The sequence below is a fragment of the Pinus tabuliformis genome, chromosome 6 (assembly GCF_031772625.1).
Source record: "Pinus tabuliformis cultivar Carrire ecotype Pingquan chromosome 6, CPIR1, whole genome shotgun sequence".
NCBI classification, from domain to species: Eukaryota; Viridiplantae; Streptophyta; class Pinopsida; order Pinales; family Pinaceae; genus Pinus; species Pinus tabuliformis.
In genome coordinates, this window is record NC_142292.1 from 1,396,282,410 (window position 1) to 1,396,426,588 (window position 144,179).

The 144,179-nt window shown below is 39.5% G+C and overlaps 1 pseudogene; it reads left to right on the forward strand.

Annotated features, from left to right (window-relative positions):
* Nucleotides 1-9,362: 9,362 nt before the first annotated feature.
* LOC149263864 (nuclear transcription factor Y subunit C-3-like) lies at nt 9,363-106,108 on the forward strand (annotated as a pseudogene).
* Nucleotides 106,109-144,179: the final 38,071 nt, after the last annotated feature.

Below are 144,179 nucleotides of genomic sequence, written 5' to 3' on the forward strand. Positions count from 1 at the left end.
ATTGTACATGTATGTTCCTGAACAAAAAAGATAGACGATTCTAGCAGAAGCTCATGGTGGCACAACTGGTAGACACTATGAAGGAAAATCTATTGTGTAGAGGATTTTGAGAGCAGGATTGTGGTGGAATACACTACACAAAGATGCAAAGAATATTGCAAAGCATGTGATATGTGTCAAAGAGTAGGAAAACCTTCAAGAAGAGATGAGATTTCATTGGTACCAGAAGTTATATTGCATGCCTTTGAAAGTGGTCTATTGATTTTGTTGGACCCATCAACCTACCTGGAAAAAAGACTGGAGTGAGGTACATAATTACATCAACTGATTACTTGACAAGATGGGTTGAAGCACAACTAGTAAGGGACTACAATAGGAGACCATTGCAAAGTTTATTTTTGAGTATATATTGTCTATATTTGGATGTCTAAAATTTTTGATGAGTGACGAAAGTTCCCACTTCCTAAATAAGACTATTGAAGCATTGACCAAGGAATTCCAAGTTTATCATCAAAAGAGTACCACTTATCACCGTTAGGATAGTGGAATAGTAGAAGCATTTAATAAGGTAGCATTGAAAAATGTATGAAATGTGACGAGGAATGACTGGGACCTTATAATTCTAGTAGTTTTACGGGCTTATAGGACCACATGTAAAAAGTTGATAGGTCAGAAATCGTTAAGGTTAGTTTATGGGCAACAAGTTGTGATGCCCACAGAGGACGTCATGCCTAGCTTAAGGATAGAAAATTTTATAGATATGGCAGACCCATATATAATGAAGGAATGAATGGTACAGTTTATTGCTTTGGATGAAGACAGATTCATCTCAGGATTTCATCAACAGGTACAAAAGTCAAGAGAAAAAGTTTGGATTGATAGAGATATTAAGTAGAATAAGTTCCAAGTAAGGTACCTTTCTCTCCTTTATGACAGTGATATTGTAAAATTTCCAAGAAAATTCAAGATGCATTGGTTGGGCCGCTACATTATCAAGTATACTACTGATGGAGGCACAATTTGTTGGGCACCAAATTGGGCTATATTTCTGTAGCATTTATATCACCCTTTTTGACCTCTTTGCACTTATTTACCTATGTTTACTATGCTAAATATGCAAGGTAATTACCCCCTTTTTCTCTCTATTGGAATATTTTATTAATGAATTAAAGTCATGGGGTTTTCCTATTCACAGCACTAAACGTATGTTTTACCAAAACTTCTGGAGAATAGGAACCAATGCTTCAGCATCCCACAGCAGATCTACAATTCACAGTAACGACCAGCCATAAGGAGGTCGTGCAGCTGGAGTTGCATATCCCTGAACCATTCTTGGGCCTTTCACTGACCTTGTCTATCTGGTGTTGGTGCCATTTCAAACTAATGTACATTTCTGGGTATACGGTTACCAAGTTTTTGGGAATGATGTTGTTCTCCCTTGCTGTGTATAAGAGATAGGTTATTCCTGTAATTGGGGGAATCCCCATCGATATTGTAATAGCCCTTTACAGATTAATAAAATATCATCTCTTTTGCTGCTCCATTCTTTGCTATGAGTAACATAGTCTTGATCAAAGAGCTGGGCCACTCTTCTGATTAGGTGTTGCGTCTTTCTGTGTGTGTTATTTGTTATTTTATTCTTGCTATTATAATTCGTTAATTATTGTAATTGATCTTCTAGAGTTCTATATCTAGTTTAGTTTTATAGCAATGTTTTGAATCTTAATCGTGAACCCTTGGTTAGAACGAATTGTACTCTTGCCCCTACATATACCTTGCGTGTTGCCTTGAAAGGTTACACACTCGAATTGATAAATTAATGTAGGAGAAGGGTGAATAGATCCTTCATACCTAGATAACAACATTTTTGTGCCATTGCTGGGGAGGCTAACAAGGTGCGAGACACAATCCAGACCAACCAGAGGGTCAATCTCTCGTCCTGGGGAGAGAACAAGTTTTCTTACTCTCCTTTAGGTCCTAAGCATAGGTGTTCTTTTTCTTTGTTTTTTTGCTTTTCTATTTGGTTGGGCGACTCTCTTGTCCTAGGGAGGGAGGAGTCTATTGACGCCCTACTCCAGGCCCTGAGTTAGATTTATTTCTTTCAAACCCTTGTGTGTTTTAATTTTTGGAAACCCTAGCTTTTACCTTGGGGAGGGAGGAGTCTTTTGACGCCCTGCTTCAGATCTAGAAGTATTATGTCTTCTCGGAGGTGTGTATTTGTTCCTGGTTCTTGTCCTGGGGAGGGAGGAGTCCTTTGACGCCCCGCTCCAGGCCCTCAACCCTAGATTACTTTCTTTTAGCTGTCTCTCTTTTTGTAAGTTCCTTCGTCTTGGGGAAGGAATGGTCCTTTGACACCTTACTTCAAGACTAAAGAATTGTAGTTTGATACCAAGACCTTTACTCATATCAACATTTGTATGAATAGAGAACCAAATAAGAGGGGTAGAGGAAGAGCCCCAAAGAGGGGAGGACCGGGCTTGGGAAGAAAGACTTATATCCAGCAAATTATAGCAAAACTGGAATCGAAAGCATCCTCTCACACAACCATGAGACCAGGTGCATGGAGAGTAAAGTCCAAGGGACAATCAGTAGATCAACTAGTGCTATCTACAACATCCTTTGGTGATTCGATGTAGCAAGTCTGTCCAACAGTTGAGGAAACATCCAGCAGTATACCTGACCAGGGAAACCTTACGCTGGTAATAGAAGGGGAAGAGGTCACAAGTAGAAGATCAACAAGGTTAGACCACTCCAACACAGGAAATGAGGTCATATCTGAGGGATCAAGTCATCAAGATGCAGGAGAATGAAACAAAGGGGTACTTGCATCACCAAGGGACCAGGGAAGTGCTGTTAAAGCAACCCAAATCTGAGTGGTAAGGAATCATCAGCCATCTTCCATAGAGCCTGTTGAAATACCAAACAGTTATTGGAGGATATTTATGGCTCCCATAACCTCCACCATTGCGTTTCTAAGCGGGGATCTGGGTCTGGTGCACCCACAAAGCCTATTCCATTAGCAGCCCTACCAAGCTTTCATGGGCTTGTTTTAGACCCCAACATGTTTTTATTCAAATTCGACATAGTGTGCCGAGGGTATGACTACATTACGGACGCCTAGAAGTTAAAATTTTCCCTACTACATTAAAAGGGACAAATTTCCTAGAAAAATACCGGGAATAATTAAAATCCTGGAACATAAAGGAGGAACTTCTTAAGTTCACACAAAAGTAAGATGAGAGCTTGGAAGATTGTGTGGAACGATTTAAGTACATATTAGAGAGGTCAGTTCACCCCGACCTGGATAAGGAGATTTTAAAAATTGTCCTCCTTCAGGCTTTTCGTGAGGACTCTTTGGAACTGTTGAAGGTCACAGGGAAGGGAGACATCTCCAAGGAAAGCTTCGAAGTTATTTGTGAACTATGAATTCAGTGCTCAAGAGGGCTCGCAAGAAACAGACAATGCATTCGCTCAACAAATGTGTCTGGTGGGGATGTTACGAAGGCTAAAATCGAAAACTTGCTAGACAATTTGAGAATGGATATCTTGAGTACTCTATGAGCATAGATGGATATGCTACAAGTACAATAGAATCAGCTGGAATTGGAAAGGACCATGGATATATTCTTCTCGAAGTGTAGAAAGAAGCATCCAGAGATGGAATGTCCATTAAACTCCATAGATGAATGTACAATCTATGAGTTAAATCATGCAACAAGCTCATGTCCCTCCTTACTAGCCCTGAAAGCAATGTTTCAAGGGACAGGGGAAGACACGGAGCAACTGTACCTCATGGGGTCTAGAAAGCCATGGTAGCTTTGACCACCAATGGGAAATCAAGATATGTACTTCGATCCATCTCAATATTTCAATAATTTTGATATGAATCCTCAATCCATGCCTTATCCTCCCATGTGGCTGCAATACCAGTTTCCACCTTGGTAGCAGTGGAACCGTCAAGCTAGTTCAAGCTCCCCATGGGCTCCAACTAGGTGAGGATCCTCTCCTGGACAGTTTCCTCAGCCGATGCCATAGTAGCAACTCCAACTGCCCTCTAATGTGCCTCCTGGTAATCAACCTACCTATCCTTAGCTTCCAATACAACCTAACCCGAATGCTAATAACAAGGGAGTTCATCAAACCAACACTCTTAACCTACCTTCGTATAACATTTCTATTGTAGAGTTGTATGAAATGAATTTGCGATCAGGGTGGATAGTCAATGTTCAACCTCCAGTTATCATTGAACAACTTGATAGTGAAGGTAAGGGATCAGAATTAAATAATGAAGAACCAAAACAAATTGATAGAAACCAGCCGCCTCCTGCAAAACAATATCAATCTGAACCACCTTATCCAGAGGGACTAACTTTGAGTAAACCAAGCCCTCAAGCTGAATTCAATTTATTAAGTGAATTACAAAACTTATTTGTCAAAATTCCCCTGTTACAAGGTATGAAGGATCTACCGAGATATGTAAAGACTCTTAGGGAATATTGTTCAAAGAAACCTACAAAGAAATCCAAAGACCCCTTTGCTATTCATGTTATGGGAAAATTGTTAGATTTCATGGTGGGAAAGTCAATGCCTGTAAAGTATGGAGATCCAGGGAACCCAATTTTGACAGTACAAATTAATGGGGTAGAGGTTCTGAATGTGCTGGTAGACCTGGGTGCTACCATCAACGTTATCACCACTGAAACCATGCATACATTAGGTCTTTGTAACTTGAAACATACACCTATAGTGTTGGAATTGACAGACTGATCTACAGTAAAACCTGTAGGGAGGTTAGAAGTTGTAACAATTTCAGTGGATTCATGGCACTATCCCATAGATTTCCTTATTTTACATACGCAATCTTTGGTGGGCGGCCATCCTTTCATTTTGGGCAGACCATGGCTGGCTACTGTGGATGCTTACATTAGGTGTCGTTTAGGGCACATGGTTATTTCAAATGGGCACAACACTAAGAATCTAGTCTTATACCCACCTGCAGAGCAAAACCCATTGATAAAACCAACAAGTAGCAAGAAAATTTTATGTAGGAAAGAGTCTGAAACGAAAAATGAGGAATTGAGACCAATCCTCACTATTGGGTAGGCCCTTCAGTTAAAAATGGAATAAGAGGATGATGTAATCATCTCTTTCATGGATGATCCTTGCTCCATTTCATAGCAAAATCAACAAATCCTAGAATCTATCTTAAGCTGCGAGACACAAGAAACTATTGAAAGAACAAAAGGATCAGAGGATCTACTTGTTGATGCACCCCATGGAAGCGTCCCAGTGGAATTAGAACCAGGAAAAACCCTAAATATTAATCCAAACTTGTCACAATCCAAGAAGAAGAAACTTGTAGATGTCCTTCGGAAACATAAAGAAGCCTTCACTTGGGATTACTTAGCCATGAAGGGGATTCCTATTGATTTTTGTACCCATCATATATATATTAAGGAAGATTGTCGTCCTGTAAGACAACCTCAAAGAACAATGAACCATACATTGAAAATGGTTGTGAAATAAGAACTTTAGAAATTACTAGATGTAGGTTTTATTTACCGCATTTCAGTTAGCCAATGGGTTTCAACATTAGTAATGGTCCCCAAGAAGAACGATAAATGGTTGATATGCGTGGATCATAGAGAATTAAATAAGGCAATGCAGAAAGATCATTTTCCTTTACCATTTATTGACCAAGTTTCGAACACATTGGCCGGCAAAAAGTTCTTCTCCTTCTTAGATGGATTTAGTGGGCATAACCAAATCCAGATAACTCCTGAACATCAGAACAAAACCACTTCCACATGCCCCTAGGGAACATTCGCATATCAGGTCCTTCCTTTTGGCCTGTGTAACGCACCTGCAATGTTCTAGAGGGATATTTTGGGGATCTTCTCTGATTTGATGGATGACAGTGTTGAAATTTACATGGATGACTTTACTCCATATGGGGATTCATTTGTAGAAGGGCTAAAAAATTTAGAGAAAGTTCTCGAAAGGTGTATATAGGTGTGTCTCTCCTTAAGTACAGTAAAATGCCATATGATGATGGAGGAAGGAATTGTTCTGGGACATTTTCTCTCAGCTAAAGGAATCCGGATGGACCCGGCCAAGTTAAAGGTAATTTTGCACTTCCCAACACCCAAAACGCCCACGCAGGTACACAACTTTATTGGTTGTGCTGGTTGTTACAGGCATTTTATAGAAAATTTTGTGAGCATAGCACATCCACTTTTTCAATTGCTAACAAAAGATTCAGATTTTGTGTGGACAGGTGACTATGATACAACCTTTACGAAAATCAAGGAATTGGTCTGTAGCGCTCTAATCCTTAGAGGGCTAGACTGGGCATTACCTTTCCATATTCACATGGATGCTTCCCAAACAATGACTGGTGTAGTATTAGGACAGCAAGAGGACAGGGTACTATATGCAGTGTGCTATGTTAGTAAGAATTTGGCTCCTACCGAATTAAATTACACAGTGACCGAAAAAGAGTTCCTTGCTGTCATCTATGCCATCAACAAATTCCGGCACTACATTACTGGGTATCCTACCTTTGTACATACTGATCATGCAACTAGCAGGTACTTTTTGAATAAATCTATTACTCTTGGTCGCATTACAAGATGGCTTTTTCTACTACAGGAATTTGACATTACTATAGTAGATAAACCAGGGAAGGACAATCTGGTTGCAGATTTCTTGTCTAGGATAGAAAATGATGGTAACAATGCACTGATTGAAGATAATTTTCCAGATGAACATCTTTTTTCTATTTCTACTAACACTCCATGGTATGCAAATATTGCTAATCATCTTTCTGCAGGGAAGGTGCCTCGTAATCTATCATATAAGGAGCTAAGGAAGATTATTCATCAGAGTACCTGATATTCATGGACGGCAGGATATCTCTTTCATAGAGGGGCTGACCAGCAGATTTGGCATTCGTAGTCCACAACTGTTGTTACTGCCAGTGCCATTACTCCGTAACTGTTGTTACTCTGCCAGTGTCACTACTCCATAACTATTGTTACTCCGCTGGTGCTGCTACTCCGTAACTATTGTTACTCTGCTAATGCTATTACTTCGCTGGTGTTGTTACTCCGTAACTATTGTTACTCCACTGGTGCTATTACTGTGTAACTGCCGTTACATCGCCATTGCCATTACTCCCTGTTGTTGTTACTCCCTACTGCTGTTACTCCATGTTGTTGTTACTCCATCATACATTTTTCTATTACTCCACTACAAGGTAGGTCCCTAGGTACGTCTCTAATGAATTTTAAGGATTTAATTAAAGTATTCCAAAAAGACATTAATACGTGCCATGGATGACCGTAATTAAGTTGGTGGGAACCGTCATAGTAAACGATGGTGTACCATGAAAATGCATTCATGGCACATGATTCATACCAAGCTAAATCTAATGATTACGATACTTCGTAATCACAACCTCGACGCCTTGGAATGCATATACATACGTGAAGAGTCATAACCAGTGACCTCACCAGCATGCTGCATTAAACCACTAAAATATCCAATAGTACCGCCATAACCTGCCATCATTCTCAAACATACCAGTACTGTTTTCATCCATTTCTCCAAAGTGACCATGACATTATTACAGTTGCCAATGGTTTGGATCCCTGTCATTTTCCCCTACCAACTAATTGCATTCACCGTGCTAATCGCGCCTCTACAGCAATGGGTGGATGGTTTGTGCGGCATGAACTAGAAGATACAACGAGAGTTTGGAATAGTCAGGAGGTATGGTAGGTCTTTGAGAATGTAGGTTGGAACATCTACTTTGACACATTGAGAGGGTTGGATGAAGAAATTGTAGCAGAATTTGCACTCAACCTGGGAGAAGAAAGCTCTCGGGTCTGCCGGGATAGAAGTCCCTACTACCGAGGAAGCCATTGCAGAAGTTAGCAGGCTCCCTCAAAATGGACAACGATGGTTTTCAAGAAGGACTTCCTCCAAGAGTTTCCCGAAGCCTTTATTCAAGCAGGAGAAATCATCGCACAGAAGGGTCGAGGATACGACTGGCACTTGCTGCCACATCCATGGGGAGGGGTTGTAGAGTTTATCATAAAATATGTAACCTGTGAGGGGATATACTCCACTATATTCAAATATCATCTCCAAATATTAGCTCACCTCTGATTCCCCCAAGCAGAGGCCTTTTCACTAAATTTTCCTTATTCCTTACTAAGAACTCTTCAACTGATGGCGCATTTAGCTCAAAGGTCGCAACAAGTGTTGGCGGTCATTACCCAGCATTGGCTGATCCAACTGTTGGTGATGAATGCCATAAGACAAATCTCGATTCCGTGGGAACTATTTTAGGATTCCACAGAGGAAGAGATAGCAGCTGATGTGGCCACCAGGGAAGATGAGCTAGAAGCCATGGAGGAAGAAAATGTAGGAGAATATGATTATGTTGACCAGGAGGAGACAAAAGAGATGGAGATGGAAGTTAAAGAATTCGAAGAAGAGGCTACTCCCCAAGAGCAAGCCGAATTTGTGAAACCAATGGAGGATGCAGCTATCAACATAGAAAGGCCCACTAGTACCATGACCAAGGTTGATCCACAAGAACCAACCTCAACTATGGAGCTAGCAGAGTAAATTTTGCATGACAACCGCAGAGGCAATACCACAGCAAGAAACGACAGGAGAATCAGTCAATATTGCGACCGAAGGGACCCCACAAGGACTCCATGGCGCCGATGGAGGAAGAAAACCCAAGCGAAGAAGAGATCATGACCACCCCGACCATAGAACCAATGGAAGAAGAGGAACTAGGACAAGAAGGGCTCAGAACTAGAAAAACCATGGAACCTGTGGAGGAAGCTCTAGGAGAACTAGGGCACGAGGCTGGCACTTCTCCACAAGAACCAGTGTCAAACTTGGGACCGAACACTGAAAATCCCTGCCAGTTTTCCTTTTTATCCTCCATCCCAAGAGGAGCAAGGGTATCTCGTCCCCCTCTGCATACAAAAGAAGATATCGTTGTTCCTCTTGCCTTGAATTTATCATGAAGACAACAATCGGATAGGGTAGATGCTACTTAGGTGACAGGCACTTTGGAGCCTGAAAGGAGAGAAGAAGCAGAGGTCCCTGAGGCTGGGGAATCGGGAGGGGTTCCAACAGACACATTAACAAGAGGGAATATCACAAGGGCACCATCGGTCATGGTGAGCACCCAACAAGGGGAGGTAATCGTTGGTTAAGAGGAGGGACCAAGTGAAGTGGTCCTGATGAATGAGCTAGTGTTAAAACTAGGCAAGAAGGCTGTGAAGCAAGAAGTAATTGAGGAATAATGGACAATGGAGGAAAACTCGATAGTCGGCATGGTAGAAGCTGTCCCGGGGGATTTACCTCCAGCTGCTGAAACTAAGGAAGTTTTGGTTAAGCAGGAATGGGTAGAGCTGTGTGAACAACAAAGACTCCTTGTCAAGCAAAAATACCAGCTGTAATTTAAAGAGACAATACGGCTTAAGATGAAGGTCATGAAACTAAGGAAGCAAGTACACAAAATGCAGAAGCAGATGAAGAAATACAGGTGACAATCCAAGAAGTCCAAGGCAATAGGAGTAGAAGTAGAGACTTAGGTGGACAAGATAGCCACAACCTCTGCTACCACTCAAGCAGACCCGTTCGAGTGATTGTTTGAAGACTGTGAGTATGCCTTAACGGCCAAAGTGCAGACTTGGAAATATACTGCAGCTCAGTATCAAAATGAGGTCAAAAGAACTCAGGAATGAGCCTCCACAAACATTTTTTAATATGTGGAGCACATAGATGTCATGAAATTGAGGCATGCTAAGCAGCAGCTCAAGATGGAGCAGCTAGAAAAGCAAGTGGCAGAGCTGAAGACTGACAAAGAGTAGATGTTTAACCTGGTGCAAGAGGTGATGGGATGTTGTCCCCTTGCTTCTTGTTATTCTCTATTATTGCATGAACATTTTATTTTATTTTGCATCGAGAGAATTAAGAATGAAATTATTCATGAAATAGAGGACGATGTACAATTCCTCTACATAATGAGGAGCCATGACGTTCCAACTCAGCATTTGATGTGTGAGTTTTACCTACATGGGTATCTACTATGCATGGACAGAGAATTTAACCTAGTCCCATATGTGTTGGAAATTCATTTAAGCGCCCTCACCTCTTATACTTTTAATCATATCAGCTGGCAGAAGGCCTTTAACACATTTGAGTCCAATCATGTCACAAAGCCATTTATAGTAAGAGGAGAACATGAAGTCAATCACCATGTTCACTAAACAAAACACTTTTTTGGGAATTAAGAGGAACATAGAAAGAATGTTGAGGACACAGAATAGGTGCCTTGATCTTTGTGTTAGGTAATTGGTCACATTTCAAGGTGAGGCCCTTGATTGCTGTCAGAAAAGGTGGAAGATGTCACCTACAACTATTCGGAACAGGGAACCTTTTGGGGCACCAAATTTTGCATGAGCGCTCCCCAGGGTTCCGAGGTATGTGGCATGTGTCCAAACATGCGGGGTCCGGTGGATGGCGACCTAGTTTCAGTTCCCCACTATCTAGTTTCCAGTAGAATATTACACCCCCATCATATAATGTTCCGGGACATTGGTGGAAGGAAGTCCTACTCTTAGATGGTTTTAAAGTTCCACGGATAGAGATGGCCGAAGAGTACGATCTCACCCAACTCCAGGAGGTGAACAATCTACAAAACCCAGACCTGTGGAAGCGACAAACTGCATGAGGGCATGCATAAGGCTAGTTGGGGGGAGATGTTGGGCACCAAATCGGGCTATCTTTCTATTGCATTTCCATCACCCTTTTTGACCTCTTTGCACTTATTTACCTATGTTTACTATGCTAAATCTGCAAGGTAATTACCCCCTTTTTCTCTCTATTGGAATATTTTATTAATGAAGTAAAGTCACGTGGGTTTGCCTATTTGCAACACTAAAATGTATGTTTGACCGCAACTTTTGGAAAACAGGAACCAAAGCTTCAGCATCTCGAAGCAGATCCACAATTCACAGTAATGACCTGCCATAAGGACGCCGTGCAGTTGGAGTCGCAGATCCCTAAACCATTCTTGGGCCTTTCATTGATATTTTCTATCTGGTGTTGGTGCCATTGCAAACTAATGTACATTTCTGGGTATATGGTTACTAGGTTTTGGGGAAAGATGTTCTTCTCCCTTGTTGTGTATAAAAGACAGGTTATTCTTGTAAATGGGGGACTCCCCATCGATATTGTAATAGCCCTTTATAGATTAATAAAATATCATCTCTTTTGTTGCTCCATTCTTTGCTGTGAGTAACGCAGCCCTGATCAAAGAGCTGGGGCTGCTCTTATGATCAGGTGTTGTGTCTTTCTGTGTGTGTTATTTGTTATTTTATGCTTGCTCTTACAGTTCGTTAATTCTTGTAATTGGTTTTCTAGAGTTATGTATCTAGTTTAGTTTTACAACATTTTTTTTTAATCTTAATCATGAACCCTTGGTCATAACGAATTGTACTCTTTCCCCTGCATATACCTTGCACGTTGCCTTGAAAGGATATGCACTTGGATTGATAAATTAATGTAGGAGAAGGGTGAATAGATCGTTCATACCTGGATACCAACACAGTTCAAATAGCAAAGTTAAATGGAGAATTTATCCAAGGAAGAGTAAATGGTACCAGGTTGAAGATTTATAGGGACAACCTTGTCCCTACAACCTTGTTGTAAAGAAGAAATGGGAAATTCTTATTGCCACCTATGGTTGAAAGTGGGCACTGGACTATAAACTACACTGTAGAGAGCTTCGACATAGGAATTTACTTCGACACAGTGTGGATTATGTCAAAGTACATAGGAGTTGTGACCCAAGATGGGATGTTTTTTACAATATGGATGTGTCAAATTTTACCACAAAAATATGGCTGTTAAAACAGAAATTTAACATTAAAATACATGAAATTTGCAATTATGAGGACATGTTAGCAAGATCTAAGGATAGATATGTAGCTAATGAATAGAATCAGAGAACAATATGAACAAAATATAAGTTAATGATGGGATTGGAAACTCAAAATTGCTATAAAAATATGCCTCCTTCTCAGGTTAAACACTTTTTTGAATTGAGAATTTGAGTCTTGAGAGTGCGAAGAAATTGTAGAAGCTTTAGCTGTCATATGTGGTTTGAGTGTTCTTGGGAGAACTTGTGCGTAATTTTCATGAGAAAGGCTTATCTAGAATTATGGAGGCTGCGTGGTATTGCTCATTGTGGTATACCACTAAAGCATCACTCGCACATGAGAATAGAATAATTTTTGTGTTATATCACATGGGCTTTCAAATGCTAGTGAAACATCACCCTCAAATCTCACTGAGCTTATCCGAGAAGTATAGCTCTGTGGTGAATTTCAAGGCAGATTTTCATAAAGTGTACATACAGGCACATAGGGATACAACGAAGAAATGGCATGCCTATTATAGACATATTTGGGCACAACAACCCCAAACTCATATGTCCATAAACTAAGGGCTCCTTAAGTCCATAAAAGTGTTGTTTCATACCCTAAAGGATCATCGTCAACTGATTACATCATTTCCCAAAAGTTCCACCTGAAAAACTATTCAGAACTCGCCAAAACTGGACCATACAGACTACACCATGGGCAAGGTGCGATGCATATTGACTGCCTAATTGGCCAGGTGCAATGGATACTGAAGTGGCCTTCTGTGGGGTGTGATGAGCGAGAATAGAAAAATGGAAGAAACATTTTTCAAGGTGGATGATCATGGAATCTTCCAAAAACTTCTCCTGTGACACTTGCATCTTTGAATTCACCCAGGGATGAGTAAGAGATCATTGAAATCTCCAAGTGGAACCAAGAAATATCAGTGGAATGACACTAATCAAAAACCCAGAGCTGACTCACACCCTTGCAAGACATCTATAAATGGATCCCTCATCTGAGAGATGTAAAGGCTGGAATTTTGTATTTTGTAAGGAAGTGTTGTTGGTTAGCTGGTGAGAAGAGACATTGCATTGTTAAGTGATTTGCTTGTTCATGAGGTGAAGAGGGCTTCTACAACTGGGAGGATGATGCTGGATCAGACAGTTGGGTTGTAATCCTCTCTTACATTACTATTAATAAAGTTCTTTGAGTTTTACTCCGTATAATTTTGTATTTGTGAATCTTATTGTTTGTGAATGCAATTGTATGGTCAACGTGTTTCTAATTCTGCATTGTTTATGATGTTTTAGATAGAGATGGTTTGTTGTTACTTTGACTCTATAGGTACTCATTGAAGTGGGACAAGTAGGAGAGGAGTGGTAAATTCTATCAAGGTAAGGAGAAATCAAGATAGGATCAAAGTGGAAGATCCAGGTTGGTCCTCTTTTCTTCTCTTCCATCTATCACACTTAAAGGAACCCTTGAAAATATTTCATTGTTTGTTTCTAAGATAGCTACCTGTCTTAGTGGGACTAGCAGTTCAAATTGACAATAGTTTTCCCTAAAACAAAATGGCGACTCCTCCGGGGAACGAATAGTTTGTTTTGTTTGTTTATTGTTTGCTTTATAAACTACAGACACAGGCTGAAGTTAGCCAGATAGCCTTCGAAACGCCTTCGCTATGAAATTGAGAAGTAGATAGACGCTGCTTTAATCAATCTCCAGGTTGGTTTATGAACTGAACATTTGAATTACAAAGCATCCTAAGTGCCTTTGTGGTAGCTCAGAACCTCATCAAATCTTACCCTTATGCGTTTTTTTTACTGTCCATCATTACTCAACCTAAATCACTGAACTTAGCTACAAATTTTGAGCAAAAACCAAGCTCAGTTTTGCTCCTTGGTCCATCACACTGTCTGTAATTGTGAAACTTAGATGCATCACACCTCCCACGTGTTGTAGGTGAGATGCATCCCTGTTTCCCTGTGTTGCAGGTGCGGTGATTGAGTCATATTGTTTTCTTCTCTGAAATTTGGTTTTTCCTCCTTGTTTTCAGCTTTATTCAGTAATTTCGTTGTTCATCATCAGTACCTTCTTGCTGTAACCATCTTCCTTCATATTATTTCAGCCTCCATCAGTTAGGAATTGTAAATGCTTTTGTGTATTTGTCAATCATTTACAGTTTTCCTTTGTCGAAATTAGCCTAATCGAACTGTTGTTTTTGATGCAAGTGTCGTAATTGTCATTCTGAATCAAAAGAAGAGTGTCATAAAGTCTTCCTATTCTAGATAGTTGATTGTACTTTTGTCATTGTACTTGATTTGAAATTATTAGTATTTGAAGTGTCGAAAATAGTTTTCAATTCAGAATCGGAAGTGTCATCTTAGTCTTCCTTTCATTTTGAAAAAAAAATTGTTAGTACTGTCAGTTTGAAAGAAAATAGTTCAGATCTGTACTTAGCTTTCGTTTTGGCATTCACACATTAAGGAAGCGGAAAAAAATACATGCATGTGCATCTACATTTTGACTACTTGCGAAATTTGATTTAGGAAGGTGCATTTAATGTGTGCTCTATGCTCTTTGCTGAAAGAAAAATCATGATCTTCTTTCCTTTGTAGCTAGGATTTTCATTGCTAAAAGAACATAAACGACTGTTTATCATTTTAGATTTCATATTTAGGAATTTCACATCTACATCACGCGGTGAACCCTGAAATACAAACTTCTAAGCAATATCAACTCTAAAATAAACCTCAATGAACATAAAAATGCTTTGGAACCCAAAGCAACACATCTAGAAGTCTAGGCTAGAGACGTGTTCCAGTGTCGTAAAACTTGGTAACTATCATTTTCATTGAAGGTTGGGTGATTCCTCATCTTGGATACGACAAGTGCCAATACAGACTTGTGCTCCACGTACCATCGAGTATATATTGGGAGACCATAAGAGGCTGATACCCTTTATCCTCAGGAAGTCGTGTCTTCCGCCCTATCGATCGTAATGCACTAAACAAAACATTCAGGAAGATTGACTGTCGTACATAAGTCCTTGGTAATTTCTCTATTATTTATCACCAAGGTGTGTTTTGCAATTTTACGATCAGCTTGGTAAACCCTCTGTCTAGACTTTTAGAGCAGTCACTTTCGTTCTTTTTTTACTCCTCAAAATAAAAGGTCCATCTGAGCACTTGTCACTTCAAGCTCATTAAAAATTGAAGGCAACTAGAGTCACCTTTAGCTTTTTCCTGACTCTTAAAAATTGAAAAAGAAAGTTTCGTCAAAGTGTCTTAAAATTCATTTAAATCAGAATAACATTTTCCCCCTTTTAATTTTTGAGTTGATCAAGTAATCTGCAATCGCGGAAGAAAGTCAATCAAAACCCTGTCGTTCACGGAGACTAGCGAGTCAACTGTCTTTGACCCCAGCAATGAAACCATCCTAGGTAAAGAATTCTCGTTTAACTGAGTCAAATTCACCTCATTTATTTGAAACTTGTGTTTCAACATCATCAAAGACTACAATTACTCAAATTATCTCTGGTACATCTGCCTTTACAGAAGAAGTTTCACAGTTACAAGAGGACATTAGAACTAACCCTAGTGTAATGGTAGACACCTCTATTCCTGAAGCAGCTCCACCTAGGACTGATCTAGATACTGAAGTTCACTTGCTTGAACATCTGGAAGTTGAATTCTAGAATTCAAAAGGTGTCACCCCTCCAGTATTTGTTACTGCAGAAGATACACTTTCTTCGGCTCCAGAAATATTTTACGGACCTTATGGTCTACCTCTTCCACCTGGATTGATTGCTATAGAAGAGATTGTATAGGATATTCCACCCAGTACTCTAGTGCATTTTGGAACTGGGATCCACTTACATCCTTCTACTACAGAAGTTAGTTCTTTTTCATCTTAAGTTCTTGTCGAATTCCTAGGAAATATTTTGGATAGACTAAACATGTTTGAACAACCATCAACATCTATGACTGTGTCAACTAACATAGCTATCGTGGAGCTTCCTGCTACCATTCCTACAATGATTGCTGGTATACCATCTATCCTAGCTAGTTATCAACAATAAGGTAGAGTCCAATCAGGGACTGTTTCGAAGACATGGTCTGTTCCTATTTCTTCATTCGGAATATCGTATGGTATTTCTTATGTTGAAACTCAACAAGTTGATCCAATGTGTCTTCAAAGGCCAATCTACCCTTTAAGTACTGGATTACCACCATATGGGGGGTAGTATGCCTTTTCATTGTTCCTTCCTGGGGAATAACCATATGAGAGTTTAAAAAAAAAATTAGGCCAAACTGGAATTAAATCCAGCGGTTGGAGACCAATACTGCCTCAACAACCAAGGTTGTATATTCAATGCAACTAATCCATCCTGTGTCGAATATTCCCACTACACCTGCTATTATGACTGTATCGCAAGTACAAGCGCTACCTGTTGTATGTCAACCTCAAGCCTCTCAGGTTGCAATACAACAGCCTCTCATCTCAGTGATTCAATCACAACTTCAGGTTAGTGCCTCCTTATTTGGAGCGACTCAGGCCCAAACAGGTACTATCACTCCACAACTTGGTTAATCATCCAGTATTGAACAACAGCAAATGGTCCAACAACCATGGGTGGTATATCAAAAACCGTAATTCTAGCAGCCATACCAAGGACCGGAGCAACAAGGCTTTGTAAGTAATGGGAAATCCCATTTCCAAAGTGGTTATCAACAACCATACTATAATGGTTATGCCAATCAACCTTATCAAAGTTACTATAATCAAATACATTATGATGGTATGCAATGTCCTACTACTCAAGCGATTCCATCTTATCCTGGGTATGCTTCACCTAACCTGAATCAACAGTTGACCTTTCTAGCAACTCTAGAATTACCAGATCTAAACCAGTTGACAAATGATCCAATTGCTTACGTTCCTTGGTGGCCTGATGTTCCTCATAAACTTCCCTATGATATTCCTAAATTTAATGGAAATCCAGGTGAAGATCCATCGAATCATGTAATGACATTCCATTTGTGGTGTTCATCCAACACCCTAAATGATGATTCGATTAGGCTTCACCTTTTTTAGCGAACATTAACTAGTCCGGTAGCTAAATTGTATATAGAATTGCCTAGAGCTTCATTTGATGACTTCAGCACCCTTGCCACTACCTTTTTAACCCATTTTCAGTTACCCATAAGGTACGAAACAGGGACAAAACTCCTTACCAACTTTAAACAGACGAAAACCACTCACATATCTGATCATATTCATCAGCGGCAACGTCATCGAAGAATGGTAAAGACATACGTTCCTAATCAGCTTTTAGCTGAATGGTTTATAAAGTCATTGTTACCCTCTATCACAAAGGATGTGGCTAAGGGAGGAGTTGTCAGTAAAGAGCAAGTCATTGCTCATGCGCAATATTTAGACTTGATCTATACTCAGTCTGGCATGCTCTACGACAAGATTCCTGAAGATCCTATACTGGAATTTTCTATTCCTCCCCCTCCTAAATCAAACAAAGACTCTCATGATAGCAATGGAGTAATAGGTACGAAAAGCACGAAAATCGCAAAGGCTACATCTAAGAAAGCCCGTACGGTTTCTAGTCAAAAAGCAGATTAAGTACCTCTCATCTCGGAGGTCAATGCCGTGTCAACCGACAAAGGAAAAAATCCTAAGCAACCAGGGGGCAAGAAGAAAGGGACAAACAAAAAGAAGAAACAGGAGGATTCAACTCTTGAGAAACCTTCTGGAAACCCTACTGGAAAGAAGAAACCTAATCAGCCATGTTTCATATGTGATGAGGAAAATTACACAAAATATTGTCCACATCAAGCTAAAGTCAAGAAGTTTTTCAAAAGGACTTCAAATACCTCAGCGGTATTGACTGATCCATTTCCAAATCCAGAAACTAACCTGGTTGCTAGTGATCGTGCTTCCCCATCCCAAGTGCTTATGCTATCCATCTCAAAACAACAAAATTATGCTTTGATATCTACAAGGAATAAAGATTATGGAAATCCACAATCGTCAAATGTCAAGGCTATAGATCAACCCAACAGTTCGACAAAAACTTCACAAAAGGTTGTTCCACCAATCATTCCTGAATTAACAATAAAACCACCTAAGGGAGTAGTACATAAATCGACATTTAATCCTTGTGCTTGAGCTGCACAGAATTATAATATAGTGGAAGATATGGTCCAATTGCCATCTGCTATGTCGACACTTGAATTACTACAGAATTGCCCCTCCCAAAAGTAGGCTTTGTTATTAGCGATAGGTGGGATTGATCCAGCAGATTCCAATCTAGTGGCCTTTAATCATAAAGGATATGAACCTCACTTACCAGCCCAGCTTGCCTTCCTTATGCAGATAAAATCTCTCAACAAAATTGTTCATTGAACAATCATTGATGAGTGGGCATCTACCTGTATTATGTCAATGAGTTGCTGGAAAAATTTAGGCTCACCACCCTTGTCACGATCATCAATGACATTAAATGCATTCGATGGAAGAACATACATGCTGTATGGGATATTAAGTAACTTTCCAGTTGAACTGGGGGGAAAGACAGTAGAAATTGAAGTCGAGGTCATTTATGGAAACCTTGACTACAACATCTTGCTAGGAAGCCCCTGGATTTATGCTATGGCCACCATTGTGTCAACATATTTTAGAAAGATTGCATTTCCCTTCCGAGGTGGAATTACAATCTTTGACCAACTAACCTTTTTCCCCAACAGTTCATAAGCTACTGGAAGCATTCTGTTGATCTATGGAAGTTCTCAAACTCTTCAACATGTCGGAGTAGGTCTCCTAAAAGTCTCATCCTTAATGGCTACTTTTGCCCTCCCGCCTCCAAGTAATCTGGTAGAAGTGGCCACAGTGGAAACCTGTCATATGGTATCTTCTACATCATCAAAGATTAAGAAGAACTCTGACCATTTTGATAGTGTGGATCATCGTGAGGTATTTCCCCCAAGCCCTGCCATACTTGCATCATCTGACTATCAATTCAGTTATGTTGTACATTATGTACTAGGGGCATTGGAACCAAATATTTCCTTCATTACCCTTTATGAGTTGTGATCAAAGGTTGCCATAGGATAGTTCGTTGACTGGTGTCAACCTCGTTAAAAAATGAAACCAAGGATCAGAGCAAAATTCCTTGTCTTGTGTCAAGCTCATTAAAAAATGGAACAAGGCTGAGCAAAGTTTCGAGTCGAGTCTTTCACTTGATATCGTAAAGGAACCTTCATTCCATCCACCTAATTACTGCGAGTAGTCTGGTGAATGTAACAAAGCTTAGGGGGAATGCACCCTTGTCTATTTTGCGGACAAACCCAACTGTAGAGATAAGTTTCCCTGTAAGTTACGTGATCGGTTCGAGTGGCATTTCACCTTTTCCTATTTGGCAGACAAAGTGCAGGGAGTGTTTTGTCTAAGTATTGACAGAAAATCATCCTGCTTAACCACAGTAAGTTTCCATATGGTTATTGAAGACTTTTTTTTTTATGCTGGGGGCATGCAAACCTTTTTATACAAGAAAAAAACAACCAATTTCATTTTTTAGATTTTTAGCGTTTTTAGCTTTTTAGCTTTATAGTTTGGTTGTTCCTAGCTTATATAAAAAGGAAAAAGAGTAATGTTCTCATAAATATCAAGCTCATTAAAAAGTCAACCTGCATTGAGCACATGTTGGCACAAGGTTCAAGCTCATTAAAAAATAAACCCGCCTTTGGTAAATAATGTTTGCGATCTCTTTGCTATCTGCCCTTTTGAACTTTGGTTATGTTCCTTCTGTCACCTCCATTTCATTTGGCCGACCATATGCTTCCACTTGATTGTCTTGATTGTTTACCCTTTTGAGGAACATCTGCGACAAGTGATTCTAATTGCAACCCTATTCACACTACCATGTTTTGGAAGTTCCAAACTTACCTGGAACCAGCGGCTACCTAGAAATACCATTCGTTTCTCGAAAACGAGTCTCTTTTAAACTCTTTTTAGACTCGTTAAATATAAAAAGATTGTTGGGCTATTGGCCTTCCCAGCTCATTAAAGTAAGGGGAACGCCATCCCTCTCATATATTTTAATATTTTTAGACTTGAGGGATTATTAAACAAAAGGATCGAGCAGTTGTATTGGTCGGCTCATTGAAACTATCGAAAAGTCATCCATTTCATATTATTTTACACTTTTTGGGAATTAAGGGATTATGCCATGCAAAAGGACTGTTGGAGTCTCCTTTTCATCCATTTTCAAACTCTCTAAACATGAAAAGGATCGAGTTATCTTTGTCGTTAAACTCGTTAAATCAATAGCGTCAAACTTGTCCACCAAGACAAGAACAAGTCTTACTGACGTTAGGCTCGCTAAACACAAAGCGACAAGTTTTCCCGAAGGGAAAATTATAGACCAAGAATATGTTATCCTCCTCAAGCTTGTCAAAAATAAAGACGTATTGGTCAGCAATGACTGGGGAAAAATGGGAAGAAAACTTGAAGAACTCTATTGGTAGCAAGTCGCTCTTGAACATGACACTTTCACTCCATCACCGTGATTGAGTTGGGTTGGGTTTTTCCGTTTACTGTCACCATTGGTCCACTGTGCCATCCATGGGGTTAACACTACCAGTCCATATCAGTGTCGCAAATATCTTCAAGAGAAGTCATTCAGAGAATTCACCATCTAGCAAATGCCTCATCCACTGCATTACATCCACTCTTCATTTTCATGGCCGCAATTCCTGAACCTCATATCATCAGATCGTTTTCACCTCCACAAAAATCATTTGCTCCTTTTCACATCATAGATGTGGGATACATCGAGGCCCTCCTATGATAGGTCACTTATTGTTGAAATTAGCTCATTATCCAAGAATTTGACTTAGAAACAACCCTTTTAGTACTTTGAAGCTTGCATGCCTCAATGGCAAGTTTCTCACTTACGGCGACAGGTTTACATCAATGACCTTCGACTGAAAGACTTTGCATGGTGTTTGACATCGGCTCATATATTCACACCATGTGAATTGTACTATAGTACCTTGAGGGTCATCATCATTATTTGTGACTCCTCTCGTGTCTATTAACAACTTACATCATTGGCTGGTAATTAGACGATGTATTTCCATGTTCGACTTCAGAAAATCTTTTCACATGGATTGACTTGTACATCAGGTGAAGATTGGATGAGTTTCGAAGACCTCAGATCTAGTTTCATCCATCTAGGCTGTGATATATTCAGGAAAATAAAGACATCAATTGTACACAAAAGCTGCATAGATAGTCATCTAAGCCAGGGAAGATGACTCTTCATGTGAAGAATCACCAGTCTGCAACAGTAGACGATTGTTTGTCCTATGTACATGAAAATGAATTTATAAAGCCGAGCATGGGAATGCCCACCTCAGCTAGATCATGAAAATAATATGATGATGATGTATTGTATTGTATCTTATGCAGGTCACCTTCCAGTACGAATTCCTCGGATCCTCATGAATAATGCATTTCACCCGACATTAGAAGATTTACGACCTCATGCTTTAGGGGGAAGATGTTATAGACATATTTGGGCACTGCAACCCCAAACTCATATGTCCATAAACTAAGGGCTCCTTAAGTCCCTAAAAGTGTTGTTTCGATTACATAATTTCCCAGAAGTTCCACCTGAAAAACTACTTAGAACTGGCCAAAACTGGACCATAAAGACTACTCCCTAAGCAAGGTGTGATGCATACTAACTACCTAACTATCCAAGTATGATGCATACTGAAATGGCCTTCTGTGGGGTGCAATGAGTGAGAATAGAAAAATTGCAGAGACAGTTTGCAAGGTGGATGATCATGGAATCTTCCAGAAACTTCTCCTGTGACACCTGCCTCTCTGAATTTGCCCAGGGATGTGTAAGAGATCATTGAAATCTCCAAGTGGAACCAAGAACTATCAATGGAATGACACTAATCAAAAACCCAGAGCTGACTCACACCCTTGCAAGACATCTATAAATGGATCCTTCATCTGAGAGATCTAGAGGCTTGAATTTTGTATTTTGTAAGGAAGTGTTGTTGGTTTGCTGGTGAGAAGAGACATTGCATTTTTGGGTGATTTGCTTGTTCATGAGGTGAATAGGGCTTCTATAACTAGGAGGATGATGCTGGATCAGACAGTTGGGTTGTAATCCTCTCTTAAATTACTATTAATAAAGTTCTTTGAGTTTTCTTCCATATAATCTTGTATTTGTGAATCTTATTGCTTATGAATGCAATTGTATGGTCAATGTGTTTATGATTCCGCATTGTTTATGATGTTTTAGATAGAGATGATTTGATGGTTTGCTATTACTTTGACTCTACTGGTACTCTTTGCGGTGGGACAAGTATGAGAGGGGTGGCAAATTCTGTCAAGGAAAGGAGAAATCAAGCTAGGATCAAAGCGGAAGGTCCAAGTTGGTCCTCTTTTCTTCTCTTCCATCTATCACACTTAAAGGAACTCTTGAAAAGCTTTCATTGTTTGTTTCTAAGATAGCTACCCATCTTAGTGGGACTAGTAGTTTGAATTGAAAATAGTTTTCCCTGAAACAACACCCAGCCATACTTAGTCATAGAAGATGATCTCCTTGCACTAGTACAATAGTAGCCCATCTAATGGATGACTACTCTAGAGGTAGAGGCAGATGGAGAAGATAATGTGATAGAGGATGACACTTTGTATCAGAGCAAAGTGAGTGGAATAAAGAAGGACAAGGATTGAGATGAGCATGAATCAGAGGAAGAGGAGAAAATGATGAGGGTCACTAGGATACTCTTTAAGGAGATGATAAAACAAACGAGTCTAAGAAGATGGAAACAAAAGAAATTTCCTCAAAAAGGAGGAAAGCACAGGGTGAAGATTCCATGAGGATCAAGAAAAATCAGAAGGCAGATAAAACAAAGGATATCACACCAATGGTCCTTACTAATGTGGACTTGGAGCATATTGGAGATAGGATTCAGGAGGCGATAGATGAATCTTGGAACAAAGTAGAAGATTGCTACGATGCACTTCTGACTTGTTGGGTTGTGTTAGGTTGGGAAAACATACCTATGGTTTTCGGTCCATGGTTTTGGACGTGATGGTTTTCGGTCCATGGTATTGGATGCTTTGGCATGTATAAATATGTATTGTAACATTAAAAGGAATATAATGAAAAATCAAGCTGGTAGTCCCGGTTTTGGGATCCAGGGGAAAATCTTTGTGTATATGTGTTTTATGTGTTATGCTCTCGCATTTTTTATTTTTCTGTGATTTAGAATTCGTATGCAGGTAATTTATGTACGGGGTTAAAACCTACATTTGGTATCAGAGTTGTTTTGGCTTCAAGGGGACGCCTTTGTTGCTGAGGGGTTTCACTCGGGCCTGTGGTAGACGCTGTTCAGTGGGAGATCTGTGAGATCGATTCTGGTGGTGAAAGAAGATGGCGAGCAGCGGAAAGATAGAGATCGAGAAGTTCAATGGTCATAGTTTTGAGTTGTGGAAACTCAAGATGGAGGATCTGTTGGTGGATAAAGATCAGTGGATCACGGTAGATCCAGGTACTAAACCAACGAGAGTGATGGATGAAGAATGGAAGAAGTTGGATCGGAAGGCAAATAGCACAATACGATTGTGTGTCTCAGATTCAGTATTGCTGAATGTATAAGGGGAAGCTACGGCGAAGGCTTTGTGCGACAAGTTAGGCACTTTGTACCAATATAAGTCTCTGGTGAATAAACTGTTCTTGCGGAAAAAGCTATATAACCTGAGGATGAAAGATGGAGACTTGGTGACAGAGCATCTGAACGCATTTAATACTGTGGTAAGTCAGTTAGCGTCTGTTGATATTAAAATTTCAAATGAAGATAAGTGCATCAGTTTGTTGTGTTCTCTACCAGATTCGTGGGATATTTTCGTTATTGCGATAGGTAGCAATGCAACTGCTATGCAGTTTGATGAAATAGTCTCAACCTTGCTGATGGAGGAGATGAGACGGAAAAATATGGAGAGCCAGAATGGTGATGCCTTGTCTGTACGAGGATGGTCCCAGAATAGAAACAAAAATAAGTCATCGAGTGGGAGATCTAAATCTAGAGGGAGATCTAAATCTCCAGGAAAACCTGTAAAGGTGGTGTGTTGGAAATGCGGAAAGGAAGGGCACTTCAAAAGGGACTATAAATCTAAAGCTCCTGATAAAGGAAAGGGATTTGATGATGCTCCTTCTACAGAGGCGAAAACCACCTCAAATGAAAGTGGGGATGTCTACTTGGCTTCTTCAAGTACACATGTAGATCATGAGGCATGGTTGATTGACTCAGGTGCATCCTTTCACTTCACTCCCCATAGAGAGTGGTTCTGCGAGCATGAGAAATACGAAAGTGGTGATGTCTTCTTAGGAGATGATAGGAAGGCTAGAATCATTGGTCGCGGAAAAGTAAAGTTGAAGTTGCAAGGTGGAAGGGTTAGAACACTTCCAGGTGTTCTGCATATTCCTGCATTGGCCAGAAATTTGATTTCTGTAAGCAAGATGGATGATGCAGGTGTAAAAACAGTGTTCGAGAAGGATACTTGCAATATGGTTCGGGGAGCACTCGTATTGATGCGGGGAGTTCGGACTGGAACTCTGTACAAGCTACAAGGTAGCACAGTTGTTGATGGGTGCAACAGTTTTGTGGTTCCTGAAAATGGAGCTGAAAATCTAGTGGTCTCTGGAGAGAAGACCATGTTGTGGCATCAAAGGCTTGGGCATAATGGAGAGAAGGGCCTTAGAATACTTCATGGTAAAGGTATGGTAGAAGGTATGAGTAATAGCTCTATGGATTTTGATTTCTGTGAAAATTGTGTATATGGGAAGCAGAATCGGGTGAGTTTCCCCTCTGGTGCTAAGAGGGCGAAACAGATATTAGAGCTTGTGCATAGTGATGTGTTTGGACTTGTGAAGGTTCCATCACTGGGTAATGCTGTGTACTATGTATCATTTATAGATGACTTCTCAATGAATATATGGATATATTTCCTTAAGAAGAAATCTGAAGTCTTTGACAGGTTTAAATAATTTAAGGCTCTGGTGGAAAATCAAACAGATAAGAAGATAAAGGTGCTGAGGACAGATAATGGTGGAGATTTTTGCAGCAAGGAATTTGAATAATTCTGTAAGAAGTGTGGTATAGCACGGCAAAAGACTACTCCATATACACCTCAGCAAAATGGAGTCGTAGAAAGAATGAACAAGACGTTGATGGAAAGGGTAAGAAGCATTCTCAGTGGTGCCGGGTTAGGACAGAAATTCTGGGCGGAGGCGGTGGACACTGCATGTTACTTGGTCAACAGGTCACCTTCATCAGCGTTGGAGGATAAGACTCCACAAGAAGTATGGAATGGTAAGAAACCCTCTCTTTCACATCTGAGGGTATTTGGATGTGATGCATATGTACATGTTCCAAAGGAGAAACGAACCAAGTTGGATAGTAAATCTGAAAAGTGCATCTTTATTGGGTATAAGGATAGTTTAAGGGGTTATAAGCTTTGGAACCCAGTCACACGGAAGGTTGTGTATAGCCAAGATGTGGTGTTCAGAGAGGTAAAAGATGTTATTAAACATGAAGTCCAACCAAAGGAACCTGAGAAGATAGAGTTTGAACTAAAGGAGGAAGAATCAGACTCTGCAATAGAGGAGGAATCAGAAGATGAAGATCCACAAACTCCGGCTGTGAGAAGATCAGTTCGAGAAAGAAGGCAGCTAGAAAGGTATAGTCCTTCTGCTTTCTGTTAAAAATTTTCTTTTTTTGTTACTGATGATGATCCCAGAACTGTGAAGGAAGCAGTAGATTCAGAGGATGGAAAACTCTAGAAAGAGGCCATGGTTGATGAAATGGCATCTTTGCACAAAAATGAGGCTTGGGATCTGGTGGAGTTGCCGGCTGGAAGGAAACCCATTGGCAGCAAATGGGTGTTCAAAAAGAAGACAATGCAGAAGGGAAGGTGGAGAAATACAAAGCTCGGTTGGTAGCAAAAGGTTATTCCCAGGTGCCGGGAATTGATTTTGGTGATATTTTTTCTCCTGTTGCTAAGGTAACTTCTATTAGGTTACTTTTATCTGTTGCTACTGCTTTTGATTTTGAGGTAGAACAGATGGATGTGAAGACATCATTTCTTCATGGGGATTTGGAACAGGAAATCTACATGAAGCAACTTGAAGGCTTTACGGTGAAGGGTAAGAAAGAACTGGTATGGAAGTTAAAGAAGTCTCTGTATGGGTTAAAACAGTCACCAAGGATGTGGTATCAGAAATTTGATACATTTATACGGGGTCTTGGCTTCACCAGAAGCAAAGTAGATCATTGTGTGTATTTTAAATTAATTGGTGACCGTGTTATTTATCTGGTCTTGTATGTGGATGATATGTTGCTGGTTGGAAATGACAAAGAAATTATCCAGGATTTGAAGACCCAATTGTCCTCTGAATTCGACATGAAAGATCTTGGTGCTGCAAACTATATTTTGGGCATGGAAATTAAAAGAGATCGGGCAAAGAGGAAGCTCTGGTTAAACCAGAGGAAGTATGTTGAGACAATATTGCAGAGGTTTAATATGCAGGATAGAAAACCGATGAAGGTTCCTATTCCTGTAGGTGTGAGGTTATCTGCTGAATAGTGTCTTGGGACACAAGAAGAGGAAGAGGATATGTCCCGTGTTCCATCTGTGAGTGCAGTCGGTAGCCTAATGTATGCAATGGTCTGTACTAGACCATACATTGCACATGCAGTGGGAGTATTGAGTAGGTTTATGTCAAAAATAGGGAAGGAGCACTAGACAATAGTGAAGCGGGTTTTCAGGTATTTGCGCGGCACTAGTGATTATGGTTTGTGCTACCAAGGAAGACCAGGATTGGACAAAGTGTTCGATATTCGTGGCTTTGTTGATGCAGACTGGGCTGGAGATTTGGATCAGAGAAGATCTACTAGTGGGTATGTGTTTAACCTATTTGGAGGTGCAGTCAGTTGGATGAGTAAGAAACAATCTGTAGTGGCACTATCAACTACAGAGGCAGAATACATGGCAGCCACTCATGCAAGCAAGGAGTCAGTTTGGTTGCAGAGATTGTGTTCAAGTATGGGGTTAGTACAGGGAGCTATAAGAATAGATTGTGACAGCCAAAGTGAAATTTTCTTGGCAAATAACCCTTCTTATCATTCAAAGACAAAGCACATTGATGTTCAGTATCACTTTGTGAGGGATATGATAGAAGACAAAAAGGTGTTGCTGGTAAAGGTGGACACTTCGAAGAATACTACAGATGCATTGACAAAATCTGTGAGCTCTGAGAATTTCTCTTGGTGTAGAGAAACAATGGGCATTTCAGGGCTGGAAAAATGACGAAGCTCTCCTGTGGAAAGAAAACAACAAGTGGGAGATTGTTGGGTTGTGTTATATTCTTTCCACGACTAACCCACGTAGTGAATTGGGGGGTTAGAGGGGGGCGGAGCCCCCCCTTCGTTGGGCCGATTGCGCAGTGGGGGGGTCACAGGGGGGATGGCATCCCCCCCTGTCCGGGGGGTTTGAGGGGTGTAGGTAGCCCCCCTCTACGGGGTCCGGGGCAGCACCCTGGGAATTTTTTTTTGGACCCTATATTAGGTTGGGTGAACCTACCTATGGTTTTTGGTCCATGGTTTTGGACTCGATGGTTTTTGGTCCATGGTATTGGATGCTTCGGCATGTATAAATATGTATTGTAACATTGAAAGGAATATAATGAAAAATCAAGTTGGTAGTCCCAGTTTTGGGATCCAGGGAAAAATCTCTGTGTATATGTGTTTTATGTGTTATGCTCTCGCATTGTTTATTTTTCCGTGATTTAGAATTCGTATGCAGGTAATTTCTATACGGGGTTAAAACCTACATGATTGGTGTTGAAGAGCAGATCAAAAATTGAAGATAATAGCACAGAAAGTCAGACAACCAATGAAGATAAAGGAAATGGTTGGAATAGAAAGGAAGATAGAGCCTGTACTTGTAGCAACGTTAGTACAATATGTACAAGAGCCTTACAAATTGACTCTGTTGAACTACAATAGTAGGCTAAGGTAAGGAACCATGTCAATACGAACATTTCCACAGTGTTCGTGCAAATATTACACAAGCTACACTTGGAAATTATAGAAGAACTGAGGCTGCACGAACAACACATCTCAGAACTAAATATTCAAGTAGAAAAAGAGAGAGTTATGCATTGGAAGAAGCTCGAGCAGGTGATCCAAGAAAGTGATCAAGTAATAAAGTAAGACCAGAAGATCAAGGAGGTAGTGGAAGCAACATCCAGAGAAATTTCAGACCTTGATGTTCGAGAGGAAGAGCCAGTAGAAGACAAGGTTGCGAAGCTCATCCTTACAGTGAAGGGGTACAAGGAGAAAATTACCATAGTGAAATTGGAATAGGAAATGTAGATCAATGAGATGTAAATGAAGCTACATCCAACCACACCACAAGCTGTAAGAGATCAAAGGGATATCAACCTAAAGGTTGCAATGTCCGACATCTCTGCAGCAGTAGCAAAATGTGGAAAACTCTTGGATGAGACAAATTTGGACTCACTACAGGAAGATCCAAATGAATAGAAACTACAGGAGGAAATTCAATAGAATCACTAGCAGTTGGAAGATATTTGGGCATCTACGAATACCTTACCAATCTCGTAGAAGCCAACGAAGATCAATGAGTCAAAGGCCCTCCAGAAAAGAATTGAGAATCTCAAGAAAGAAGAACATATTTTGACAGAGAGGACTCAACCTTGGCAGATGGCGGGCCCCAGTATTGCAGCAATAATGCTCCAACTCCTCGGACTCCCTTCTTTGATTTTATCAATTTGGTAGTTCGTAACAAACTTGGAAGCGACGGTGCTATATGCACAAGTACTAGCTCTTGCCACGAATGTCACTTGATCAACTGGCACAAGTCCGCTAGGAGCTTAAGCCAACTTCTATGAGATGTTAGAGGAGGCTTTTAACTGTGATGGACGAAAGCTAACTCAATAGAGGCTAATCTACTTGCAGAAAGGAGCGGAAAGCTGAAAAGAAATGCAAACCTTAGCAAACCCTAGTTTTACCGACTAACCCTACTGGTTTAAGAAAAATGATGAAAGCTACAAAAATGAATGCAACTAACTCCTAGAAAGGTAAAATGCATGTGACTAAGCTACTTCTGAAGTGAAATCTGAAAAGAAACATCTTTTTGTATTTTTGAGTAAGTTGGCAGAATTATTGTGCATGTGATTTAACTGCTTTTGACCATGCAAAGGTGGATTGGCAAAAGGAAATGCTTGCAGGAGGTTGGGAAGGTTAGAAGAGGGCCCAAGGGGTCCCTAGCACCCTTCTAGAGAGTTTCACGGTGATCCGATCTCAAGAAACCGCGTTAATGAGCTTCTACAGGAAGTCTACAGGATGTTCTGAAATTTCTACGGGATGTTCCGAAAAGAGGACTTTGGAGGGTTTATGGGGAAAAATGGTGGGAAAGTGGAAATGGAGGTTGGATAAGGATGTTAAGGGGTCTAGGACCTGGTGAATGAGGCTAAGGAGTGATTGGATTTGTTCAAGGATGGAGGGAGATGTTAACACCCAGGTTGTTCCCTATGACTCCCAAGGGAATACGACCGGGGTAACCACTAACCAATCTTTGGATTACAGCTTCTAGCCAGGCTGTAATCAGAGAGGGTTCTCTCTTTAATATTTATATCTGTTTTGTGCTGGTTTTAGGCTAGCTATAAGTTCAGGTTTGTTTAAGGTTTTGGTTGGATGATAATTTCAGTCAAGGTGCTTATGCATTCTCCAAAGTGTTCTAGTCCATTGGGCTATGGAGTCAGTGGTCCTTTAGTTATTTTGAGGTGCTGAGTGATTTGCTGTAGTGATGCTGCAGAGCCAGTTTAGTGTCTGAGAATAAACGTTTTAAAATAGTGATTGGGTGGGGTGTATCCAGTTTAGGCAAGGCAATTAAGAATCTTACGGTAAACTGCTAAAGAAGGACAGCGAGAATATTAATCTAGAAGCACTGAAGAATTTCTAGCTAACATTCACATATAGCATTAACGGACACATGAGCAGTTAAGAATTCATGTACATCGTTAATTTTGAAGACAAACATTTACAGCAGTAAAAATTGAGCACAAGGTGTAATGAAACAAATCCTGTACTAGTCTTTTTCTTCACTGCTAGCTTAATACAATATGAGTATGGTTTGATAAACATAAGGAAATGATAAACTCAATAAACAGAGATTTGAGGAAAACTTGTTATTTCATCAGACAACACAGGAATTCCGCATCAGCACATGTAGCATCATCTAGACATCAAAGATTTCAGGAAATCACTGAGCTCATCCAGCCCTTTGTATTAGATAATTCTGAAAGTGTACAATACATTTGTCTCATAGAGAAAATTACCAACCCCTTATGAGTTTCTCAGGGGAGTATATATACAAAATTTACATCAAAAATATTAGCGAATGAGTTAATATCTCATTTATGATATGCTAATCTCTGGAATGCAGTAGCTGAAGGAGTCAATGCTGCAGTAATTCCTTAATTCCTCAGCTGTCAAAATAGTCAGAAGATATTTGGACTTTATGGCTGTTAGAGTCGGCTGGAGATGTGCTGTCTGAAACTTGGATAGCTGTCGTTGTCTGTGTGATGAGTCACTTTTAGCTGCTTTAACTGCTGACACTTGTCATGTTATTTGTCTTGTAGTGACCTGGAGCTGGCAGTGGCCGAATGACTGAAGCTACCGTGGCAAAATCTAAAGCATGAATTGCCACCAATCCTCCTTAGGCATTTGATGTCTGCGCATCTTTATCAATGTTTCCTCAGCCTCTGTATGTCTATAAATATTGGGAGGGGTTTCAAACAGGTGATTCACTTCATTCTCAATGAAGAATAGGCCTTCAAGTTTGTCATATAAGCTCTGTCCTGTGGGAGGCCCTGTTTGTTCAGATGAACTGCCAGATGCAATAATCTGATTTTCAATAGTGGTTGCCATTCTGTTGGCCATTTGATCTGGAGAGACCAGTTTTCCTCCACCACTTAGTAAGCTGGGCAGGCCTTTTGCTTGCAGCACTCCCATTTTAACTTTGTATTCCTCCACATCTGCTTGCATCTCATAGTACTTCCTTTCCACTGTTTGTATATAGTTCCTGAGAGTTAGTACCTTCTTGGCAGAGAGGACAGCTTCTGTTCTGTTGGGAATGCCTATAGCTGCCAATTCCTCCCTTTCTTGCCTGTTCAGGAAGCCTATCATTCTGTTTGCCTGCTCTGCTCTGTTCCCTAGCATTGTCTTGGCCTTCTGAATTTCTGCTTGAGCTTGGCCCATTAAATCCATCTGCTCATGCATTATTTTTATTGACCTCCATTGCTGTTTGATGGATTGGCCAATTTTGGCCCATAGGATTCTCTTTATGTCGGCCATAGCAGTCTCCAGATTCAACTCTTTCTCTAAGGCCTTTATCTTTTCCTTTTGGGCCTTTATTTCTCTGCCCTGTTCTGCTACAGTCACTTTGGACTTGTCATACTTGGCATCCAGTTCTGCCAACTTCTCCTTGGCCTTCTTTATTTCATCTGCCTGGATCTCCATTGCTTTGACGGCCTTGGTCAATTCCTCTACACTTGGGCTGGCATCTGGAGCTGCTATTGTTCCTGTTGCTTCTGTTGTGGGGGCCACTGCTGCCCCTGAGGTTGCTGTTGTTTTTGAACTAGTTGGAGGAGCTTGGGAAGTGGATTCTGCCTGTTTATCTTGTAGTGCTCCTTCCAGCTCTTTCTCCAATTCCCTTATCCTCTGGTCTTGCTGCATTAGGAGGTCTAGTTGGTCCTCAGCCTGTTTTTGCTTTTGAAGTTCTGATGTTTGAGGGTGCTCTGTGGGCTGCAGCTTCAACCTCTTCTTCAATGCATTCAGGTCATCATCCTTCTTCTTCATGAGAGCCTTCACACCCGTTGGATCACTAGGATCATGTCCTAGATCAATGATGATCTCCTCAAGAGACTTTATTCTATTGTCTTTGGCCTGAGAGGACATTCTCTCAAAATCCAACTGGGTGTTGGTGTTTTTTAGGGACTCTTTCAGCTCATGGGCCATGGTGGCCTTCTCCACCAAGGTTGCATAGACCATCTCCCCAGCTTGCTTATGGAGTTCATTCTGGTCCATGGGATGTATATCTCTGGCTAGGACCTCTACACTTGTCTTCACAAAATCTGCAGCTGTCTTAGGCTGCGGCCCTTTGGGCTTGAAGTGGCTGAAGATTATATTTTCTTGTTGAATGTCATATACCGACATTAGCCTTTCTTGCTGGGCTGGTGTTGCATCTATGAATTGCTTGTAGACCTCAGCCCTTAGTAGCTCATTCTGAGCCTTTATTTGCTTGAAAGAAGCCTTAGTGCTCTTGGGCTTCTTGCTTTGTTGGGAAGAAGAGGACACCTCCAAACCGAGCTGTAAAGTTTGCTCCTGCTAAAAGGAGCTTGTACCTGTATGCTGACTGCCCTCCCTGTCTTTTCTTGCGCTGTCCAAGACATCTTCAGTAATGTCTTCTACCTCTGGGGAGTCTGCTCTTTGCCTTTTGGCTTCTGGCTGGTGGGAGGATCCACTAAGAGGAGTGGACTCTTCTCTATCTCTTTTTGTACCCCTTTCCTCATGTGCTGGGGTCTGCAAAATTGGGGCAGTTACTGGCTCAGTTTGTGGGGGTGGAATTTGCAGTGTTGGAGCTGCTGGCAGCCCAGTTTGTGGTAGGACAGTTTGCCCTTGCTGCTGTTCTGGCTGCTGCTCTGTTTCCTGCCCTGTTTGCTGCTCTGTTACAGGGGCAGACTTTTCCTTCACTGCTTCCTCCTCTGCACCCATTATGCCTTTGCCTTTGTCTGTCACCGGTGCTGATGTAGATGGTGCCTGTGGTGCAGTCCTTGTGGCCGAGGTTCCTTCTCCCACTGAATAAGGCGGTCTGAAAGGTACCTGCTGCACATAGTCTAGGTCAATAGTTTTTTCAAGCTCCCTCCTATTCTTTAGCATTATCTCTTCCTCAGTTAGATTTTCAACTAAAGTATCCATCTTCCATTCTTGCAGGTTGGCATATTTTTCAATGTGTGGGTACTGGCAATGCTTAATGCCTATAAGCCTATACTTGTTTCTCCTAGCAGTGATGAAACCTTCAGGGTCATAATGGACCCACCGAAAACTATAGGACAGCTTGTATTTATCCTTAAGGATTAGGTCTGCATCTTCCCACCCTTCTTTCTTGTTCATGATGAAGGGGCCCAACTGGTGTTTGAACTTGAGGTGGGCCTTCTTTTTGGCGCCGTGGAAATGGGTGAGGTCGGACTGAATCAACTGCCTGTAATACTCCAAGGCAAATAACCTCATAGGTACATATTTTGGGAGCCTGTATGGACAGAGCTCACAACCATAGATCCTAATGACAGTATGGTTCTCATATAGGTACCAGTCACCTATTTTATATTTTTTGGAAAGCTGCAGAGCTTTCTTTATCTCATTTGATATTCTGGGAGGAGGGGACCTCATCAACAGGCAAGAGACTGGGTATATAAATTGGTCAACAAATTCACAGTAGGTATATGGTGAATTTGTGACTTTGTGATAGACAGACGTCCAGAAGATGACAGATCTTCTTTCCCCTCTGTGATCCAGCTTTCTGATGTAGCATGGGAAGGCTTCAGAATGATAGTACATGAACAGGTGGTAAATATAGGCCGAGTACTTGAAGACCCCTTGTCTGTCCACTCTGCTCAACTGATCATGAATCTTGTTAGCTATGAACTTAGCAAAGTTATATTTGCGGGCAGGGGGTTGGCGTGGGCTGTAAGCAGATAGCAATACCAGCATTGTTTTATCCACATGCTCACTGTTTTTGTATCCCAACACATAGGCAATCATGTCCAGTAAAATCCTACCTACATCATTGAAATGGACATGCAGGTAGGGAGGTGGCCCTGTAGGCTGGCACTCAGGTTTCATGAAATTCCTGGTAACCTTTTGAATCTCCTCACTGGTCATCTTGGCACCAGTGTCCAGCAAATAGTTCATGGAAAATGGGATTAGCAACTCTGTCTGATCAAAATGTAACATTTTGTTGATGGACTCAGCATTAATGTAGAAAAGGATCCTCCCAGATGGAGTGCTAATAGCTCTGTGCTGCACATCATAGTTTTCAGCACATAGGTGAATGATTTCAGGGAAGACATTTACAGCTGGGAGACAATAGTATGGCAGGTTTGACTCCCATATCCCATGTGTACCATGACCATCCTTATAGTCCTCTCTTAATTGGCAGAAGGTCTGCAAGAAGTCCCTGTCACCCTCAAAGTCTTCAATAAGATAGTCCTTGTCAGCAAATGCCAAGGCCTCCAGCTCTTTATTTGGTGGATTTAATGGAGCCACACTGGGGGATGAGGATGCAGAAGCAACCATTATATGATTTGATTTTGAGTAAAAGGGAGTTAAATGGCTTGCAAAGTTTTAGGAGTTCAAAATGCCAGGTCAATTGTAGTCAACGTCTGAACTGTGTCTTATAATGAAAAACACACAGTCTTGTTTCTGCAGTTTTTTAACAAGTTCAGAGGGATTGTGAACTGCTCAGGGCAATTTGCAGAGGGTATGAGGAATTATTTAGGTGAAAGGCTGCAGCTGGTGTGTACACCCGGCAAAAGGGAACAATGTCGGGCGTTTAAAAGGTAATTTCACAGTTTTTACCCGCAAATTGACTGTTTCTATGTCGAATTACAGAGCTGGGGCAATGCAGATTGCCTTGGCTTACTTTAGGTAACAGGTGTAGAGCTTATATGAATTTCAACAGGTATTCTAGTGGCAATTTACAGAGAATTGGTAAGCATGGGCCAAACAGAGGGATTACGGTGAATACCTGGACAGAACGCTTAGACAGCTTGCGGGTCGAACTCTGAAGGTTGAAGTGATGAATCTGAGCGGTTGCAATTTGAATTTGGAGGTCTGGAGTCACTTTGGCAGCTGCAACGGCTATCTCCTTTTTCACGTGAAAATGACATTGAAAATGCCTCAAAACATGACTTTAACGATAAATTTCGTAAAAATAGGGTAATTGGCGCCTTTTCGCCGATGACGTCAGCATGACGTCATGGCGGGCCCGGGTACGGAGGTGACGTGGCTGCTGAGGTGTAGGCCAGGGTGGCGGGTGGATAGGGTGACAGGGTTACGTGGAGGGCCACACGGCGCAGGGGCGGGGAAGGGCGCTACGTCAGGATGACGCAAGCATGACGCAAGGGGGAGGCGGTAACGGGATGGTGGTAAGCGGGTTCCCCGCACCACCTTTGGGCAAAGGCGATATCGGGGAGGGGGGCTGCGAACAACCCCACCGCCTGCCACGCGTCCCTTGTACGGGGTGGAAAACCGCTTTCCCCGGACGCTAAAGGTCGGTAGGTCGGGAAGCGAAAATGACCGCCCACCGTTAGATCTGGGCGGCAGAGATCGGACGGCCGGCGGGTCCTCCGACGGATCGTGCAGGTTGGGGGGTCCCGTTGGTTTATTTAAATATTCAATTAAATACTTTTGGCGGAAAACTTTAGGATTGAGGGTTTTCGTGAGTTTTTTGGGGTTTTTGGGTTAATTTGTGAAAAAAGGGTTTATGGAGGGCTTTAGCAGAGGTGAGGTTAGGGCTTATGGACAGGTTATTACTCCTAACCAGGGGTTAGAGTAATCCCTTGACAGGGTTGAGCATAGTCCCAGGTGGACTAAAGTCTCCCTTAGACAAACCTATTTAGCTATAATGCTAAAAGGAGGATATTTATAGAATTCTTGGGGGTTTATACACCATAGTGTTATTATAGTAGGGAAAGGGGACCATAGGGGACTTAGATAATAAAGTTAGGGGCTAATATGGATAGAAGAGGTGAATGAGGAGTGAAATGACCAGGTTTATTTGAAAACCACTCAGCTGTAGGAGTAGATCAAAATGAAAAGATTTTTAGACAAGAAATGTGGCTTTTAAGGGACTAAGAACCCCCATAAAACCATGAATTCTTCCATGAATCTCCACTGATGATGGGATGTTAGTTATGAATGGGAAGGGGGGAAGAAGGGAGGTTAGACATGCTTCTTTGCTTTGCTGCCACCTGATAGAGAAGAAGGATTTCTCAATCCATTGACTTTGCTTTGTGAAATAGGCTAGCTCATCTTCAATTTGCAAGGAATGACACTTCTACAACCCCATCTGCCTACCCATCTACTTGCCTAGCATTTTTTGTTTCTTCTTGGAGGGTGCACTTGGACTTTCAGACCCTTATTTGCCTTTTCTTTTCTCTGGCTTTTTCTTTTTGTTTTTCTATCTACTTCTACCCTTATTTCTTCCAAGGTCCCAGATTAAGCAGTTGGGAGCCTTTCTTCTCTACCTAAGCTACTTGTCTGCCAAGATTAAACAGTTTGGACAGACTTTTTTCTCTATTCTACAACTGGAAATTCAAAACATGGCATGATCCAGATTAGGCTGTTGGACCATCCATCAAAATTTAGACAACATCAAGCTATATACACAGATTGTTTTCTTTTGGAAATATGTGATCTTTGCATGACCAAAGCAGAACATATTTGGAACTCTTCATTATCAATCATGAAATATGAAACCTATTGGTATAGGTAGCTAACAGTGGCTCCACATGGGGATGGTTTTTCATTTGAAATACCAAGAACAGCAGTTCAGAATGCCTTGGCCCTTAACTGCTTTTACCAAACTTGAAGTATGCTGCTTTGAAATGCCCAAAATTGTGCACTTTCCTTCTTGGTAGATCTCTGAATCTATTTATCTTTTGCTGCTAGTTAATAAAACTTGAGAAACTGCATTTTTACATTTTCACAGAAAGTAATATATACACTTGAGTATGTACAATGGAAAACTCATGCTGCACTTATGGGTGGTAGTCAAAATAGTGCTTCAGCATCCTGCCATTCACAGGACCTTCATCCAGATCAGTTTCATTAAGACTCTTAAGGAAATAAGTGTTGTTTCCTTGTACTGCTTGGACAGCAAATGGTCCTCTCCAAAGGGAGTCAAATTTTCCATGTTTTCCCTTATCTTCCCTTCTTGAATCCCATCTGAGGACTTTGTCTCCAACATTAAAGTCTTCTGCCTTAGTTCTTCTGTCAAAGGCCTTCTTTAGCTTTTCTTGTAACACTTGAACTCTGCTGTAAACTTGATCTCTAGTTTGCTGTAAACATATTATTTGATTGATCCTTCTTTGCATATCATTTGGTTCTGCTTGACTTTCTTGAAGAAGTTTCATAACAGGCACCCCTAGTGATGAAGGGAATTTGGCTTCTAGTCCATAAACCAACTCATATGGGCTGGTCCCAATTGATCTCTTGGTTGTTAGTCTATCTGCCCATAGAGCATTCACAAGCTTCTTATGCCAATTCTTTTTGTTCTCTTCTAGCACTTTCTTTATAATGTTTACTAGGCTTTTATTTTATGACTCAGCAAGGCCATTACCTTGGGGATAGTATGCAGTAGAATGGCCTAAGGTAATGTGAAATTTGTGGCAGAAATTCACCATTTTCTTGGATCTGAAAGCAGCAGCATTGTCTGTTACTATTTTGTCAGGGCAGCCAAATCTAGCCAATATGTTGTTCTCCAAGAACTGAATGATAGTGGAATCATTTGCTTGTCTGCATGGAACAGCTTCAATCCACTTGGTGAAGTAGTCTGTGGCTGTTAAGATCCATCTATGTTGGCCTGAAGATGAGGGATGAATTTCCCCAATGAAATCCAAGCCCCATTGTTGAAAAGGTCTCCCTGTTGCAATAGGCCTCAAGGGAAGTGGCAGCAACTGTCTCTTTCCCTCAAACACTTGACATTTATGACATGAGGTGGTGAATTTCTTGACATCAGAAAACATGGTGGGCCAGTAGTAACCAGACCTCAGTATTTTATCCACAGTGGACTTCCAGTACAAGTGTCCACCACAGTCACCTGCATGAAATTCCTTTATGATATTGTCAGTTTCATTCTCAATTAGGCAGTTTAGCAATATTCCTTCATGGTTTTTCCACAATAAATTTCCATCCATAACACAGAATTTAGAAGCTTTCATTTTTAAGAACCTACATTTAGTTCTAGACAATCCTGGGGGAGCACACAGGTTTTGCAATACATAACATATATCAGAGTACCAAGGGGATTGTTCAAAGGCTACATTGATCTTTGGAGTCGCCAGCTCCGATTCACTGTCCAGCTGGTTGATGTCTAAGGCTTGGAAATTTGCTTCTGTCATTAGTTTGGCCAAGCCTTGCCCTTTTATTAGTTTTGTAGGTTTTATTTCAATATCAAATTCCAAAATGTTGGCAATCCACTTTCCTCTTCTGCCCTCTAAATTTTCTTGGGTGAGAATGTCTTTGACAATAGGACTTGGTACATAAGCTATAACATGTGAATAAAGGATGTAAATCCTAAAGTCCTTAATGGCCTTAACCAAAGCATAAGCTTGCTTTTCCATGATTTGATATTTTAAAGGTGCATCTCTAAGAGCTCTGCTAAAGAAAGCAATTGGCTTCTCATTTCCTTGGTCATCTTTTTGTAACAAAACAGCAGCAATAGTATGCTGGGAGGCAAAAGAGAAAATGATAAATTCTCTGTCAAATTGAGGATTGGTCAAGACTGGGGTTTGGGTAAGAGCCAGCTTTATACCTTCAAAGGCTTGATTTGCTTCAACTGTCCATTTTACTTTTGAATCTTTCTTTAGCATGTTATTTAGTAATCTGATTAGCTCTGCTAAGTTTGGGATAAACCTTCTCAAGAAATTGATTTTTCCCAAAAATCCTTGCAGTTCTTTGATATTTCTTGGGTGGGGCATTTGTAGAATAGCTTGTATCCTGTCTGGATCAATTCTTATGCCATCCTTTGAAATGATATGTCCTAACAGTTTACCTTCTTCCAAACCAAATAGAGACTTCTTGGGGTTCAAGGAAATTCCATATTTCCTACATGTTAAGAAAATCTGCCTCAAATGTTTTATATGTTCTTGGTCTGATTTTGAGAAAGGTGTAAGGTCATCTAAGTAAATGACAAGGAAGTCATGAATCTCTTTGGCAAAAGCAATATCCGTTGCTCTTTGAAAATTTTCCCCTGCATTTTTCAATCCAAAAGGCATTTTTACATATTTGAAGGTTCCCCATGGGGTTGTAAATGCAGTTTTGTCTTGATCATCAGGGTGTACTAAGATTTGATTGAAACCCGAGAATCCATCAAGTAATGAGATCCTTGAGGCCCCTACCACTCTTTGGAGAATGTGATCCATCTTGGGTAAGGGATAGTTGTCTTTGAGGGATACTTGGTTCAGATTTCTTAGATCCACACACAGCCTTATTTCACCAGTTTTCTTTCTTGTAGGGACTAAGTTTGAGATCCACTCAGAGAATCTGATAGGTGCTATGATGCCTGCCTTGAACATTTTCTGTACCTCCTGTTCCATTGCTGGGAGAAGCATAGGATTGATTCTCCTCAATTTTTTTTTAAAGGGCTTTTGATCAGGCTTGAGAGGGATAGTATGCTGGATAATAGAGGTATCATAGGACTTTAGATCCTCATAACTCCATGCAAAGACATCCTGGAACTCTTTAAAGAGGTCAATGTATTTAGGCCTTTGATCAGGAGGTAGAGATGCAGACAATTTTATTATTTTGGGTTTGTCAATGGTACCAATGTTGCATTCTTCAATGGCTGCATTTAAGGGCTGCATCTTTGGTTTTCTGGGAATATCATTTGAATCAAAGATGTCCTCTAGTGGAGTTAGGCCTGTTGGCAGAAAATTGTCTTTCAGCTCTATGATTTCAGTTTCAGCATTGGCCACTTCTTCACAACTGATTGGTTGAATTTGCTGAATGTTTTCTTTGTTGAAAATAGTTGGATTTAGCATTTGTTTTGCTGTCCTAGGTGATATTAGATGAGTAATCTTTTGAAACTGTATTTGTGATTGACTTGCTATTTCAAGTATTTGTGATTGACTTGCTCTGTCAGTGTCAATATTTAATCCTGCAAATTCTTGTTGCAGCGTTAAAAAATTGTTTATTTGCATATCATCCTCAAATACTTGCCAATCTTTGACATTGTTTGGAATGGAGGGCCTGTGTTTTATCTCAGCTGTGAAACAATTGTTAGGCTCCAATGGTAATTTGCAAGTACTAGCAAATGTGGCCAGACTATGAGCATGCAGATTGTGGGTTCTAGGAATTTTAGTGATTTGGAATTCGAAGAAAAAGTTTAGTACTTCAGCTACAGCAGACCTATAAGACCTTAGTCTTTTGTCATTGGTGACAAAATTTCCCTTCACTTGTTGGATAACTAAATCTGAATCTCCCATGATTGAAACCCTGGCAGCTTGTAAGAACTTTACTAACTTGAGGCCTAGGAAAAGAGCTTCATATTCTGCCATGTTATTAGTACATCTGAAGTTTAATCTATAGGCTCTGCCTTCTGCATGAGTGTTTTCTTTATTGTGTACCCAAACTCCAGCTCCTGCCCCTAATTTGTTGACTGAGCCATCAAATTCAAGGAACCATAGAATATCTTGTTGTGAAGGAGATTTAACAATCTGTTCATGGGCTGGCAAAGTAAGTTGAAGTTCTGGTTTTTCATCTGGCTTGTCTTCTAGAACAGTCTCATCATTTGATTGAATATGTCTTACAACTAGAGCAGCAGCAGTGTCTAGTGATTGATTGACTGTTGTTTCATGGGTGGTAATTCTTTCATTAGGGTCTTCCTCTTGTATGAGTATCTCAGTTTCAACATCATTTTTTGAGAGGGTTGTGCTGTCATTGAAGAGAATGTATGAGTCTATGTCTGAATGGACAGCATATATAGGAAAGTTTTGAGGCTTTTCTTCACTGCTGACCATGTATTTCATGAGTGTTTCTCTGTATAGTCTTTTTGGTTGCCCAAAAACAGAGATGGTGGCATATGACATGTCTAATTGTAGGGAACCTTGTAGTTTAGCTCCCCATGATCTTGATAACAGCATCCCATACTTAGGTGGGATATCAGCAACTACCACATCCATTAGGATTGTTTTGTTTGGGTACTGAACCAGAGACACACATAAGTCTTTTATGAGACCTAAACACTTGACTTGGCTGGAGTCAAAGGAAAATAGGTCCTTGTAAGGTCTTGTTATATCTAGATTCAATCTCTCCATGACTGCCTTTGGCATGAGATTGTGAGAGGCACCTGAGTCAAACATTGCATTATGTAATATTTTATCATGAATATGTAAGCTGACATAAAAAGGTAATACCCCTATGACTACTGTTTTTCCATCCACTTCTGGGCCAAACAGTAATTCTGGGGTGTCATCCAGCACATTGACATCATCTTTGTTGCCAGTGAGTTGAAGGGACTTCTTGATCTGTAGTTTATAGGTTTCATGCTTGGCTAGTTCTGAGAGAGGAATTGCTATCTTTAGTTTGCCAATTTCAGTTTCTAGGTCAAAGGGTTTTTCAGATTGGGTCTTAGGGTTGTGGATAACAGTCCTTTCCTTGTTCACTAGATCTTCTTCTTGATTTTTATCTTGATTTTGGGACTTATCCTTTTTACTCATCTCTTGAGGAGTAATATTTAACTTAGGGTGAGAGGATGAAGTAGCCATAGGCTGCTGTTTTAAAGGAAATGGTTCAGTAATCTCTTCAATAATTACTTCTTCTGCATGTGAATTTGTTTTGTCATTAGGCTCTGTGATTATGGCTCTTTTAGGCTGCTGATTATCCTTTACCTTTTCAGGCTGATTTACATTCACAGTTCTGCTCCTTAGCTTGTATTGTTTATGGACCTCATAAAAAGCAGTGTCATAGCCTTGTTTAAAGTCAAAGGATTCACCTGATTTAGTTTGGAACAGTTTGATTTCATCATCCTCATGATCTTCTTGTGTTAAGAAAACTTGACTTTCACCATCTAGACCCATTAAATTAATCTGAGGATCTTCATTGGGTTCAGTTGATGTGGAAGTTTCAGCATAGTTTTCTTGGAAAGGGGGTCTTATGTCTTGATCAGCACTGGGCTTGCCAATGCCTGGGTTTTGAGTTCTCCTAAAATTCGGATTCCTAGGAAGGTTGTTTTGTGGTGCTTCCCATCATGATTTTCTCTCAACCGATTCCACTCTATCACCCAATCTTTTCATTCCAGTGAGTATTGCATCCAGCTTTTGATCAAAAGCAGAGGGTTCCTCTTTGAAAACATTCCTCTTTTCCAACCTTACTCTGTTTCTTTTGGCAATCAGGTTAGCTTCCACTGTGACAGCAACCCTTTGGGCCTCTGCAAGGGATTGAGGATCTCTCTCCTTTAACTGATAGGCCATGTCAGGGTCAAAACCATCAGGGAATTTGTACAAGGCTAAATCAGGAGGGGGTCTTAAATTTTGTGGGATTGCATTATATACATTGTTGAATCTTGCACAATACTCCAAAAAAGTCTCTTGGGGACCTCTTTTGATAGTATCATATTCCCCAAGTATGTGCAGAGGATCCTTCTTCTTCTCCCATCTGCTAGTAAAGGCTTGATAAAGCTCATCCGGAGTTGTGATGGAATTTGCATTCAGGGATCTAAACCAAGTTCTTACATCCCCAGTTAGGCTTTGAACAAACATCCTCATTCTCACATTGTCATCATCTATTTCATAGGTCTCAAAATGGTCTTGCATCCTTTTGGCATGCTGGACAGCTGTCAGAGGGCCATTGGAGTCAAAATATGAGATTTTGGTTTGGTAATCTTGGGGTAGAGCTGCAGCATTAGCTGGTATTTGCAAGGGTGCATATTTGTTAGCCATATTTACGGGGTTTAGAGGATTAACAGGGGCATCTGGGATAATAGGAACAGTGGGTACCACAGGGGTAATAGGTAAGGGTGACCCTAGAGTGTTGGTCAAGGGGATATGTGCAGTAGATGAAGATGTGAGAGGAGGACTTTGAGATGTGGATGGTGAACTAGGGGAACTAGGGGTAGACCGGAAAAGGACCTTGCATGGAGTAGAGATAAGGCTGGGATGATCTGAATCTGAGGTTAAATCAGCAGGCTGCTCCTGCCTTTGTTGCCTCCTAATGTTTCTAGGGATAGTATTTGGATTATCAACAATGATGGGTGGATTAGGGTCAGGATTTGCCCTAGTATGCCGTGGATTTTTCTTGGGAGCCAGCTTCTAACTGTTTTTTTTATTTTTTTTATTTTTTTTTTATTTTAGGATTTTATAGGAAGTTTTTATATCTGCAAGGACTGGATAAAGATGTTGGAATGGCTATATATATTTCAAAGCTAAGATGAAGATTCACTGAAAAAACTCTTCCCTAAAGCTGTCAATGTGACACAGAAACAGTTTTGGAGGCCTCCTGACTGATTTCAGGCTTGATTTGTAGCTTTGAGAGATGTATAGAAATTAGAAAAACCTAAAAAGTCCCAAGTGGAGTCGCCAATTATGTTAACACCCAGGTTGTTCCCTATGACTCCCAAGGGAATACGGCCGGGGTAACCACTAACCAATCTTTGGATTACAGCTTCTAGCCAGGCTGTAATCAGAGAGGGCTCTCTCTTTAATATTTATATCTGTTTTGTGTTGGTTTTAGGCTAGCTATAAGTTCAAGTTTGTTTAAGGTTTTGGTTGGATGATAATTTCAGTCAAGGTGCTTATGCATTCTCCAAAGTGTTCTAGTCCATTGGGCTATGGAGTCAGTGGTCCTTTAGTTATTTTGAGGTGCTGAGTGATTTGCTGTACTGATGCTGCAGAGCCAGTTTAGTGTCTGAGAAAAAACGTTTTAAAATAGTGATTGGGTGGGGTGTATCCAGTTTAGGCAAGGCAATTAAGAATCTTACGGTAAACTGCTAAAGAAGGACAGCGAGAATATTAATCTAGAAGCACTGAAGAATTTCTAGCTACCATTCACATATAGCATTAACGGACACATGAGCAGTTAAGAATTCATGTACATCGTTAATCTTGAAGACAAACATTTACCGCAGTAAAAATTGAGCACAAGGTGTAATGAAACAAATCCTGTACTAGTCTTTTTCTTCACTGCTAGCTTAATACAATATGAGTATGGTTTGATAAACATAAGGAAATGATAAACACAATAAACAGAGATTTGAGGAAAACTTGTTATTTCATCAGACAGCACAGGAATTCTGCATCAGCACATGTAGCATCATCCAGACATCAAAGATTTCAGGAAATCACTGAGCTCATCCAGCCCTTTGTATTAGATAATTCTGAAAGTGTACAATACATTTGTCTCATAGAGAAAATTACCAACCCCTTATGAGTTACTCAGGGGAGTATATATACAAAATTTACATCAAAAATATCAGCGAATGAGTTAATATCTCATTTATGATATGCTAATCTCTGGAATGCAGTAGCTGAAGGAGTGAATGCTGCAGTAATTCCTTAATGCCTCAGCTGTCAAAATAGTCAGAAGATATTTGGACTTTATGGCTGTTAGAGTCGGCTGGAGATGTGCTGTCTGAAAATTGGATAGCTGTCGTTGTCTGTGTGATGAGTCACTTTTAGCTGCTTTAACTGCTGACACTTGTCATGTTATTTGTCTTGTAGTGACCTGGAGCTGGCAGTGGCTGAATGACTGAAGCTACCGTGGCAAAATATGAAGCATGAATTGCCACCAATCCTCCTTAGGCATTTGATGTCTGCGCATATTTATCAATGTTTCCTCGGCCTCTGTATGTCTATAAAGATTGGGAGGGGTTTCAAACAGGTGATTCACTTCATTCTCAATGAAGAACAGGCCTTCAAGTTTGTCATATAAGCTCTGTCCCGTGGGAGGCCCTGTTTGTTCAGATGAACTGCCAGATGCAATAATCTGATTTTCAATAGTGGTTGCCATTCTGTTGGCCATTTGATCTGGAGAGACCAGTTTTCCTGCACCACTTAGTAAGCTGGGCATGCCTTTTGCTTGCAGCACTCCCATTTTAACTTTGTATTCCTCCACATCTGCTTGCATCTCATAGTACTTCCTTTCCACTGTTTGTATATAGTTCCTGAGAGTTAGTACCTTCTTGGCAGAGAGGACAGCTTCTGTTCTGTTGGGAATGCCTATAGCTGCCAATTCCTCCCTTTCTTGCCTGTTCAGGAAGTCTATCATTCTGTTTGCCTGCTCTGCTCTGTTCCCTAGCATTGTCTTGGCCTTCTGAATTTCTGCTTGAGCTTGGCCCATTAAATCCATCTGCTCATGCATTATTTTTATTGACCTCCATTGTTGTTTGATGGATTGGCCAATTTTGGCCCATAGGATTCTCTTTATGTCGGCCATAGCAGTCTCCAGATTCAACTCTTTCTCTAAGGCCTTTATCTTTTCCTTTTGGGCCTTTATTTCTCTGCCTTGTTCTGCTACAGTCACTTTGGACTTGTCATACTTGGCATCCAGTTCTGCCAACTTCTCCTTGGCCTTCTTTATTTCATCTGCCTGGATCTCCATTGCTTTGACGGCCTTGGTCAATTCCTCTACACTTGGGCTGGCATCTGGAGCTGCTGCTGTTCCTGCTGCTTCTGTTGTGGGGGCCACTGCTGCCCCTGAAGTTGCTGCTGTTGTTGAAGCAGTTGGAGGAGCTTGGGAAGTGGATTCTGCCTGTTTATCTTGTAGTGCTCCTTCCAGCTCTTTCTCCAATTCCCTGATCCTCTGGTCTTGCTGCATTAGGAGGTCTAGTTGGTCCTCAACCTGTTTTTGCTTTTGAAGTTCTGCTGTTTGAGGGTTCTCTGTGGGCTGCAGCTTCAACCTCTTCTTCAATGCATTCAGGTCATCATCCTTCTTCTTCATGAGGGCCTTCACACCCGTTGGATCACTAGGATCATGTCCTAGATCAATGATGATCTCCTCAAGAGACTTTATTCTATTGTCTTTGGCCTGAGAGGACATTCTCTCAAAATCCAACTGGGTGTTGGTGTTTTTTAGGGACTCTTTCAGCTCATGGGCCATGGTGGCCTTCTCCACCAAGGTTGCATAGACCATCTCCCCAGCTTGCTTATGGAGTTCAATCTGGTCCATGGGATGTATATCTCTGGCTAGGACCTCCACCCTTGTCTTCACAAAATCTGCAGCTGTCTTAGGCTGCGGCCCTTTGGGCTTGAAGTGGCTGAAGATTATCTTTTCCTGTTGAATGTCATATACCGACATTAGCCTTTCTTGCTGGGCTGGTGTTGTATCTATGAATTGCTTGTAGACCTCAGCCCTTAGCAGCTCATTCTGAGCCTTTATTTGCTTGAAAGAAGCCTTAGTGCTCTTGGGCTTCTTGCTTTGTTGGGAAGAAGAGGACACCTCCAAACCGAGCTGTAAATTTTGCTCCTGCTGAAAGGAGCTTGTACCTGTATGCTGACTGCCCTCCCTGTCTTTTCTTGCGTTGTCCAAGACATCTTCAGTAATGTCTTCTACCTCTGGGGAGTATGCTCTTTTCCTTTTGGCTTCTGGCTGGTGGGAGGATCCACTAAGAGGAGTGGACTCTTCTCTATCTCTTTTTGTACCTCTTTCCTCATGTGCTGGGGTCTGCAAAATTGGGGCAGTTACTGGCTCAGTTTGTGGGGGTGGAATTTGCAGTGCTGGAGCTGCTGGCAGCCCAGTTTGTGGTAGGACAGTTTGCCCTTGCTGTTGTTCTGGTTGCTGCTCTGTTTGCTACCATGTTTGCTGCTCTGTTACAGGGGCAGACTTTTCCTTCACTGCTTCCTCCTCTGCACCCATTATGCCTTTGCCTTTGTCTGTCACCGGTGCTGATGTAGATGGTGCATGTGGTGCAGTCCTTGTGGCCGAGGTCCCTTCTCCCACTGAATAAGGCGGTCTGAAAGGTACCTGCTGCACATAGTCTAGGTCAATAGTTTTTTCAAGCTCCCTCCTATTCTTTAGCATTGTCTCTTCCTCAGTTAGATTTTCAACTAAAGTATCCATCTGCCATTCTTGCAGGTTGGCATATTTTTCAATGTGTGGGTACTGGCAATGCTTAATGCCTATAAGCCTATACTTGTTTCTCCTAGCAGTGATGAAACCTTCAGGGTCATAATGGACCCACCGAAAACTATAGGAAAGCTTGTATTTATCCTTAAGGATTAGGTCTGCATCTTCCCACCCTTCTTTCTTGTTCATGATGAAGGGGCCCAACTGGTGTTTGAACTTGAGGTGGGCCTTCTTTTTGGCGCCGTGGAAATGGGTGAGGTCGGACTGAATCAACTGCCTGTAATACTCCAAGGCAAATAACCTCATAGGTACATATTTTGGGAGCCTGTATGGACAGAGCTCACAGCCATAGATCCTAATGACAGTATGGTTCTCATATAGGTACCAGTCACCTATTTTATATTTTTTGGAAAGCTGCAGAGCTTTCTTTATCTCATTTGATATTCTGGGAGGAGGGGACCTCATCAACAGGCAAGAGACTGGGTATACAAATTGGTCAACAAATTCACAGTAGGTATAGGGTGAATTTGTGACTTTGTGATAGGCAGAGGTCCAGAAGATGACAGATCTTCTTTCCCCTCTGTGATCCAGCTTTCTGATGTAGCATGGGAAGGCTTCAGAATGATAGTACATGAACAGGTGGTAAATATAGGCCGAGTACTTGAAGACCCCCTGTCTGTCCACTCTGATCAATTGATCATGAATCTTGTTAGCTATGAACTTAGCAAAGTTATATTTGCGGGCAGGGGGTTGGCGTGGGCTGTAAGCAGATGGCAATACCAGCATTGTTTTATCCACATGCTCACTGTTTTTGTATCCCAACACATAGGCAATCATGTCCAGTAAAAGCCTGCCTACACCATTGAAATGGACATGCAGGTAGGGAGGTGGCCCTGTAGGCTGGCACTCAGGTTTCATGAAATTCCTGGTAACCTTTTGAATCTCCTCACTGGTCATCTTGGCACCAATGTCCAGTAAATAGTTCATGGAAAATGGGATTAGCAACTCTGTCTGATCAAAATGTAACATTTTGTTGATGGACTCAGCATTAATGTAGAAAAGGATCCTCCCAGATGGAGTGCTAATAGCTCTGTGCTGCACATCATAGTTTTCAGCACATAGGTGAATGATTTCAGGGAAGACATTTACAGCTGGGAGACAATAGTATGGCAGGTTTGACTCCCATATCCCATGTGTACCATGACCATCCTTATAGTCCTCTCTTAATTGGCAGAAGGTCTGCAAGAAGTCCCTGTCACCCTCAAAGTCTTCAATAAGATAGTCCTTGTCAGCAAATGCCAAGGCCTCCAGCTCTTTATTTGGTGGATTTAATGGAGCCACACTGAGGGATGAGGATGCAGAAGCAGCCATTATATGATTTGATTTTGAGTAAAAAGGAGTTAAATGGCTTGCAAAGTTTTAAGAGCTCAAAATGCCAAGTCAATTGTAGTCAACGTCTGAACTGTGTCTTATAATGAAAAACACACAGTCTTGTTTCTGCAGTTTTTTAACAAGTTCAGAGGGATTGTGAACTGCTCAGGGCAATTTGCAGAGGGTATGAGGAATTATTTAGGTGAAAGGCTGCAGCTGGTGTGTACACCCGGCAAAAGGGAACAATGCCGGGCGTTTCAAAGGTAATTTCACAGTTTTTACCCGCAAATTGACTGTTTCTATGTCGAATTACAGAGCTGGGGCAATGCAGATTGCCTTGGCTTACTTTAGGTAACAGGTGTAGAGCTTATATGAATTTCAACAGGTATTCTAGTGGCAATTTACAGAGAATTGGTAAGCATGGGCCAAACAGAGGGATTACGGTGAATACCTGGACAGAACGCTTAGACAGCTTGTGGGCCGAACTCTGAAGGTTGAAGTGATGAATCTGAGCGGTTGCAATTTGAATTTGGAGGTCTGGAGTCACTTTGGCAGCTGCAACGGCTATCTCCTTTTTCACGCGAAAATGACATTGAAAATGCCTCAAAACATGACTTTAACGATAAATTTCGTAAAAATAGGGTAATTGGCGCCTTTCCGCCGATGACGTTAGCATGACGTCATGGCGGGCCCGGGTACGGAGGTGACGTGGCTGCTGAGGTGTAGGCCAGGGTGGCAGGACACGGTGGCGGGTGGATAGGGTGACAGGGTTACGTGGAGGGCCACACGGCGTAGGGGCAGGGAAGGGCGCTACGTCAGGATGACACAAGCATGACGCAAGGGGGAGGCGGTAACGGGATGGGGGTAAGCGGGTTCCCCGCACCACCTTTGGGAAAAGGCGGTATCGGGGAGGGGGGCTCCGAACAACCCCACCGCCTGCCATGCGTCCCTTGTACGGGGTGGAAAACCGCTTTCCCCGGACGCTAAAGGTCGGCAGGTCAGGAAGCGAAAATGACCGCCCACCATTAGATCTGGGCGGCAGAGATCGGACGGCCGGCGGGTCCTCCGACGGATCGTGCAGGTTGGGGGGTCCCGCTGGTTTGTTTAAATATTCAATTAAATACTTTTGGCGGAAAACTTTAGGATTGAGGGTTTTCGTGAGTTTTTTGGGGTTTTTGGGTTAATTTGTGAAAAAAGGGTTTATGGAGGGCTTTAGCAGAGGTGAGGTTAGGGCTTATGGACAGGTTATTACTCCTAACCAGGGGTTAGAGTAATCCCTTGACAGGGTTGAGCATAGTCCCAGGTGGACTAAAGTCTCCCTTAGACAAACCTATTTAGCTATAATTCTAAAAGGAGGATATTTATAGAATGCTTGGGGGTTTATACACCATAGTGTTATTATAGTAGGGAAAGGGGACCATAGGGGACTTAGATAATAAAGTTAGGGGTTAATATGGATAGAATAGGTGAATGAGGAGTGAAATGACCAGGTTTATTTGAAAACCACTCAGCTGTAGGAGTAGATCAAAATGAAAAGATTTTTAGACAAGAAATGTGGCTTTTAAGGGACTAAGAACCCCCATAAAACCATGAATTCTTCCATGAATCTCCACTGATGATGGGATGTTAGTTATGAATGGGAAGGGGGGAAGAAGGGAGGTTAGACATGCTTCTTTGCTTTGCTGCCACCTGATAGAGAAGAAGGATTTCTCAATCCATTGACTTTGCTTTGTGAAATAGGCTAGCTCATCTTCAATTTGCAAGGAATGACACTTCTGCAACCCCATCTGCCTACCCATCTACTTGCCTAGCATTTTTTGTTTCTTCTTGGAGGGTGCACTTGGACTTGCAGACCCTTATTTGCCTTTTCTTTTCTCTGGCTTTTTCTTTTGTTTTTCTATCTACTTCTACCCTTATTTCTTCCAAGGTCCCAGATTAAGCAGTTGGGAGCCTTTCTTCTCTACCTAAGCTACTTGTCTGCCAAGATTAAACAGTTTGGACGGACTTTTTTCTCTATTCTACAACTGGAAATTCAAAACATGGCATGATCCAGATTAGGCTGTTGGACCATCCATCAAAATTTAGACAACATCAAGCTATATACACAGATTGTTTTCTTTTGGAAATATGTGATCTTTGCATGACCAAAGCAGAACATATTTGGAACTCTTCATTATCAATCATGAAATATGAAACCTATTGGTATAGGTAGCTAACAGGAGAAATGATGCACAAGAATGTAGAAACTAGGGCAAAGTGAGAAAACGTGGCAAAAGAGAAGCAAGAATCTGAGTTAGAGGACGAATCATGTTGCATGGATGGCGTAAGGAAAGATGAGGAGGTATCATAGGAACTCTGCAAGTTATTTCTCAAACTGAACAAACAAAGACTCAGAAAATCAAGAACCTAGCTACTTTAACCTAATATGTCCTAAATAATAGCAAAGAAAATGAACAACAATTTATTTGCAATAAAATCATGTGAAATAGCTATACAAACTAAGCAATCGTGAACCTAAGCATGTAACCACAACTGGTATCAAATTCTTCAAATGAGAATCTAACACTAATAATTGCATGATGAAGCAAAGACAGTGTTTTTGGTGGCAGCAAGGTCACCTTGGTCCTAGCTCATGGTCCCACTGAGGGAGAGGTGAGATCAGAGGTGCTTGATAGCCTTTTTCTGAATATATTCTCTGTTATTAACCTATCAAATCAATCTGAACATGAAACGCTATTTTAATCATCAAAAATGACCTAAGTAACAAAGCAATATTTTAATCTAAATAACAGATTTTATTCTAAGAATGCAACAAAAACACATAAAAGTAAACAAAGGAAGTACTCGGCAATTGGGTTGGGCCCAACAACAAGAGCTATAGCCTTCTAAGAGAGATTAGAGCTGGTGAAAAGCTGGATTCATCTTTATTGATCAAAAGAAATGTTACATTCCAAAATTTGTCCACAAGGAAAACCTTGAAAATGTGCTAAAATGCAGAGCTAACCCACTGACTAAAAAATGGCTAAAATCGAACTAAAAACTAGCTAACTTATGCCAACAAAGTGACTAACTGAACTGAGGTGCTAAGCCTTCTTATTTATACAAATTGAGGACCCCAATAGCCCTCCTAAACTTTAGGAACTCAGCTGCCAAAACTTGTAGTTAACAACACCTTTACTAGCCCTTGCTCAACTGCCCTTGTGATAATTGATTTGGTGACCCTTGAACTCCAAGCTGATGGTGCATAATTTGAGGTAAGGGCCCATAAATGAAGGGGACACCTTCCTAAAAATCCTCTCCACGAATTTGGGTGACAAGTGCTCATTTAAACCTTTGATTTTTTGTCTCCAAATTGACCAAAAATACTGCATAAAGCACACATTAGAGTTGTTGGCATAATGACTAACCCAATTCACTCTATTATCATAAATATAATAAAAAAAATGCAATAAACTAATGAGAATGGTGGATTAAGTCAAATTAGGATGCTGAATGAGCCCATATAATTATCCATTTTTAGGGCTCATCATCACCCCCTATTGAAAGTGTTGCTCATCCTCTGAGCAGCTAATCTATCTCTTCATCTTTGATGGCCCTGGTGGCCTCCCTGTCATGCCAAGCTTCTGAAGTGATGTCCTCTTCTCGGTCATGAAACCATGCTTTTCTCTCTACTTCTTCCCACTGCCTGTGCTCCTTTTCTTGTAACTATTTTGTTAGTGCCTCGATCTCAGCCTGCAACCCATCCTTCCTTTGTTGTTCATCCAAGGTTTCTTTTTCTATTGGAGGCTTTTCCCGTTGTTGTTGTTCTCCCAAGATGTGGGGCCTGTCTTCCTTATACTATCCCTGTAGCTATAGCTATTGTCTAAGCAGCTCGTTTTCTTCGTGTAGCTTGGCCCGCTGGCTGCTTTCCACATGCCATACCATAGCCAATTCCTTTCTTTCCTCTTTGATTTTTACCTCTAGGGGACCTATATCTGCCACACCCTTGGACTTGGAGATCTTCATCCAAGTGTGGGTCCTCACTCTCTCTTCTTCTAGTGCAAAGAAAAGTGGCACTGTGAATTTTTGGGGAATGATCTTTCTAGCCTCTAACAAGTTATAGTAGGAGCCCAAGCTGGGCTGGGGGCTTGTTTCCACAATGTTCTCAACCTTTTCTTCATCTTGTGATTTTTTGGTCACCTTTTCCTCCAATTTCTCAGTCTCTCTTAGCTTAGCTTGATTTTCCTGTAGATAATTCTTAGCTTCCTGTAGAACTGTCTCAGCTTCCTATAGAGCTGTCTTTGAGTCCATCATCTAAATTCTCTCTCTTCAAGTGAAGGTTTTTGGCTTCCTCATTCATAGGTGATGGTTATCTTTGAATGGGACTCCTCCTTTTATTTAGTTGTGGCATCCTCAATAGTAATTGGCTCTTTTGACTGCGGTTTGGGTCTGCCCACTTTTATCCGTGTGCTCCTTCTTGCCTTAAAATACATGGGGGTCTCCCTTTTTCACTTCCCTTTTTTCTCTTGGAGATGTGCTTAAGGCAGCCAGCACAGCTGCTACCTCCCTAGCCACAATTTCAGGAGATTTCTCCTTTTGCTGTTCTGTTTTCATGCTTCCTGTAGGAACTGTTTCAATCGTTTTCATGCTTACTGTAGAAACTGTTTCGGTCTTCTTTCACTGATATCTCATGGTGTGTCTCTTCCTCCCTTTTTCTCTTCTTTTGTCTTCTCTGCCTCTGTTAGCTTCCTTCCTCATGCTCTGTTTTGGCTTTCTTCTCATCTTGTTTAGTTTCTGCCTTATCTACTTTAGTCTTTTTCTTTTCTGTTCTAGATCTTCCTTCTCATCTTCTGTTTTGATTTCCTCCTTTGTTTCAAGTTCTTCTTTCTCCATTTTTGTCTTTTCCTCTTTTTTAATTTCCTCCTCATCTTCCCCTGCCATATTTCTAAAAATCTCCCTATCATGATGTGTGGTGACTGCTAGAAATGTTCAAGTGAGGAGGGAGGAAACAAACTTTCAAAACTGGAAATAGAGAAATGGCTGAGGTTTGTCTTTCTGGAGTCAAGAATTTCTCATGTTCTTCTTTTTCACAACATCAATTTTCCATTTTTTCTTCGAACTGTTTCCAACTTGAATTTGCTTCTCGGGTTTTGAGAAAAATCAATACCTTTGACAGAACAAAGAATATTTATAACACAAGGTTTTTCTTCAGAGAGTGGACAGTCCTGCAAATTTGGTTTCTCATATGTTGGCTTCTATGGTTGGATCCTTTTTCAAAAGAACGTGAGAAAGAAAAAGGCATATTTTGGATGCAGAGCACGAAAATGGAGAGACTGTGTATAACCCAAAGAAGGAAAAAGAAAAAAAAAGAAAAAAAACAGGCAGTCTTTTAAGCTTCACTTTCCTTTCTTTCAACCCAATATTGTGTTTTTAATCCTCCACCTTATATAAATATATTATATGCAGAGAAATTTCCTGAGCCTACCTCTTTTCAAGCTCCAAAATTGATGTGGAAAAGTCCAGGCTTCCCTGCTCTGGAAGGTTGTGCCGTACTTCCTGTAGAAGACCCCCCCGGTTCCTATAGAATGCCACTGTGCCTTTGAGCGAGCCTGATATGCAACAGAATCTCGAAGACAGGTAGAAAACCCGGTGGAGGATGACTAGTTAAGCATTTTGTGGAAGTGGAGGACGCATACTTTAGTCAAGTGCAAATGAACAATAGGTGGTGTGAGTTTTAGCCGAGCATTTTTTTAATTGTGGTGTGATTTGTGGTGAGGTGGCAAAAATGTGCACTCGCCCATGCAGACGGTAGTGCTGTAGTGAAACATCATGTTTCCTACCTGTGATCACTCCCATCAATTACATTGAAGGTTAAACTGTCACCACTACCTGTTTCCATATTTCCTCCTGAGATGGTTGAGAACACATGTCATATTCACCCACTGAGCATTGTTGAACTAGATGAGGGTGGCTAGTTGGCTGGCCACCGATTTTTTTAACCACAACCATCTCATTGTTCACACAGTTTTCAAATTACATTCATGCAATCAAAGGAACGAGTTTAGTCACGTACCTGGAAGTTGAGCGTGGTTGTTGTGAGGTGCTGTGGCCTTTCATTTGCTGCATGCATTGGTTTCAATGGTTGTATGATGGCTTGGTTGCTGATTCATGGCTGTTTTCCTTATGCAGGTGTCCTCTGGCCGGATCTAAGCTGCAGGCATTTGTTTCCACATTCAGACTTGCACCCTTAAGCTGCTGATGTTGAAGTTTTACAAGGCAGAAACTTGTTTTCTCCATTGCTCCCAAACGATAGACCGGATTGATCTGAAACTTTCTGAGTGTTCCTATAATCATTATGCATCTCCCATAGCCAAATTGTGATTAATGGATGCACATATTTCGAGAAAAATGGAAAATGGCTGAAGATTACAAAGATCAATTTCTCAGAAACCGTGCATCAGAATCCGCTGAAACTGCTTGGGTAGGTTACTATCACCGCTATGCATCTCCCCATGAAACAGGTTTTGAAACAGATGCATCGATATGGAGAAAATGAAAAAATGGATGAAGGTGATGGAGGCTGATTTCATGGAAACCGTGCACTCGAATTGGCTGAAATTGCTCGGGCATGTTGCCATCATCCCTATACAACTCTCCGTAAGATGGTTCTATAAATGGATGGATGGTTTTCATGTGAGGGAAAAAACAAATTTCAGCACTATGTATTTTGCTTCAAAGCATTCTGCAGTTTTTTGCATGGTAAGAAAAATGGGCTTAGGCTGTGATGCAAGCATGGAATACGTTGATCCAGAGTCTAGATGGAGCTTGGATAGGTAGGGTGTGTGAGACTTTGTTATTTGGCTTTCCACTAAAAAAAATCTTGTTGTCAATCTGAGGCAAACAGGGTTTCTTATATGACTGTGCAGGAACACATAACCAGGTGGGTGACGGAGGTGTAAAGATATGGAACAGGGTGCCATATGGTGATGGGTGGAAACAGGGGTGGCTGCAAGCCTAACAAACAGATTCTGACATTCAGATTCCCTTCCAAAATCGAATTTGGCTCACCCGAAAGTTCTACAGGATGTTTCCTGTAGAAATACAGAACTTCCTGTAGAAGGTGGAACCTCGACCTGAATGTGATCAAATCCTAGGAAAGGCGAGTGGCCATGGAAGGAATTTCTGTAGGTATGTCCTGTAGCTTGGTATGGACACCTATCCTCATTTTTCGCGACCCTCCTTACCTGCAATGTATTCCCTGCAACCTGCAATTATTTCACAGAGATTAGGCTTGTTTTTTTTCTTTTTTCTCTCTTTTTTTTTGAAAACAACTAGGACGCCTCATGGAGGTTTTCATCCTAATTTCCTGCCCTGGGCACCTCCAGGAGAGGTTTTCACCTAGGGATCTTATTCTCTTTTTATTTTCTCTTCTTTCCAACCCATTGACTGCCTCATGGAGGTTTTCAATCAATGAGCCAATCTAAGGCATCTCCGAGGAGGTTTTCACCTTAGATTTTTATTTTCTTCTTTTTTCATTTTTTTTCATTTCTTTCTTTTTTTCCCTACCCTACCATACTTGAAAAACAAAATCATTTTCAAGTATAAGAATACTTCCAATGGAGCCATGTGCACATCGAGATTAGAGACAAAATTATGTGGAGGCTTGAAATGCATGCTTTGACAGCTATCCGGATTTCAGAGACCAAATGATTTGACTTTGAAGGGATCAAACATAGCTGAGGAAGAGAGTACTGCTACAACTTAGTGACTGTCTGGAACCATATCTCAATATAGCTCTAATATCCTTGGTCCTTTTGCTGATCTGGATGATTCTCCATATCTTCTTCTATCATGACCTTCACATCTTCCTCTTTTTGTTGAGTTTTCTCTTGAATACATGGAGGATTTGACGGTAATCATGAGGAAGAAATCTTAATTTTTTATTCTAATGCCTTCTCTTCATCTAGTGCAGCCCATGGTTCTTTGATCTCCTCTTTTGAATCTTCTTTTGCTGGCTATGGTCCTTCAATGCTTTCAAGATAATCTCTTTTTTTTAATACTCTTCCTGAGCTATGGTGAAGATCATTGAGCTCAAGAGGAGTCATTTGGATAGGTTGTGCCTCAGCATTGCAATTGGGTTGAGCTACTCCAATGTGTGGGTTTGGAAATGGTGGTATGGGTAGTTGAGTGGGGGTGTATATTTGAGATGGATGTGGATGGGGTTGTGGTTGGGTAGGCATATGGGGTTGCCTTGGTGGAGTAGGAGGCGAGGGTTGCTGTTGAGCAGGTGGTGGAGGAAAAGGAGCGGGAGGAGTGTTGTACTGGGGCCTCCACCCCTAATGAGGTGCATTCCACTAAGGTTGTGGCTGAGCATAAGAGTGAAATGGATGAGGAACTGATTGAGCATGATATTGAGGAGGATACGATGAAGGAGGGGGTGTGGACAAGGAAGGATGAGCAGGGGGAGCCCAAGAAGGCATGGAAGTGGCTTGATAGGGGTTATAATAGGCCTGGGATGTCCCTTGCATTTCCTGTTGGTAAGGTATGGGTGCATGTGGCCTCCTTTGGTTCATATAATAGAGTGATTCAGTGGCTCCTTTGGCTCTCTGATATGCATCTTTAATTTTGGGCAAGGAAGGGCACTGATTCGTAGGATGGTCTCTTTCACAGACAAAACACACTTCTATGGAGTGCTATGGACATTCATTCCTAGGATGCTTTCTAGTGCACCTGGGACAAAAGATGGCCAAAGCCCTCCTGGCTTCCTCTTTCTTCCTTTGGATCTGCAAGGTATCTAGTTGCATGGCAAGAAACTGCCTCATATCACTCTTGAAATCTTCCATCTGATTTGCAAATTCATTTTTGGACAAGGTACTGCTCCCAATGTTTCTATTTGTAGCCATTTGCTCTAGAGGAATGTTTTTTTCTTCTTCTTCCCTTGAGGTTCTTCAAATATGTCTTGCGGTCCACCTAAGGGTTCTTTAATCATATCCATCGAAGAAGAGAGAAGGTTGGCTGTGTGAAGCAGTGGGGGCATTGTGCAATCACTTTTCTGAATTATCTCTACTCCTACAAGGCATGAAAGGAAATCTTTTTGGTTGATTTTTTATTTTTTCTGCTTGTACCTACAAAACTGAAATAGATTGAACTGAAACTAACTAAAATCTATCTTTCTGAAATGAAAATGCGGAATTGAAATGAAAGCAGGAAATGACTAATCTATTTTGCTGAAATGAAATTGCAGGAATAAAATGCTAGGCTATGCTTGCAGAATTGAAATTGCAGAATTGAAATGCTAATCTACGCTTGCAGAATTGAAATTGCAGAATTGAAATGCTAATCTACACTTACAAAAATGAAATGAAAGCAGGAAATTTCTATTCTACTTTTGCAGGAATGAAATTGTGGAATGGAAATGAAATAAACTACTTAACAGAAGGTTGTAGTAGAAAATAGAAGAAAAGCAGCAATCACCAATACTCTAACGCTTCCCCGGCAATGGCGCCAAAAAGATGGTGGGCCCCAGTATTGCAGCAATAATGCTGCAACTCCTGGAAATTCCTTCTTTAATTTTATCAACCCGGTAGTTCGTAACAAACTTGGAAGCGACGGTGCTATATGCACAAGTACTAGCTCTTGCCGCGGTTGTCACTTGATTAGCTAGCACAAGTCTGATAGGAGCTTAAGCCAACTTCTATGAGCTCTTAGAAGAAGCTTTTAACTGTGATGGATGAAAGCTAACTCAACATAGGCTAATCTACTTTCAGAAAGGAGCGGAATGCTGAAAGGAAATGCAAACCCTAGAAAACCCTAGTTTTACCGACTAACACTACTGGTGCAAGAAAAATGATGAAAGCTATAGAAAGGAATGCCATTGACTCTTAGAAAGGTACAATGCATGTGACTAAGCTACTTTTGAAGTGAAATCTGAAAAGAAACATCTTTTTGTATTTTTGAGTAAGTTTCCAGAATTATTGTGCATGTGCTTTAACTGTTTTTGACTGTGCAGAGGTGGATTTGCAAAAGTAAATGCTTGCAGGAGGTTGGGAAGGTTAGAAGAGGGCCTAAGGGGTCCCTAGCACCCTTCCAAAGAGTTTCATAGTGATCAGATCTCAAGAAACCGCTTTCATGAGCTTCTACAGGAAGTCTGCAGGGGTTCTACAGGATGTTCCGAAAAGAGGATTTTGGAGGGTTGATGGAGGAAAAATGGTGGGAAAGTGGAAATGGAGGTTGGATAAGGATTTTAAGGGGTCTAAGACCTGGTGAATGAGGCTAAGGAGCGATTGGATTTGTTCAAGGATGGAGGGAGCAATGATGCACAAGAATGTAGAAACTAGGGCAAAGTGAGAAAATGTGGCAAATGAGAGGCAAGAATCTGAGTTAGAGGACGAAGTAGGTTGCATGGATGGGGTAAGGATAGATGAGGAGGTATCACAGGTTCTCTACAATTTATTTCTCATGCTGAACAAACAAAGACTCGAAAAATCAAGGACCTAGCTACTTTAACCTAATCTGTCCTAAATAACAGCAAAGAAAATGAACAACCGTTTATTTACAATGAAATCATGTGAAATTGCTATGCAAACTAAGCAATCGTGAACCTAAGCATGTAACCACAACTAGTATCAACTTCTGCAAATGAGAATCTAACACTAATAATTGCATGATGAAGCAAAGACAGTGTTTTTGGTGGCAGCAAGGTCACCTTGGTCCCAGATCATGGTCCCACTGAGGGAGAGGTGAGATGAGAGGTGCTTGATATCCTTTTTCTGAAGATCTTCTCTATTATTAACCTATCAAATCAATCTGAACATGAAAATCTATTTTAATCATCAAAAACGACCTAAGTAACAAAGTAATATTTTAATCTAAATAACAGATTTTATTCTAAGAATGCAACAAAAACACATAAAAGTAAACAAAGGAAGTACTGGGCACTTGGGTGGGGCCCAACCCCAAGAGCTACAGCCTCCTAATAGAGATTAGAGTTGGCGCAAAGCTGGATTCATCTTTATTTATCAAAAGAAATGTTACATTCCAAAAACTGTCCACAAGGAAAAGCTTGAAAATGTGTTGAAATGCAGAGCTAAGCTACTGACTAAAAAATGACTAAAATCGAACTACAAACTAGCTAACCTCTGCCAACAAAGTGACTAACTGAAATGAGGAGCTAAGCCTTCTTATTTATACAAATTGAGGACTCCAACGGCCCTCCTAAACTTTAGGAACCCGACTGCCAAAACTTGTAGTTAACAACACCTTTACTAGCCCTTGCTCGGTTGCCCTTGTGATAATCAATTTGGTGGCCCTTGAACTCTAAGCTAATGGTGGAGAATTTGAGGTAAGGGCCCATAAATGAAGGGGACACCTTCCTAAAAAATATCTCCACGAATTTGGCTACCAAGTGCTCGTTTAAACCTTTGATTTTGTCTCCAAATTGACCAAAAAGACTGCATAAAGCACACATTAGACTTGTTGGCATAATGACTAACCCAATTCACTATATTAGCATAAATATAATAAAAAACATGTAATAAACTAATGAGAATGGTGCATTAAGTCGAATTAGGAGGCCGAATGAGCCCATATAATTTTCCATTTTTGGGGCTCATCAGCAGGATGAGGCCCTCCAACTATTTCAGGAAGTAAATGAGAAGCTTCAAGAGATTTGACAGAGGGAGACAACATCGGTGCAGAAAGTTGCAGAACATGTGATCAAGGCACTACTAGAGGAATTGCATAGCAGCAGGTAACAGAGACTATACAATCGTTCAACCAGGCCTACAACAACTTCGTAGCAAAAATCAAAGGCAAAGTAGCTTAGTGAACCGAGATGAATCACTTGCGAGTGTAGGGGGCCTGTTGGGTGCAACCCAAATTGTCCTAGATTTTGGTGAAGACTCTTCATTTTGTGAAGCAGAGTGCACAGTGAATAATGTAGCGGAGTGGGAAGTGGACCGCGTAGTGAAGTAATAGGGCACCAAATTGGACCACGCAATAAATATACCACACAGTATATGGGTTTTGAGGCAGGTCAAAGCCCCTCCTTTTTGTAAAAACGCATGTAATTTTGTAAAATATCAATGGTTTTTGGACCATAGGTACTAGGGATTCCATGGTAGGTGGACCATGGTATTGGAATGATGTACCTTCAATGTAATAGTAGATATAGGGTCAAATAATAAAGAAGAGAGGTATCGAATTGATCCAAATGTATTTTATGCTTGTATATTTGTGATATGTGGTTTGGGGCAAGAACGTGAGGCTCTATAGTTGAGTGCACAGAGGTGTGAGTCTACAGCTGAGTGCATAGATGACCTACAGCTTATTGTGTAGGTCAAGAACTATTTGTTGTACAAGAATTATTATTATAAGCAATAAGTCTTGTGGACGTAGTCCCACATTGGGATGAACCATGATAAAATCTATGTCTTCATGTGTATTTTTTCTTATTATTTGTTGTAGCATAGAAATTTATTATAGTTACATTTTATTAGAGCGAAGAAATGATTTATGGGTTTATATGACATGTTTATGTGATTAAATGCATCCAGAAAAGTGATTTATGAATGTTAATAATAAAAGAACATAATAATACCATATCACATCATCCGTCAAGGTTGTAGCAACCTGGTTCTGCATCCTCCCATAGTCACTTCACGTGAGACTACGATCAACCTGCAGGTCATTGCCAAGAGGGCCAGTGATTTAGGGTTTTGTTGGTGTGTAGTATAGATCAAACTTGGGTCAGCCCAAAACCTAAGCCAACATTCCCAAGAAGATCATATCAGACAGAGGTGCCAAGTTCACTTCCAGGTTTTCAAAAGAGTTGTTTGTAGGTGTTGGTCAGGTAAATCCCCTCTGCGGACAGAGGCGATCCCACTAGCCTATAACAGAACTAGCCACAATCAAACCATGCTGCTACGCAAGTTCCTAGTTATGCATCAAAGGTGAATCAAGAAGACCAACCTGGAGTCCAACGCTATGATTGAAGCAGAGTTGATATCCCCGCTCCCTCGCTCCAACAGATCATAAACGAACACCTGCACATGCAAAGGAAGAGACAGCTACCAACATAAAAACTACCAAGGCACAACTATATTTCAGTCAGAAAGAAAATAAATCAACACATCACCATAATAGACAATGAGATTGGAACTATAATAGCAGTCGCTCATCAATTAATAATAAACAGGAAAAGTTACAACCATTGTTCTGACGTTGACCCTCCTCCTGGCTGGGCGAGTAACTATATGTGTCTTGCAATGCATCTCCTCTCCGGCAGCATAACCTCTCTAGCACTCACTAGCATTCCTCCAAGAACTCAAGAACTCAACACCTAACACTCCATGACTAACGATTATCACTACTATCACTAGCTTGTCCAATGCATAATGACAAGCTTATATAGATGAAGAAAGGAGGAGGATACGATGAACCGGGACACCTTTTGTGGATTAACATTATCCCCAAAAGCCATTAAAGATGGAGATATGATAGAGCTCTTATCCTCAGAAAAGCTCCATGTAATGAAGGAAACAACAGTCGGACGTGCGTTAAGGCAAAAAGCATGACTAAACTTGGTTGGCGCGACTGTTGCTCTAAGACAAAGCGCCAATGGTCGCGCCCTCTTTTGAGGATTTCCATGATTGGCGCGGGTAAGATACTGTGGACTTGTGCCAATGGAAAAAGATCACTTTTCAGGGATAATCTGCAGAAGGTGTCTTCAGGGAACATGGAGTACATACTCAGGGGAACATAATGTAAGTGTTTTTAGACTTTGTCACTTCTTATAACTCCCGGGATGAGTCCTCCAAGGTACGACAAGAGGAGTAACAGGGATGGTGACAAATTACTGTGTAACAGTAGGCTTATGGAAAAATTTGGCTTTCAGTACATCTTATGATCTGTAGATATATGGACATACATAGAGGGTTAACAGGATTATTGAGGACATTTTGAGGATGTATGTCACGCATTAGTAGAGGAAGTGGGATGAGTATTTTCCATTGGTGGAGTTTGCATATAACAATAGGTATCAAGAGTCCTTGAGGATGAGGTTCTTTACGCATGGAGTTGTAATATTATCAGTTGCAGTGACCAATTGAACAGGGTGTTTATTAGACCAAATATGTTGGATGAGATGGGTCGGGAGATGCAGGTTATCAAGAGGAATTTGAAGGTATCACAGGAAATGAAAAAGAGTTATGTGGATCAACATAGAGAATTCAAGCAGTTTTAGGTTCGGGAGCATGTGTACTTATACATCAAGCCCAAGAGGATCTCCTACAGGATTAGATCATGTGCCAAGCTAGAACCTTAGTATTGTGGGCCTTTTCAGATCGTTAATATGATTGGACTAATGACCTATAGAATTGCACTATTTCCAACAATGAAATTCCATGATGTTCTCCATGTTTAATTCCTTAAGAAGCATGTGTAGGATGTTAATAATCTAATTGATTGGTCTATATTATAGGGTGAACCAGAAGGATAATTCTAGCCAGATTCTTAGTTCATTTTGTAATGGAAACAACTCATGGTCTGAAATCGAGCAATAGAGAAAGTTAAAGTGTAGTGGAAACACTTTGGGTACAAATGAAGCCACATGCGAGATGATTGATCACCTATGATATTTATATCATTCCATATTTGCTGGTTAAGAAGATGTGTTTGGTTTATGTGTTTTGGTTTATGTTTTTGTGTATATATATATTGTAAATAATATAATGATTTGTGTTATAAAGCTCCAATAAGTAGTATAGTGTTCATGGTTTCAACAATTTGGTATGATGTAAATGTTGCATTGATTTGTGTTATAATGTTCCATGGAATCACGTTTTGTTACTTATAAACAACATTAAACACTAAGGACGATGTTTCCTAAATGGGGAGGGGTTTGTAATAGCCCCTCATTGATTTTTGATGTAAGTAAAATAAGACCAAGTTCATGGGACACATATTCCAAGCTTAATGTTACAAAAAAAATTATAATGGTTATCACTTGTGGATTAATAATGGCTATGGAAATTGAGAAATAAATTGGTGAAGGAAAAGAGGCAATAATTGGAATTTTAATTATGAAAATAAAGGAAACTAGGAGAAAAGGAAGGTGAAGGAACACAAATGTGCATGCAAGGGAAATTTGAGGAAAATTAAGAAAATAGATGCATTAATGATAAAATGGCTTGAGAGAATTAGTTATTAGCCTTTTGTCAATTTTAGTGTTTGATGGTTTTGGGATGAAGCTCTACTTCATTCTCTCACACTCTTATTGTCTCACACTCTTGCACACTTAGAGCATTCTTAGAGCATGCTTGGAGAATTCTAGTATTTTCTTAGATTGGAGAAAAAATGCAAAGGAAAGCAAGGAAGCGCAAGGAGAAAGTTGGATCAACAACTACAATTGGATTTATTTCTAGGTAAAAGGTTGCATGTGTGATTTCCTTGTTGATTTTTGGAAGGATGTTATATGCATGTGATTCATTGTTTATGTGTTGTCATTGGCATGGAGATGTTCGTTTATTGGCAGTGGCTTCAACATCTCCTTGCCATTTCTTGGAGATCCATGGTGCTATGGTTTTCCCACTTTTTTTTGTAATTGGTGCTCAAGTTACCTATGGTTGCAGGTTGGGACAAACACTCTTGAAGCCTTGGAACAACTTTTGTTGAGTTACTAGTTCATGGAGTTGTACATTGGGACAAACTCTCTAGAGCCCTTGGTGGGTTGAGATACTAGTTCCTAGAGCCTTAGGCTAGTTAAGTAGAGACTAATATGGTTGATGTTAGTGATTTCTAAACCATATAGGTGATATCAATGTGGTTGAGGGTTGAGGTGGTTTGGCCTATGGAAGCCCTAGTTGGCTTTGTCCTGGTCTATCTCATGAGATCGCACAATCATATTTGGAATATGGCATGGGGGTGATTTGATGAAAGAGAGATTTGGTTCAGCCAAATATATGGTTAGGTGGCACATGGAAGTCCCTGACTTGGTTGGATTTTTTCATATGTTAATTTTTTTTTCCCTATTGTGATGTATGGGCACTTGTGTTCGTCATCATGTTGACATTATGGCTGATTTTCACTGTTTCCATTTTTTTTATATATTGGGTATATGATGGTTATATGATGTATTCTATATATTTCTCTTGACGTGTTTTGATAAGTTATTGGATGGTTGATGAATGCATGGGATAACAAGTGTTATTACAACTAGCTAGAGAGCACTTGGAGCGCTCTTGGTGATTCTTAAATGAAAATTAAAAGTTTATGACCAGATATGGGTTCATGATCTATAGATAACGCATTTATCGTATGTTGTGTTATCACTCAGAATTTTTCCCTAGAAGTAATCAAAAGAAGGAAAAGACCGAGGTAACTACAAAAAAATCTTTTAAGTATAGGCTCTATCCAACCTATGACTCAGATAGGACTCTCCCTTTATGTTTTAGCTTTTCTTTTTTGGTATTTTAGGCTAGTTCTTAATGTTCATTGGGGTTTTGGTTTTGTATTGGAAGTTGGATGGTGGGATCCCTGAATAGATGGATAAAATGATGTCTCTGGCTATTGGGATATGGAGTCAAAGAAGGGAAGCAGAACTGGGATTAAATCATTAAAGGGAGTGTTCAAAGGGCAAGCTAGCAGAGTGAAACACAGGTTTTTAGGTCGAATGGGTGAAATGATCTTAACCAGGGTGAGAGAGCAGTTAAGAATTCTCTAACTGGGATTACAATGAGGAATAGAGGATGATCATGATCAAATGGCAATTAAGTATCCTTTACTATAGACCAGAGGGAAACTACCTGAACTAAGGAGAAATAAAGAATTCCTTAACTTAGGTAATTTAGCAGAAAACATAAAAAATGCACAATATTCAAAATGGAGTGCAGTGAAGCAAGTTCTGAAATATCATTCCATATTATAGCATTTAGATGTTAGATACATTTAAGATTATGGAAAAATTGTTAAAGGAAAGTGACAACACAAAAGAAGACAATTGTTTGTATTTCGCACTACACATGAATCCAGTGAAATGCCTTTGTTTTATGAAATAATCCAGCTTGCTGGTACCAACAGTGATATAATAGATTATAATATTTGATCAAGAAAATTATAGAAATGTTTAAGAATCCACCCCACATACTTCGAATTGTGAAGCATTTATACAAAAAATTATTACAAAATATCTCAAAACAACTTGAGATTTAATCTACGAAATACAAATATCTTCTTGTAAGAAGATAGAGACAACTAATGAACTGTTTCATGTTGTCCCTTTTATTATGGTTGTGTTGGCCTTTATTGTTGAAGTGTAGCCCTTTATGCTAGCTTGTAGTTGTGGAGTTTCACGCTGGAGTCTTCTTTATTTTCATCTTTCACCTGATACTCTTTGACCCTGATGCCTTGTTTTCACCTGTTCTACCTGGCTACCTTCATTTTTACTGTGCAACAACTTTCTGCTATAAATTCATGATAGTAAATATACCATTTTCTCCCACCATTCTGCATCTGGTAACTTCACATTCACCATTCTCCTGTAGATTTCATCAGTTTCAATATACTTGGCAAAATTAGGTATGGTGAGGAATAAATGTTTTACCTCATGCTCAAGGAAGAAAAAGTTTTCAAATGTGTCATATAACACTTTGCCTGTTGGCAGGGCTTTTCTGGATGAAGAACTGGCTTGTTCCTTAGCCAATTTTCTGAGTCTATCACAAAGTCCAATTGTGTCATGAGTTTGTCATTGTTAACCATAGGACTGGGCAGACCTTTCTCCCTCAGAATCTATAACTTAGCCATGAACCTATCAATGGCTACCTACATATTATGGCACTTTTCTTCCAAATTAAGCATAAGGTTCTTCTTGGAAAGGACCTTCCTTATTTCTAAAATGGTAGCAGTCCTATCTTCTATATTTAACTCATGGAGCTCATATTTTTTCTTGCTGTTGAGGAAGTGGATGAGTCTATTTGCATCTTCTGGCTTATCTCCCAACTCCTCCTTCACTTTCTGGATAGATTTTTTAGCTATCTTTACCAACTCTGTTTGTTCAAAAATAACTTGGATTGATGGCCAAATATCCTTGAAAAAGTAAATGATATTGGTGCACAACATTTCCTTGGTTTGTCCAAGTGGTTTCTCTAGTATTCAATCCTTCTCTAGGACTTTGATTCTCTCACCCATTCTTTGGGCCTTTTGTGCTTCTTCTTTCTACTTCAGTTGGTCAAGTTTGCAGTCTGTTTCCAAACTTGCAACCTTTTTCCTTAACTTGTTCATTTCAGTAGCCTGGATTGACATCTCTTCCATGGCTTTGACTGGTTTTGCTACTTTCTCTCCTGATGCACCTACTGCTAATGTAGACTATGTTGTTATTGGCAAGGTTATTGCAAGTGGAGCCGTAGGTTCCAAAGACGCTACTAGCGTCGATGGCATTGTTGTGGAGACTATGGGGATAACATTTTTTCAAGAAGGGGCCACATCTTCATGTTTTAATTGGATCAAAGAATCTAATTCCTTTTCTGTCTCTTTTAGTTGGTCATTCAATTTCAAAACGAAGTCCATGAGTTCTTCATGCCCCTACTAGGCTTCTAGGACTTCGAATATTTGTGGATGTTGTAGCTGAGGTATTTCTACTTGTTTCTTCAATGTAGCTATGTCACCATTTTTCTTCTTAATAAGCTATTCTGTGGCTTTTATATCCTTGGGATTGTGTCCTAATTCAATCACTAAGTCCTCTAAGGACCTGATCTTGGTATCCTTAGCCTATGAGGAGGTCGTCTCTAACTGGAATTGAGTTGAGATGTTGTTTAGAGAGTTCTGTAGCTAATGGGAAGCTATGGATTTACCTGACAGGGTGGAGCATGTCATCTCTCCACCTTATTTGTGTAGTTTAATTTGGTCTAATGGATGAATATCCCTTGCCAACACTTCAAAATCTACCCTTTTGAAATCTGATGCTATCTTTGGCTATTGGGTTGTAGGATTTAGAAAGGTCATCTGTAGCTTCCCCTCTTTAATGTCAAACACTGACATTAGCCTTGTTTCATTGGTAGGAGTGAGCTTCAAGTACTGGGCATATGTTTGGGCCTTAAGCCTCTCATTTCTAGCTTTGATTTCTTTATATCTTTCCTTGATATCTTGGTCTTTGTCAGCAGGCATTCTAAAGGAAGATACTTCAACACTAAGCTGCCTTTCCAACATCTGAGTTTGTGATGTGGAAGGCTCTTGCATGCCTCCAGATGGAGTGTTAGGCATACTTATTTCTTCTCTTGTATTTTTGACCTCAGTTGAGTCTTCAGTATATTTTGCTCAGGGGCTAGATTTAGCCTTTGTCTCTTGTTTGATTCCTACTGCAAATAAGAGGTGTCCATTCCTGAAGTGGAAACCCTTTCTCTATTTCTTTTTGGGATCTTCTCCTCATTTTGAGGAGTCTGCATAACTAGAGGGGTACTCATGGTTCTTTCTGGTTCTTCTGGTACCTGCAGAAAAGAGTTGTCATCAAGCTGTTTTTCTAAATCAATTAGAGCATTCTCTATGTCTACTCTAGTGTTGTCTTGGTCTACTAGGGTACCCTCCACCCATTCTGTCTTATTTGCATATGCTTCTATTTCAGGTATGGGATAGTGAATGAAAGGTCCTAGCTTGACCTTTTGTCTCTTCTTTGTAATGAATTTCGAAGGATCATATCTCCAAACAAAACTTCTTTGGAACTTCATATTTTGTAATATCAAATTTGCCTCTTTTCCAGCCTCTATAGAGTTGCATATGAAGGGGCCAAGTTGGTCTTTTATTTTGAAATTTGCCTTCTTCTTGGCATTGAGAAAGTTTACTTCATCTACATTGATGATTTCTCTATAGTATTCTAATGCAAACAACCTCATTGGGAGGTATCTTGGTAGCTTGTATGGTGCAAGCATGAAACCATAGATTCTGATTTATGTATGGTTCTGGTAAAGGTACCAGTCACCAACTTTGGTCTGCTTAGACAATTGATGGACTCTCTTTATTTTTGGACTGATTCTAGGAGGAGGGCTTCTAGTCAACATTGCCATGACTCAGTTTACAAATAAATCAATGAAAACAGAGTAAGAGTATGGAGACTAGTATTGGTGGATCAATGGGGTCTAAAAATTGACTGACCTGGGCTGACCCTTGCTGTCAAGCTTTTGAAGTGTGAATGTGAACTTCTCTAATTGATAATATAAGAACATATGGTATAAAATTGAGGAGTACTTAAAAACCCTTTCATTTTTCATTCTAAGGAATTTCTCATGCATTCTATCCACTATAAATTGGGCATAGTCATAAATGACAGTAGGAGGATGCCCTGGAGTGTAGATGGACATGAAGGCAAGGATTATTTCATCAATGTACTCACTGGTGGAGTAACCCAAAACACAAGATATCATGGCCACAATATTCTGGCCCCATGGAGAGAAAATGACTAATACATATGGAGGGGAGTCCTTAAGGATGTGTTTCTCTTCTCTGATGAAGGTTTGAAGAGTTGGGCCAACTTTGTAGAGCTAAGTTTGGGATACAAGTCCAACAAGTCTCCAATTGAGAGGGGACTTTATGTTTCATCCTGGTTGGAGCTGTGGTATTTTGTTTATGGAATCAACAGTGATGGTGAAAGGTATGGTTTAGTTTGGGGACATGACTGCTCTCTGAATAGGAGTTTAATTGGCATGACAGTAATGGACAATCTCTAGGAAAATGTGGACTTGGGGGAACTAGTATTTGGGTAAACTTAGCTCCCAAAAGCCAATTTCATCAGCGTGGTTTAGGAACTTGTCCCTACTTTGGCAATGTGCTTTGAGCAGGGGTTCTAGGACAGTGGTATCTTTTATTTCGAAATATTTATCCGCTAAAGGAAATGGTCCAGGTCTAAATGAGGTGTAGTGATGGGTCTTACATCCATAGCAACTGGGGCAGCCATACTCAGTTCTTGAGGATTTGAGTGTGGGAGGTGATTCAGAGTTTTTAGGGAAATGGAGGTTCTACAGTTTTTTTATGGCTCATAGTGTTAAAATTTTAAGTAATTTTGATCCTTTTACTTAACTAACAATGTCACGAGGGTGAATTGATTCTAAATTTGATAATGGAGTTGGAATTCCATGGTTAAATGCCTGTAATTGGGCAGAAGTTACTGTAAACGGGTGGTTGATGGTAGTTGCAGAGGTTCATACGGTACTGGTACAGACTGAAGGATGAGCTGGGCTATTTGCAATGTCAATGGAGCAATGGCGGAGGTTTGTGAGAAATTAGGCCATTTGCAGTGGTCACCATGAATTTTTGAGCTCTAAAAAGCAAAATGCATGAAAAGAGTGAAAAGAGGGGTAATCGGGCTTTTATAGGAAAGTGGTTAATTTTGGTGGGTTCACCAATTTACGAACAGTGACAGTTTTTGGTTGGAAGGGGGAAGTGGTTTGGGAGGTCCATTACACTGTTTTTGTGGTGTGGGCAGTATTCGGGAGGGGTCGCTCGATTCCATCAGAATTTGCCATGTAATGTCGAGGGCCAGGGGGAAACCGCTTTATCGGGCGGGTAAAGGGCGGACGTCGAGCCGGCCCGATATGTTTGTGAGGTGTTGGATGTGGAGGAGGGACGATCAATGATGACTGGGAGATGGGAGTTACACTGGGGTGAATGATGGGATTTGATGGGGGGCTCGGGGACTTAGTTACGGTGGTTTCGGGAATAGTTTACGGACTAATCCAGGTTTAGGGGATCATGCAGACTGTAACGAGGGATTAGGGATTGAGGGTAGGGTTTTAATGTTTTTTGTGGGATAATAGTTAGTAACATAGTTTATAAGTAAACTAAGGGGTGGTGTTAATTTGTATGAGGGAGTTAAATATATACGGGATAATGGGTTTTTCAGGATTTTTATATATTTAATCAAAAATTTAATATGAAGTGAAATAAGTGGAAAGGGTATTGTACTTAGGTACATGAAATGTTGTGTGTTTCCCATATACCTAGTACTTAGGATAAATGTATTTGGTGGGGTTTTTTACATAAAACATATTTATAAAGGGGTTTTCCTAGGCAAAAGAACTTAACCTTAGGAAAAGGGTTTTTGTGAGGGGGATGAATGGATTATGATGAAATTTAACACCTTTCCTTCTTAAGTCATCAAGACGAGGGTGCGGTCACTTTATTTGGGTGCATTTAGGCTAGCAAACCCTTATCAATCTTTTTCTTTTCTTTACAAAATAAATTATCTAATTCTAACCTTATACCCTCCAAGGGCTCAAATTAAACTGATGAGTTCCTTTTATTCACTCTACCTATCTAAATGATTTTCCAAGATTACACTATTTGGTCAGATTTATTCACTACCTATAAACAGAAAATTCAAAGTATGAAATAGTCAAGTTTAAACATTTCGACTATCATGGATTTGCGGCATTAGTAACAAGCTGCACAAAATCATTTATTATGCATAAAAAGTAAATAGTAGTATCATTTTGACTTTCACACTTTCATGGTCTCCTTTTGTCTTTTTGGGGTTCATATATTTCATTTTTTTACCTATTTTCATTCATTTTGTCCTTTGATTATTCTTTTAGGACATACCCTCTTTACATTTTTTAAATTTTTTAATATGGAAAACATATGCAGAAAGCACAGGTATGTACAATATTAGAAGGCTTAACCTTAGTCATTCAAAATTATGACTCCTATTGGTATAGGAACCTAACATGTTGGATGAAATTTCTGATGTGGATTAAGCATCCAAAATTTAGAATATGGGTTAGCATTCTTATCATATTTTCTATGCTTCTCAAAAGTTACTAGAAGTTCTAGATAGTGGTATAGAGGCTAGCCTAAATAGATTCCAGAACTGTATGCATAGACTAGAGGATTTGGGTCATAAACAGATAGAGACAAGTCTGTGAGTGCATTTATAGGCTTCCAACTGCATGGATGTAGTGTAAGGGTGTGATTATGGAGCTAGGTCAGACAAAAAGGGTTCCGACTCAGGGATAGATCGCTTGGTGTGGTTTTCTATCTCCTTAGTGATTTGTAGTCCCTGTGGGATGTTAGTAAATTTTTCAGTTTGTAGGCCCCACTTCCTTAAATGGAACTTGGAGGTAGGGTCATGTCATAGTGACACTAATCTCATGTTTACCCAGACAAGCTTGTGAATTTGGATGAATGTGGGAGGCGGATTTATATGACCACTCAAGGTAAAAATGTTGACCATGTAAATAAAGGGGTTGAAGTTGGATATGGTAAAAAATGTTTTATTATGCATCATTAATATATTCCATTATCAAACACGATACAACCCACTAATAATGATAATGGGCATTGTTACCCACCAAAAGTGGGTAACTCATATGATAATTGTTTGCTCCTCATTTGACACCCCACCAACTAGTAACCCCATTATAGTGAACACATAAATTGATGATATAGTCCTCATCCTCGTACTATGGTCAAAGATATCTTCCATATCACATTTATTCTTCAAGGAAGGTGGTTCATCTATGAATAAGTATTCTAACAACTCTAGAAATCATGTTATTTCATTTATGGCTATGATACTATTGATATGGATCATAGGGTAAAATATATGATTGACTAATATCTATTGTATGATTATTTCCACACTTCACATGGATGTTAGTCCTTGGCTCTAGTATAGTAGGACCTATTCTAAGGCCTTAGGGTTTAGGAAGGGAACTAATAGGGGGTACTTATTGATATATCACATCCAAATGTTGATTAATGGTTGTCATTGATGTCAACCAAAGTAGCACTGGGGGCTACCCAGTTCTTGCATGGGTACATTTAATTTACCACTCATTCTATGCTAAGTCAAGGATATCCTAGATGGAATCTAGTCATTGAGATGTTTTTGTTGATATATGGCATGCCACGTGGTTCTTCACAGTTTGAGATTTATTCATGTTTGAGGTTAGTAACCCAAGTTAGTGGGATAAAATACCATGGGGTTGTGGCATGGCACTCATCATTAGTTGTGGTCATTGAATAGTCAATAATTAATAATTTTTTATGCTCCTAAAATCCCTCCAACGTTCACTTGTTGAGGAACCACTCAAATCAAGACATTTCTATAAATAGTGACCCTCATATCCTCCTCTTGCAAGCACTTTTCAACAAAATATCTTGTGAGAAGAACTCTATAATTTTTTGGCCCGCATGAGCTCCTAACATAGTATCTATTGCAGGGAGTTTAACGTTTCGTTGAGGCAGAAAATTATGATCAAGTTTGAAGGTCTGTTTTAAAGCAAGTTAAGAGCCTTGGATTCTAGGATTTCGCTGCTTCAAATAGACCATCATGGAATTGTTTCTATAACGTTTTTCTAAAAAGCTTCAGAAGTGGAAATTAAAACCCATATTAGGGGAAAGTGTGATGAACCTCGTGACCAAATTTTAGATCTTGGTTCCTTATATTTTCAGAGACATTATCTGAGGAAGTTATGGTTTTTGTAGGCTCCCGAATTCCATGTCAAAAGGTGGACCTCGGGTAGATTGTTATAACTTTCTATATGAGAATTGGATTCAAATTTCTTAAATAGTGGCAAAAAGAGGAGAGGCTATAGTTTGTTGGGTATCATTTTCAACATCGAAGGTCAAAACCATGAGATGTGGCACTTCGTACAAGTTCGCTCTACTAAACAAGCCTATAATCATGCCATCGTGGGAGATTGGGAATAACTATTTCTTGAAGAATCTAATACAGATCAGACCTGTGAGGTTGGAAATAGGACTCAGAGGATACCATAAGATGAAATTTCAGACCTTGGAGATTTGAAATTACGTAGATATGATAGATTCAATATCGAGCTCCTCGAAGGAAAGAAAATGTATGCATTCAAAGATCACTGCCGTAAGAACAACACATCAACGGTCAAGGGTAAGCCTGATACAACAAGGTATGCATGATTAGTGTATGAATTTGAATTTTGAGTATCATCCCTGACATTTTTTTTTGCAGGATAGCGTAAGTATATTGTTTGGTATTTGTTTGGGTCTTGCTTGTTAATACATGTGCTGGAAGGATGACACTTTAGAACAATGTGGACACATACTAGAAGTACATGCAATTTCAAAGTACCATTACTTGAAGCAAGAACAATAATACCTCAATAGTTGCAAGTGATCCAAGAAGCAATTTTGAGTCAAGCGTCATATCTTGTCAAAAATCCTATGTTGAAAAAGAGCCATCATTGTCAATATGTAAAAGATTCGTCTTTGAAAGATTCATGATTGTAAAAGAGTCAATCTACCTAGAGTCGAAGAGGCATTGTGGGGAGGTATAGGAGTCATTGTTGGGATGATGTCATGTTTGGGTTGCAGGTCACAGTGTGATTGGGTGTTTGGTCAAGTACAAGAAAATCATTGTAAATCATATTGTATCATGGATCATTGTCCCTGGTACGGGAGTCCACACTCTTGTCTCACTTCTTGTCATTACAAGGTAGGTGGATAAGTCACCTATAGGTTGGAGCACGTGAACACTTCAGGTTGGTAGGCTTGTCTATGATGTTGGGGCATCCATTCAATTGACTACTGAAGAAACTAGGGCATTGGGGCATCGTTCAAGTGGGAGATGGAGAAGAATAATTTTCTAGAATTCTAAGAAATTGTGACTTTCATTTCAGTTGGGTTTGAGTATTAAAGAATTTATTAGAAAAGAATTTGGTGGTTTTTTACTCAGAGGGGTTTTTCCACCCAAAATTGTTGTGCCTATTGTGTTCTTTTTTATTTTTGTTACTGGATAAACATTAATAACGCTTGAAGATTAACTAATGCTCTAAAAATTTAAAAGTGCTAATTTCTAAGGAATACTTATTCACCCCCCTTCTCATTATTTCCAACAATTGGTATTCGAGCTTAGTTCCTTCAATAGAAGTCTAAGAACTGGAAGGATATCATGGAATACACCAATAATAGAGTTCCTTTCTTCAATGGAAATAACTATGCACTTTGGAGTGGAAGAATGCAGGTTCATTTGCTGGCACAAGGATATGAAGTATGAGAAATTGTTAAAAAATGTTTCACATCGACCCCGGATGAAAAAGGTAAGAAAAATATGGTATATGATGCAAGGGCTAAAGATCTTATTATCAATGGTCTTATGGTATATGATTCAAGTCCTTCAATGACAAATAAAGAAGATGGATATGCAAAATTTAGCAAGCAGGTAGATCTCTCACCTAAATTAAGGGATCAATACTCACAGTAAGAGCCATGGAAAAGAATTGCTAGAAGAATATTTCCTCCTAGTTATCAAACTATCTTTTATGGTCATTGTTATTCATGTGAAAGGTTTGGACATAGAGTTGTAGAATGTTGCATTTATTTTTGGATGAATATAGTTCTAGGAGATATTTCATAAATGGATATTCTAGAACTCAATAGAATATCAAAAAATTTGATCATTTGATAGATGATGTCAAATGTTACAATTGTAACAATTTTGGACATTTGGCTAAAGATTGCAGACTTGGAAGCTCTTCAAAGGAATTCTCGCAAATTCGAAATGAAAAAGTATGGAAAAAGAAGACTGAAAAATGTGTTTTCTCTCTCAAGGATCAAAGAAACAAAATTTTTTGGTATGTTGGCAATGGTTTCTAAATTCATATGACTAGAAATAAAAATAAGTTCATATCCTTGAAAGAAACTAAGGATGGAACATTGTCTTTTGGAATGATGGGTCTTTAAATTTCATAGGAGCAGGTATGGTGAAACTTGGAAGAAAGGATGCATTAGCGAAGGGTGTGTTGTTGTTTGAAAATATGAATCACAATCTACTCAATGTTGGACAAATGTGCGATCAAGGACACACAATGCTATTCAACTCTAAGAGATGTGAAATCAGGAAAGGAAATTTTGGAAATTGTGGCTACAACAAGCAGAGCTCTAAATGACATATAGATTTTGGATGAAACACCTAAAGGGTGATTTTTGGAAAAAGAATATGAAATTTGGTTATGGCACAAGTGAATGGGACATATAAATTTCAACAATTTGGTGAGGATCAACAAAAATGAAGCAGTAAGAGAAATTCCTAAAATTTCAAAACCTACCAATACGATATGTGAATCTTGTCGGCATGACAAATAGACAAAATTTTAGTTCAAGACAAAGGGACACTTTGCGCCACATCCATTAGAGTTAATACGTATTGATATATGTGGTCCTATGAGAACAAAAGTTTTAGGTGATGAATTATACTTTATGTTAATGATAGATGATTACACCAAAATGACAACCAAAAGTTTCTTAAAGAAAAAATCTGAGACAGTTGAATGTTTCAAAATCTACAAAGAATTGGTAAAAAATGAAACCAATTTGAAGATAAAATGTCTAAGATCATATAATGGTGGAGAATTCACATCCAAATCATTTCAGCAATACTATGATGAAAACGGAATAAAAAGTAAATTCTCAATAGCCAGAACGCCACAACAGAATGGAGTTACTGAAAGAAAAAATAGAACTGTATAGGAAATTGATAGAAAAATGTTAAATGACTCAAAATTGGATGATAAATTTTGGTTTCAAGCTATCAATACAACCATATTCATTATAAACAAAGACCTGCTCACGAACAATTGTAACATGACTCCATACAAACTATGGAAGGGAAGATAATATAACATCAAATACTTCAAAATATTTAGAAGTAAATGCTACATCAAAAGAGAATATCATAAATTGGGAAAGATTGATTCCCGTGTTGATGAAGGTATTTTAATTGGTTATTCATGCAAAATAAAGGTTTATAGATGCGACAATCTGAGACGAAAATAGATAGTTGAAAGCATAAATTTTACTTTTGATGAAGACTATGTTTAAAGGATAAAAATAAGATCATCCTCGAGGGGATTGAGGTAGAATCTCTGAAGTATGAAGAAGAATATCCGGAACAATACCACTCAAATAAGGAAACAATAGTCAACCAAGAGTAATAAGAAATGATCAGCAGGATGTACAAGAAACTTCTCCAAAAATTTTAAAAGAATGGTGTCAAAAGAATCATCTGTCAAATCAAATCATCAGCAACATAAATGAAGGAATTAGAACTAGAAGAATTTGACAGCTTCATTCATCACAACAAGCCCATCTTGCTCTTTTAGCAACTTTTGATCCTAACAATTTTGAGGAAGCTAGTCAAGATGAACACTGGTTAGCAACTATGAATGAAGAAATGGATCAAATTGAGAAGAAAGATAGATGGGAATTGGTTCCATGACCAAAGGATAAGAATGTTATTGGAACTAAACAAGTCTTCAGAAACAAATTGAATGAGGATGGAAAGGTTAGTAGGAATAAGGAAAGATTAGTCTGCAAAGGGTATGAACAAGTAGAAGGAATTGATTTGAATAAACAATTGCTCCCTTTGCTAGAATGGAAGCTATCAAGATTTTTCTTGCTTATGGATGCTCGAGAAAAATAAAGGTGTACCAAATGGATGTTAAGTCATCCTTTCTAATGGTGAATTGGAAGAAGAAGTTTACATTGAACAACCCGATGGTTTTCTGCTCTCTGACAGGGAATACTACGTCTACAAATTAAAGAAGGCACTATATGGTCTCAAACAATCTCCTAGAGGTGGTATGCTCATCTTGATGGATATCTACATCAACAAGGATTCAGTAAAGGAAGCATTGAAAAAATCTATATGTGAAAATGGATCAAGATAACCTAACACTTATCGAGGTATATGTGGACGATATAGTCTTTGGAAGCAATGATGACAAATTAAATAAAAACTTTGCCACAAAGATGAAAAGTGAGTTTGAAATGTCTCTACTTGGTGAGCTAACATACTTTTTAGGGCTTTAGATATATCAACAAGATAAAGAAATATTGATATATCGAACCAAGTACATCAAGAAAATGCCGAAGAAATTCAAGATGAAAGATTGCAAGCTTGTCCTTAACCCAATGGTAATAGGTTGCAAGTTTAGAAGATTTATCAAAGGATCTGTGCCAAAGGTTGGATAGATATATGATTGGCAGTATTCTATATGTGATAGCTTCTCCGCCAGGCGTAATGCAGGAAATTGGACAAGTAGTAAGATTCCGAGTAGCACCAAAAGAATCTCATATTATTTTCGTCAAAATAATTCTTCGATATCTTAAGGGGACAAAAATTATGTTTTATGGTATCCCAAAGGAAATGATCTAGTTATCCAAGCTTATACAGATTCATATTGGGCAGCCAGTGTTGATGATCGAAAGAGCACGAATGTATCCACATTCTATCTAGGCGGTTTCTTTGTTTCATGGTTAATTAAAAAGCAGTCTTCAATCGTGTTATCCACAATAGAAGCAGAATATATCGCGACATCAACTTGTTGTACTCAAGTTCTTTTTATGAAGTAAACTTTGTAAGATCCTGAAGTCAATTTTGATGAGCCTATTCCCATATTTTTCGATAACACCAATGCCATCAGTATCTCCAAGAATCTTGTGATGCATTCCGAAAAAAGCACATTCTGATCAAATATCATTTTGTTAGAGAGTACATAACCGAAAGGAATATCAAGCTTGAATATGTTGGCACAAAGGAAGAAATTGATGACATCGTTACCAAACCATTACCTCATGAAGCATTTGAGTATCTGATGAGCCCCAATTTTTGGTACAATTTGGGCTCATATTGGCCTACTTACCTTGTTCAACCATTCATCTTTTATTGCTTATGCATTCATTTCTGGGTTTATTCGTGTTGTTTGTAGGAAGAAGGGTAGGCATTCTATCTACGTGACTAATACATGATGATTTCAGGTTTTTGGCATTAAAAGGGAGCAAAGACCACGAAAAAGGAGGCAAGGAGACAGTAAGGTGGCACTGCTGGTTTTTAGGAGAGGATGTCCACAGTCTTGGGGACCTTCCTCGTGATTCCCACCATAGCTTCGAGCTCCAACCAATCTCCCCACCGAGCTTAGAGGCAGCCAACCGTTCTACAGGAACAGCAGTTACAACTGTTCTACAGGATCAGCAGTTTAACCTTCAGTTGGACAGCCGAGCTCCACAAATCAAGGAAACCTGTTGGATTATCATTTTGCATAAATACTGAGGCCGTAGCCTTTGATAGGATCTTTTTGAACTTTTGCATTACTATTGTAATTTCGAAGTACGAGCTACAGCTCGGTGTTGGTTCTTTTTGTAAGCCAGTTTTGGCATGACATCAGATTTTTGGTTATGAATAAAGGCAGGCAGATTTTGATCTCATTCTGAGTTTCTAAGGGAGCTATAGCTCTCAGGTTAGGGCCCAACCTGAGAGCAATAGACCTCCTCTGTGTTCTAATGTTATTTGCCTTTCGTTCCAGCACTTTGTTTCTATACTTTGACATGCAATTGGAATTTACAGTCTGCTGATTTAGTTTTTATGAGATCGAATAGGATTAGTTTATGGTGAATTTGCTTCCAGTTGCTTAGGTTAGAATAGGATAGTTATAATTCATTGGAGCTCCAGAAAAAGGTTGAAAGGACCTCACTGCCATCTCTGTTAGGGATTGGGGTGTAGTCTGAACCAACCACCAAAACCAAACGCAATTCTTTTTACTTCCATGCAAGCTGCAACATAGTCATCGAAGATCCATCCATGCACTTTTGATATTGAACCATACTTCTACATTTTTCATTCCATGCACGGTTTCTTTTCTCGGTTTTACATTGGTGTTCATTGGTTCAAAATAACACAGTTAACATAAGTTAAAGAGTTCTCGTTTTTTTGGTGACATTCATAGACAATTTGTTTCATCTACACTGCTCCACACCATTCCATTACCTTCCTATTCTTGTCAACCACACCTAAAGCCACTCAACTGACCTCTGTCCAGCTCGTTTACCTTCCAGCTCTTCCATTACTCACGTAGCTCCATTTACTTAACCTTTCGTTGATCCCATCCTTCCAGCCATCAACCCACTGCATGCACTCTTTCTCCATCTGACTTCTCTGCTCCTGAGCCATCACCAGTTCCATCTCCACCTTACCTATCCACCCAAGCCGTCCCATCACTTCACCAACACACAAAACTTCCACCTACAGCACATCCTGTAGAAGGTAGCAGACTTCCTGTAGAAACCCCTGAGTTTCCTGTAGGATCCCCTGCAGACTTCCTGTAGAAGCCTGCAAACTCGGTTGCTGAGCATCCGAACGTGGTAGACTTCTGTGGACTGATGCTAGAGATCCTCTAGGGCCTCTCCTAGCCCCCCTGACCTTGCCCATGCTTTCCTTCCATTCGAACCGCTCCTGCACAGTCAAACCCTAATCAAAAGCATCATCACAATAAATCCAACCACTTAATGAAAAAATACAAAAACATGTCTTTTCAGATGCAAGTAGCTTAGATGCATGTATTTCAGCTCACTGCAAGTAATGTCATCATTGGTAGAAGTTTCATTCACAGTTTTGCATTGTAAGGGCCTAGCTAGTCAAATTAGGGTTTACTAGGGTTTTCATGCTTTGTTGGCTTTCAGTTTCTTTTTGCAAATAGATTAGCCTCCTTTGAGTTAGCTTTCGTCCATCACTCATAAAGCTTCTTCTGAGAGCATATAGAAGTTGGCTTGAGCCCTAGCGGACTTGTGCCAGCTGACCAAGTGACAGCTGCGACAAGAGCTAGTACTTGTGCATACAGCACCGTCGCTTCCAAGTTTGTACGAACTACCGGGTTGATAAAATTAGAGATAGGGAGCCCCAGGAGTTGTAGCATTATTGCTACAATACTGGAGCCCACCATCTTTTTGGCGCCGTTGTCGGGGAAGCGTCAGAGTATTAGTAATTGTTGCTTTTCTTCTATTTTCTTACTCTTGCCTTCTGCTAAGTAGTTTATTTCATTTCCATTCTGCAAAAGTAGCATAGACATTTCCTGCTTTCATAGATTAGCATTTCCTGCTTTCATAGATTAGCATTTCCTGCTTTCATAGATTAGCATTTCCTGCTTTCATAGATTAGCATTTCCTTTCTGCAAGCGTAGACTAGCATTTCCATTCTTGCAATTTCATTTGAGCAAAGTAGATTAGTTCTTTCTTGCTTTCAGTTTAATTCTGCATCTTTCATAGTTAGTTGTAGATCAATCTGTTTCAGTTTTGCAGGTAACAAAGAAAAAAAAGCAAAAACAATCAAAAGAAAGTCTTTTCCATTTCATGCCTCGTAGGAACCGAGATAGATCAGGAAAATTCCTACCAAACACCCCCACCACATCACTGAGTCACCCTTCTCTCTTCTTTGGTGACAGTGACCCAGAAAAACCTATAGGTGAACATCCCGAGATATACAAAGATCCTATAGTAGAAGAAGAGTTAGAGACCACTCCGTCTGAAGCTATGGCTGACAATAGAAGAGAAGATGAGAGAATAGAAGGTGCCTTCCCCATCCGAGAGACCAATGGAGAGATGAAAATGAAGAACATTAGCCCCTCCGCCTTACCTCACTTCCATGGACTGACTACTGAAGATCCTGATACCTTCCTGTTTGAGTTTGTTGTCCTTTGTAGAACCTATGACTATACTGAAGATGAGCAAAAGCTGAAACTTTTCCCTTCCACTCTTAAGGATGCAGCATTACGCTGGTTCATGGGCTTACCTGGGAATAGTATCACCACTTGGGCTCAGATGCAGCAAGCTTTCAATACCAAGTACCGGGATTACTGTAGGTCCAAGGAAACAAAGGGGGAAATATTTCGGATGACCATGGGAAATGATGAGTCCTTAGAGGATTATGAGGAGAGGTTCCAACTAAGCTATAAGCGGGCCAGGTGCACACTTGACCCTGAATCCCTCAAGTTGGTCCTGCTCCGAGGAGTCCCTGAAGACCTCTTAGATACCCTTCACATGTTAGCTGGGGGGGACATTTACCAACTGCCTTATGAAGACATCAAAACTGTGTTTAGAAACCACTCCAGGGCAGCTCGGAAACGAGGTAGAGGAAACCTCCCCTCACTTAGTGTCCCTTTCTCCAAACATGAGCTTGCAAATCAATTAGAAGATCTCAAGAGTGAGGTGAGACAGACCATTGCCATGCAGTTGGAAACATTCAGAATCCAGCAGAAGAAAGAAGAAGCTGAGAGAGCCTTGGCTGTCTTCTGCCCTAGGTGCACCAGGAGACACCCTAAGAACGAATGCCCATTGCATTCGGTTGAAGTATGTTTCGTTTGTGAGGAGGACCATCCCACAAATCAGTGTCCAACCTTACCTGGGTTTAAAGCCATGTACCAAGGGACAGAAGCTCCCACTGAACCTCTCTATTACCTCAACCAAAGGAGGCCACAAGGATCTAGACCTTATCAGCAGGGGATGCAAGGGGAATCTCAAGCTTATTACAGCCCCAACCAATCGACTCCTATGCCTTCCTGGGGTCCCCCTGCTCATCCTTCATGGTCCATGCCTCCTCCATGGTCTTATCCACCTCAGTACCCCGCTCAACCTACTTCTCATTCATATCATTCACATGCCCAGCCACAACCTCAATGGAATGCACCTCAGTCGGGGTGGAGGCCCCAATACAACACTCCTCCTGCCATCTTTCCTCCACCACCAGTTCAACCTCAGCCATTACCTCCTGCTCCTCCAAGGCAACCTCAAATGCCTGCTCAACCGAACCCGAACCCCAACAATAGACAGGCCCAGCAGGTATACACTGGGGAAACCTCATGCCCTACCTATGCTGTGGAGATCCAGGAGATCAATCTTCGATCTGGAAAGACTCTACCAGATCGCCAACCTCCTCCCCCAGAGGATCACCAAAGTACCTAGATAACAGCCACCACACAACCCAACCCAGAGGAGGATGAGCTTCTGGAAGTCCACTGCCATAAGTAGGTTATGTCCACATCAATGGCAACCATCATACCTCCTACACCTGTTGATTGATCTGGGGGCTGCCATTAATGTGATGACCAGGGATACCATGCTCAAACTCAATCTTCAGGGTTCCTTGAGGAAGACCTCGACAGTACTGCAATTAGCATATCGCTCCACCGTGACTCCCGAAGGGATTGTGGAGGATGTCTTGGTCTCTATTGACTCTTGGGAATACCCTGCAGACTTCCTGGTTCTGCAACCAAAGGCAAAGCTTACTGGATATCCTCTCATTTTGGGAAGGCCTTGGTTAGCTACTGCAGATGCTTACATAAGTTGTCGTGCAGGAAACATGACCATCAAAAATGGTCCCATGTCCAAGCAGCTAGTCCTATACCCTCCTGCCCAACCCTCCTTAGAGCATGACTTACCACTCTGGTTAGAAGAAGGAGAGGAAGACGAGGTGTACTCAGCACCTCTGTGCACCTTAGAGACCACTAGAAGAGACCCCCCAACTGAGGATGACTTGATCGAGACCTTGATCCAGAATCCACCTTCCAGTGCACTACCCTTAGAGAAATTGGTGGAGGATGCCCAAGCTAGCACCTTAGTGGATCTTTGTACAACCAACCCTGTTACTCCCAGAGTCAAGAATGTGGAGTTCGGCCCTGAGAAAGCATTGAAGATCAGCTCCTCCCTATCTCCTTCCCAGGAAAAGGAGCTGTGTAGTCTGTTGGCCAACCACCTAGATGCTTTTGCTTGGAGCTATAAGGAAATGAAAGGAGTCCATCCTTCGGTCTGTACCCATCATATATACATCAAAGAGGATTGTAAACCGGTTAGGCAACCCTAGAGGAGAATGAATCCAGCTCTTAAGGACGTTGTCAAGGAAGAATTGCAAAAACTGTTGGATCCAGGATTCATCTACCCCATCTCAGATAGTGAATGGGTGTCCCCTCTGGTGTTGGTTCCCAAGAAAAATGGGAAATGGAGAATCTGTGTGGACTACCGAGAACTGAACAAAGCTACCAAGAAGGACCATTTCCCTCTACCTTTCATAGATCAAGTGTTGGATGGACTGGCAGGAAAGAAGTTCTTCTCTTTCCTGGATGGGTTTAGCGGGTACAACCAAATCCAAATCAGCCCGGAAGACCAAGATAAGACCACCTTCACTTGTCCTTGGGGTACCTTTGCCTACCGAGTTCTTCCCTTTGGGCTATGCAATGCTCCTGCTACCTTCCAGAGAGCTGTCTTGAGCATCTTCTCGGAGCTGGTCCATGATGCAGTGGAAATCTATATGGATGACTTTACTCCTTATGGGGCCAACTTCCAGGAAGCATTGTCCAATCTGGGAAAAGTCCTAACCAAATGCATCGAGATGAACTTGTCCCTTAGTCCTGAAAAATGTGAATTCCTAATGACTGAAGGGACCGTGCTAGGCCATACCATTTCTTGCCAAGGGTTGCAGGTGGATCCTAACAAAATTACTCTCATCAAGAGGGTTCCACCTCCTCAAAAGGTAAGGGATGTCCGGAGTTTCTTGGGATTAGTAGGATACTACCGGAGGTTCATTAAAGATTTCAGCAAGCTAGCCTCGCCATTGTTTGGCCTGTTGGCAAAAGATGTGGAGTTTAATTGGACTGACGATTGTCAGAGGGCTTTAAATGAATTGAAGGACAAGTTGGTGTCAGCCCCAATCCTGAGAGGTCCAAACTGGGCCCTACCTTTCCACATCCACATTGATGCCTCGAACAAAGCCATAGGTGCAGCTTTAGGACAGGTTGAGCAAAAACTTCCATATGCCATTTACTTTGTTAGCAAAAACTTGTCAAAAGCTGAGTTGAATTACACTGTAACCGAGAAAGAATTCTTGGTTGTGGTCCATGCACTGAACAAGTTCCGACATTATATTACTGGTTACCAGACCTTTGTACATACAGACCATGCTGCAATTAGATATTTAATGAATAAACCAGATGTGAATGCTCGTATTATTAGATGGTTACTTTTATTGCAGCAGTTTGATTTGACCATTGTTGACAAACCAGGTAGAGAAAATGTTGTTGCTGACTTTTTATCTAGATTGGATTTGTCTGCAGATGAGGATGGAACAGTGGATGACCAGATGCCCGATGAACATCTGTTTGCTATTTCAGTACTCTCTCCATGGTTTGCTGATATAGCAAACTATCTTGTTTCAGCACAGTTCCCTCCGCACCTATCTTCCAGAGAGAAGAGCAGAATCATCAGAAAAAGTGCCTCATTTACTTGGATCGGGGGCAATCTATTCAAGCTTGGCCCCGATCATATCTTAGGGTGTTGTGTAAGGGAGGAGGAAGTCTTTGATATCCTCCTCACTTGTCATGATGGGCCTTGTGGAGGACATTTTGCAGCAAAGAGAACTGCCTTCAAAATCCTGCAGGCAGGCTACTATTGGCCCACACTTCATCAAGATGTCAGAAGATATGTCAGCCAGTGTGACCAATGCCAAAGAATGGGGAAACCGACCCAAAGGGATGAGATGCCTCTCCAACCTCAAGTGACTCTTGAGCCATTTGAGAAGTGGGGCATGGACTTTGTGGGCCCAATCAACCCTCCTTCGAGGCAAAGGTCTTACATCATTGTGTGTACTGACTATTTGACAAAGTGGGCAAAGACTAAAGCAATCAAAGCAGCAACAGAAGAAAAGGTGGCCGAGTTCCTAAGAGAAAACATCTTCTATAAGTTTGGCTATCCAAGAGAGCTGGTCACCGATCAAGGGAGCCAGTTCACATCCAACCTGGTTGAAGATCTACTAGCTCATCACAAGATCAAGCATAAGACTTCCACCCCCTATCACCCTCAAGCAAATGGGCAGGTGGAAGTCACCAATAGAGCATTAGAAGGGATATTGACTAAGGTGGTGAGCAGCAGCAGAAAGGACTGGGCAGATCGCCTGGTTGAAGCCACATGGGCTTACAACACCACTTGGAAGACCACCACCGGCTTCACACCTTATGAGCTGGTCTATGGGAAGAAAGCTTTGCTGTCCATTGAGTTTGAATACAACACTTTGAGGATGGCAGCTCAGCTGGACCTAGATCTCAGCCATGCACAGCAAGAAAGGTTATTGCAACTGAATGGATTGGATGAGCACCGAATGCAGGCCCTCCTTCACTCAGAAGTGGTTCAACTTCAGAGAAAGGTGTGGCATGACCAACATCTCCATGACAAGCAATTTCATCCAGGAGATTGGGCTTTGTTGTATGAATCTAGATACAAAGATTTCAAAGGGAAGCTGAGAACCAGATGGCTAGGGCCATATTCAGTGGAAAAATGTCATGACAATGGATCTGTGCTTATTAGGACCATTGATGAGGAAGCCATCCCCATGCTTGTCAATGGGCATCGATTGAAGATCTACAGGAAACCTCCCTCAAGACAAGAGTTCATCAAAACTATGGAGAAGGCAGTATTGGTCATAGAGAAGGGTTCTGCCTTTGCTTTGGGCATACCCTGAAGGAAAAAAAAAAAAAAATAAATAATAATAAAGATCCTTGGGTGAAAACCTCTCTGAGGCGCTCAAGGCAGGTGGTAGGGGTGAAAACCTCATTGAGGCGCCCCTATTGTCTTTAAAAAAAAAAAAAGGAAAAGGTTTGAAAAAGATCCTTGAGTGAAAACCTCTTTGAGGCGCTCAGGGCAGATGGCACGGGTGAAAACCTCTTTGAGGCACCCCTGTTATCTTTCAAAAAAAAAAAAAAAAGAGAGAAAAAAAGAGGAAAAAAAAGAGAAAAACAATAAGCAAAATATGGTAAAATTGCATGTAGGTTGCAGATGTTCAATGGAGGAGAGGAAGCCTCTCAACTCAAAGCCAAGGGTCCTTATCATGCTGTAAAGGGACCTCACCAGCACCTCCTCCAAGGATACCCATGTTTTTTTTCAAGGTATGTGCAATTTTATCATGGTTTGAATCTTCTACAGGAAGATGCAGTCTTTCTATAGGAAGACGCGGATTTTCTACAGGAAAGTGCAGACTTTCTACGGGAAGCCCGAACTTTCTATAGGAAGCTCTGTGTTCTACAGGAAACTTCCTGTAGAAGTTTGGGATGGCCCAGAATTCATTTTAAAAGGATATCTAGCGAATAAGGATCGGTTTGGACGCATGCAAGCCTCTGTTGGCACCCTTGCACATTGTTGTTACCTTGCTCCACCATCCTTGTCGACATGCAACCAAGTTCCCTGCACCAGCAAAGCAGATCGATGAGTTCTCGCGGGAAAAGCCATTTTCAAAGATAAACAAGTGCTGAGATATCATACCACAGGCATCAGAAGCTCCGGGAGCATGATCAAAAGGCCAGATCCTCCGTCGTGCAGCATGCACCCAAGGAGGAAGAACGGTTGCGAGACACCCCGCGGGAATCCTGTAACAGTTAAACCTGCTAGAGTGGATACCATTCACAGCACCGCCATCTGCAATGAAATGCGGGCGCATGCAACCAAAGCATCCACTCCATCATCGGCAGCCTGTAACCATGAGCCTCCGGGTCTGTGTAAGTTCGCATGCAGCAGGTAGATCCACTCACCATCGTCCAAAAACTGGAAAAATCGTGTGCAGCCACGCAGGTAAGTGTCTCGACCCTTCCTTCCATCAAATCGCATGAATTTTACTTTGAATTGTTTGCACAGCGTAAAAGTGAATGGTTGAGCAGCCGTATGGCCAGTCGACTGGCCACGTCGGCTAGTTATGGTATAGTTGGATGTTTGGGTGGCGGCCACGACAAAGAGAATGAGCAGCACGCACGTGAGAACAATCCCGTCGGAAGCAATGAGTTTAACAGAAAGAGGCGGCGGCAGATCTGTGGGAATGGATGCGGCAGCAAGTGAATATGCAGGCGAATGATGGATGACGTCGCCCAACGGTCCGGCGGGGACAGCTCACCCCCCGCGCCACGGATTGCGCCGATTCAAAATCTAATCGGCTAGATTGTGCGCATGCATTTATCAACCACCACTTCAAACTCGAGTGGCTATTCTGATCTCTTCTGCACTTTGATACGCCGAGCTTTTGGCTACCAGAACGCCGGTGAAGCACACCTCGAGCACAGGCCAACTACAGTCCTCCCCGAAATTTACGCACTGCTCCTACAGGAACACAGTTTCTACAGGAACGCAGTCTCTACAGGGACGTAGTTCTACAGGAAGGTGGGTTCCCCACGTAAAAAAGGTGACAGAAAAAGGTAACCCTGAAACTCTTCATGCAATTGGTTTTCAAAGGTGGCAAGATCATCGTCCACAGTCTGGTCATAAAGATATCGGTGAAATTGTTGTTTGCTGTGCCTATACTGTCGTTCTACAGGATGTCAGTGTAATTAGACTGTGTTGAGATCCGCAGGGATAAATTTTGTGGATTATGTGCATGCTCTGTCTCAATAGACCAAATCTCTTTCGCATTTGCCACCTTTAGTTAAAACAACCGTGTTCATCATGCCGGGTGGGTTTATAAGACGGGAACCCACTGATTCAACCAAATTAAGGGAAAACCAGGAAGTGGTAGAACTCTTCACACGGGTTCAATGGATATCTTTTTGTGATAAATTGCAGGGTTACGATGATGAAGTAGCAGAAGAATTTTTGCAGGCTCTGAGGCCGAAATCCAAGACACTGGCCACAGTGAATTTCAGGGGCCTAAGCCTCAAGCATATATCAGTCGAATCACTGAACTTCCAATGGGTCTGTCGTGGGATAAGGAAGAACAGAAGTTGAGCCAGCAGGCCAAGAAAGAATTCTTTCCACCTGAGGAGGAATTCTCGGAGGACAAAAATGGGGTGCGAAGAACGAGTTTGTTGCCACCATGGAATGAAGTCAGTTTGCAAATCATGAAATATATAACTTGTGAAGGCCGTTTTAGCATCGTGTATGAATATCACTTTCGGTTGCTCACTGAATTGAGGCACCGGATTGATCTTCCTGTAGAACAAAAACTGAGCATCCCTTATTTCCTATTGCAGTCTCTAATGGAGTGTGCCACCAAGCTAAAAGAGGGCATACCAGATCAGATAGCCCACCATGGGCTGATAAAGCTTCTTGTGGAGGATGCGCTGCATTCATGTAAGGTTACCCTCTCATGGGAATCATTCCGGAATTTGACAAGAGATGGAGACATTAAAATGTTGATCGAAGAAACGGGTTCTTCCAGCAGTGAGGAACAAGAAGCAGTGGCCGAGGAAAAGAGAGAAAAAGGCCAGAAGACCCCGACCACAGTGCAGAAGAAAGAACAAAAGAAGAAGCATGAGAAAAAGGATGACAAAGAAAAAGGTGGCACACCCATCTTGTTAGCAAGAGAGAAGAGGTTGAAGAGCAGAATGGACAAAGCTGAGGTAGTCCATGTCAGCCCAAGTACCTCATCAGCACCTGCAACCAAAGCAAAAAGCAAAATCCATGCGGCTAAGCAAGAAAAGGTGGTGACACCCGTGTCTACAGGAAAGCAGAAACAGGCTTCTACAGGAAGCCCGAAAACAGAGACAAAGGCTTCTACAGGAAGCCCGAAATTGGAAAAAGGGGCTTCTACAGGAAGCCCGAAAATCATTGAGAAACAGGCTTCTACAGGAAGCCTGAAGACAAAGAAAGGATCTTCTACAGAAGGCCCGGAAGTGGGCAAAGCAGGGTCTTCTACAGGAAGCCCGAAATCTGAAAAGAAGCGACCCTCTACAAGGATCTCTGAGAAAGCAAAACGCAAGGAAGAGAAGGCTGGTATTCTCGAAAAGGAGGCAGCAGCTGCGCTGGCCGCCCTCAGTACACCTCCAAAGCCGAAGGAGAAGAGAGAGAGGGATACCCCTCTACCATATGAAGCCAGGAGAAGTAAGAGGATAAACACGGGCAAGCCACAGCCTCCACCCAACAGCCAAACCATTTTAGGGGATGTCCCTACTTCACCCAGTGCAAGAACCCCCTCTAAAACATCAGCCACCCCCGAGAGGGAAAGCCCAAAAATAACTTCCTGGACACGAAAAATAGGCCAATCGCCTTCCGAAGCCCGGTTCAAGGAAACGGAAAAGGGGGAAGAAGCGCCACCCTCGTCACCACCAGGGGCAGAAAAGGCAGGGCCACCAAAAACAGGAAAGGAAGAGCATGCTCCGGGCTCTAGTTCTCGGCCAAAGACGAGGAGCCAGAGCAAAGTTGCTCAAGGATGAGCAAATAGTTTAGCTGGGGGGTGATGATGAGCCCCAATTTTTGGTACAATTTGGGCTCATATTGGCCTACTTACCTTGTTCAACCATTCATCTTTTATTGCTTATGCATTCATTTCTGGGTTTATTCGTGTTGTTTGTAGGAAGAAGGGTAGGCATTCTATCTACGTGACTAATACATGATGATTTCAGGTTTTTGGCATTAAAAGGGACCAAAGACCACGAAAAAGGAGGCAAGGAGACAATAAGGTGGCACTGCTGGTTTTTAGGAGAGGATGTCCACAGTCTTGGGGACCTTCCTCGTGATTCCCACCATAGCTCCGAGCTCCAACCAATCTCCCCACCGAGCTTAGAGGCAGCCAACCGTTCTACAGGAACAGCAGTTACAACTGTTCTACAGGATCAACAGTTTAACCTTCAGTTGGACAGCCGAGCTCCACAAATCAAGGAAACCTGTTGGATTATCATTTTGCATAAATACTGAGGCTGTAGCCTTTGATAGGAGCTTTTTGAACTTTTGCATTACTATTGTAATTTCGAAGTACGAGCTACAGCTCGGTGTTGGTTCTTTTTGTAAGCCAGTTTTGGCATGACATCAGATTTTTGGTTATGAATAAAGGCAGGAAAATTTTGATCTCATTCTGAGTTTCTAAGGGAGCTATACCTCTGAGGTTAGGGCCCAACCTGAGAGCAATAGACCTCCTCTGTGTTCTAATGTTATTTGCCTTTCGTTCCAGCACTTCGTTTCTTTACTTTGACATGCAATTCGAATTTACAGTCTGCTGATTTAGTTTTTATGAGATTGAATAGGATTAGTTTATGGAGAATTTTCTTCCAGTTTCTTAGGTTAGAATATGATAGTTATAATTCATTGGAGCTCCAGAAAAAGGTTGAAAGGACCTCACTACCATCTCTGTTAGGGATTGGGGTGTAGTCTGAACCAACCACCAAAACCAAACGCAGTTCTTTTTACTTCCATGCAAGCTGCAACATAGTCATCGAAGATCCATCCATGCACTTTTGATATTGAACCATACTTCTACATTTTTCATTCCATGCACGGTTTCTTTTCTCGGTTTTACATTGTTGTTCATTGGTTCAAAATAGCACAGTTAACATAGGTTAAAGAGTTCTCGTTTTTTTGGTGACATTCATAGACAATTTGTTTCATCTACACTGCTCCACACCATTCCATTACCTTCCTCTTCTTGTCAACCACACCTAAAGCCACTCAACCGACCTCTGTTCAGCTCGTTTACCTTCCAGCTCTTCCATTACTCACGTAGCTCCATTTACTTAACCTTTCGTTGATCCCATCCTTCCAGCCATCAACCCACTGCATGCACTCTTTCTCCATCTGACTTCTCTGCTCCTGAGCCATCACCAGTTCCATCTCCACCTTACCTATCCACCCAAGCCGTCCCATCACTTCACCAACACACAAAACTTCCACCTACAGCACATCCTGTAGAAGGTAGCAGACTTCCTGTAGAAGCCTGCAAACTCGGTTGCTGAGCATCCGAACGTGGTAGACTTCTGTGGACTAATTCTAGAGATCCTCTAGGGCCTCTCCTAGCCCCCCTGACCTTGCCCATGCTTTCCTTCCATTCGAACCGCTCCTGCACAGTCAAACCCTAATGAAAAGCATCATCACAATAAATCCAACCACTTAATGAAAAAATACAAAAACATGTATTTTCAGATGCAAGTAGCTTAGATGCATGTATTTCAGCTCACTGCAAGTAATGGCATCATTGGTAGAAGTTTCATTCACAGTTTTGCATTGTAAGGGCCTAGCTAGTCAAATTAGGGTTTACTAGGGTTTTCATGCTTTGTTGGCTTTCAGTTTCTTTCTGCAAATAGATTAGCCTCCTTTGAGTTAGCTTTCGTCCATCACTCATAAATCTTCTTCTGAGAGCATATAGAAGCTGGCTTGAGCCCTAGCGGACTTGTGCCAGCTGACCAAGTGACAGCTGCGACAAGAGCTAGTACTTGTGCATACAGCACCGTCGCTTCCAAGTTTGTACGAACTACCGGGTTGATAAAATTAGAGATAGGGAGCCCCAGGAGTTGTAGCATTATTGCTACAATACTGGAGCCCACCAGTATCTTTGCCAAAATATTGGGATTCTCCCAAGTTCTCATTGGACTCTTTCTCTTATATAACTAAGTAGAAAGGGGGAGTGAAGGTGTGTACAGGTCCACATGATGAATGGTTTTTAGGGGGAGTTACACTTTTCCATTGATGACAAAGGGGGAGACAAGGTAGTAGGAAGTGGTTTCATTATCATAGGGGGAGTACTTGTGTTGCCATCAATTGCCAAAAGGGGAGATTCTTGATCAGTGGTTGTCATTAATGTCAACCCAAGTCGCACTAGGGGCTACCCAGATATTACATCTGTATTTTGACTTGAACACTCATTCTATTCTGATTCAAGGATATTCTAAATGGAATCTACTCGTTGAGATGTTTTCATTGATATATGGCATGCCAAGTAGTTATTCATGGTTTGAGGGTTATTCATGTTTGAAGGTAGTAACCCCAATTAGTGGGCTAAAACCCCATGGGTTTTTGGCATGCAACTCATCATTGGTTGTTTTCATTGAATAATCAATAATTAATAATGTTCTATGCTCCTAAAATCCCTTCAACATTCACTTGTTGAGGACCCTCTCAACTCAAGACATTTCTATAAATAGTGACTCTCATATCCTCCTCTTGCAAGAACTTTTCAACAAGCTATCCGGTGAGAAGACCACTGTAATTTTACGACCCTCATGAGCTTATAACATAGGATATGTTTCAGGGAGTTTAATGTTTTGTTGAGGCACAAAATTATGATCAAGTTTGAAGGTCTGTTTTGAAGCAAGCTAAGAGCCTTCGATTCTAGGATTTCGCTGCTTCAAATAGGTCATCATGGATGTTTCTCTCTAACATTTTTTGTACAAATATTCAGAAGCTGAAATTAAAACCCATTTGATCCAAAATTGTGATGCACCTCGTGACCAAATTTTAGATCTTGGTTCATTATATTTTTGGAGATATGATCTAAAGATGTTAGGGTTTTTGCAAACCCCTAAATTCCATGTCAAACAGGTGACATCCGAAAAATCATCATAAGGTTCTCTTTAAGCGTTGGATTCAAATTTTGTAACAATGACAAAAATAGGATGGAATTTAGTTTGTTGGGTATTGTTTTCATGGCCAAAGGGTGCAAAAGTGACATGTGGAACTTCATACAAGTTTTCTCTACTAAACCAGTCTATAATCAGGTCATTGTGGGAGATTGGGCATAACTCTTTCTTGAAGAATCCAATATCGATCTAACCTGTGGTGTTGGAAACAAGACATATAGGGATACTGCAGAACGAGATGTCAAACCTTGGATATTGTAAATTACATAGATACAACATATTGAATATCGAACTCCTAGAAGGAAAGAAAAGGTATGCATTCAAGGATCACTACAATAAGAACCACACATCAACAGTAAAGGATAAGTCTGCTACAGTAAGGTATGTATGATTAGTGTTTGCATTTAATTTTGCATATCATCTCTGACATATGTTTTGGTAGGACGACGTAAGTATATTGTTTTGTATTTGTTTGGGCGTTGCTTGTTAGTGCTTGTGCAAGAAGGATGACACTTTAGAACAAATCATACACATACTAGATGGACATGCAATGCCAAAGTATCATTACTTGAATCAATAACAAGAGTACCTCAGAAGCTATAAGTGATCCAAGAAGAAATGTCGAGTCAAGTGTCAGGTCTTGTCTAAAATTTAGTGTTGTAAAAGAGTCATCATTGTAAATTTGTAAAAGAGTCATCATTGAAAGAGTCATTATTCTAAAAGAGTCAATGTTCCTATAGTCGAAGGGGCATTTTTGGGAGGTATAGGAGTGAATATTGGGATTAAGTAATGGTTTGGGTGTAGGTCATAGTGGGATTGGTTGTTTTTTCAAGTACAAGAAAATCATTGTAAATTATATTGTATAGTGGATCATTGTCCCTAATATGAGAGTGCACACACTTGTCTCACTTCTGATCATTAAAGGGTGGTAGGGAGGTGCTAGGTAGGCGCATGAAGTCACCTACAGTTTGGATCCTGTGAACACTTCAGGGTGGTAGGTTGGTCTAGGATGTTAGGGCATCCATTCAGTTTACTACTGAAGAAACTAGAGAGTTGGGGTGTCCCTCTAGTGGGAGTTGGCGAAGAATGCTCTTTTAGAATTCTAGGAAGCTATAAGTTTCATTTTAGTTGGGGCTAAAGATTGCATAATTTATTAGAAAAGTATTTGTGGTTTTTTACTTGGAGGGGGTTTTCTATCTAAAATTCTTCTACCTATTGTGTTGTTTTGTTTACTATTGTTACTAGATAAATTTTAATAATAATTGAATATTAAATAAGGCTTTGAAAAAATTTGAAAGTGCTAATTGCTAAGGAATATTGGTTCAACCCCACTCTCAGTATTTCCAACACCAAAGTAATCCATGCCTACAACCTTCCATCTCTCCCAATTATCCATATCCATTCCTCAGATTGTTAGATATTGGTCATTGGGATTAGCACCCTATATCCAAATATTTGTGTCGAGGAGAAAAAACATGGCCCAAAGGATTGATGCAATTGAATAAAATTTAAAAGGATAAAACTCCACATTGAAAGAAAGGTAAAATATAAAATATGGTAGGGGAAATTTTTAGAATTTAGACATAAGCCTAGAATGAGCTTTAACCCCTTTGTTATCCATCACCTAGCTCCTAAAGCATGTAGTGCTTCATCTCATATAAAGGAACTCTTTAATGTTGCAATGCTAATGAGAGATAAACCACCACGTCTTCAAGGGCTATTGGGAAAGCACAAAGGAATCTTGGGATCCCAGTCTATGCAAAAAATAAAGGAAAAATAATTAAAGTAGAATGTGCAAGATAGGGGCATTAGAGTAGGTCAAGGAAAGGGGAAACTCATCGCACCACAATTACACTTTCCTTACATCAGTACACTTAAGATGTTGGCCCCCCATTAATAGTTTCATGATCATGGCACACTCTCTAAAGTTTCTCGCACTCCATGGACACCATATCACACACACCTATGAATTGATATTATAACTTTGGATATGTCTCTCCCTTTAAGGGTTGGAATAACCTAATAAGATATTTCAATTAATCATCCCTAACATAAGTGATGTAACTTGTTTTCATATCCTAATCTAGTTATGAATTTGAAGGTGAGTTTTGTTTGAAGCATTCTCGTGCCCTTATTAGTAGATATGGTCTAATATGATGAGTTAATGGTTTCATGCCCTTAATGAACTTTAGCTCACTTGATTTTAAGAGGTATGGTTCAAATGGTATCACATATGTAGAAAGTACACCTTGAGAAACGATCTGATTCTTATTCATCACATTCTAGTGGGTTCTTTCCCCCTTTCTAAGAGAAAACATGAATTTGTGGTCTCAAACTTGGACCTCGATAGAAGAGAATTGTGCCATGAAAAGACTTAATTTTGTGTTGAACATATTAATGAGGTCATAGATATTGAAACTGGAATCCTCAAATCTTGGGTCTTTGAATAATTGATGATGTTCATAGATGGACTCAGGATGTCCTTAAAATAGACTTGACCTATTTAATGGATGATGTTTTTGTTCTAGATCCTAGACAAGAATGAATGTCATTGAGATGAATTTGGATAGCTAGCACATCCCTCTTTGATACCAATTAGTTCCCTTAGAGGTGAAATGTCACTCACACGCACTTGAAATTTTTGGAATTTCTTGGAGTGAAGAAAACTCTTGGATCATTGCCTTAGTTTCTTGATGCCTTATTGCATATTTTGGAGGATGTAATCATTATATAGGCTCTTATTCTCCCACACATGTGGTTTATTTTCAATATTTTTACTTATTGGAATGCTCAAGTAAAATTTTAGGGGATTTGACTGTAAAATTAAAGAAATAAGGTTTGATCACCCTCATATAAATAAAGCGAAGGCTTATTAACTTTGTACCATCATTCTATTATCACACTTCTCTCCTTTTTGAATGTGTACATTAGCTTTTGTCTCTTTGTACTTGGAAAAAATGTTGTTCCACGAGTGTGGATTACTCTTGGAGGTGGACTTTTTTACCGAATCTAGTTGCATTGGATTGATCGAAGAGATTCTTAGGAAATTTTCTAATTTATTACTTATCCTCTATATATTTCATGCTATATTTTTTAAATTATCTTTTCTATATTTTCCATGGCTAAAAATATCATATTTATCTAGAAATATTGATTCTCTATGCTATGTGAATTTTTTTTCTTGAATTCTTTAAGAGAAATCTGACTTGTGCATCCATTAAATTTAAAATTTCCTTATTAATGACACCACAATGGTTTTTAAGAAGCGTTTATAGCCATCTCAACCTCTGTAACAAGGCCATACTCATTGATTTTCCCTAGCTAACTCAATTCCCATTTTGATCAAGACACTAGTCTATGTGGTAGTGATCAATCATTATGATTTTACTAATAACTTTCCTTTCTCTCTCAAATTATAAATATATACTATTAGGGCTAGGGAATATTTTAAATATTACTAAAACATAATTTTAATTCATGTGTTATTTCCCTCAAAGTAGAAATTGTAATATACGATTGTCAAAAGGAAAAATATTGCATTTATTACATCATAAAACACTATTTCTAGGGATGGCATCATTGTTATATTATTGTTGTTTAATACATGTTTCAGCCATAAAAAATCAATGGAAAACCCTAAATATTGCATATATAATTGATAGTATTGTTCATTTTTTCACTTATCATTGTAATAATCTGTCATCTTGATGTTATATGGAATTGCATACCCTATCATTTTATGTCAAAGGCTAAATTATAGTTTCCCTCTAATTTTCACTTATCATTGTAATAATATGTCATCTTGATATGATATGGACTTGCATACCCTACCATTTTATGTCAAAGGCTAAATTATAGTTTCCCTCTAATGACATTATTGTACATTAACGAATATTATTTTATCCCTCTTGGCTCTACCAATACACTATCTTAGTAATTAGACCTCATGAATCACCTTGACCTCTTCTTATTGAATATCATTTAAGTGATTTGTATATGGAAGCCTCCCTTGTGGTTCAAGTAATGTTAAATAGTCATGGAAATGTTTTTGACGTGAAAGTGGTAGGTGATCTCTTATTTCCTAAAGTTATGGGTTTTCCTTGTGAAATTTTCTCTATGCCTGCTATATTTTGCAGTAATATGAATTAAGGTACCTAGTACACTATAAAAAGTGTGAATAAATGTTTTGGATTTGAACTCTTGAAAGAATATTTTAATTTGGGGAAATTGATGTATTTCCACTATGAATAGTGAAGGAATCTAACACTAATGACTACAAACTCCAATGTAATAACTGAGGCTATAGATCCTATAGGCAAACCGAGATGAATTTGATTGGGAATGATCAAATGGAAGGAGGGAATTAAGACATCCCTCATCATTATTGTAACCAAAAGGCTAATGATTTTGAAGGACGCAAACAAAATATTGAATAGGCCATGGATGAGTATGTGTCTTGCATCCACTAATTGGAATATCATGTGGAGAAGACCCATTGAATAAGATCTAGTGATAAATGTTTCTGATAGAGGTCAAGAATTCTACCATTGAGGAAATTGAACCCATGGTATTACTTGAATATAATTGTCTAATAATGGAAGCTAATGTTGAGCACAATGGAAGCCACCCATTTAATGAACCATGATGAAAGTCATTACTGAGTACAAGGTAACCTATGAATGATGGAAATAGGGTTAGGTTTTTACTCTAGTTCTATTCTTAAACTTGAAAAATATACGATGTCAACAAGAGACACCACAAAATTGTTGGAACAAAGCTAACCTCCATTGAATACAAGTATGAAGCATTTCATGACTTGGGAAAAATATACTCAATAATAAAATATGATATAAGTATGCAATGCAAGAGGCATAAACATACTCTCCATGTGACTGGAAGATTAACTAATAAGAGCAATGAAAACTCAAAGAAAGGGTTTGGATTATTATGGCCATACTAAAACCCAGTCTGTATGAGATAAGACTTGTGGCTTGGCCCTTTTTTCAAGGTGTGACACTATTAATGACAACTACTAAAATTTTCAAAGAAACCCTTTTTTGCATGCTCTTTTTTATATTTGATCACTTTTTTATTTTTTCATATTATACAAATCTTGAAGAGGACTAAAATATTTCTCTAATACAATACAGAAAATGATAATGGAAAGAAAGAAAACTAGTTCCAATGCTTAGAACATTCAATGCTCGATGCATGGAATGTGTTCAATATATGGACACTTAAGGAATGACCCCTACAATGATAGGGGTGTTGAGTCATCAAGGAAATAAATAAAAGACTAAACCTTGGGATAATGCATATAAAAAAGGATGATAATGGAGTGAGGTAAATCTCAGATTAGTCTCGAAAGAAGAAGTGGCTATAAGCAATGTAATAATACAAGTCAACATTTTGGCAGCCCATAGGTATTAATCAGAATAGGAGTTAGAAGAAACATAGAGCATCAATTCATAGTATTTATGGGACTAAATAAGGCTCCCAAGAGAAATTTTATAAATAAGCATGGGAGGCAAATGCTTAGTGAGTTGTTAACTAATAAGCACATGCAAATGTTAGCTCTAACACTAAGTTACAACAACTAAAATGATGAATGAAGGAAAGTGTCACAAAGTAGTGGGATCAACCCTATGGCAAAGTGTTGAAAAAAAGGTTGTAATTCATAATGAAAAGTCTAATTCTTACCCCATATTCCAAATTCCAAAAGCAATACCTTCCATAATGGACCTATTATGGATTAAAAAATGATTAAATAAAAACACATAATTATGAAATTGCAAGGAAATCCATTAAAAAAAAATGAGTAAAGAACTAAAATGTGGGATTAAATATTAGTGTATTGAGTAATAATGGTAAAAAATGAAAATAGAATATGTAATTCGAAAATAATTCAAAGAGTACATGTGCAAATGCAAGTTTGATTCTTGCAAGCTACATATGGCTAGTGCTTTGTGCAGGTGGTCCAAAGGAAAGCCATGTATATATGCAATTTTCCCACACAACAGTAACAAATGTCAACAACCTCTTGTGAAATTAAATATGTAATTCATATTTTCTTTATTTTCTTTCAAGATGGCCATCAACTAGAGTGAAAGAGAGCAACATGATGTTAACAATGATATTCATGAGAACCAACACACCATGGATGCATTCACAAATATAGTTTACAAAATTTATTCTTGATGCCCAATGTGTGCCCAATATTCACACCTAAACATCATTATTACAAACTTTTTTCAAAAACCAGAGTCCTTCCCATGAATGCTTCATTCTTGATGAGATACCACTTCACATTATGGTGGGGAATATTCAATTTATCACTAGCCTCTCTAGCAAGGGATAGGTAGTGAATTTGAAAAGATGACACCTTCCAGTAGCATTATAGCAATGGTATAAGGTCTAGTTAAGGTACCTCAGGTATTCCTCCTTTAGAAACCTAGGAGAAATCTAGGAAAGGATACTATGTTTGTAGCTTGTAATCATAAGAAATGGAAGATGGTCATTAGTCAGAATAAAACATAGTAAAAGAGTATATACACCCACAACCCCAAAGAGAGAAAATACAAGGAGGATTGCTGCTAAAATTTAAACCCCTCGATGTGTGAAATACACAAATTCAAATATAAGTTAGAGAGGTGCTACCTCTCTTCATGTAACCCCACAACCTCTAACGCTTAGATATCATGTTATATGAGCTTCCTTAGCAATGTATGCAACACTACACTTTACCACTCTTTAAAATCAAGTTCTCTATTTTAGTTCAAGTGGACTTGGACAGTTGACTCTTTACACCTATTCTAAGACCTTACATTCCAATGTTTTTTTTTTTGTATCTAGAAGTAAAGAAAAAGTCTAGTTTATTTTACCATTAAGATTTCATTGATTGCATGTTTCTTAGAATATAGATAACATAAATATAACTCATGACGTTATAATGAGACTCAATGAAATCAAGATAATAAAATGACTATATCGGTTCAAGTTCTCTTTCTTCAATTAAAAAGTTTGGTTTCTTTGGCTTTCAAATATGAAATTCTACCAATTGAAATAATTACGTACTTTTCCTTTTTGTAAAGCAAAAAATAAACTATCTATACATTCAAAATTAAAATTATTTCATAAATTATCTAACCACTCCAAAATGAAACTAATATGGATACACATGAGGAGAAATAATAAGAAAAAAAACACTATTGATGCAATTGAAATAGAAGGAACCCAAATTAAAAAAAACCAACAACATTCACATACAGTTACTACCAAAAAAAACATCATTCAATATAAATAAAAGCTATATATTGGAAGTACAATGCAAGTAGTGTTTCTATTTATACGCTATGAAAAAAAATACAATTCCAATCAAGAAATACAACCCAAATTAAAAAATATAGAGAGATAAAAAATAAAAATAAAATATTTACAACAAAATACCGTATGTTATGAATGTAACTAGATTTCAACACCACCAACAAACCAACAAAAATGCTTTTATAGAAAATCAAGACCCTATACGGTTTCTAGTGCAAAACCCTAGGTTGAAGAAAATATTACTTGTACAAATGGAAAATAAAAGCCAAAAGTACTCTCCCCCTAAGGTTAGTAACCACTTGAATGCACATACATGAAACCATAAAATACTATAACACTTCTTAAAAATTATTTTGACAAGCAAGAGGGTGAAAAAAATCCACTCTTAGGACGTATACGTGACTACTACTAAAGTAAGTTGCACGAATACAAAACAATTCCTTATATACAATATTTTAAATCAAATTGTATTCAAACTGGGACTCATGAATAGAAATCACTCAATGAAAATTCAAAGATAACTGAAAAACCAAAACATCTAACTATAAAATAAAATCGAAAATAATTAAAATTGGCTAAAAAAATAATGAAGACAAATTGAAACTGACCCTAGTATTACAAATTAACTATAAAAAAAAAAACAAAAAACAAAAATGAAACTTATTAGTGTAATCACTAATTCTATTATCGGAATTTCTTCCCTAAAGCCACAGGTACAAGCCTCAAGAAATTAGTCAAAAGAAGTTTAAGGACTCGACCCAAACAATGTAACAACAAAAAAAAATATTATCTAAAAGTTGGTAGATGCATTAGAAGACGACTCAACCCAAACAATGAAAAAAAAAAATATTATCTAAAAGTTGGTAGATGTATTAGAAGATTTGAAAGTTGATGAATATCTAATTGTTCATTCTCTGCCTCTCACTCCATAGATAGAGACTGGCATTCAAAACTCTAAAAAAGAGTACATAATATCAAAATCAAAATCATTTTAAATAGAGAAATCCAAATTTCACCCCATAAAAATAAAGTATATTATAACAATTATGAAATGGATATAGAAAATATGAGTTCATATTGAATAAATAAGCAAAAATATATTAAATATTTATCACCTAACCCTTATCATGAGCATTGATTAAAACTATCCTTTAGCCCTGATTATTGGTCCAGTGAAGGTCTCCTCTTACAATCTTCCACTTTGAAACAATATGAGAGATAAAAGCAATTCAACACAAGGTTAAGAACATGGTGAGAAGATAAAAAAATCATGGTTTCCTTACTGAGGGGATATCAAAGTGAGAGATAAAATCAGTTCAACACAATGTTAAGAACATGGTGAGAAGATAAGGAAATCACGGCTTCCTTACTGAGGGGATCACTTAAAAGCTTAAGGTACTAAACTTAGATCAAAGATAAATTCACTAAAAGTATGTTTTACAAATAGGCATGTATGAATCCTTCACCTAAGTCATCAATTTATATTCCAAAGATTTTTTTTTATGAATGTTGGCATATGGGTTGAAGGAGGTAGTTCTTGGTAAAATCCATACATACTATGACTAGACACCCTCATACTTCGAAGATTTGTTTATGAATGTTGGCATATGGGTTGAAGCAGGTAGTTCGGGGTAAAGTCCACATATACTATGACTAGACACCCTCTTGAGTGTGATTATGTGCACGTATAAAAAAAATTAGTGCATTTTGAAGGCATATATAAGTTTCTTTTAAATGACCCATAGAAATATGCATTTGATCTTGTGAGAGTTGAATATATATGCATTATGCCATCATATAAAGTGTGTAAGGAAATTTTAAAATTTGTTTTTTAGGAATTTTTTTAAGGAATAGAGTCTATTATAAATAAAAGAATATAGGTCATGGTCAAAATATACATCTTAAAGAAAGTGTGTAAAACTAGTAATTGCCTCAAAAGGTGTAAAGAGAGGCTGATAAGATTGTTAAATTGAAATTATTGAATTAGAAAATTTGTATTTTGATTTGAAATAATAATTGTTGTATTAGATTTAGGTTGTTTAGTTTATTTATGATAAGTTGGTAATAGACAATTAAAATGATAATTGAAATATTGAGATGATGAAGGTTGACCAAGATATAATTCACCACTTATTTTACCAATGAAAGATTTACAACTATTGTGAAGAAATATGGGTTTTCTAGAATGAGAAATTTATACCAAGAGGAAACAGTTGGTACAAATTAACTTTGCCTCATTTTAGGCATTCTATGATGTTTGATGAAGGGCATTCAATATTTTTTTTCTACCAATCTCTAATATGGGAGCATTCAAAATATAAGTTGTATTCTTATTTCCATTTGTATTCCCTATTATTAGTGGTTATCTCATTTAAGAAATTATATATATTTGTTATAAAGAAAAACAACGAAATTTTTTAAAATACTAATAAAGATTTATATGATAATTATATATTTGATTTATTTCAATCATATTAATAAAATTTACATTTGAAAATTTACAATTTTTTATATAATTATAATTCCAAAAATATAAATAATCATTACACATCAAAATAAAGAACATACAACTTAAAGCAATATTTTATAATATTTATTAAACACTCAAATACATACCTAATATATTTTTATTTAAAGCAATGATAATCTAGAGGAAAAAAGACACCATCTACATATGAAATTTTAAGATTCAATCCAGAAGAAAATTTTAAAGATTCCATCCATGACATGATATCATAAGGATTTTTATTTTTATTAATAAAAGTAGAAAATATATACTACTTCATTTAGCTATTTTTATATCAAAATATTATTGTGATTTTTTCACATTACAATTAATTTGATTTAGTTCATTAGAAAAATTCTTAAGTCTATATTTATAATATAATATTCAAATTATAAGTTTATTGATAGTTTTTTAGATAAAAATAAATAAGCTTCTAACAAATACATAATTACACTAAAAAGTAGTTATTGTTGTTAAAGAAATGAAATAAGATATGATTGTTGGTATATATTCTCTTTTATATATTATTATGTTCTTCAAACTTTTTACTCATTTTTAATTGATTTTAAAAGAAATATTAGATTTTTAAATGTTTTTTCTAAATCAAATAATTATAATTATATATATATATATATATATATATATATATATATATATATATATATATAATATAATAAATTAAAAAATTAATTGATTAAAAATCAGAATGAATAATAAATCATGTTCAACATTACCCAAATATATATAAGATTGAACTTTCTGCTCAATTTTAATTGATTTTTAAAACTTTATTAGATTTTCAAATTTTTGTTTAAATGTTTTTAAAATTAAATAATTATTGAAATATTATAAATAAAGAAATATATATTTTTAAATTAAAAACTAATTAATTAAAAATAAGAATAAATAATAAATCATGTTCAACATTACCCAAATATATATATGAACATTATAATTCATATGTATGTTTTGCATTATGGCCCAAAAACATTGTATTCAACCATTATATCTCATTCTAATATTTGATACAATATGAAGAAAATGACTAACACACTTAATCTTTTGAGAGTTAACTTTCTTTTTGAAATTTATGTAAAGCATAAAATAATTAAAAATCTTTATAGAATTATTAAAGGTAATTTACTAAATTTAAATAATAAAAATAAGATAATATCTTAAATATAAAATGGTAAATTTAAAAGTGATAAAATTTGTAATTGCAAACTGAATATATAGACACGCACAATTGAGGCACGTCGACTAATCTCAATTCATAAATAAAACCTTCTATTATCATGATTGTGTAGCAATATCGATTCATGTCGTCGTTCACTCCCATACTGAGTTGACTCTCATACTAATTTGATGACTTTCTTTAATTACCAAGCAATTTTGATTGAACTTAAAAGATAGGTGGCTATTAAATGATGTAGTGGTGCTAAGGTTAGCATGACAGAAAGGTCGAGTTGGTTGGTCATGGTCAATAAGTAAAACCCTTTACACTTGGTATCTTTCTAATAATAAAATAATTGTGCTTTAATTACCAAGCAATTTTGATTGAACATAAAGGATAGGTGGCTATTAAATGATGCAGTGATGCTAAGGTTAGCATGAAATAAAGGTTAGAGTTGCTTGGTCATGGTCAATAAGTAAAATCCTTTACACTTTGTATCTTTCTAATAATAAAATAATTGTGTGAAGGTCTGGTTTAAAATAAGAAACAAAAAAAAAAAACTCATCCTTAAAAAAGTTGCTTAATGGGTAGACATGCCACTCAAATTACACTTATCAAAATGCTACCAGAACCCCAGTTATGTATTAAGTAGAAAAGTAGAAAATGGTGAATCAGATTTCAATGATATTGTTTTAATCTATTAGAATAGATTTTAGTGGTTTGTTAAAATAAATTAATCAAAACTATTAAAATGATTGCCAAAATAATTTGAATAATTTAACTACATATCATAGTTTTGTATTTGTGATACTAAAAGGCATAGTTTTGAATAGTTTTGCATTTGTGATACTAAAAGTCAAAGTTTAATTAGATTTTTTTTTGGAATAAGGTAATACAATTTTGGATAAAACTGTGATTTTTTTTATTACTTAAAATGTATTTTTGAATATTTAGATAAATTCAAGGTGTACTAAAATATCTTTTAAATAAAATTCTCATATTACCCTACAAATTAAAAATACTAAAAAATTATTCGCCAAATTTTAAACCAAATTTACAGAAACAAAATTAAAAAATTCTATATTGAAATTTCATTTCACATTCAAACAATCCTACTGGGAAATTATTGCTATGCCATTTTGACAGTTTTATCTCCTTTTATCTCCTTGCTAGCACAACATATTTAAAGAATATCCCAACTCTGGATCTCAAACCAATGGATAATCAAATAAAAATTAACCCTTACCCAAATAATGGTACATGATTCAATAAAAAATAATTTATTTATTTTTAAAGAAAAAAGTTGTATATTAGATAATAAAAATTGATGAACATATACATCAAATACCCTTCAGAATAAGAACATCATCATTCCAGAAACAGTCAATCCTGTCAACCTACCCCATTGAAAAAATTAAAACGAATTTGTGTAATGTGAAGAATGCTCCAGATTGTATAAAATTGGAACGGGTGGAAATATTTATAGTAAAAATTCATGGATTGCCCCATGATATTTTGTGGAAACATTGAAGTGATTAGTTTTTTATTTGCACCTTATAATTTTAATATTCTGATTTAAATTTAAAATGGACAAAAGTAAAATTTGATTATGAATTTTTATTAAATTAATAAAATTATAATTTTTAACAAAAAAAATACAAGATTTTGGGAAAATTTTCAAAAAAATTACAAATCTTAACACTAAATTTACCACATAAAATTTACCCAAATCTCAAAACATCAAAAATATAGACAACATTTTAAAAATCTCAAAAAAAAAATTCTCTGAAGTCCAAATCAGAAAGAATTTTTTTTTTTATATCAAAGTGACCAGAAAAGCATTTCGGATAAGTCTATCTAATACTTAAAAGATATTTCCATTAATACAAGGTTATAAATCTTTGATGTAATATGTTTCTTACTTATATCTTTGAAACATTGAGGAAGTTCAAACAAATTATATCTCTGAAATACTTAAAAGATATTGCATTAATACAAGGGTATAAATCTTTGATGTAATACTTTTCTTACTTATATCTCTGAAACTTTGAGGAAGTTCAAACAACTCAGTTGGTTGCACTTATTGCTCCATTGCTCCAGCCTTTGTTGTTGGAATTGTTTAGTCTCCATACCAGCCTACATCTGCATATCCTGCAACTGCTGCTCAACTAGTTGCAAAACAGTAGTTGGCTTACCAACATCTTCTTCAACAACAGCAACAACAACTATAGATTGTTTGGGCTAATCAGATGCATGATATAGAACACACATTAGACTTCAAGAACCATAGTTTACCATTGGCTAGAATCAAGAAAATTATGAAGGCAGATGAAGATGTGAGGATGATTTCGGCTGAGGCACCTGCGATTTTTGCAAAAGCTTGTGAAATGCTCATTTTGGAGCTTACCCTGCACTCATCGATTCATACAGAAGATATCTTTGATTTCCTTGTGGATATTGTACTGAGAGATGAGTTGAATGAGGAGGGTCTTGGTATTCTTGGAGGATCTGTACCTATTGGAACCCCACCCGAAGCTATACCATATTATTATGTTCCTTAGCAGCATCCAGAAACATAGGTTGCACCTTTTGGAATGATTTTTGGAAAGCCAACGGATCTTGCAATGTATGCTCAATAACCCCGCCCTCATGTTGCTTGTATGCCACTGCAAATGTGGCCACAACAACAAATGCCAGAGCAGTCCAGCGGCGCATCCTCTAGCAGTTAGGTGCTTTGAGTTGTTTTCTGAAGGTAGATGGTAGTCGCGCATGGAAGAAATCAGTGGGTGTGGCACTTCGTCACAGAGTACTACCAAAAATGTAGTCACTGTAAACGAATCGACCGTTTTGGAGAGGCCCCGAGGGCATAAAAAAATAATGTATGAGAACCAAACGTAGAGAAAGATGGATAGATGTCAGATGCATATAAAAAGTGTAGATAGTGCACTCATTCAAAAGGAAGGCCTATTGGCCTAAATAAGCTATAAAAACTCATAATTAGTTTTTTATTTTCCATAATAGAAAAACCATATATTAACTTATCAACAATAATCTTACCTTTTAACACTCCATCCATGTATTGAAATTTAGATGTATCATTCCTTCTTTTTAATAATGTTTCTCCATATTCTTTAAATTAAAAGGATATATAGTATGTTCCAACTTAAATGACATGTAACTTAAAGGACATCACATGTCCACTAAGTTTTAGAATTTTCCCATGAAAGTTTGAACACTTCATTGATTTATGTTGCATTTAGTTTGAGCTAAATTTATTTTCTTCAATACCTTAGTACCCTCTATGATCATTGACGTACGACCATTAACCTTTAAGTCACTTCAAGACTTTTAATTATGAAACTTCAAGACTTTGAATTATGAAATTTTATGGCATGGTTTCTGATGTATGCTTTACTGCCTAGCTTTTCTCGGAATTTTTATAATAAAATTATGAAGCTAAATTATACTCGTAATCCACCAACATGAAAGGAATACAGAATTTTGTTATTTTTGAAATAATATGGTCCCCAAGATTATGATTTTCTCCAGTCAAATACGTTTTACAAATTGACCATTCCTATTCTTTCCCTAAAACATTTTGTACTTTTCCTTTCATCCTTTGCTATTTTGAAATAATTTATACCTTTGCCTTTAGTTGACGCTTACAAATATCCCCAATGTTAATTTATTTAATATTTTAATGAGATAACTCAATTCATCTATACAATCAACTGATGTAGATGGTTGATTTGAAGAAGACTATGAACTCTTCATTTTGTTTTTTTAGTTTTGTAATTCTTGAAATTTTTGTTGATACAATTTGAATGGAATAACCATTTGAACTGTTTGTGGTAAAAAGTTATCTTTTTTTATTCCATGTTTTGATGTCTACACATTATTAATATACATTTTGAGTTTATTTTTTAACACTTAGATATAAATATCTTTCTTTTGAATTTGTAATATTAGGATTGTGCTCAATTTTACTATCCATTATTCCAATTAGTTGACCTTTATATTCTTTGTGGTATGTGTTGTCACTCATTCTTCCCATCTCAATTAGGATCATGAGCTTATGGGAGCTCAATGATGTTAGTGGATTTCTATGAGAAATTATCTTCCATGTAAGGTAGGACAAATATTATAGAAATTCAAGGGAAGAGTTATGTAAAGGATCAAGAAGGTGTCTATTGGTGAACCAATGTATAATGTACTTTTGTTATTTTTATTAGTGAAAGTATTTGTGAATTCTCTTCTGTTGGCATTATGATACAGGTGTTGTCCTTGATGGCAACTCACTCAGAGGCATGATACAGGTGATGGCAACTTAATCAGATGGCAGATCTAGTGCAGCAGGTCAAGAAAGATATATACGCAGGTTCATTGTAACAAATCAGCGTATACACGCGAGTTGGTCGTGCCGAAGTCGCGTATGCGTATACACGCAGTTTTATGCACGGAAAAGCGCGTACATGTCGGAAAGCTTACCTTTGGTCCGTGGTAATTAGTCCTCGGTATTTGAACCTATGGTTTTGGACCATGGTATCTCGACAAGTGTGTTGATCCCAAGTATTGGGCTCTTGGTATTGATTTATTATGGTTTTGGACCATGGTATTGAGCAAAGCATAAACCTATATAAGGAGAAGATCATTAGGCCAAGGTGTGTGTGTGCAAGTGATGAATATCTGATGAAGGGTGAGATCCAGATGCTGATTATGGGTTGGTGATGCCTTGCTTGATCTGAACCAAGGTTGCACTCATATGGAGGATGATGAATGATGGAACGGGATCTCAAGGCTTGGAATGATTATATGGTTTGTGTATGGATAGACTAGATCTATTGACGCATGTTTATGAATGTTATGTTCTGGGTATGCTTTGATGTCTGAAATAGCTGCAAAGAGTTTGCAGATCTATACGCGGGTTGTATTTGGTAAAAGCGCGTATACACGCAGGTTGGGTTCGTCAGAGTAGCGTATACAGTATGAAGTATGATAATTGAATGTGGAGTTGGATCTAGTGGTTGTTGCAGAGTTCTGGGCTCTGGTTTGTGTTCTGTGTTTTGATGACAGGGTGTCAGTGATTCAGTATTGGGTGATTCAGAAATTGATGATTTAGGTTGTATTGCAATAATGATTGTTTTATGGATCCAGTATGAAAATGTATGAAACGTGGTCCCGGGAAGATCGTAGAGTTCAGTAGGTCGGCGCCTACGTACTGGTAAACATATCAGCCAGTACAAGAGCCAGGGGGTTGTAGCTCCCTTCCAGGAGCAGCTGGAAAAAGAGTGAAGGTTGGAGCCTTCTATAGGCTGGCGCCTACATACTAGTAAATGGATCGGCTAGTACAAGAGCTAAGAGGGTTGTAGCCCTCTGCAGGTTGCAGCCTGCGTGCTGGTAAAGGACTGCACCAGTACATTGTAAAAGAAGTTTCTTATTAAGGGAAGATAGAAACAAATTGCAGCAGGTGGTTTTCACCCACATTGGGTTTCCACCTTATATCATGGTGTTCATGTGTGTGGCTTATGTGTGATGATCTGTTCTGTTATACTGCTCATGTTTACTGTTAATATGGTTAATAATGTTCTGATGAATTCACTGAAGATAAGCTAACTGAATCATAAGATTACTGCATATACGCTAGTTGCATTTAACATAGTCATGTATATACGCTGGTATACTGAACTGAAGCCGCGTATATGAATCTGGGTATGAAATTGAAAAGTATCTGATTTGATAATACTGATTCACCCTCCCCCTCTCAGTATTATTTCCAACAATTGGTATCAGAGCAGGTCCTTCGGTAGAAGCTTGATCGCTTGAAGGAGATTCGTAGAACAATGGGAAAGAAAGCGCGTCAAAAGAAGAAGACAACTCAAAGGAACAATGATAGCCTGCTATTGAGTGGAAGCAACCATTTAGATTCTGAATCACCTCAGATTGAAGATGGACAAGCAAATGAAGCATCAGATAAAATCATAGATCAACAAGATCTACCTAGCAAACGAGAGAGTGCCCTCAAAGAAGAAATTATCAGCTTAAAGGCTCAGTTGGAATATGCCTGCAGAATACGACAAATGCTGCAGGTGCTGAATGAAGAGCAAGAAAATGAGATTCTCAAACTAAGGCAACAAGTGAAAGAAGGAAGAAAGTCTGAAGAGACTTCGACAAAGCAATGTCTGGAAAAGGAAGAACAACATCAAGTTGAGGTAAATATCTTGAAAGGTAAATTAGAAGAAAAGGATAAACTATTGCAATTTCAAGATAGTACTAAGATTTTGGATGATATTTTTAGTAGTCAACAATATCCTGCTATCAAGACTGGTCTTGATTTTCATGAATCCTTTGAAGGTGAATCTAGTGCACAAGGTGAGGCAAGGAACTCTAAAGAGAAATCTAAAATGATCAACAAGGAGATGAAAGGTCAACCCCATCAACGATCAAACAAAGAGACTCCTCAAAGAAAATATTTTACTCCTCCTATGAATAATGTTGAATGTTATGTATGTCATAATCTTGGACATGTTGCAACTAGATGTGGAAGAAGAAGGGTTCAAGACCATCATGTATAAAGATCATCACATTCAAGGTACTTTAAGGGATATTGTTTTGCTTGCAATATGTTTGGTCACAAAGCTGCTAATTGCTACAGAAGGAATATAAAACATGTAAGATGTTATGTATGCAACAAGCTGGGACACAGCGAAAGAATGCAAGAGAAGATTGTGGACACCAAACCAAAAGAAGAAAACATCATCACAGTTGAAAATATGGAAGAAAAAGGAAGTACAGCCAGAAAGATGTGGCATAGCAGAGTATATAGACATGACCAATTCAGAGGAAGCTGGAAGTGTGGAACATCAGTGTTTCAAATCTCATACGCAGGTTTCATGAAGACAAGACGCGTATATACGCGAGTTATATGCTGCACAGTCGCGTATATGATGTTCTGAAGAAAAGCAACAGTACAGAAGTTTGAGATGGTTCAGTCACTATGTTGATGATGGCGTGGCACAGGTTCAGGGGGAGAATATACTTCAAATAATGAATTGTTGGCATTATGGTTAGAAGTCCTTGGTGATAATGCTTATTGACATATCTTGCTTGACCAAAAGAATGGATTGCAGGTTACAGGTCTGGATGTTAGATTCTTATCATATGGTGTATCATGGTCTTGTTTAAGTCCTTGGTCTTTGTGAGTCATATGATGTATTTTATTACCCCACTATGCATGGGATGTATAAACATTTGGTATATCCCCACTTGGTTGGGTGGATGAGTCAAAAATAGTGTATTCCCACTTGATTGGGAGATTGATGTATGTATAGAGTCATGTTATGTTTTTGCAGACCTTGCATGTGCTCAGGGGGAGCATGGACGGATTGGTACATATTGGCATGTACAAAGGGGGAGCTCAATCAGAGATTCCAGCAGGTACTCAGGGGGAGTATGGACAGCATATGGAGATCAAGAAGAGAATATCTTGGTCCGCCCTTTGCCCTTGATGTCAAAGGGGGAGAGTGACTTGGTGTGGTGGTTGCCATCAAGTCCAAAGGGGGAGATTGTTGGCATTATGATACAGGTGTTGTCCTTGATGGAAACTCACTTAGAGGCATGATACAGGTGATGGCAACTTAATCAGATGGCAGATCTAGTGCAGCAGGTCAAGAAAGATATATACGCAGGTTCATTGTAACAAATCAGCGTATACACGCGGGTTGGTCGTGCCGAAGTCGCGTATGCGTATACACACAGTTTTATGCACGGAAAATCGCGTACATGTCGGAAAGCTTACCTTTGGTCCGTGGTAGTTAGTCCTCGGTATTTGAACCTATGGTTTTGGACCATGGTATCTCGACAAGTGTGTTGATCCCAAGTATTGGGCTCTTGGTATTGATTTATTATGGTTTTGGACTGTGGTATTGAGCAAAGCATAAACCTATATAAGGAGAAGATCATTAGGCCAAGGTGTGTGTGTGCAAGTGATGAATATCTGATGAAGGGTGAGATCCAGATGCTGATTATGGGTTGGTGATGCCTTGCTTGATCTGAACCAAGGTTGCACTCATATGGAGGATGATGAACGATGGAACGGGATCTCAAGGCTTGGAATGATTATATGGTTTGTGTATGGATAGACTAGATCTATTGATGCATGTTTATGAATGTTATGTTCTGGGTATGCTTTGATGTCTGAAATAGCTGCAAAGAGTTTGCAGATCTGTACGCGGGTTGTATTTGGTAAAAGCACGTATACACGCAGGTTGGGTTTGTCAGAGTAGCGTATACAGTATGAAGTATGATAATAGAATGTGGAGTTGGATCTAGTGGTTGTTGCAGAGTTTTGGGCTCTGGTTTGTGTTCTGTGTTTTGATGACAGGGTGTCAGTGATTCAGTATTGGGTGATTCAGGAATTGATGATTCAGGTTGTATTGCAATGATGATTGTTTTATGGATCCAGTATGAAAATGTATGAAATGTGGTCCCGGGAAGATCGTAGAGTTCAGTAGGTCGGCGCCTACGTACTGGTAAACATATCAGCCAGTACAAGAGCCAGGGGGTTGTAGCTCCCTTCCAGGAGCAGCTGTAAAATGAGTGAAGGTTGGAGCCTTCTGTAGGCTGGTGCCTACGTACTAGTAAATGGATCGGCTAGTACAAGAGCTAAGAGGGTTGTATCCCTCTGCAGGTTGCAGTCTGCGTGCTGGTAAAGGACTGCACCAGTACATTGTAAAAGAAGTTTCTTATTAAAGGAAGATAGAAACAAATTGCAGCAGGTGGTTTTCACCCACATTGGGTTTCCACCTTATATCATGGTGTTCATGTGTGTGGCTTATGTGTGATGATCTGTTCTGTTATAATGCTCATGTTTACTGTTAATATGGTTAATAATGTTCTGATGAATTCACAGAAGATAAGCTAACTGAATCATAAGATTACTGCATATACGCTAGTTGCATTTAACACAGTCGCGTATATACGTTGGTATACTGAACTGAAGCCGCGTATATGAATCTGGGTATGAAATTGAAAAGTATCTGATTTGATAATACTGATTCACCCCCCCCCCCCCCTCAGTATTATTTCCAACATCTTCCACATACCTCATTTTATTTTATACATGTATGTGCTTTTATTATTGCTAATGTATGCTAATCTGCCTATTGCATATGTGTAGGAGATTGGAGAAGGAAACTTGGAGCGGGATATTCATAATGAACCATGCTCTTTGCAAATTTCCATAGGGTCTGTAAACTTCCTTGAACTATGACAGTTTTAGGTATTTTTCTCTTGTCTTTCTTGATGAGATGAATGGAATTTGTTTTATTTTAGTTTTAAGAATTCATTTTCACTTAGCCACACACTATCTAATGGATGTGGAGGAAAGATTCATGGATCAATAGTTCCTTAGCTTCTGAGAATATTTAAAGGTAATAGAACTAGAAACTCCACTTCAAATTCTTTCCTTGTTTCTTTTTTATTTCACTTTGCTTGGTATTGATTTTCAATTTTTACCTATTGCTAAGTCTTTCTCTATTGAATTATACCTCGTCTGAGCCTCTTATAGGTTGAATTTAGTTGATTTTGATTATATCTAAGTTATTTTATCTTTCAAAACTCATACTTGGGTGTCAGTATCTCCTTGTAGGTGCTTTATAGAGTGACTTCAAAGGCTAGTAGTTTCATGGGTATGCTACTTGTACCAAATGGGTACATTAGATGTCCATTGTCTGGGAGCAACTCCTTCATGCTGATTAGATTTTTGGTAGGGTTTCCCACAAGATCTATTGAAAGGGCTCTGAATCTATCATATTTTGTTAGTATTTGATAAAATATGTTTCAGATATTAATGCATTGACCTCTTATTTGTGAGATTTTTTTTTATAATCCTTGTTCATTGTGTCAAGGTTGCATGATTGATTCAATTTCTTTAAGTTGTGATTGATGTTTCTTTTTATTCTTTTACAATGTAAAATTTATTTGGGTGGCCTCGTGACTATTTGTGATCTAATTTCTTGTTTGGTTCATGAAAAAATTCAAGATTTGTGGCCTCTCAAGTCTTGTTTATTTTTTCGAGTATTTGGATTATTTTTCCATCTAGTTCATTGTGGAATTTCTCTTTTTGTCTAGCTACATTGAACACCAAATTAAAAACATTATTTGATTTTGAGCTTGATGTTTTTCAAAGTGTGATGAGCCATAGTTCATAATTTTTCTTTGCAAAACCTTATTTTCAAGCTTTTGAGTGGTTTTGGTGCTATTTCTTTGGCATTTTTTAAGAGCAATTACTTTTTTGTTATAAGTCTTTTATTGTATCTATTTTTGATGAATTTGGTGAATTTCAAAGTCATCATTGAGAGAAAATGTGAGGTTTTTTTATTGCTTAGGAAAAGGCAAAGACATCCTCTACCCCTTCTTATATTATTTTCATCAAATGAAAAAATAAATTGTGCTTATCATATAGTTGCATTAGGATTGGTATTGAGTTTTTATGCACCATGTCAATTGCATTTTGTACCTCTGAGTAATCAACAACCATAAATAAATCATTAATAAAATTGATTAGACATTTTTGTTTCTAGAAAACCAACAGTAGCCTAAGGTTATAGATGATCTGGATTTAAATAGGAATGCAAAAAATTACAGAGATAACCATAAACACGGAGATGCAACGGAAATAATACTTCATTTCATTAATGTAAAATACTGAAATATGTTTACAAACAGAAATGGAAAAAAACCAGCTAGAGTGATGGTAGCTTACCTCTGAGAAGATATGTGCTAGCTACATGCCTCTGAACTGTGTTACAATGAGGGTCAAAGGCCTATTTATTGTTGAGAAATAATATAAAACCCTAAACATCCAAAAATATAACCCTAGAAGATGAAACACCAAATTATGGGCCCCGTTTAGGTAAATTGGTACATCAACTTCCCGAGGTCGTAACTTTGGCATACGATCTCTGTTTGACACACACAATATCTTGTTAGAAAGAACTGTTCGAGAACTACAACTTTAGGAAGAGAAACATCAACCAATGGACCCATGTTGCTCCCATTTTTCCCAAAAAACATTGTTTAGGGTCTCAAAACGGCTCTAGAAGTTCAAGACTTGAAAAAGTGCTAAAAGTAGTAAATTGTGCTACAATCAAGGAAACTAAAAAGGCTAAAAGAAAAAATGGTGGGGGTCCAAGTGGACTTGGTGGGTGGCCACCAATATCCACCTAGATCATTCCTTCCCTATTAGGAAGAAATGTTCCCCATTGCGTTGAGTTCCTCCATGAGATGAGGAAACTTCTACTGAACTTGTTCCCTGGTGAGCCACTTGCCCTGGTGAAGGAGTTGGCCTGCTTTGACAACTCAATATAGTTGGATATTCTGTTGGTGAGTTTGCTTGATCTGTGTGTCCATGACCTGATCAGTTGTAGCTTGTTCCATGCAATTTGGATTTAACTCTGTGGGTGTGAGATGTTCTGCAATGTCGGATGTGTCTAGTAATGGTGGAAAGTATGGCCGAAGGCAGTCCACATTGAACACTGGGTGCAGGCCAAGGAATGGGGGAATGATGAGCTCAAATTCATTGTCTCCCACAATCTTCGTAATGGTGTAAGGACCATATCAAAGTGGTCTAAGTTTCCGATAAGCTCTGGTAAAGTGCTTCTTTTGCAAATGCAATCAGACTTTGTCACCCACATGAAATTTATGTGGCACCTGATATTGATCATGTCGTTGCTTGTAATTGGCATTTGATTTCTCCAAAATGTCATGGACCTACTAGTGAATATGTTGGATGTGCTCAATGAAGCTATTTGCCTTATCTGTTTCAGACTGGACATGAGCCGAATTTGCATCAGTAGCTGCAAATGGCATGGCCACATCAATGAGACATAGTGTTTGGAATCCCAAACCCACTTGAAAACGGTTGTGTCAAGTCCAGCTGTGGAGAGCCCGGTTGTATCTATGCTAAACATAGGGGAGGCTCTCATCCCATCTGCATGGATGCTTTGAGTTGTACATGTGCAGAATGTGTACGATCATCTTGTTGACAACCTCTGTCTCGCCATCAGTTTGAGGATGGAAAGCTGTGGACTTAGTGAGTTTGGTGTCCAATAGTATCTTATGAATAGGAAATCATGTGATAAAACCATGGTAAATAAACAGGAAATGATCTAAGCATGTGAATCTAAACTAATGTCAACTTCTCCAACTTGAAATATCACACTAGCAGTTGCATTGGAAGAGCAAAAATAGTGTTTTTGGTGGCAGCAGTAGTTCCTTGACCTCAAATCATGGTCCCAAGGAGGGAGAAAGGAGATCAAGACCTGTTGTTGACCTTTTTGGATCTTTTTCTGTCACTGCAACAAAATAATTAAGCAACTTGAAGCAAAATCAACTATTCTAATCATCAAAAGCAACCTAATCTAATGAAGCAAAATGAACCTAAACAATAGAAATTATCTCATGAATGAAAGAAAAAGCATATAAATACAAAAAGTAGGTGTTGGGAAACTTGGGTTGGGCTCTAACCCAAGAGCTTTAGCCCTCTTAGAAAAGATCAGTGCTAGTTCAAAGCTTGGTTCATCTTTATTTATCAAAAAAATAGCAGTTACATCACAAAATTGTCTTCAAAAAGAGCTAAAAAATGAGCTGAGTAAAATGTTGCACAAAAGTGAGAAAATATACTAAGAAATGGCTAACCTATTGAGGCTTGAAGCCTTCTTATTTATATAAAGTGGGGACTCCCAACAGTCCTCCTAAACTTAAGGAACTCGACTATCTAGAACTGAAGATAACACCAGCCCTACTTGACTTGCTTGGCTGCCCCTTGGAATCATGAATGTGGGCCTTCGTATTCCGAGCTACTGATGGAGAATTCGAGGAGGGGGTCATTAATGAAGGAGAGACCCCTCCTACAAGTCCTCATCCCTGTTTCCTCGAGTTTGGCTGCCATTTTTCTCTTAAATTCCTGGTCCTTGTCCAAAATTGTCCAGAAAATCTGCAATAAGCACGCATTAGATTGCATGACAAAGTGACTATCCCCATTCACTCTATTGACATAAATATGTTCAAAAACATGCACAAAACTATTGAGAATGGTGGATTAAATGAAAATAATAAGCAGAATGAGCCCATATAGTTACCCATTTCTAGGGCTCATCATCACCCCCCTACTAAATGGGTTGCTCATCCTCCGAGAAACTAATCAAGTTCTTCATCTTTAATAGCTCTGATAGATTCCCTGACATCCCAAGCCTTTGATGTGATGTCTTCGTCTTTTTCATGGAAACCTACTTTCCTGTCCACTTCCTCCCATTGTTTTTGTTCTTCCTCCTCCTTAACTCCTTCGAAAAGTCCTAGCAGCAGTGGAGGATTGACTTTAAGACCAATCCAGTTGGCTTTCAAGTTTTGCATTGATTGTTTATATAGGGGCACTCTCCCCATAGCTTCCCTCATTCTGATTGGGGAGTGATACTCCCTGATCTTTAGGCTATGTGATAATGTATTCCACCTTCTCATGCAGGCATGAAGGCAATTATCACCAAACAATCTTTCCATATCTTCAAAGTGAGCAATATCCTGTGCTTTCCTGTCAACATAGTCATGGGAAACTTGAGGATTGGCTGCAAGGTGCTGGTGGGCATAGATGAGATCCAATTGTTCTGTTGGTTCTACCCTTATCATCAGGGGCTCACTTAGCTCCTTTACCATGATTTCCTGAATTTCCATTGCCCTCTTTTCTTCATGGTTCAACTAATAAGCCATAGCCATGAGCTGTAGGTCTCCCAATGTAGCATTTGGATCCCATAAATTCATGTCAGGAAGTGCCATGTTGGGAAGGTAAAATTCTGCTAGCTTGGCTTTATCCTCGACTAAACTATTATCACATAATTGCATAAACTGGCCATAATCTTAAAATGGTGTTGTGCCTCTCTGGTCCAACGTGTTAATCAAGAATTGGATCTACGGATATTTGAGATACAGTGCATATGATCTAGCTGGCTATCTGCACTGTAAGGCCTCCATTGCCCGACTGGCCATGCAGGCCATATAGGCTTCCTTTTCCTACAGCTGCATTTTCAAAATCATCACCTCAGTTGCTACCTGAGATTCTTTTTTTTTACTGCTATTTCATCAGTGTCTCACTATCTATCTGTAGTTATTCTTCTTGCTGTTGTTTCTCTGCTGCTTCACTATCTACCTAGGGTCCCTCTTTTTCTTGTTGGCCTTCCAAAATTGGCGTCTTATCTCCTCCTTGAGGTCCCCTTTCCTGTAAATGATTTTTCAACTGTTCATTTTCTTCCTGTAGTTGAGCTTTTCTAATGCTCTCTGTGTGCCTGACCATGCCCAATTCTCTGCTCATCTCTCTTAGCCCATTTTCCATGTGCCCTATATCTTCAACCCCTTTAGATTTGGCAATCTGCATCCAGGTGTGGGTTCTGACTCGTTCCTTTTCTAGTTCAAAGAAAAGAGGCACTACGAATTTTTGTGGGATGATCTTCCCACCTTCTAGAAGATTGTAATAGGAGCATAAATTAGGTTGAGGGCTTGGCTCAGGTATTTCTTTGGCCTTACCTTCCTCTTAGGACTACTCTTCTACCTTCTTTTCCAACGTTTCAATTTCTTTGGAGTTTGGCCAGTGTCTCCTCTAGAGAGGTTTGTGCCTCATGTAGGACTGCTTTAGAGTCCATCAATTTGATTCTTGCCTTCCAAGTGGAGGTCTTAGGACTCCCTATCTCATAGGTGATAGAGATTTTGGAGGGAGATTCCTTTGTTGTCATAGTAGGTGCATCCTCAATGATAATGGGTTCTTTTGATGGTGGCTATGGCTTGCCTACCTTAATTTTGGTGTTCCTCCAGGCTTTGAAATACACAGATGTCTGTCCTTTTCTTTTCCCTTTTTGCTTAGTTGGAGTGTTCAATGTAGCAAGGACAGTCGTTGCTTCCCTCGACAGTGTCTTAGGAGACAATTCTTCTTGTTGTTCTTTCCCTTTATCCTCTGTAGTTTTTTTTGTGTCTGTTGTTTATATTTTTGTTTTTGTTGTCTCTAGTGGTGTCTTCTCCTTTCCTTGCTGAGTTTCTACCTTTCCTATGGAAATCTTTTTCTAAGCTTTCTTAGGCTTGTTCTTTCCAGCTTTTGTCCTCTTCCTCTTCTCTGTTTTTTATGCTAGTTCTTTTCTGCCTTAGGTTCAAGTATGGTTTGGTCCAGTTTCTCTTCTTTTTTCTGTTTTTCCTCTTTCTCTTTTTCTATTTGAATATTTTGTGCTTCCTCATGAATTTCCTTTCCAAGTTCCTTTGTCTGCTCCTCTTCTTCACTGGTAGATGGGCTAAGATCATTAGTAAGAGTTTTGATGTCATCCTCTCTGGACATGTTCCTGAAAATCTCCCAGGCTATAGGGATGGTGTATGCGTGTAGGGCATCCTCTACCAACAATTTGATGAGCCCATGATGGGCCAGTTGGTCTGGAACCCCTGCATTCAACTTGGTGCCACATTCTATCAAAGACTGGAGGAGAAAATATGGCAGATTGAGTTTTCTAACCATGAGTAGGTCCACTCCATATCTTAATTCATGCAACAGTCTGAAGTGATAAGCATAAACTATACTGAATCTTCCTTCACAAGAGATATATTTCATGTTTTGATAGCTCACCTCACCCCACGGATGAGGTAAACTTGTCATTCTGACCCCATTCTTATCTTCTATAGAATGTTCACCAAACTGAAAAATGTCTTTTTGGAACCCTGTCATAGTGGTTTTTCCTGTTTGCTCCAAGGGAGCCCAAGTGGAAGATTTGTGACTCTGTTGATGAATTTTGGTGTAAGCTCTATGGTCAAACCCCTAAAACTGACTGTAGCATGGGTTTTTGAATGTGGTTTTAAGGACATTAAAAGTTCCTCGGTCAACTCCTCATCATATCCATGAATTATCTTGAAGAAATACATCCAATTTGCCTTGGTGAAAAGGGCCACCACTTCTGGGTGCTCATGCAATTTGTTGGAGTTCAAAGGCACCTTTCTCATAAAACCTCCTGACATGGTGTTTAGTGACCTCTAAAAATGCTCAGGTGAGGAAGAAGGAAAAAACTTTCAAAACTGGAAACAAAGGAATAACTAATGTTTGTCTTTCTGAAACTAGAGAGGGAATTCCTCGTGTTCTTCTTTTTTCACAACATCAATTTGCAATTTTCCCCTCCCTTCAAACTATTTTCACCCTGAATTTACTTCTCAGCTTTTGGAGGAACTTCAATATTTTGACAGAACAGAGAATATATAAAACAATGTTTTTTCCTCACAGAGTAAACAAACTTGCAAATTCGTTTTTTCACAGGCTTGGTTTCTATGGTTGCATCCCATTTTTTTACAGGAGAATACGAGAAAGGAAAAAAAATAGATTTTTGAGTGCAGAGAAGAAAATGGAGAGACTATATGGAATTCAGGAAAACACAGGCAGACTTTTCAGCTCTCTTTCCTTTTTTTTTCAACCCACATGCAGAGTGGGTTTTTGAGCCTACCTCTTTTCAAGCTCAAATTTGGAAAAAATTCTGAATTTTTCCTCTACAGAGCTGCTCTCTGGCCTTCCTATAGAAAGCCTCCTATAGACGGTGTTTTCCGCTCCTGTAGACTGTGTTTTCTATTCCTGTAGAACCTGATAAGTAGGATGGTTTTGAAAACTAGCAAAGAATGACTAGTTCACTGTTCTAAAGGTGGTAGGTGAGTGTTGTAGTCGAGAACTCATCGACTCAAATGAAACAAAAGGTGGTGGAGGCTTAGACCACACTGTACTTAAGTTGATGGCGTGATCTACAGTTACGAGGTGAGGTGGCAGGATGGGTATGTTATCCCCATCCAGACCGTTGGTCCTACTCTAGTGCCATTATGGTATTTCATGTCACCTAACTTCCATCACTTCCATTATTCCGTTATATTCCGTCACCATTACCGATTCTAAGCTATTTGAATGGGAAAAGTTTGTTTGAACTCAACAAGGGTGATTTGAATTGAATGAGGTTGATTTGAACTGAACGAGGGTGGTTTGAACTGAACGAGGGTGGCCAGTTAGCTAGCCACCAATTTCATTTAATCGTGATCATCCCAATAGTTCATGCAGTTCCTAAATAATATTCATTCAACAGAGGAATAGGTTTATCCACTTACCTATTAGTCGTTCCTATGCTCTGCATGCTTAGACTTTGGCACTTCATTTTATCATTATTGTTGCTGCTGGTGCTTTTCATGCTTGGATTGTGGCACTTCATTTCCTCATTGTTGTTGTTGCTGGTGCTTTGCATGCTCTGAACTGGTGGCTTATGCCGGTGATTTTTCGATCAGGCTCTACTCCATGCATGTTGCATACATCTTGGTTGCATCGACCTTGTCTCTGGAGCTTGTTTTTTAAAGGGATCAGCTGCTATAGGAATCCTACAGGATTTCTTCTAGTTGCTTCTCCCTCCGAAATTTTAGGTTGATACCTGAGCAAGGGCTGAAGAGACAACTGACAAAAGTTTTGAATGAAAAGAATAACAGCTGGAAGGCATCAGGTAAGAACAAGTGAAGAATGTTGCTGTTTTATTCATTATTTTTTTAAAAAACAAAAGAAACAGAATTTTGCGTTTTTTCTTGTGTGTGCAAGGATGGAATGGAGAATCAAGAGGGTGAATGGTGGCAAGGAGGTCCACAGGCCTTCTGAACAAATTTCTAGCCCTCAGATTCTTTTTCTAAACTTTATTTTGAGCTCTATGTGATTTCTACAGGAGCCTCCTATAGAATGCACAGAGCTAGGAGGGGAAATCTTTACGACAAGTGAGACTAAGGCCTGGGAAAAGATAATGGTGATGGAGGAATGGACTATGAAGGGTGTATGTAGCCTGGCTATGTCCTTTTCTTCTTGTGTGACCCTCCTGCAATTTGCAATGCATTCAAAAGAAGTTAGGTTATTTTCTGTTTTTTTTTTCTTTTTTTTTCTAGTTTTTTTTTTTTTCTTTTTTTTGTTTTTTTTGTTTTGAGACAGCTGGGGCTCCTCCAAGAGGTTTTCACCCTTACTGCCTACCTTGGGCACATCCAAGAGGTTTTCACCTAGGGAATGTTTTTTATTTTTTTATTTTATTTTATTTTATTAACTCAAGGTGTGGGTGGAGTGGAGACAAAGACCTGCTCCACTACCAAGACTGTTTTCCTCAGATTCTCAATGAATTCCTACATGGAAAGGGGTTTTCTATAGATTTTCAACCTATGCCCATTGACGAACATGGGGATGGCTTCTTCATCAATGGTCCGGATCAAGATTGAACCATTGTCATTGCATTTTTCTACTATGTATGGTCCCAACAATCTTGTCCTCAGTTTGCCCTTGAAATCTTTATATCTTGAATCATACAACAGCGCCCAATCTCCTTGTTGGAATTGTTTTTCTTTGGAGTGTCTATCATGTCATATTTTTCTTTGAAGTTGGACTACCTCTAAGTGGAGAAGGGCCTATAGTCTATGTTCATCCAATCCATTTAGCTGAAGCAATCTTTCCTTTTGTGCATGGCTGAGATCTAGGTCTAGCTGAGCTGCCATCCTTAAGGTGTTATATTCAAATTCTATTGACAGCAGAGCCTTCTTTCCATAGACTAGCTCGTAGGGTGTGAACCCTGTGGTGGTTTTCCATGTGGTGTTATAGGCCTAGGTGGCCTCAACCAATCGATCTGCCCAATCTTTTCTACTACTGATCACTACCTTAGTCAAAATCCCTTCCAAAGCTCTATTAGTGACTTCCACTTGCCCATTTGCTTGCAGATGATAAGGGGTGGAAGTTCTATGGTTAATCTTGTGATGTGTGAGAAGGTCTTCAACTAGATTGGAGGTAAACTGACTCCCTTGATCTGTGACTAACTCTCTTAGATAACCAAACTTGTAGAAGATATTTTCTCTCAAAAACTCAACTACTTTTTCTTCTGTTGTTTCCTTGATCACCTTTGATTCTTCCCATTTGTTCAGATAATCAGTACACACAATGATGTAATATTTCTGTTTTGAAGGAGGGTTGATAGGACCCAAAAATTCCATGCCCCACTTCTCAAACGGCTTGAAAGTCACTTGAGGCTGTAGGGGAATCTCATCCCTTGGAGTAGGTTTCCCCATCCTTTGACATCAGTCACATTAGCTGATATATCTCCTGACGTCTTGATGAAGAGTGGGCCAATAGTAACCTGCTTGCAGAATTTTGAAGGCATTCCTTTTTGTTGCAAAGTGGCCCCCACAAGGCCCATCATGACAGGTTAGGAGGATGTCAATAACTTCCTACTCCCTGACACACTGCCTCAAAATTTGATCTGGGCCAGGCTTAAAGAGACAACCCCCAATCAAAGTGAATGGGGCACTTTTCCTCACAATCTTGCTCTTCTCTTTTGAGGACAGGGGTGGCGGAAACTGCGGTAAAACCAAATAGTTTGCTATATCAGCAAACCATGGAGAGAGTACTGAAATAGAAAATAGGTGTTCATCTAGCATTTGATCATCCACCATTCCTTATTCACCTGCAGGCAGATCTAGTCTAGATAGAAAATCAGCAACAACATTTTGCTTACCTGGCTTATCAACAATGGTCAAATCAAATTGCTGCAATAAAAGTAACCATCTAATGATATGAGCATTTACATCCGTTTATTCATCAAATACCTAATTTCAGCATGATCAGTTTGTACGAATGTTTGATAGCCAGTGGTGTAGTGTTTGAACTTATTTAGGGAATGGACTACAGCTAGGAGCTCTTTTTTGGTTACAGTGTAGTTTAGTTCTGCCTTAGACAAATTTTTACCTGCAAAGTATATAGCATAAGGCAGCTTCTCATCAACTTGTCCTAAGGCTGCTCCTGTTGCTTTGTTCGAGGTATCTATGTGAATGTGGAAAGGTAGGGCCCAATTTGTACCTCTCAAAATTGGGGCAGTTACCAGTTACCTTTCAAGGCATCCAGAGCCTCTTAACAGTTGTCAGTCCATATGAACTCAACATATTTTCCCAAAAGACCAAACAATGGAGAGGCTAGCTTACTAAAATACTTAATGAATCTTCGATAATACTCTGTTATGCCTAGAAAAATCTAAACATCTCTTATCTTTTGAGGAGGTGGGACCCTTTGGATGATAGCAATCTTGTTGGGATCCACCCGTAATCCTTGCTGAGAGATTGTATGACCTAGCATGGTCCCTTCAGTCATCAGGAATTCACATTTTTTAGGACTGAGGGACAGTTCATTTCAATACACTTGGCTAAAACGTTTCCCAGGTTAGCCAAAGCTTCCTGGCAGTTAGAACCATAAGGGGTAAAGTCATCCATATAGATTTCCACTAAATCATGAACCAGTTCAACAAATATGCTCAGTACTGATCTCTGGAAAGTGGCGGGAGCATTGCACAACCCAAAAGGAAGGACGCGGTATGCAAAAGTACCCCAAGGACAAGTGAAAGTGGTCTTCTCTTGGTCTTCTGGCCTGATTTGGATCTGGTTGTACCTGCTAAACCCATCTAAGAAGGAGAATAACTTCTTCCCTGCCAGGCCATATAACACTTGATCTATGAAAGGCAAAGGGAAATGGTCCTTCTTGGTGGCCTTGTTTAGTTCCCGATAATCTACACAGATTCTCCACTTCCATTTTTCTTTGGCACTAGCACCAAAGGAGAAACCCATTCACTATCAGAGATGGGGTAGATGAATCCTGCATCCAACAACTTTTGTTGTTCTTCTTTGGCAATGTCCTTCAGGGCTAGATTCATCCTCCTTTGAGGCTACCTAACTGGTTTACAATCTTCTTTAATGTAAATGTGATGAGTACAAACTGAAGGGTGGAGTCCCTTCATATCCTTATAGCTCCAAGCAAAAGCATCCGAATGGTTTTTAAATAAGCTACACAGTGCTTTCTCCTGAGAGGTGGATTGGGATGAGTTGATCTTCAAGGTTCTTTCTGGACCTCATTCCACATTTTTGAATTGGAGAGGGGTTGGATCAGCCACACAAAGATCAACTAAAGCATTGGCTTGGGTTTCTTCCACCAACTCTTCTAATGGCAACACACTAGGGGGTGGGTTTTGAATCAAGTTCTCAATAAGATCATCCTTGGTTTTTGGACCCCCCATGGTAGCTTCCACTGTGCACAATGGTGCAAAATATACTTCATCCTCATCTTCCTCCTCCAACCAGAGAGGTAAATCATGTTCTAGCAGAGGTTGGGTAGGAGGATATAGGACTAGCTGTTTGGACATATGCCCGTTCTTGATTGTCATGTTCCTAGCTCGACAACTGATGTAGGCATCTGCAGTAGCCAACCAAGGTCTTCCTAGGATGAGAGGATACCTAGTGAGCTTTTCCTTTGGCTGGAGAACTAGGAAATCAGTAGGGTACTCCCAGGAATCAATAGAGACCATTACATCTTCCACAATCCCCTCAGGGGTCACAGTGGAGCGGTCTGCTAACTGCAGTACTGTTGAGGTCTTTCTCAGGGAACCCTGAAGGTTGAGTTTGAGCATAGTGTCCCTGGTCATCACATTAATGGAAGCCCCTAGATCAATCAAGGTATGAGTTATTACGGTGCCATTGATGTGGACATAGACTACAGGACTCCTAGGGTCTATATATTTTAGACAGATCACCTACCCGAACATCAGGTTGGAGAGTTGTCCTATGACATTGATAGTTGGGGCATCTATCTTGCACCTGCTTGGGTGTTATATACCTAGGGGGGATAATATGGGGTACCAAGGGTGGTACCCAAGGTAATAATGTAATAATGGGAGGGGCCATAGTAATAAATAAGGTGGTTAACCCATGTCATGTAAGGGACCACAAGTAGTTAATAATAATGTAATGGGCCCATGGTATTAGTTGATGGTATGAGGGAACCATGGTAATGACCCATGGTATTGTATGTATGAGGCCTATATAGAGGCTAGAGACTCCACATGGAGGATATAAAGAGAAGTATTATTGTATGAACAGGAATATGGCTTGTGGAGTGCTCTCCTTCCTTAAGGAGTGAATGTATGGTGTTGCCCTACCTTAAGGGTTTGATCAATAAAGAATCATTTCATATTATTTATGGGTTTATTTTCATTATCTTATATTTTCATATCTGATCTACAATATTCTTGGGTTAGATCTACAACAAGTGGTGTCAGAGCACTTTCTTGGGCACAAAAGTGGAGAATTTTTTTTTTAATTTTTTGCAGGGATTTTTGGCTGGCGAATTTGCAGATCAGATCTATACGTTTTGGTGCTAGATCTACAGAATCTAATTGTAGATCTGTATTCCTTGTGAAAAAATACCCAAATTCAAAAAAAAAAATCAGTTGAATCGGAGTCCGGATGAAGGAGATATCGCTGATTTAAAAATCAGTGGGGTTGCAGACAATTTTCAGGGCAGTGAGTTTTGCGGCGCAGATATAGAAGTCTTGGTGCAAGAGCTGCAAGATCTAATTGTAGATCTGGAATCTTTGTGAAAAACCACCTAATTTCAAAAAAAAAAATCAGTCGAATCGGAGTCCAGATGAGGGAGATATCGCTGATTTAAAATCAGCTCTTTTTGCAGACATTTTGGGTGACGGCGGGAGAGTAGCAGAGCAGATCTGGAATTCTAGTGCCTCGATCAGGATTTTTATCACATGGGCAGATGCAAAATGATTGTTCCATTTCTAAAAACAGGTTATAATACAGATTCTGAGCAATATTGACGGATGTGTGACCATTTCAATTTTTCGCCAATATTTTTGTGATGGCGGGCCTAGATCGCTTTGAACAGGAAGACTCTTTTTTGGGTCGTCTCAATAAGCTCCGACAGACTGGTAGAGTGGAGGAATATATTACCACTTTTGAAGCCTTAGCCTTCTACACTAGGGGTCTCATAGATACATTCTACAAGGACTGTTTTATCTTTGGTCTTAAAGAAGCCATCAAAGCTCAAGTTCTACTTCACCACCCTTCCACGTGGACGGAGGCTTGCCAGTTAGCTCGTCAGGTCACATTGCCTAGCAAAGATTTTATTTTTATAGAAAAGAAGGAAACTATGGAACCTAAAGGGGTACTTCCTATTGGTATATCCTTATTGCAGATTCATGGATTGATTCAGAAAGAGAAGATCATTGTTTCTATCAATCCTAGTTGTAAACATAATTTTATTAGTGTTAATTTGGCAAAAAAATTGCAAGTCCCAGCAAAACAAATTGAACATACACAGGTTGATGATAAGGATGTTCAAATCTATAAGGATTTGAAGCTTTCTATGGATAAGTATGTGCTTCATGGTGATTTTTATGCTTCAGATATGGATAATATGGATCTTGTTTTGGGATATCCTTGGATGGAATCTGCGGGTACAATCAATATTAATGTGCAGAAGAAATTCCTGAAGCTATGGTATAAAAAGAAGAAAACTACATTACAGGATATTTCCATTAATAAGCAAGTAGAATCCAAGGAGGTTGACGCAGAAGATGTTCCAGGGACTGACATATCAGATGATGAGCAGTTGATGGTCGATAATCAAACACAAACAGAGGCTGAAGCAGAATAGGTTACTGGTACTGACACATCTGATGAGGGTTCAGTGGTTGAAGTCATATTGGAAAAGAAGACACCACAACATGCATCACAGCAGGGTGAATTAAAGAAAAAGACATCGTGGGTTAAAACTTCAACATATCATTACCCACATCACCCCGCAAGACAACCATCAAGATGGAAACCAAGTAGTCACATGACAGATAGCGAGGAGAGAAGATCCACCCACTACACATCAACACAGAAGATCTGCCACGGTCAACTTCTATCTCAAGCGAGCAAGGCACCAGCGAGATCGACGATTCACCTTTCTCTTGGATGGCTAGATGCACGTGCATGGTACCAGTGGACTACTCTTTTGAGTAGATCTTATTATTTGTGTTCTTCCCATGTTTCGGGGACAAAACATGCTTAGGGGGGTGGAATGTTATATACCTAGGGGGGATAATATGGGGTACCAAGGGTGGTACCCAAGGTAATAATGTAATAATGGGATGGGCCATAGTAATAAATAAGGTGGTTAACCCATGTCATGTAAGGGACCACAAGTAGTTAATAATAATGTAATGGGCCCATGGTATTAGTTGATGGTATGAGGGAACCATGGTAATGACCCATGGTATTGTACGTATGAGGCCTATATAGAGGCTAGAGACTCCACATGGAGGATATGAAGAGAATTATTATTGTATGAACAAGCATATGGCTTGTGGAGTGCTCTCCTTCCTTAAGGAGTGAATGTATGGTGTTGCCCTACCTTAAGGGTTTGATCAATAAAGAATCATTTCATATTATTTCTGGGTTTATTTGCATTATCTTATATTTTCATATCTGATTTATAATATTCTTGGGTTAGATCTACAACATTGGGTGCTTGAAGCACTTCTCCATGATCATCTTTTTTTAGATAGGTACATCTTTTATGGCTTGGAGAAGTGGTATCTTTACACATAACTATTTCAATTCCCCCAAAAGTTTAGTTTCTTCTGGGGTTGGTTGTGTGGTTCCATTTAGTCTCTCAGGAAAGGGTGGAATGAATTTTGGTTCACTTTCTTATTTTTTTCCTCATCCTCCTTAGGAGGAGGTTGGTTATCTGGGAGAACCTTCCCAGATCATAGGTTAATCTCCTGAATCTCCACAGCATATGTCGGGCATGATGTATCCCCAGTGTATACCTATTGGGCCTATCTATTATTACGGTTCGGGTTCAGTTGAGCAGGTATTTGTGGTTTTCTTGGAGGAGAAGGAGGTAATGGTTGTGGTTGAGTAGGTGGTGGAGGAAAAAGAGAAGGAGGAGAGTTGTACTGGGGCCTCCACCACTGATGAGGTGCATTCCACTGAGGTTGTGGCTAAGCATAAGAGTGAAACGAATGAGCAATTGGAGCCTAGTATTGAGGAGGATACGACCAAAGAGGGGGTGTGGACTAGGAAGGATGAGTAGGAGGGCCCCAAGAAGGCATGGAAGTGACTTGATTGGGGTCGTCATAATTCTAGGATGTCCCTTACATCCTCTGCTAGTAAGGTCTGGGTCCATGTGGCCTCCTTTGATTCATAAAATAGAGTGGTTCAGTGGCTCCTTCAACCCCCTAATATGCATCTTTAATTCTAGGCAAGGAAGGGCATTGATTCATAGGATGGTCTTCTTCACAGACTAAACACACTTATATAGAGTGCAATGGACATTCATTCCTAGGATTCTTTCTAGTGCACCTGGGAAAAAAGATGGCCAGAGCCCTCTCGGCTTCCTTTTGTTTCCTTTTGATATGCAAGGTATCCATTTGCATGGAAAGAGTCTGCCTCACCTCGCTCTTGAAATCTTCTAGCCGATTCTCAAGTTCATTTCTAAGGGATGAACTGGATGAGGATGTACTAGTTAAAGGTTTACTTCCCCTACCTCTCTTTCTAGCTAACCTGGAATGGTTTCTATACAGATTCTTTATGTCATCATATGGTAGTTGGTAGATGTCTCACCCAGCCAACAAATGGAGGGTATCTATAAGGTCTTTAGGGACTCTTCTGAGCAGGACCAACTTCAGAGATTCGGGGTCAAGTGTGCACCTGGCCCATTTATAACTGAGTTGAAACCTCTCTTCATAGTCTTCTAAGATTCATCTCTTCCCATGGTTATTTGGAAGATTTCTTCCTTGGTATCATTTGACCTACAGTAATTCTGGTATTTGTTGCTAAAGGCTTGCTGCATCTGAGCCCAAGTTGTGATATCGTTTCTAGGGAACCCCATGAACCAGCACAGGGCTACATCCATGAGGGTAGAAGGAAATAGTTCCAAATTTTGCTCGTCTTCTGCATAGTCATAGGTTTGATAGAGAACAACAAATTCAAACAAGAAGGTATCAGGATCTTCGGTAGTCAATCCATGGAAGTGAGGTAAGGATAAAAGGCTTATGTTTTTCATTTTTGTGTCCCCATTGGTCTCTCACATAGGAAAGACACCTTCTATTCTTTCCCCATTTCCTCTAATGTTTATGTTTTCAGCCATGGTCTCAGGGGAAATGGTTTCTTGCTCTTCTTCTATTATATGATCTTCCTATATCTCTGGAGGTTTTCCTATAGGTTCTTCTCGATCACTGCCACCAAAGAAGAGAGAAGGGTGACTTAGTGATGTGGTGGGGGTGTTGGGTAGGAATTTTCCTGAATTGTCTTTGTTCCTATGAGGCATGAAAGGAAATCTCTTTTGGGTGATTTTTGTCATTTTTTTTCTACTTGTACCTGCGAAACTGAAATGGATTGAACAAAAAATTGTAACTAACTAGAATGAATCTTGCTGAAATGGAAATTGCAGAATTGAAATGAAAGTAGGAAATGACTAATCTACTTTGCTGGAATGGAAATTGTAGAATTGAAATGAAAGCGGGAAATGCCTATTCTATGCTTGCTGAAATGAAATTGCAGAATTGAAATGAAAGTAGGAAATGCCTAATCTATGCTTGCTGAAATGAAATTGCAGATTGAAATGAAAGCAGGAAATGCCTAATCTACTTTTACAGAATTGAAATTGCAGAATTGAAATGAAACAACTACTCTAGTTTTGCTGAAATAAACTACTTAGCATAATGTTGCAGTAGGAAATAGAAGAAAAGCAGTAATCACAAAATACTCTGACGCTTCCCCATAAATGGCACCAAAAAGAGTGGTGAGCTCTAGTATTGTAGCAATAATGATGTAAATCCTGGGGCTTCCTTCTTTACTTTTATCAACCCGATAGTTCGTAACAAACTTGGAAGCAACGGTGTTGTATGCACAAGTGCTAGCTCTTACTACAGGTTGTCACTTGATCAGTTGGCGAAAGTTCGCTAGCAGCTTTAGCCAACTTCTATGAGTTCTTAGAAGAAGCTTTTAACTATGATGAAAGAAAGCTAACTCTACAGAGGCTATTCTATTTGCGGAAAGAGAATGAAGAATGCAAACCCTAGCAAACCCTAGTTTACCCACTAACCCTACTTTTGCAAGAAAAGAGATGGAAACTACTGAAATGGGTGCCATTAACTATTGAAAATAGTAAATTGCATTTATTCAAGCTACTTCGAAAAGGAAATGAGAATAAAACATCTTTTTTAACTTTTGAGTGTTTTTATGCGTAATTATTATGCTTGTGTTTTGACTGGTTGTGGCTGTGCAGAGGTTTGGTGGCAAAGAAAGATGGAGTTGGCTTTTGCAGAAGGCGAGGAAGGTGTGGAGGGGTCCTAAAAAGGCCATAGTATCCTTTTGAAGACTTCCATTGTGATCAGACTTCGAAAAATCACTCACAGGAATTTCTACAGGACGCTGTAGGGGATCTACAGGAGGATCTACAGGAGGAGGCCACAAGTGGTTTTTGGAGGTTTGAAGGTGGAAAAATGATGGAAGATGGGAAATGAAGGCTAGAGGAAGGTGTTGAGAGGTCTATAACTTGTCAAGGAAGATCAGGAACGAAAGAGATGGTTGGATTTGTTCAAAGGGCGAGGAAGCAACTTTGTGAAAAACTGCAGAAATCAGGGCAGATTGGTGAAATGTGGCGAATGAGTGGGGAAATCTTGGAGAAGTGAGTTGGTGCTGGTTTTTTGATGGAGGGATAGTGGGCTGAAATGTTCTACAAGAGAGCTGCACGCTTACTTCTCAAAACTGACCAAAGCAAGAACCAAAAAACAAAGTTTTGTCTATTTTAACCTAATTTCTGACCTAAAACTAGAGGAATGTTGAACAATATCTTATGAACAGGAAATCATGTGAGAAAACCATGGTAAATAAATAGGAAATTATCTAAGCATGTGAATCTAAACTAATGTCAACTTCTCCAACTCGAAATATCACACTAGCAGTTGCATTTGAAGAGGAAAAATAGTGTTTTTGTTGGCAGCAGTAGTGTCTTGACCTCAAATCATGGTACCAAGGAGGGAGAAAAGAGATCAAGACCTACTATTGACCTTTTTGGATCTTTTTCTATCACTGCAAAAAACTACTTAAGCAACTTGAAGCAAAAAGAATTATTCTAATCATCAAAAGCAACCTAATCTAATGAAGCAAAATGAACATAAACAAAATTATCTCATGAATGAAAGAAAAAGCATATAAATACACAAAGGAGGTGTTGGGAAACTTGGTTTGGGCCCTAACCCAAGAGCTTCAGCCCTCTTAGAAAAGATCAGTGCTGGTTCAAAGCTTGGTTCATCTTTATTTATAAAAAATAGCAGTTACATCACAAAACTGTCTTCAAAAGGAGCTCGAAAATGAGTTGAGTACAATGCTACACAAAAGTGCGAAAATATACTAATAAATGGATAACCTACTGAGGCTTGAAGCCTTTTTATTTATACAAGTGGGGACTCCCAATAGTCCTCCTAAACTTAAGGAACTTGGTTGTCTAGAACTGAAGATAACAACAACCCTACTTGACTTACTCTGCTGCCCCTTGGAATCATCAATGTGGGCCTTTGTACTCCGAGCTGATGATGGAGAATTCGAGAAGGGGGTCATTAATGAAGGAGACACCCCTCCTAAAAGTCCTCATCCCTGTTTCCTCGAGTTTGGCTGCCATTTTGATCATAAATTCTTGGTCCTTCTCCAAAATTGTCCAAAAAATCTGCAATAAATACTCATTAGACTGCATGGCAAAGTGACTATCCCCATTCACTCTATTGTCATAAATATATTCAAAAACGTGCACAAAATTATTGAGAATGGTGGATTAAATGAAAATAATAGGCAGAATGAGCCCATATAGTTACCCATTTCTGGGGCTCGTCAAATGGCCATCTTCGCGAACTTGTCGACGACCACAAATACACAGTCATTTCCATGCTTAGTGGAAGGAAGGCCTGACATGTAATCCATAGAGATGGATTCCCAAGGTCGACTAGGGGTAGGCAGCGGAGTATAGAGGCCTTGCTTCTTGATGGTCAGTGTTAGGTTCCTATACCATTAGGAATCATAATTTTAATTGACTGACATCAAGCCTTGTAATATTGTACATACCATTGCTTTCTACAAATGTTTTCCATATTAAAAAGAATAAAAAATATAAAGAGGGTATGTCCTAAAAGAATAATCAAAGGACAACAAGAATGAAAATAGGCCAAAAAAAAGGAAATATATGAACCCCAAAAGGCAAAAGAGACCATGGAAAGTGTGCAAGTTAAAATGCCACTACTATTTACTTGTTATGCTTAGTAAATGATTGTGTGCAGCTTGTTACTTATGCCACAATCCATGAATAGACAAAATGTTTAAACTTGGTTATCTCATGTTTTTAATTTTATATTTATAGTTAGAGAATAAAATCTAACCAAACAGTGTAATCTTGGCAGATAATCTAATAGGTAGAGTAAATAGAAGGAGTTCAACTATTTTATCTGAGCCATTGGATGATATAAGGTTAGACTTAGATAGTTTATTTTGTAAAGAAAAGAAAAAAATTGATAAGGGTTTGCTAGCCTAAATGCACCCAAAAAAAGTGAAGAGAAAATGGTAGGATGAGTAAGTGGGAAAGTAGTAGAGAGGTTGTAGAAATGTATTGTGATTACATGAAAAGCACTTATGATATTTTTCCAAATGCATCTTTTAAATAGGGATAAGTGGTACATAAGCAAAGAAAATGGCTCACAACATGATTCATTTAACATCCCTATATTTCATTTTAACCCCTACATCACTCATTAACTTCCCCTTCATAATAAAAGATTAATATCTTTAGCTCCTTAAGTCAAAGAGGCTCAAAGCATTTCTCTAACTTCTGGAGGGACAAGACCCTCAGCTTGATAACTTAAGAAACAAAGGTGTTAAAAACCCCTTGCAATTTATTCATCCCCTACCACAAAAACCATTTTCCTAGAGGCTAAGTCTTTTGTCTAGGGAAAACCCATAACAAACATGTTATATGATAAAAAAACCCACCATGTAACATCTATCCTATGTCAAGCCCCCCGCTCATTTCACTTCATATTAACTTTTATTAATATATACAGAATCCCTGAAAAACCTAATTTCCCGTATATATTTAATTCCTGTGTATAAATTAACCCCACCCCTTAGTTTAATTATAAAATATATTACTACCCATATCCTACAAAAATATATTAATAACCCCACCTTAGCCCTTAATCCCACATTAGAGGGCCCGATGAGATTAAAGGTTAAGATAATCTCACACTGCCATGTTATAGACATTTTTGTGCCTTACAGCATTGAGCATGAAATGTCCATAATCTAAGGGATCCAAAGTCCCTAAACATGTTGTTCCTACCCCTAGAGGAACAAGGCAAACTAACCACAACAATTCACAGAAGTTCTCCACCTGAAAACACTCAAAAACAAGGCAATTCTGGTTCATGTCAACTGCTCCACTGAGCATCTGCGCTGAATGTCAACTGCTCCACTGTCTACCTACGTTGAATGTCAACTGCAACAAAAGCTACCTGCACTGATCGTAACTGGACAAGTGGCAGGCTCATTTCTCAAGGTGTCAATGCTCAGAAAGCTTCCAAAATGACACTTGCATCAGGGAATTCGACTGGTGATGAGTAAGAGGTTCCAAATCTCCAAGTGGAAGCAAGAACCTACAAGTGGACTCAAGAACTGAGAGAGGGAGAGGACACTAGTCAGTTTCATACCAGCCTCAAGCTGACTCATCCTCTCTCCAATATCCCTATATATAGATCTCTCCTACATGAGATCAGGGGGGCTGGAATTTGGTATTTGTAAAGAATTGTTGTTGGTTTCTGGCTGGAACATTGGGTGTGTAATGCTTTGAAGGGAGCTGAAGAAGGAATTCTATTCTGCTCGGAAGGAGATGCTGGATTGGAGCCCCATGGGTTGTATCTCTTCCTGAACCCTGTTACTTTCAATAAAGCTATCTTGATTCTTTCCTATATGCTGGTGTATTTTGTATGATTGCATTAGTATATTTGATTTACTTCTAATCCTGAATCATTTATGAAGATGTATATTTGCCTCTGTATTGTGTTCTTCTCTTGTCGCAAGTAGCTGTTCTCTTGTCGCAGGTAGCTGTTCTCTTGTGATCTCGTGGGATTCAAGTAGCTGTTCTCTTGAGCAAGCGAGGAGGCAAGTAGCTGTGGACACACAAAGAGAAGAGGATCTAGTTCGAGGGACAACCGGAAGACAACGGCAAGTCTGCCGATCTCCCCTCTTTCACATTTCATAAAGGAAGAAATCATGATAGCTGCATTCGTTTGTTGCTAAGGCGCTGTCACACCTTAGGTGGATAGGATCGTCCTGCATAGGCATTTTTCCCCACAACAAATTGGCAACTCCACTGGGGACTAACTTGTTTATTCATTTCATTTGTGTTTCCGTCATTTGTTTACTTCATAGAGTTGACAGCAACTATTGAATTGCATCTTTCCCGGATGCAAAGTAAAAGTTGCTGCTTTGATCCAGTTTGTTGGACTTGTCTATGATCTAAACTAGATCCACAAATGATTTGATGATCCTTGTGATAGTCTTTAGTACCCTATCAAAGCATCCCTCTGTTTATACCTTGCTTGTGTTCCTGATTTGGCCTGAAACAGTTGATTTTTGAGCATTTTGTGACCCAAAAACCAAGGGAAACGAGAGTTTCTCCTTTCAGTGCAGGCACTGTGAAGGCAGTCTGCATTTCAATGCAGGTCCCGAAGGGGCTACCTGCGCTGAATGTCAAACTGACAGTGTTAGACCTGCGCTGAACCAGTGTGGCCTTGTGCAGCTGGGGTTCTTTGTCCTCTGTTGCCCTGTTTTGATCTCTGTTTTTGCAGCCTTTAACCAGCATAGGTACCAGTCTGATAAACCTTTTTATTTGCTTGAATTCCGCCTCATTTTTGTACAAAAATATTGTGAATGTTTTTATGTGTTTGTGGTGTCATTTACAGTCTTCCTTTGCATGAGTAAAGTGATCATCCTGTAGCCTTTGATTCAGATCTGATTGATAGTGATCTTAGAAGAGAGTTCATTGGCTGTTTGTTCAGATTGATTATAGTTTTACTTTTGCTTATTGGTTTGAATTTGTCTCTTTCAAAGTGTCAAAACAAGTCTTTATTTCGAAAATCGCAAAGTGATTGTAATCTCTTCTACCCTTGTTGATTTCGAAGAAAGTGAACTTGTTTATATTGATCATCTTAAAAGCAAATTCAAAATTGTGCAAAAAGCTTTCTTTGTAGGCATTTATACTAAGAAAGTGGAAAACAAACACTTGCATTGTGCATTTTGCATTTGATAGTTTGCATGTTAGATTTAGGGAAAGTGTATTAGAGTGCGCTGATTGCTCTTTGAGAAAAGATAGTCGCTCTCTTTTCCCTTAGTAGCTAGGATTTTCAAAGATGAAAGATTGTAAAGCTTGCTTATCATCTTAGACTGCATTTAGGAATTTGTATCATACATCTCGTGGTGAACCTTGAAAGGCAAACTTTAAAAATATCAACCTAAAATAAACTGAATGAACCTAACAACGCTTTGTAACATAACGCACAACATAGAGGTATAGGCTAGAGACGTGTTCCGGTGTCGTTAAGCCTAGTGACTGTCGATCTCGAAGAAGGTGGGTGATTCCTCCTGAGAGACGGTAGCGCTAGTACGGATTTGTGCTCCCATGTACCGTCACGTATATATTGGGAGACCCCTATAGGCATATATCCTTTATCCTTAGGAAGCCGTGTCGGCCGCCCTACTGATCGCAATGCAGTGAACACAGCATTCACGAAGATCGACCGCCCGTACCGTAAAAAGTATTCTGTGGTTTTGCGAAAAGTTTGGCACACCCTCTGCCTAGATCTCCAGAGGAGTTCCTTTTGGCCTTTTTCAGACTCTATAACAGAAAAAGTCCATCCGAGAATTTGTCACTTCGGGCTCGTTAAAACATCGAAGGAGACTAGAGTCATCTTTAGCTTTTTCTCGACTCTTTAAAAGTGAAAAAGCAAGTTGTGTCTAAAAGCGCCGTTAACAATTTATTTTAAATGGAACAATCACCCTTTAATTCCTGCGTTGATCTTTAGGTTGAAAAGATGGAGCACACCAACCAAGGAGTTCCCTTGGGTGGAAATCCTAGTCCCTTCTCCTCTTGGGGAGATTTTGGTGCGCCCCACATGGCCACATTGTCGCTTCCAGGACTGATGATTGGCCTACCAGTTTGGCTCTTTTCAACCAATGTCGTTCAGAATACCACCATTCCTGAACAGTCGAGTCAACAGTTAGATCAGACAAGAGTTGCCTCCCAGCCTTCAACTTCATCTTCCTCCCCTCCTTCCTCTTCGCTTGAAGGGACCGGTCGAATTAAAAACCAGGTTCCTAAGGAGAAGAAGGAGAAGAAGAAGAAAGGGAAGAAGAATAAGGAGCCTAAGGCGATTGGGGGCAAACAAGTGTCATCTAACAAAAATCCACACACCGCACTCGTAAGGCCTAAATCGCCATGCGTCATATGCAGGGGAGACCACTTCCATAGAGATTGTCCCTATATCCCCCAGATACTAAGGGACTGGTCCTCCCATTTGCACAATTCGGTAGCATCGACCTCTGATAGCCATGTCGATTGCTCATCGTCAACTAGTGGGAGTGAAGCTCCAGGACAGAACGGGAGAGCTAAATTTCCCTGCAGACTGTGTGAATGCGATCACGCCATCCACCGTTGTCCCTTCTTAGACGAGGCAAAAAGAGTTCTGGAAGATCGCCCGATTTTACGAGCGCATCTCCCTCCTGGATATCAAAGACTCCTGCCAAGTCCCTCACTAGCTGAGAATCCGGCTGAGCCACTTAAGTGGTCAGCCGAAGCATCTGTCATTGAAGAAGAACCTTCTGGATCCATGCCTGACGAAAGTCAAAAGGTTGATACGGCAGTTGACCCAGTTTTGCCTTCAGAGGCTCCATCTTCGAATGACACCATCACAGAGGAGAATAAAGACGACACCGTCCAGGTTCTCTTCATCAGCACTGACTCCGATGATCAAGGGGGCAATGCCACCATTCCTTTGTCACAGGAAGGAAGTTCATCAGAGCGCTATCCGGCCATATATTCGGTCCCACCACCAAGCAACCTGGTTGTGTCCTTTGATTGGAACCAACTAGGCAGACCCCGATTGCCAGCCAGTATACCGTTCAGAATTATTTGTCAAATATACAGAATGGTAATGGCTGGCACTATCATTGATGAGGGGGCATCTGTGAGTATCCTTTCCTCTATTGCTTGGAAAGCGCTTGGTTCGCCAACGCTTTTACCTGAGATGAGAAGTCTATCAGGTTTTGATAAAGGAACCAGTCGACCTTTAGGGATCCTCCCCAATGTGCCTATAACATTGAAAGGGAAAACCATTCAAATGAACGTGATGGTCGTTCAAGGACCCTTGGATTATAACCTACTCCTTGGACGAGACTTTATATATTGCATGGGAGCTATAGTATCCTCACTCTTTAGAGTAATGTGTTTTCCGCATGAAAGAAGAATGGTCAAGCTCGTAGACCAGCTTTCGTTTCCCGGATCACACATCGCAAATAGTCATGTCCCATACCTAAATGGTCTATTCATGCAAGAAGTGTCTCAACCCACGGTCCGTCCTCCTGATGAGCGCGAGTAATCCGGGAGGATATGATTGGAACCCAGGGGGCATGCATCCTGGCCTGCTTCGGCAGGAAAACTTTGGGTATAAGGTAGGTTTCCGCGGGAGAATATGACTAGTCTGTACCCCATCCGTGGATGGAAGAGGGGTTGTTCTAGAATAGGATTCTTTTGTCAAAGTTACGTGTTTGGCGCCAGAGTCATTCACCCTTGTCTATTTCGGTAGACATTGCCGAGGAAGTGTCTTGTTTGAAAGAGTAACGAGACAATCTTTGGGTAACCTAAAAGAGGTAAGCCTCTCTCGATTAAAACAAATGTTTTGGTGGAGGGTAAGTAGAGGTAACCTTGAAACTCTATTTTATACCTGGGGGCATGCAAACCTTTTGGAGTGCAAGCAAGGGGCGACTATTTATTTTTTAAATTTTTAGGTCCTCCCTTTAAACCTGTAGGTCTAATCCTTTAAACTCGTAGGATTAGCCATTTCCGAACTTGCATAAAGAAAGGAGAGGGAGCATAGCTTTGGTAAGGCGCAAGCTCGATAAAAAATGGGATCTTTCATGAGACACTCTTATCTTATGACTGGGTAAATGAGCAGTTTTAGCATAAAGTTCATGCTCGTTAAAAAATAAACGCAAGATCCGAGCAGTTTTAATGCGGTCTTCATGCTCGTTAAAAAATAAATATAAGCAGTGAGCAGAGTTTCCTCTAGTGTTTAAGCTCATTTTTATCTAAAAAATGAACCTATCCCGGTAAATAACCACTGTGATCGTAAATTTATCAGCCATAAAAGCCTTGGTCGTGTTTGCACCTGCCACCTCCACTTTTCATTTGGTCAATCGTTCACCTCCATATGATTGTTTACCCATTTTGAGGAACAACTACGAAGAGTGATTTCACCTAGCCATCCTTGTGACACTGCCATGATTGGAAAATTCCAACCTGTACCTGGAATCAGCTGCTATCCCTGTTTATCACTCGTTCATCAAAAGACAAGTCTTCTTTAAGCTCTTTTCAATTGACTCGTAAAATATGAAAAGATTGCCGAGTTTTGGCCTTCCAGCTCGTTAAAGGACAGGAAGAGCTATCCCTCCTCTAGATTTTAATCTTTTTGGACCTGAGGGATTATTGCACAAAAAGGTTGAGCGCTTGTTTTATTCGGCTCGTTAAAGTTATCGAAAACTCATCCCTTCTGTATTGTTTTATACTTTTTCGGACTTAAGGGATTAGATGACGAAAAAGGAATTTTGGAGTTGACTTTATGTACCTTTTCAGACTCTCTAAAAATGAAAAGGACCGAGTTATCCTTGTCGTTAGACTCGTTAAAATTGTTAAATAGCGACAAACTTGTCTTTAGACGAGAACGAGTTTCCCTATCGCTAGGCTCGTTAAAACATAGCGATGGGCTTGCCCGAAGGGCAGGTTATAGAACAAGCATATGTTATCCTCCTCAAGCTTGACAAAAATAAAGAGGTACTGGTCAGCAATGACTGGGGAAAAATTGGGAAAAAATCAAGAAAACTTTGATGGTAGCAGGTCGCTCTTGAACATGACACTTTTCCTCCGTACCACAATCGGGTTGGGTTGTTTCATTCACCGGTCACATCACCATGGTCTCGCCATACCATCCATATTTGGGGTAATGCTACCGATCCATCGCATTAGTGTCACCATATGTTCAAGAGAAGTCGTTCAGAAAGAGTCAACCGGGTCCCATCCACTGCCATACATTATCCTTCATCCATTCATGACCGCCACCCTGAATCATATGTCACAGATCGTTTTCACCTCCATTAAAATCATTAGCTCCGTTCCGTGTCACTGATGTGGGACTCATCAAGGCCCTCCTTTGACAGATCGCTCCTTGTCGACATCAGCTCATTATCCAAGGAGTTGATCTAGGAACAACCCCTTCAGTACTTTGAAGCTTGCATGCCTCAATGGCAAGTTTCTCACTTCCGGCGACAGGAATACATCAATGACCTTTCACCAGAAGATTTTGCGTGGTGTTCGACGCCAAGTCCTTTATTCACACCACGTGAATTGTATTTCAGTACCTTGAGGGTCATTATCATTACCGGTGATTCCTCTCGCGCTTGTTAATGGTTTACATCATTGACCGGTAATCAAGCGATGTCTTTCCATGTTCGACTTCAGCTCAATTCTCACATAGATCGACTTGTACTTAGAGTGAAGATCGAACGAGTTTGAAGACCCCGGATCTAGTTTCATCCATCCGGGCTGCGATATATATTCAGGAAAAATAAAGACATTTGACATGTACATCATTGCAGCAGATGATCATCCTACTCAAAGGATGATAATTTCACCAAAATTATCAGTCTACCATCAGACGATCGTCTGTTCTATGTACAAAAATGAATTTATAAAGCTGAGCATGGGAATGCCTGCCTCAGCTAGATCATGAAAGCAGTATGAATCATAATGTATTGCATTGTATTTTATTACAGGTCTCCTCCCAGCAGATGGATGAACTTTGGACCCTCCTGGATAAAGCATTTCACCCGATAAACGGCCTCATACTTTAGGGGGCAACTGTTATAGACATTTTTGTGCCTTACAGCATTGAGCATGAAATGTCCATATTCTAAGGGATCCAAAGTCCCTAAACATGTTGTTCCTACCCCTAGAGGAACAAGGAAAACTAACCATAGCAATTCACAGAAGTTCTCCACCTGAAAACACTCAAAAACAAGGCAATTCTGGATCATGTCAACTGCTCCACTGAGCATCTGCGCTAAATGTCAACTGCTCCACTGTCTACCTACATTGAATGTCAACTGCAACAAAGGCTACCTGCGCTGAGCGTAACTGGACAAGTGGCAGGCTCATTTCTCAAGGTGTCAATGCTCAGAAAGCTTCCAAAATGACACTTGCATCAGGGAATTCCACTGGTGATGAGTAAGAGGTTCCAAATATCCAAGTGGAAGCAAGAACCTCCAAGTGGACTCAAGAACTGAGAGAGGGAGAGGACACTAGTCAGTTTCATACCAGCCTCAAGCTGACTCATCCTCTCTCCAATATCCCTATATATAGATCTCTCCTACATGAGATCAGGGGGGCTGGAATTTGGTATTTGTAAAGAGTTGTTGTTGGTTTGTGGCTGGAACATTGGGTGTGTAATGCTTTGAAGGGAGCTGAAGAAGGAATTCTATTCTGCTGGGAAGGAGATGCTGGATTGGAGCCCCATGGGTTGTATCTCTTCCTGAACCCTATTACTTTCAATAAAGCTATCTTGATTCTTTCCTATATGCTGGTGTATTTTGTATGATTGCATTAGTATATTTGATTTACTTCTAATCCTGAATCATTTATGAAGATGTATATTTGCCTTTGTATTGTGTTCTTCTCTTGTCGCAAGTAGTTGTTCTCTTGTCGCAGGTAGCTGTTCTCTTGTGATCTCGTGGGATTCAAGTAGTTGTTCTCTTGAGCAAGCGAGGAGGCAAGTAGCTGTGGACACACAAAGAGAAGAGGATCTAGTTCGAGGGACAACCGGAAGACAACGGTAAGTCTGCCGATCTCCCCTCTTTCACATTTCATAAAGGAAGAAATCATGATAGCTGCATTCGTTTGTTGCTAAGGCGCTGTCACACCTTAGGTGGATAGGATCTGCATAGGCATTTTTCCCCACAACATGCCATGATTAGGCCCATGCGCCCCCCCTCGAAAAATCTATGGTCAAATCACCACGCAACTCCCATCTCCCGACCACCATTGATCACCCCCCCTTACATCCAATGCCTCTCATCCATATAGGGCCACCCCAAAATCCACCCTTTACCCACCTGATGAGGTGGTTTTGCCCTTGGCCCTCTACGCTATGTGTCAAGCGCTGAATGGAATCAGGCAACCTCTTCTGAATACCGCTTGCACCGCAAAAGCAGTGCGATGGACCTCCCAAACCGCTTTCTCTTTCCAACCGAAAACCACAATTGTTTATCCATTAGTAAAACCCTCCAAAACTAATCCTTTTCCTATAAAAGCCTGATTACCCCTCGTTTGGTTTTTTCACGCGTTTTCCTTTGAAAACTCACAGTCTCGTTGCAACTCCTGAAAACTGCCAAAATAGCTCACAAACCTCTACAATTGCTCCACAGCAGCTGCTGACAATCCGACACAGTCATCCATCCATACCAAAGCCATACAGACCCCTACAAAACGTCCATCAACTACCAGTTACAGTCAAAATTGCCCAATTCTAGGTATTTAACCATGGAAAACCCACTAAGTCATCCAATTCCAGTAAATTTCCCTCATAACACTTTAAATTAAGTGGAAAATAATTAGATTTATTTTGGTTTTTACACTTTAGACCAAAACCATCTGCAAGAACACCGTTGCCATAAAAAACATAAAATTACCCCCATACTCAGATCCACAAGAATTGAGTATGGCTGTTTTTATCACCCAAAAATTCTTAAAACATCATTGTGTCAACTCTGCTTTGGTCATGATTTCAAGGAGGACTAAAAGTCATTTTAGTCTTGATAAAAGGGTAAGTGATAGGGTTTGAAGTCTTGAAATGTTATCTTTCATTTCCAAACAAAGTCCTTTAGGTTCACTTCATGGTCAAATAGGTCACATTTTCCATTTAGAAGTCATTCCATTAAGTTTAGGGTTAAATTTTTGCAATCATACAAGAATCAGTAGTTTTGTAGCGTAGCTAGTTCAAAAAAGGTGATTTGCGCTACGAAATTGTTGTGTTTGCTCCTTTTTTTTGTTTTTTGTAGTCAACTTCCAAGGGGGTTCCTCAGCAATTGAAAACTCATTTTTGAAAATTTAAAGAGGTTTTTCTTGTTATCATACTTACATAAAAAATCCTCTCTTAGTTTCTTTAAATTCATTATGAGGGGGGAGAAATTGATGACCCAACTTGTGCTACGAAACTGTTGAAAGTCATTGAGAGAAAAACTTTGTTTTTTGGTTTTAGTAGTTCACTTCATGATCAGTTTTTGGCCAAATTCAAACTTATTTTAGAATTATGAAAGAGGTTTCTCTTCATAAAATCTCCAGCTAAAATAAAATATCTCACTTTCCTCAAAAGTGTTACTATTTGAGAGAAACAAGGCTTTCATTGAAGCCATATTTTCAGAATTCAGAATTTTTCTTGTTTTATACATGATTTTATAACGCAGATTCCGGACAACTGAAACTAGTTTTCAAAAACTTGAGATAGGTTTTTCTTATAAAAATTCTTGTATACAAACACCTACTCCATTTTTGTAACATATATCAGGGATCAAGAGATAGGAGCTCAGGAGTGCAACCTTCTTTACAGGAAAAACAGAGTTATTTTTATTGGTTGATGAAGTGGCTGGAGGTGAAAAGGTTGTTTCCTAAGGAGGGAGAAAGGTAAGACATACTTAAAGCAGTTCCACATCAGCAAAAAAAGAGTATCATAGCATGACAAAGAGTATCAAATCAATCACTTGACAAGTGGATATACTCAGTTAAAGGAAGAATTTGAAGACACTAGTCCACATGTGCCAACTCATCAAACTGATATCTCCTTAATGATAGGCAGAGTAACTTCACGAAGGTAGTTGGAATATTAATGTTTGGTTGATGGTCAGCATGGTTAAAAGATAGGATTCCTTTTGAAGAATATTTGGATCATTTTGGTTTAAATGTAATAATTAGTTGTTTGATTCATAGTAGGACTCTAACTCTTAAATCGAAAAGGTGTCAGTCCTAGTTTTATGAATCTAGTTAGTAGCTAGATTTGGTGTCAGTTGTAAAGTCTAATGGTCTAGCCACTTGGAAGACTTGTTGTAAAGGCTAGATGCCTATAAATAATGTACACTTCGATGTACATAGGGTTGGAATTGGATTAGCAAAAGAAGCTGTGTTATTGTAGCAAACTATGTGTTTTTCATACTTAATACAAAGATCAGTTTTACTTCTCAAGATTCACAAGGGGTTTATGTCTTTGATATTTCAATGGCCTTTTTCAATTACTTATTTGCAGTGGTATGAGCATGTGCTACTTAGAATTCATTGGAAAATGATCTAACTTCCTTCACATGCTTGTAAACTGTGTTTATTCATTGTGTTATTGTTTCACTTATAAACCTAAACGCCAAGTGCTTTGACTTCCATGTTTAGTTGATTATGATATTTTGTCGAAGACTATACTGACTCCATAGCCCAATAGATGTTTGCTAATTCTTTGATTCAACCATTTATACATTTTTGTCAATTTGTATTTCTAGAGTTAGCCATCT